This window comes from Hoplias malabaricus, chromosome 14 (assembly GCF_029633855.1).
Source record: "Hoplias malabaricus isolate fHopMal1 chromosome 14, fHopMal1.hap1, whole genome shotgun sequence".
NCBI classification, from domain to species: domain Eukaryota; kingdom Metazoa; phylum Chordata; class Actinopteri; order Characiformes; family Erythrinidae; genus Hoplias; species Hoplias malabaricus.
This window is the reverse complement of record NC_089813.1, coordinates 17413921-17518580: the sequence shown is the minus strand read 5'-3', so window position 1 is coordinate 17518580 and position 104660 is coordinate 17413921. Positions and strand designations below refer to the sequence as shown.

At 39.2% G+C, this 104660-nt stretch overlaps 1 protein-coding gene across 2 annotated transcripts; it reads left to right on the top strand.

The window, feature by feature from the left end:
• The first annotated feature begins 4093 nt into the window (after positions 1 to 4093).
• On the top strand, positions 4094 to 82757 carry lmx1bb (LIM homeobox transcription factor 1, beta b). Of its 2 annotated transcripts, none has more exons than XM_066644572.1 (9): positions 4094 to 4121; positions 7899 to 8024; positions 8762 to 8960; positions 71560 to 71792; positions 74874 to 75049; positions 75507 to 75584; positions 76085 to 76151; positions 79755 to 79913; positions 81484 to 82757. In XM_066644572.1, the coding sequence occupies exons 2-9, from the start codon at positions 7955 to 7957 to the stop codon at positions 81639 to 81641; spliced, it is 1140 nt and encodes a 379-aa protein (XP_066500669.1). In that variant the 5' UTR covers positions 4094 to 4121; positions 7899 to 7954; the 3' UTR covers positions 81642 to 82757. The 2 variants fall into 2 exon arrangements, with proteins under 2 accessions (XP_066500669.1, XP_066500670.1); XM_066644573.1 differs by lacking the exon at positions 4094 to 4121 and adding an exon at positions 7494 to 7597.
• Positions 82758 to 104660: the final 21903 nt, after the last annotated feature.

The following is a 104660-nucleotide window of genomic DNA, read 5'->3' as shown; positions in this document are numbered from 1 at the left end:
GACAATAATTTTATACTATCCATATTTTCATAATGTTTTATTTACATGATTGCACCTCTGTTTGTGTCTGTTGTGTGTGTGTGTGTGTTTGTTTGTGATTTTAATAGTAGTTTTTATAGTAGCTATAATAGGCTTCTCACAATTTCCTCATTAGCTGGATGATTCTATACACCTTCAAAAAACACAAGTTTTACTGCAGGCCAATAAATATTTTCAGAAGAAAGCAGCCAGCCCTACATTGCACAATTACACCTAGTGAGTTTTAATATGTCAGCGAGAGCATAGCACTGAGTCCAACAGCTTCTTTCATACATTTGCCATGCATTTATCATCAAAGCCTATTTATGTATACCTTAATTTTCACATATTTTAATGTGTCTGTTAATATTTAGTCTAGCTATGAGCTTTAAACTACTATTGCTGCAGTTAGCACAAACGTTTTACCTTAGCTTTAGCTAGCTAATTTCGCCAACTCTTAGCCAGTTAAGTGAATCAAGACAAAAACAAGAACGTAAACGATTAAAGAGGCATTAAATGGGGTAGTGACCCCTAAATCTGTACTTAAATGTAAGTTTCTTGGTAAATTATGACTCAAACTAAATAAAAGTACCCGAAAAGTTTATTTAGAAAATAATAAGAAAACTCAGGCTACCGAAATACTAACATAAACAACTTACAGCAACCATTGACCTATGACTGATGTTGATCAGACTCTTGTCTTCTCGGATATATTTGATCTAATGTAAATACAGAAGCAGGAGCAGCACATCAACTAAACAAAATAAAGGATTTAGGAACCAAAAGGATTTAGTAAGTTAATATGAACAGGTGAAATGTAATAATGTACAAAGTACACACCAAATTTACCAGGGTTAATATTAGTGTTAAATTAAGACTGAGAGTCTTGATTTAACACTGGTAAATTTGCTGTGTAGAGTTTTTTTTTTTTTTTTTACACATTTAGTGACAATGCTACTCCCTTATTTTGAAATTGTGGGGGAAAAAACACACAAGCCTATCGGAATTGTTACTTAAATATACTAACACACTCGGGTGACTGTTTTTACAAAATAATAATAATAAATGAAAAAAGTAAAAAATCCTTGCACAATTACTTATAAATTATTTCGTTTTAAGAACCTGGAGTCGTATAAAAATGAACAAACACAAGGGGGCGACATTTACATCCTACTGAATTAGAACCACTGAATGCAAAGGCAGCTCTAGTGCTTCCATATACTACTCCTGTAATCTCTCAGGGAAAGAAAAAAGTTATACAAATACAGAAAAATATCTAGAGTGAGGAAAAACAGAATATGAAACCAATCCAAAATTTAAAAAAATGACAATTAAAATAGGTTATTGTGCAGTTATGGTCCCTAAAATGAGTGAAAACATATAATTGATGTTACCTGATTTGCGAATATGAAAAGTATGTTTGAGTGTGGAATCACTCAAACCCTAATTAATAACTACAACGTTGTTTGAAGATCATCTAGAAACGGGGAGAGGGCGAGAGAGAGAGAAACAAAGGCCTCTATGTTGTTTGAAAGAAATCGCTGGAAGAGAGCAGGGGTTTAGAAACACTCATTAAGTGATCAAAGCGAATTGAGACATCAAAGTCCAGTTTACTGTATGTCTCTGTGAACAGCCGCCATTAGCGCTACTTGGCTTTCTTCTGCTGAATTTGTTCAGCGCATTGACCTGAGGTTGCGCCAAAACAAGCACACAATTAAACAAACAAACAAAAACAAAAAGTTCTTCTTCCCTCGTCTGATTGTTGCTTAGAAAGAGTCCAGCCCGAACATTAACTCGATGGTTTAATAAATTTCCTGTCGATAGCTAGTTATTTTTACGTAGCATAATTCTACTGCTGTCCTTAAACAGATTGTGGAATTGGAATGAAAGGTGAAATTCAGGACGAAAAAAGAGTGTAGATTAAATAACTGCTTTCATTCAAATTACACCGGAAAATGGTAAAAATATAGACCTAAAATAAACAAACGAAAACAAACAAATTGGCTATATTTAGGATTGGAATGAAAGAAAGAAAGGATTAATCCCCAAAGGTTGTAAGCAGTAGAAGACTGGCGAAAGAGCTTGTTTTTCGTTTGGTGTAAAGTCCAGATACATTTATAGCAAATAAGGCTTTTTAAAAAAAATTACAAAAATAGATTCCGCTGTAGGGTGAAGTATAGATTTGCGCAAAATAATCTGAATTTTCGCAGTGCTTAATTTTCCGTAGGTAAAACAAATATTTAGGACGTGTTCATTGATAGAATTGCAGGCAAACCGGATTTATGGCGCCAATTTCGTTATGATATGTTCGTATAGGCCTAATAAATAATAGCTACGAATTTAGCGTCGATTTTTATAGCGTTTGGAGTTTAGAGCGCATCGTTAGAGGGGTGTTTGTGTGTGTTTAGACATTTCGAATCGGTCCTCGAAGTGAAAAGATATTTAGCAGGGAATTGTGGAATTTAAAAAAATGTCTGATAATAAAAACAATAATAATAACAACAACAACAACAATAATAAAAGTTATGTAATACACTGTCTAGGGTGTAATATTTGAGACACTGGTTACTTGGAGAATGTGTGGGTGTGTGTGTTTCACATCGATTAAAAATCAATTTCCATACAAAATATTTTCGACAATTTGACAGAAATACCAGCTAAAACTGATCACTCCTGTAATAAAGAATGCAGTGAATGACGCTGTAGAAACCTTTTTAAAACGCGAATATATTATTTGAGATGTTGCATTATTCACTCAAATGTTTTTTGTTTGTTTTGTTGTAAACATAAATATATCGTTTATTTGTTATTTACCTATGTATGTGTTTGAACGATTTTTTGTCATACATATATTATCATTTATATACTCAGGCTACATGCTACATAAATATAGCATACATGCTATATTTTGTTAATTATCGTTGCTTTAAGCTTTTAGAAATGTGTAAATTTAAAATTGCAAATTGCGTTGGAAAAAACGTTAAATATTTGCTTTAAGGTGTAGTTATTTGTTTGCTTGTTATTTGCACATTTTTCTTTACATTTCATTGCATAAAATTTGCTACAAACTTTATGTATAATATTGAAATAGTCTACGTGCATGCTGCTGCTTTGTCTTACCTTGCGCCCAGTAATCCGGATTCTTTAACAAAAAAAACTACCTTTTAGGCCAGTTCTGAGCTTAAATTAGCTTTAACTCTCTCTCTCTCTCTCTCTCTCTCTCTCTCTCCCCCCACTCCCCCCAAATCACGCACACACACATTGTCAGCCATGCACGTGCCACACACCTGCGGCTGGTAGGTGCCTCATTTGCGATGTTGGGGGAGGACCCAGATATAACGAGAAGAAAGCAAAACATTCCTGCTGACGGAATGTGTGTGTGATTTGTTTAGCGCGAGCTGGAAGAAAGTGAGCGCGCGTCGGTCTGTATCGGAGCCAATCGTTTGCACGCTCGGGGACAAAAGAGTTCTCGGCCACAGAGTGTCACTAATGACGAAACCTCGGTATTTCTCTTTTTGGGGACCTTCTAAACATCACGAGGCTTTCGCTTTGATTAGTTTTATGCTTATCCAGTGAGGTCTGCCTTTATGAAACACTTCGTAAAGCAGTGGCTCAGGGTTCCAAAAAGCCAGGCCAAAGCACTTTTGTATAACTAACACACACACACACACACTGCTCATTTACCATGGCCTCTGACAGTCCTCTTTTCTTCTTTCCTGGCACTTAATGGGTCATTTAGTGCAGAGTTTAGTATAAAGCGGCACCCAGTCGACCTTTATGTTTAATTGTTTTGGAGGCTGTAGTTCATGACCACAGAGGAAGCCAGGTGTGCTCTGATCTGAGTAGTACTTTGAGCTATACGTTCTGAATGTACTCAGGGTCATGGCTGTTTGGCTCTTGCTATCCCTTATTACGCTCGGTCCATCACGGTGTTGTAAAACGCTGGATATCGTCGGCTTTTTTGTTCTGATTCAGGTGCAGTTCCAGATGTAACCGCTGGAGTGCGCCTCTGTCCGAACGCAGCGTGGAACGGTAGGTAATGGAGAGCCGTGGTGCTCCACACGCGCATTAGAAAGAAGAGGCAGCGAACCCATGACAGCGAGGTAACCCAGCTCTCTGTTACATACCACTGTCAGTCATGGGATTTAGCCGATATTAATAATGCCTAGTTTATTATCTGTTTATTAATTATGATCTGCGCCTACGTTTATACACGGTGAATAGGTTGGATTTGTTTATTATTATTATTATTTTAAAAATATATTAAATGCATTATTTTTTATTATTAACATTATTGTCAGTAGCCGTAGAAATAATAATAATAATAGTTGTAGCAATAGTATTTTACAATAATAATTATAACAATAGTATAAACAATAATTATAATAATTAAAATATTTTCGAACATGTCTACTATATTAACTGTTTGAATGTATACAAAGATATCACTCATTATTTTTATTAATTGTTCCGTGACGTATTAAATGATCACTGTGAACATCTTTAACCTATTTTCACGCACAATTTGACTATTGATGTTCCTGTTAATTAGCACTTTTGCTAACTCTACGATAAGCCCACAACGCTACTCTATACTACCGTATGCCATTTTAAATATTTATTTATTTATTTGTCTATCAAAATGTATTTACTGTTAAAAGTATATATATATATTCAAAATCAAAGGCTTGTCCTGTTCGTACTGTATCCTCTAATAAATATTTAGAAATAAATATGGATTACAGTGCCCGCCTTCAGCTTTGTGCCTCTACGTGAAGGCTGTCTGCCGCGCCCGTCCAAAAAACACACGTTAACGCAATAAACGGTTGAAGCCACTGGACTCCGTTAAGCTTCGCAAACACAGCGCGCGGCGCTCGATGACAGCTTGGGTTTGGTCAGACTCTGAATTTATTTGCCTTCTTGGACATTTCAGCCGCTGGATTTATTCACCGGGCGATAAATAACGCCGTCTAATTAAGTCTAGAATAGGCCTTCATTCACTCTCTCTCTATCTCTCTCTCTCCACCTCCACTTACTTCCCTTTTTATACGCTTGGTTCAGTCGGGCTCCAGCTGATAGCAAAGCTCGCTCGACTGGAGACTGTTGGAGTTTACTGGATTGTATTTGTGACTACTGGAGTCTACCGAAGACAATTGCATTATCAGCTGAGCGTCATAGGAGAAGCGCGTTGAGAGGAATTTAGTTGCTGAGGTGCAGTGGCCTGTGGATGTTAAAATGTGAACTGGAGTGTTGTTGTGCTTTTCTAATATGTGTGTGTGTATGTGTGGAGTGAGGGTGGGTGGGAGTTTAATAAAGGTGCATAACCTAGTATCCGTGGGTAATTGTATGAAGGCTAGAAAAGAGCTCTAATTGAGAATTCTACATTTTACATTTCCAGCGAAAAGAACCGGGTTGCGAAAGGTGTGTGTGTGTGTGTTTGTTTTCCTACAAGGCCAAGGTGATATTTCCCAATTACGCAAATAGCCCAAGGTAACGATGACCACTATGTTGGACAGTGTGTGCTTATAGAAGCTCGACAACGGCTCGTTATCTAAAATAATTGAGGAAGTGCTTTTGCGTAAAGAGGGAACCCCCATTGCCCCCCCCCCCCCCAAACACACACAAGCCTCTTGAGGCAGTGAATCTCAGCGACAGCCAAAGACACGTGAAATGAATAAAAACTTGAAGCAGTAAGTACACAAGCGCTCCGCCATATGGACCCCCATCATTAGTGCAGACCAAAATAATCGATGCAGCAGATAATTTCCATCTCTGTTTTGAGTTGTATTTGGAACACTTTTTTATTTCTTTATTTATGTATTTATTTTTAATCTCTGTTTATTTATATATATTCTTATTTATTTTGCAGCCATGATATTTCTCGTTTAACAGACAACATATGCTATTAATGTTAAAATAACATCTTATAATAACATCACATACAAATCAGCAGCTTTGATATCAAATTGCTTTCGTTTATATATATATATATATATATAATACAAATTTGAGAGCATCGCCCCCTCTTTCAGACCATCGTCCAGCAGCTATACTCTTATCTGTACTGATCGCCAGGTGCAGGGGACGCGGGTCAGAAAGTTCGAGTCTTCCTGACGGACACAAAAGCTGAAAGCGGCGCGGCCACGATGCTCCACTGAATCATATCAAAGCTCCGAGCTCCAGAGCTTCGCACAACACACTGCAACGATGCAGACCATTCATCCCGCTCTCAGACCGTCTCCATCGAAAGCTATTCGTACACAACTAGAATTAAATAATAATCACACACACATATATAATTTATTTTTAAACAAACATAAATGTTTTGACTGAAACAGTTATTGCTTCAAATCAAAAGCAATATTTTACATCAGGTGAAAATCAGACCAAATCTATCTCTTGCATTTTTTTTTAAATTAGAAAATAAGTAATAATAATAATAATAAGGAAATTATCACCAAAAAATGACAAAAATTCCTGCTAAATATAATAATAATAATAATAATAATAATAATACTCAAAATGTTAATTTAAACAATAAATATTCATCTGAATTCGTCCTAAGCCTGATGAATAATAAATAATTTTTCTCAGAGCTGTATGTATTCCCCCGTTTAAAACGTGTCTATGTAGTTTTTGAGCCTAAATGTTCACATTCCCCGGGGTGTATGAAAGAGGTTCTAAAGGCATCTTTAACTGAACTCGCTCGTAATTTTAACCGGCTTCCGACCTCACCTCGATTTTCTTTCTTACCTTCTTGCTTACTTTACTCGCTTTTTCCTGTTTTTAACTCATTTCATTATTTGTTTTCCTTCATCCGTTTTTTTTTTCTTTAATGCTCTTTTGCATTTTTTTCTAACATTATTTTTCTTTGCCTTTTCCATCTACACATTACTTTCTAATTATATTCTTCTTTTCTCTGTACTCCCTTTCCTTTTTGTTGGTTATTTCGTCCTCATTTTCTTTATATTTCCTTGTTTCTATTTCTTATTGCCTTTTTTTTACTCCCTCCCATTTTTTTCTTTCCTGCCGTTAGCTCCTTGTTCTGTCCCACTCTCCTCTGTATTCCTTTTTTTTACCATTTCACGTCCTCGTCTCTCTCTCTCGCTCAGTGTGTGTGTGTGTGTGTGTGTGTGTGTGTGTGTGTGTGTTTGTCTCTCTCGGACGGAGACTCGTGCTCTCTGCGTTGAGGACAGCGGCTCTGCACCAATAGCAGCGCGTTTGCACTCGGGAGTGAAGGCGGGCAGTAAGAGGAGAGGGGGAGGAGGAGGAGGGGGCTTTTCCCTCAGCTCCTCTCAGGCTTAGGGCTTTCGTGAACGCCGCGGATCTCAATGGCACACTCATTTACCACTCAACACCGTGACATCTCAGTCTCACTGCTGTGGATTTTTACTGGGTTTTCTCGTTGGTTTCTGCCGCGTGTTTCTGCGCTGGCTTCAGGGGGAGGACCTTGCTCTGCTGCTTTAACACTACAACGGCCCGGATACAAACTTTAGCGCCGTGCAGAGAGAGAAACTAATAGACAAAAAAATCCAAACAAACCAAATACCAGAGCACTCTCCAGCCTCCTCATTAGCAGGTGATTGGTCAACTTTTGCAGCTCTTTCTTTCTCTTCTCTCCTCTCTCTCTCTCTCTCTCTCTCTCTCTCTCTCTCTCTCTCTCTCTCTGCCAAAACGCCTCGGGTTCTTGAAGGCGAAGAAGCCCCTCGAGCTGACAGCAGCAGCGAGAAGTTTGCAAAGAGGGCGTAAACAGGGCCGTGTTTCAGAGTTCGAGTGTGTTTGCTGTCAGCTGATGCTGCTGATGTTTATGGGCTTTAGTGTGGGCATTTGAAACGAGAGCGTGGCTGACGAACGCACTCTTCTTGTGGACATTGCAACAGGTCCTGTGTCCCTGCAGAGGCGCCTGTGCGCGGGAAGGAGCTCCCGGTGTTCAGACATGCTGGACGGCATCAAAATCGAAGAGCACCCGCTACGGACCGGCCAGACTGCCCTCGGAGTCATGCTGGGTAAGGGCTCTCCGAGCCGCTGCAGGGCTTTTTTTGCATAAGAAAAGGTTATTATTTATAGTCTAAAAAAAGCTGTCATAGGAAATGTGCCTTAGCGTCCCATGTCACGCGCTACACCATCATACGCATGCCAAACGAAGGCCGATTTGACTGAAAACATGAGCGTACCAGTACTTTACACGAACCGTTACACAGCAAATTTACAGTGTTAAATAACCAACTTTAGTCTTAAATTGACCCTGAAGGTTTTAAAGATTGTTAAAGTTTATTAGCACTCTAATATTACTGTTAATTTAACTCTGGTGGATAGGCTGTGTACCAGTAAGTCATACCTGTGAGTTATCCGGGTTTAATATCCGGGTAATTGACTGTGGAGAACTTTATCCAAACATCAGGCATCCTTTACACTGACCAGTCATTGAACAGTAGTGAATGCCTTAACAATATTGTGTCTGTAATGTGCTGTGAAATGTGGACCATTTAAAAATGATTTACTGGAGGAACTAACCGTTGAAGTTTCAACATTTAACCAATTTAATAATTTAATATTTGTAGAATGAGTTTTTTTAATTATACAATTAAAATGTGTTGAAAAATAAAATATGATTTGTTATAACATTTAAAAAATGCTTTTTTTGGGTCTTGTTTTTGTAATGGCTTGGTTGCTGATGTACGGTTTTGGAAGTCCATGTAACGGTGAGCTCTCTGCGTGGGGGTGTGTTTGTGTGTGTTTACAGGGTCGGAGTGTCATCATCATCATCATCATCAGGCGGTGTGTGAAGGCTGCCAGCGGCCCATATCCGACCGCTTCCTCATGCGTGTGAACGAGTCCTCGTGGCACGAGGAGTGTCTGCAGTGCGCAGTTTGTCAGCAGCCCCTCACCACCAGCTGCTACCTTCGCGAGAGAAAACTCTACTGTAAACACGACTACCAACAGTAAGAGCAATGCTTCTCCGAAGTCTTTACCACACACACAAACACCCCTTCATCCCTTCATACAAAATGCTGCTGGGGCTCGGTTTGTGGTTTCAATTCACTGACCACCATTTACATCCAACGTGGAGAGCCCTCCTCCCAAAATGACCCAGCTACTATTTGGTCATGTTTCGAATAAGACTCATTTTATACATGACTGAGCTTTAGTTTTTGTCATTTGGAGTACGATTATATATGCAAACGTACAGGAAACATGTGGCTTCTATGTATTTGAATATTTGTGGGTTTTTTAAATTGTTTTTATTTTTTATTTTAACGGATTTTGTTCGCGTTTGGGCTGTATTTATTTTAGGCATGCGCAGAGCAAGTTACCGGCGGAATGTTTGGTTTTAAAAAGTGAAGGCCTCGTTAGGTCCTTCGCTGTTCTGGGGAGTGGTTGACCACCTGTCATCGGTATGGTCAGCAATGGTCAAAGAGTTACAGAGGCTTATTGAGTCCGCAGAGGACCGTTAATGTTTTTGGGCAGCGTTATTTTCTTCACATCGGTCAAATATTAACAGCAAATATTGGTTAGGCCTATTTTTTACATTTTATGGTTTACATTAGGGGTAGGAGTAAATAGAAAAACCGGTGATTGTGATTATTGTGTATATATTTATTGTTTTGATATAAACGAATTGGTGATTTATTTAAGTTCGGTAACTGTATGTGGTTTTTAGGTATATTTTTTCCTCTCGAAAATATATTATTTGCTGGGAAACATCTAGGTAATCGTGCAGTAGTCTAACAATCAATAAACGTTTAACAGTTACCTACGTCACGAATTATATTGTTGTCGAAGTGGTCCAATATGTCTGCACTATATTGAGCAGCATATTTCTCGTAACTGTAGGCTGTTTGCTATTTCTCATTTTAGAATGTGTGGTTTCATCCTGATGGGTATGTAGGTGTGTGTGTGTGTCTGTGTATGTATTTTAATACGGTGCTCCATTTCATATGCTCCGTATTCACTCTTATCTCTCTGTTGTTGCTGTTAGTGGAAGATGCTGGTATGTAATCGTTAGTATGTAAAGGCATTGCGCTCATTAAATAAACGCAGCAGACTTTGAGATGTGTCCCTTTCACACTCGGCTATTCTTCACCCCAGCAGGCCTTAGCTGAGCGTAAGCAGAGCAAATGAGAGTTCCAGCTGAGACTCTGGAGATACTAGCAGGCCAGATACATTCACAATAATGGCCGTCGATGGCGATTATTTAATGCAGTGTACTCGTGTGTGTGTGTGTGTGTGTGTGTGTGTGTGGAAAAGCAGAGATAAAGAACCAACGAATACTTTGGATTTTCCAAATGGACATTCCTTTCTAATTTGTATTTTATTTGTAGTGTTAGTGTTTTTAATTTGAGATGATCACTTACGCGGAAAATGGCTAGAGGACGTACCTGTGTGTGCGTGCCTGCGCGCGCCTGTGTGTGTGTGTGTGTGTAGGTGTGTGTGTCACGCTTGCCTGAGCATGAACCCTAGTGCAAGTAGAATTATAAAAGAAATAAATATTCTTTTTACAGCAAAGGCGGGCCGACTATTTAAAGATATTAGGCAACAATTTTATACTTAAACATTGTCGAGGATGTTTACGAAAACTGCGTAAATGATCCCATTTGTTTTGTCAGAATTATGATTGCTGTATTAACGGTGTCCTGTGCTTTTTTTCCCCTCAAATCTGTGCACACAATGCACTTGTAGCGCTGTACACGGCTTCAAACAGGCGTTGTTTCAGAGCGATTTTGTGTGTGTGTGTGAGAGAGAGAGAGCTTACCTTTACACAAACTCCCCCTTCAGCAGCGCATTTATTTGTTTGATCGCACTGATGGCCTACTTAGAAATGTAATTGGCACCTTTTGGACTTTTATGACATTCATTTAGGTTGTAGTTGTCAGAGCTGAGCGCCTGTGGCTCAGGGCGGAGAGCTAACGGCCGTGCGGCTGGATCTCTGCCTAATCACATCCCAACATCGATTGATTCATGCGCTGCAATCATTACAGACATAAATCAAAGTAGCGCATTAGCTTCATATTCACACCTTTCTGAGTTCCTCTCTTCTTCTTTCCTTCCCTCTCCTCTCCGGCAGCGTCCCGCGCAGATTTACGGCATGTTTTCAGACCCAAATTGCAGCCCCGTCAGTAATTCCGGGCAACGTGAGTCTAATCGTGTAAATTAAGGATTGACTTTAAGGCTCATGACACACATTTAATGTGTAACGGATCACCTATTGGAGTTAGAAATATTATTAAACGATGTTGACGGATATAATAATAATGATGATTATACTTTTATAATAATAATAATAATAATAATAATATAAAATTAACAAGAAGAAGTAGACGAAAATAAGATGAACAACAACAATAATCACAGTCATAATAATAATTTTCTTACTCTTCTATTGTTATTTTTCAAGAGCGACGACAAGAATAAATATAATAATATCAATAACGACATTTTCTTTATTTCACACAAATAGCTTTCTCCTTATTATTTATATTCAAAATGATGTTATGTATTATTATTATTATTATTATTATTATTATTACTATTTCTATTCGGACTTCATTAAGTCGGATAATGAAACGATCGATTACTCCTTCTTGTCACATTTCATTTCACCTGTTAGGTGTGTGGCAACGAAAATATGTGGGGGGAAAAAAGGTCATAAGGTTTAATTCCGGGCACAACCAAAAAAAAAAAAAAAAAAAAAAACCGGAAGTGTCTGGACAGTAATACAAAGACGTTCAATCGTTACAAAACTTACTGATGTGTAAAATATTATTTAATTTTTCCCCCCACAAAAAATAATTATAAAGCTCAGGTTTTTAATTTTAGTTTTACAATGGTTTTATATTTCTCATTTTAGTGGCATTGTTAATATTCCTTAAAAAGTTTTAGTTAAATTGTTTTGGGCAGCATCTTCAAGGTTATGTCTTTAAATCAGTTATTCTATTGTGTTCTATTTGGTTCTATTTGACACACGCGGCGCTCAGCTAGTTGTGCTACATAAGCATGTATAGAATCACCTGGGTGGTATCTGCTGACCTCAGCAGGGGGGCCATAAGTGTGTTTTGTGTGTATGTGTGTGTGCGCGCGCGCGTGCTGAGAGGCTTGTTACCCCAGGAGAGAATTCTGATCCAATGCTGGGACTTTGGATATTATCCCAGAGCAGTATGTGTTGTGATTCTGACTTTGGGTTGCTCCTTATTTCTACAACAAGATGCACACACTTTATGCAGCCACTGTGCATGTGTCACAGTGTTTGTTGTTTCATCCACAGCTGCTGATATATGAGATAAATCCCATAATCTGTATTCATATCATGATTATAACTGATTATGATTATGTAAATGTAAATTAGCTATATACAAACCCCAATTTAAAAAAGGACAGTAATGCTTGTATAAGTAAAAGTGGTTGGCATAGACCTATTCTTAGGAAGGACTTTGTTTTTCCTGAATTCTCCTTTCATGCCTAGGCATGATTATATCTCAAATTTAAGAGGTTTTTGGAGTATTTCTCATTGTTTCTAGTTTACAATAGCCCCATGTCCTTTTTTGGCATGTGTTGCAGGAATTGCTATATGTTCATTGCAACATCAGTTTTTTAAATGTTTAAATACAAGTCAAGGTGTATTTAGAAATCATAGCTTTCTGTTTTTGTTATTGTAGCATTGGGTTTGTATGAGATTTCCCTGACATGGCTTATGGCATGTCAGTATTGTATACTTTCTTTTCTGTCATGAATTGATTTTCAACCAGAGTTGGAGCATTCTCCTGTACTGTTCTGACTGTTGATAGCTAAGCTGGTCCATTTTGTTTTGTTGCAGAAGCAATTTTGCCATGAGTAGGAAGTTGTGGATGTGTTCCCTGTTGTGCTGATGGGTGTTTTTTTAACGCTGAGGGAGTGTCCTTTTGCCATGTGTTGTTTTTTAATTTACCCTGCTCGTCACATGGGATGTGGCGCTAGCGCTGACGAAGGTGAATTTAGGCTGGCTGTGTATGGTTGTTGGACTCCAGGGCTATGGATCCTACTGAATCACTAGGAAGCAGCGGGTGCTAAAAACACATTGGTATTTTTTTTTTACCATCATTCCTTTACTACCTCATGCTCTGTCATGCTGTTCTGTATCCTGCACCATGATTTACATATTCCAATGTATGGTGGACACACCCTCCTATTGAATATTTTTAATGAAGCCTAGTAGGTACTTTCGCCATTACAAACATTGATGTCACACAGACACTCATAAACAGACATTTAATGGTATAAATAATCCCATTTTCCGTAAAATGCTACAAAACATTTAACTGTGATTTATTAATTATCTTGAAGCTTAATTTAACTCACAATATTGAAAATATTTCTAATACATTGGCTGACCAACCACATGGTTATATATTTTAAATATGAACACCTACTGCAAAAAATAAATAAATAAATAAACTATATATTAGCATGGGGTAAAATAGGAGTAAAAAATGACAGAATATTGAAGTTACATAATTTTAAACAGCATACTTTAAGCAGTATAAACATAGCATCTATTAATGGATCAATCTTTGCGATCACATACGGGTCTTGCTCACCAAAATGTTGCCCAATGTCAAAAAAGAACCCATCTTAATAAAAAAGATAATTAGTTAATTCAGTATTTACATTACATAATTTTCAAAAGATTCAGGGAATCCAGAAAAATCAAAATAGTTTTGATGCAAAGCTGGAAACCACTAGTTAATGTGCATGACATCTGAGCCCTCAGATGGCATTTCATGAGAAACCACCGAGCCACATGGGCTTGAACATAATCTGAAAAAATATTGCCATTTCACACATCCTGCAGCTGCATCAAGAAATGCAACCTGAAACGTTTTTGCAAGGAGAAACTCAAAGAACTCAGCTGTGTGTTCATAACAGTTTCGGGTTGCATTATATCCAAGCCCATCTCAGACGGTCCAGTCAATGGTGGAAAAATGCTGTGGTCAAATAAATCCATGCTTCTGCTTGTTTTGGAAAAGTTGGGACCAGTCACACTGTTATCAGTGAAAGGTACAAAAGCCCACATCTATCATGGTATGGGGCACCTTGCATATGTATTAAGGTACCACTTATGTGGAGGTGTGTGTTGGGATTTAGGAGAGATAAGTTGGCTTTAAGTCAATGCCTTTTCCTGGGAAGTACATGGGTATATCTCAACAAGACAATCAATGCATTACAGAGTGTGCATGTCCTTGACTAGTGTACCTTCAGTCTGGATCCATCTCCTTTGGTGCATCAGGAAAAGAAGAATTAGACAACAGAGGCCATAAAGTGTTGTGCAGTTGAAGTTTTGTATCAAGAAAACTAAAAATCTGCTTGCAAAAGGGCAGCACTTTGTATCCTCGGTTCCCAAATTATTTCAAATGTAATTAAAAGGAAAGGTGATATAACACAGTGGTAAATATGCCTCTGTACCACTTTTTTTTAAAATCAGTTTTTTAAAATATAAAAAATAGTGTCATTTGTCAAGTGAAAACATTGAATTGTTTTTGTACTTTTTTCAGTTTAAAGAAAATTTAACAGAACAAACCAATCACAGATTCTTATCTGTATTATATTTGAAATAAATAAATATATATAAATAATATTAGGTGTGAATAATTCTTCACAAATGTTGATTGTCTAATAGTTTCTATGTAAATATGAGCTGATATTGATACAGAAACATTTGGAATTACAAAAAAATCACATACATTTGTTGGAATTGAATAAAATGCTGACATTTTAGGTTGACAGCCTGGTATCACATACATTTTTTACTCTTCCTTAACATAGGTGCAACTATTATTCATCATTTGTTCATTCATTCATTGTCTGTAACCACTTACTCAGTTCAGGGTCGCGGTGGGTCCGGAGCCTACCTGGAATCACTGGGCGCAAGGCAGGAACACACCCTGGAGGGGGCGTCAGTCCTTCACAGGGTGACACACACTCACACATTCACTCACACTATTATTCATTACATCTTTATCTGTCCATTGCCAACGCCATTGTTTTTTCTTTAGCAAATGCCCGCCTATAATAGTCCTAATTGATGCTGCTGAAACTTTTATTGAATATAGTGCAGCAGATGCTTTCTGTAAATACTCTAGGCCCTGAAGGAAAGAAAAAAAAGAGTGTGAAGGGCTTGGGTTGAGTGAGCATGAAGATTTGACAGACTTAAGGAAAGTGATGGGAGTGTGTTGGTTCTGCTGCTTGGCTCAGGGCTGGCTGTTGGTTAGCCCCTTACCGAGCCGTCCTCTGGGCTGCAGGGCTGAAGCTCAGCCTGTTCCTCTGCACGGAAGTATTAGGTTCTGTGTCAACATCAGCCCAGACTCTCCCAGCAGCATTAAAATGATGCAATGATCTGTCATCCCGTGACTAGCATGCCTTAATGCTTTGACCTGACGGGATGTTATTTTGAATGGGGGCTGGGGTGTTAGATGGTGTTCTGCTGAATTCCACCTACATTGTATAAGAGAGGATTCTCTGTGGTGGACTCGTTTCTCCTAGAATATATGTAGTAATATAAAAGCATGTATTGTTTGTTCGTCTGCTTTTCTTGTCATTTGAGAAGGTAATACATGTTGATGTTTAACGGAGGAGCTACAAATATAAAAAGACTTTGCATACTGAGAATTCTTTTGCTTTTAAGTACATTACTGGTTATTCTTAATATTACTCTAGGTGCTATGAAGAGCATTAAATATGCATTAAAAATGAACAGTTCCGCAGGCATTTAGCTTACCGTTCTGCACAACCTGCTTAATGCTGCCTTGGTGTTTGCGTTAATTACAGAATCTTCACTTAGCCAGGTAATTTGATCTTTTTATTTTATTTATTTATTTAATAAAATATGACCATTGGTTTTGATAAGAACATATGTTAAAAGGTAGGTCTGACACATTTTGTGAAGGTTTTTCAGAAGTAGCCTGTACTGGTGCTAGACAGTAACAATAGCGTACTATTTTTGGTGCTATTAAGAATCATGTTTAAGAATCATATACAGAACCTTGCATTGTACAGAACATTTAAGGACGAGCTCTCAGGAAAGTCAGGTTACAAAATGTCTCGAGTTGTAACATGAAGGATACATCTTCAGTACCTGTAGGAAAGGGAGCATAATACATAATTGTGGTTATATAGATTCTATACACCTGCTACACACTAATAATATACAGTCCATGTACAAACCTTTAAAATTTGACTAAAAAGGCTAGTACACAAGATATTAACATACTACACCATTTCTTACTAGCAAGATATGGTGAATTGTTACTATGACAGCACACATCTTAATAAACTTCAGGTGCAATGCTGTCTGCCATTTTTTTTTCAAAGACCGAAAATGAAATATCTCCTTTCACACTGTGTAGTGCACAGTGAAAGTCATACCATCATGGTTTTTGCAATAAAATAGAGCATTTGGGCATGTTTTCCCCATGTCTCCATGGGTTTCCTCCAGGTGCTCCAGGTGTTGGTACGTGGATTGGCTACTTAAATGTGTGCCATGTGTCATGTGATGGACCGGTGGCCCCTCCAGGATGTGTTCCCGCCTTGCGCCCAGTGATTTCAGGTAGGCTCCGGGCCCACCGTGACCCTGTACTTAGGGGTGGGCGATATAGCCCTAAAATAATATCACAATATTTCAGGGTATTTTCACGATAACGATATCCTTGGCGATATGATGAAACAATGAAAAATACTTTTATTAATTTCAAGAACACACTATTGCAACAGGGCGGCACAGTGGCGCAGCAGGTAGTGTCGCAGTCACACAGCTCCAGGGGCCTGGAGGTTGTGGGTTCGGTTCCCGCTCTGGGTGACTGTCTGTGAGGAGTTTGGTGTGTTCTCCCCGTGTTCGTGTGGGTTTCCTCCGGGTGCTCGGGTTTCCTCCGGGTGCTCCGGTTTCCTCCCACAGTCCAAAAACACACGTTGGTAGGTGAATTGGCAACTCAAAAAGTGTCCTTAGGTGTGAGTGTGTGAGTGAATGTGTGTCTGTGTTGCCCTGTGAAGGACTGGCGCCCCCTCCAGGGTGTATTCCTGCCTTGCGCCCAATGATTCCAGGTAGGCTCTGGACCCACCGCGACCCTGAATTGGATAAGCGGTTACAGATAATGAATGAATGAATATGTATTATATATTAAAACTATTAAATGGTTTTATTTATTAAAAGTATTTATTTTACTACAAGTGTAATTTCAATCATTCAGAGCCACTTTCCACCATACTTCACTGTGCCTAAACCACTCATGTAAAGAACATATGCCATATTATGGTTAATTGCATGATGTCATTGGGTAAACATGTTACAATATGATATCGCTATATCACAGTAATTTTTTTTACGTCCAAAACACCACTTAGTGTTCATTAAAACAGAAATCTTACAAATTATGATCTGTCCTCCTGAAAAAGCATATGCAGGATAAATATTGTAGGATACGTTTTACGATTTCAGAAGCACAGCTACAATATTTATAGTATATATTAATAAGCAAAAGTGATTTGGTATTTTATTTGCAGTGTGTAGGCCTTAAAATTACTTTACTTGACTTGACTTGACTTGAATAAACAGATGCTATGAAAAAGTTCCTTAAATAAACAGGAATCATGGATATCTGGCATTGAGGTTTTTATACAGATACTTTGACAAAGCGGACTAGAGTATTTTTCTTTTCTATCATGTCCTCATATGACCATGTTTACCTTCCAAGAGTTCATCTGGAAAGGTGCTGTAGAATTTGCAGGGTGTCTAGTAAGTGAGCCCCAGCCTAGCTGCTCCAGTGCCTGCTCCGACTGCTCCAGCGCAGCTGCCCTGGCCTCCAGCATGTGTCTGCTGTGACTGGGCTTTTCACGCAGATGTTGGAAAGATCTTGTGTGGAGGTGTCAGATGATGCCAGGGTTGTGCAGCCTGGTCCAGACCGGCTCTAGTGACCTCTTCCCACATTCTACCAGCACATGCAGATATGATCATGGGTTTGAATTTAGCTCCAGAGCAGGAGGCTCACTTCATCACCAGCCTGTGGCATCCTCAGCATGTACTTAACAGTCCATCGAAGGTTTGCTTATAGACCCATGCTTGAAAAAGTTGAAATGGCGCATTTCGCACCAAAAATTACTTGCAGTATTGAACTCTAGAAAATAGTGCCGTGTAAATTGGGATTTTTTTTAATGACATATTTGACATTTTTAAAACCTCTTTTGTGTAGGTTTGAATTGTGAAAAATGATTGTCCATCTGTGACATTGAATTTTGAAATTTGAAATTTAATGAATTTGAAAATTGAATTAAATTAAAATTAAATTATTAGCCTTTCAGTGTCTCCCAGTCAAAGTTTGACAAGTTTGAAAGTCAGTATTCATTTTTATAGTTTTTACGTCCTCCTTCAGATTCTTTTTTCTTCTCTCATGCGCTCTCTCTCTCTCAAAATCATTCAATGAAAGTCAATGAAAAGTTATTTTATTCTAAATATTTTGGATAATTTCTGTTGATCCATTCATCATGACATTTCATTTTCACACAGTGTTGTGTTTACAGGATGTAGTAACTAATAATCAACAAAAATGGAGATACAGGTTTTTTTGGGCAGTGATGATATGTATTACTCTCTCTCTCTCTCTCACCCCCCCCCATATTGTAATGAGATTAGTCTCTCTCTCTGCAGCAGTAGAAGTGACTGGTGTGAGTGGCAGAGATCAGTCCTGTATCCTAGGCTGCTTTGGTAATCTCTGGGCTGCTTTGTACTGAATGGAGGGTCTGGCGGAAGCTGTGTGCTCTAATCCCTTTATTCGTGTCGGGGGGAGAAAAGAGGCTTGAATGGGGCGGAACGGGACAGTGTTCTGGAATGGCACTAGTACTGACTGCCTTCTGAGCCCTCTCTCACAGCCAAGTGAGCATGAGAGATCTTATGAGACACACACACACACACACACACACACACACACACACACACACACACACACCACCCCCACAATCCCCAATCCCCTTCCACACACACACGCAAGCTCATAGAGATCAATGTGTTCTCCCTATTTAAACAGTTATTAAATATAGTTGTGCAGTGTGTAAAATGCATATATGCATATGTACTCCATATATGTATTTTGTCATATATATATATATATATATTTATATATATATATATATATATTTTTTTTTTTTTTTTTTACTGCCCCGGTTTAATTAGCATTTGTATTTGAATTGTGTCAGCTGCCGTGTAAAATGAAGGCTATTTAGATTTAATGTAATTAAGCCTATCATTATCAGCAGTGTGTGTGAACGTTTGTTTGTCCACATTTAAACGGCCTGGGAGGAGCAGTGGCCTTGACTGCAATAAATAAGCTCCACCAGTTCCTGGAGACCCCACTGCTGTCTTTTGTGCCCACTCAGCTCTCCATCTCCTGGGCTTAGCCTCCACTGTGCTGCACCCTGTCTTTCCTGGAGGCAATCTTTCTCCAGCAGGAGCTCCCCACTGCTCTTTATTTACTCATTCAACATGTTGGAAGTCTGTTAGACTGCAGATCAGGCGCACTGAAACCAATCTGATTACTGCCCACTGCTGGGTCCTGGTGTATGCACCAGAGTAGACGTTCAAGCAGGTTACTACTTGGTCCAGTGGACTGATTGTAAGTAACATTTACATATTCGAAAATTATTCTCGAAGAGCATTGCAAAACACTGGACCCGCAGTATTATATAAGAATCTTAAAGGAAAACGAGGCAAAATTTTAAACAAAATATTTTTGCTCTTGGCTCCACTCTCCTACAGTTGCAGAGTGTAATCATTTTTTTCAGCACTCTCCTGAAATCAAGGAAAATGGGGAGGGATCTGGTGGTTTACATAGTGCAGTTTATGCAGTGCTGAGCGCAGAGCAGCAATGTTAGAGTCTCCTTTTCCTGTTACAGGTCAGTGGAGCATCACAGTGATTTTAAAGCTGTAATTTTAAGGTAAAAAAAAGAAATACTACCTAGTGTTACTTTTATATTTAACAATTTAAAACATGTTTGTGCACCTTATATATGCATATTACATTTTGCTTCTTTGAGGAGTGTCAGGGGTTGTTAATGACGTGTGTTCTAAACTGCATCACACTCGTTCGTGTCAACCGCTTGACCCTGTCTCTTTTGGCCTCCCATTATGTTTTGGTCTTCTAGATTATCTTCTGAGTGACATCTGAACAAGTCCAGACACATAATACTTCCTATTAATATTGAGGATCAGACATGTCTGAGAGGTGCTAGGAAAAGCTATGCTGTCCATCAGTACAGCAGCGTCAGTTCTCAGCGTGTGTGTATCCGGGGCCAAATCCTGAACCCCGACCTCAGCAGGCCGTCAAGAACTCTAACTATGCCTCCTTCCCTTCAGGGCCTGTGGGCAGTTCAGGGGGGGTGGTTTAGATAAACTGAAAGGACAAAGTTTAAGTCTGCAAAAACCCTTCGACCCCCCCCCCCCCCCCCCCAAAAAAAAAAAAACTCCAACCCCAGCCTTTCTGTCCCTTTCTAGGTGGGGTTTGAAGATAGCAGCTGATCAGCCCATTGCTGACTGGGCCTGGAAAAACAAACGCGAGTGCGAAACGAAGCAGATCGCCTTTCAGTGTCTCCCAGTCGCCGTGGGTCAGAGAGCCCCCCCGCAAGCACCTAAAATGATTTGTACTGGAGGTCAGCCGACCCATGGCGGCTTCAAAAAGCGGTGAGGGGAAATATTTGGAAGATAGAGAGGTTAGGAGCAGTGGAGGAGTCGACAGGAGGCAGTGTGAGGGAAGGAGGGGAGAAGGATGAGTTGGAGAGGGAGGAGAGAGGAGGCCGTACGCCAGTGATGAGTGGCCTTACAACAATACAGATGTTTGGCTTTTCCCAAGCGCTTGGCCACAGATTTGGAAGAGCTAAAGAGACAGGGCCAGTCAGAGATAATTTGATACAAGTGTGAGATCATAGGATTGATAGGAACGCAGAATTTTTCATTTTCCCAGTAAATGGAAGTATTCCTCAAGTTAACTGATCTTGTTTTTTGTAGGGCCATGTTGGCTAAAGTGTGTGTGATGTGTGATGTCAGTGTGTGCTTTTTTTTTTTTTTTTTTTTGTAAATCACAGACCATGTTACAATGAAGAAATTCTGGATTAACAGATAAGGAATACAAGGATGGAAGGCAAGCAGACAGGAGTAGAGACAGGAAACGAAATGCCATGGTAAAAGAACAACTAAAACCAATGCAATAAAGAAACAAGGAAAAGCCGAAGAAAGGAAAGATAAGACAAGGAAAATGAGGATAGAACAAAAGGACAAAAAGGTAAAAGAGATTAAAGTGAAATAGAAAATAAATAAAGAAATAAGAGAAAACATACAGATGCAGTGAAGAAAGTAGAAGCCAGGAAGGAAAAACTAAAAAAAAATTAATAAGAAAGTAGAGAGGGAAGGGTGGAAGAAAGAAAGAAATCCAATGCTTTGAAGAATGGTAGTGATCAGGCTCACTCTCTCTGTTTCTCTCTCTCTCTCTCTGCTCCTCCCCATCATACTGTCCTCCCTCCTGGCTGGTGGCTAATATTTCTCTGAAAACAGCCACAATACATCTTCCTGGGAAATTCCAGTACTTGTGAATACTGCAAAATGATCCGCATGTCTCAGGAACACGCTGCTTGAAAGGATGAGATATTGAAGCTTCTCCAAACGGAATAACCCCGGATCTTGATTTATATTGTAATGACTTGCTAATGAAGACTCATATACGTACGACAGTGAGGCGTAGAACATGAATTAAACCTATTAATATTTCTTTGCTGTCGAAAATGATCTCTTCTTATTTATGACTTTGATTGCAGAACAATATAACTGAAGAAATGAATAAAATTAAGTATCAGATGATAATTTATCACATATATACATAAGGAACGCTTCAGTCAAACATAACTTCAGTTAGCAGGTGATGTTCCTTGTGGTACATCAGCAACTTATTGCATTTATCCTTAAATAATGCTAAACCGGTTTGCACTTAGGTGATATAGTATTTCCTTGACTGTTTATATATATTTTTAAATTTTATTTATTTATTTATTTTATATATATAAAAGTGGAACTTTGTATAAATGCACATATGCAGTACCTGGCTCTTACCACAGTTGCAGACAGGAGAGCTAAGTCAATGTGTGTTCCTGGGCTGTTTCTCAGTACCAAGAACACAAAGAATGGACTTGTATTCTCTAAAAGAACATTCTACAGGTCATTCTCATTGGCAAGTCATGAACCAATGAGTCCTCGTTATTTTGGGTGGAGTGAGAACAACATCCAGGTGTTTTAACCCTACTTACTGTGTATGTCCCTCCCACTTGATGGTCTCCTGCCTGCACAGATATACTTGTGGAAACCGGCTCACGACCGTATTCAAACTCCACCCCAGTATTGAGAATTGTTATAGAAAAGAGGATGAAGTTGAGATTTGCTTTTTTTTTCTTTTTTTGAAGCGGTTCCACTCTACATTTAGCTCTACTCTACATTTTGCTGTAATACAATATCACATAAAATAAAAACCAAGACATTGATACAAAGCATCAAAGCTTCTCAAGGACCTCTAATAAACAGGGAATGTATTTTGGAAAGTACCTCCCTGCTGTTGACAAACCCAATGGCAGTCTGGCAAAAGTAGGCTTGCTTGTTTTTATCTATGGATGTGTGTATTATTTTTGAGAGAATTCTTTCCCCCAAACTGGTCAAGCATATCTCATATATGGCTAAGGCAGGCAGCACAAAACTGTGACAAGCTTATCATGCTACTTGGCTTTCAGTTCATTCATTGAGCCACTAACTAAAATTGCAGCTATTGGAATATCTTAAAACAGTACTGGGGTTTAAAAGCTTGTTATATGAGCAATTCTTGGATGATTTTTATTTGGAAGTGATTAAAATGTTTTTTTTAATCATTCCTTAGATAAAGGTCTAATAAATAACACCTCCCACACAGGGTAATAAACATCCATCGCCTTTAGACCATATTTAAAAAAATCATACTTTTTTATTTAACACAGAACAAGCCTCGCATTTAAACTTGTGCTGCTACACCTCAGACCGATCCATCTCCCCTCTGCAAGGCTGTCCTACTCTTGTTGTTCTTTCTGCCGAGTGAGTTAGACGCTCGGAGGTGGGCGTCTGTCTGTTGTCAGGCGTAAAAGAGTAGACCCCCGTTAGTTGGGGAGTATCGTACTGACCTCAGGCCCCCTGAACATGAAACCAGAGCTGGCTTGTGACACTGTGAGCTCAGCTGGAGAGGCACTGGTGCCGTGACCCAGGCGGCCGGCATACTGCGTGCAGGCTCCTCTCAGGCTCCTCACATGTAGAGGCCGACCAACATTTTGAAGATTTCATGTTAGCTGTAGTGATTTTAAGGAGCTGGGTACTTTAATTATGAAAAATGAAACACTATAGCATCCAATATTTATAGTTACTCTTTGATTATGTTGTATTGGAAGTTATTAAATGAGAACTTTCAAATATGTTTGTGTGCTAGCATAAAACACTTATGCTAAAATTTAGGTTTGGATTTGTTTTATATATGTTGTTGCAGTGCAAAATAATAAAAAAAACAGTAGCTTTTTAGGAGAAGAAAAAAATACATCTTAATTTTTTAGGATTTTATTTCAAGTAATTTTGGATCATTGCTATTGGTCCATTGGTCCAGGTTGTCTGCTGTGTTCAAATGATGTAGTAAACTAAAAATAATCAAAAATGGAGATACATGTTTTTCTTTGGAGACAGACGATATTTTTGTTCTTTTAATAAAAATAATAATGATAATAATGATAATAATAATAATAATGTCAATTATTATTATTTGTATTATGGTAATTAAAAGTTTCTCAGTGTGTGTTGGACTCCTGTGTGTCACAGTGAACACTTGATCAAATATCTATATTTTTTAATATTATCCAATATTATTGACCAGACCATATTGGTCAGGCCTAACTCTCTGACACTGTATGCTGGCCCCAAGTTCTCTCAGTCTGAGCTCAGAAGGGACAGGACACTGTGCCAAACCACCTGCGGCCTCAGCCCTAGTGCTCCAGCGCCCAAATAACACCTCCATCTGCATGCTAAGCAGCGCGCTGACAATTGTAACTAGCTTGATGTCATGTTTTTCTTCCTGTGTGTTTTTTTTTTTTTTTTTTTTTTTTTTTTTTTGATGTGTGGGTTATTCTCAGTCCAGCAGTGATATTAAGATGTTTAAAAGCTCCAGTAACACTGCTGTGTCTGATCCACTCATACCAGTACAACATGCACTAACACATCACCACCAATTCATCATTTTTAGGTGTTTTTATCTTAGGCTGAAGAATGTTCACAGGTTTTTTTTTTTGTTTTCACTGAGAAAAGGTTAGAGTTATTATTAATGCGGAAATATTTTTATATCTGTAGCAGCCACAATCCTGCAAACCAATTTAAATGTAGATTTTATTTCTTATATCTAAATGTGAAACAGTCATTGGCCCAAAAATGACATAATGGTTTCTGAAAAATATATATGATTATTTATTCATTTTTGTTTAATGGATACATCATGCTTATGCTATTTATAAGAGCATTAGGTAAGATTTTGTGCTGTTACATAGCAAAGTTTCTGCAGGGCTGAGCCTGGAGTAGCAACAACAGAGGCTCTATTCTCCGTTACAGGTCCTTGGAACATCACAATGATTTTGAAGCTGTAATTTTAAGGTACAAATACTACCCAGTGTTCCTTTGCTTGCTGCCCTCTAGCTTTCTGTGCGTAGTCAACATTTTCTAGTTTCAAACTGTGTTCATAATATTGTGCTAATATAGAGTCAAGTACCTAGTATCTGAATTTTATTTTATTTTATTTTATTTTTTAGATTCTATGAATTTTGAATATTGTTCCTAAATAAATAAATAAGAGACTTATATCTTTACAAAATACAGGCATTAGGACAGGCATTGCATTTTTGCTTTGTCTAGTAACTTTTATATTATTTAATTTAATTTATTTTATTTTATTTATTTATTTAGACATACATGATATGTTGGTGTGATCTTCCATATCAGTTTGTCTTTCAGTGAACAGCATGTTGGCAGAGATTGGATATAGAGCTTCTAGGCCAACTCAGGATGTGACAAAGGCTCTCTCTCTCTCTCTGTGTCTCTCTCTCTCTGTCTCTCTGTCTCTCTCTCTCTCTCTCTCTCTCTCTCTCTCTCTCTCAGTTCTGCATCCTGGCTTTCAGCAAAGACAGCCTAGGTCTGATTTACTCTGTGTTCTCCTTCCCTTTGCCTAGCAAGCCAAGCTAAACTCTCCCCAATAATGAGTCGTATCCCTCAAAGAAATCCCAGCAAATCTCATCGGCCATAATGACAGCGGCTCTGACAGAGGGGTGGGGTGGGGGGGGGTATGATCTGCTCGCTAGTGTTAAGTGCTGCAGTGTTGTGCTATCAAATGGAGCGTGAAGGCTTGGACAGAGGTTTACGATTTCACTCGCTGTATCCTTTTCATGCCTCTTTCCTGTTGCTATTTCCAAACCTCTGAGTCGCTGTATTTCAGTCACCCATGGGCTGTATTTGCATACAGTTGCGACTCAGCACTGAACCTTTGTACTCACTACTGCCAAACATACTTATCATGGTGACAAATGATGAGAAAGAGTGGGCACACTATCTGTCAGCCATGCAGTCCAGTAGGAGCAGAAACTGGCTATAGCTAAGTGTGTGTGTGTGTGTGTGACTGCCGTGTGTACATATGTATGTATGTGTGTGTGTTTGGCAGTTTGCAAATAGAAACAGCATGAGGTTGTATCTGACAGCAGGCTGTAGGGCTTGTGGGTACAGGCTTTTGAAGAGCTGGTGTTCCACGCTTTTGCAGTGGGAGGGCAGCTGCTGTCTGCTTTCAACAATCTGGCTTGATCTACAGGTTACAGACATCTGTATCCCACATGCTTAGATGCGCACATACAGAGATACACATGTTGTCACATCTGAGAATGTAACTCAATTAATTGGCCCATCTTTTCTTAGAAACAACAAAGTGTACAGAGTGTGTATTTGGTTCCTTTTTTAAGAACCACACTGGCGTGGTATTTACCAGAAGCTATGCTCTGAATGCAGGGTCAGAAGGCCTCTGACATGGTGTCCTAACAGAATAAATGACTAAATGAAAACAGGGGAAAAGGACGAACTGACTCCATACTAAACTACTTGCAAATCATTCTCCTGTGGATTTTATTTAATTTTTTTTCCCCAAGCTTCTTTATTTTCCGAAAAGTTAAGGTTGTGCTTCATATGTTGTGTCTTTTCTTCAGAAACATGAGTACAAAATTCAGTCTTGTCCCATGAGGGAAAAGAACATTAGCTGAAGTATGTTTCTAATCCTTATTAACATTCTCCAAAGTCATGCATGAAATATAGGTTTTGTGCCACACTACTCACCATGTGTTTTTCTTTTTCGCCACAAGTATTTTTCAAAAGGAGATCCACTACATACACTGCTGGGCATTATTTTATTATAGGTTTTAAGTTCACCACAGGCCTGAGACATGGAGACCAGAACCTCTCTCTCTCTCTCTCTCTCTCTCCTTCTCTGTTATTTTTTTTTGAAGGTTTAATGGAAGTTGAGGCATTTGTTCAAAATGTTTGAATCATTTTTATTGGCCCATCATTTACTGTTATGTCATAATATAAATATAAGCTTCAATGTGTTTTCTAAAAAATAAACAATTAAAAACAACAATAAAAAGTTCTTAAATTGACCAGACAATAATGACCATCTCTATGATCTATTCTCTTTGGACCCACGTGTATGTGTTTTCAGTATACGTATCTATCGTATGTGTGAACTACCATTATCTCCTTCCTTCCAATACATTTCAGCTTTGGATGTTTTAGTTCCACTTTTTTAGAAAATCATGAAATCCCAAAGGAGATTTCACTAAAGTTAGAAAAGCATGAACATATCTGTAAAGGTACATCAGTGGTTTTGAAGTCCAGTTGTGTTCCCTAAAAGTACATTACATTCTCTTCTGAAGAACCTGGATATCTGTGACTTTCATTAAAGAACTGTCTGAAATAAAATAATAAAATATAAATCCTGGAGATGATATGGGACCTATGACATCACCGCAACAGTAAATCTACTATTAATATAAAACATAGTATAATTGCGTTCCCTAATTAAAATATTGAATATGTATCATTGAGGTACAGTGACAGTTTTTCTGAGAATCTCGGTTTTCAAAACTTCTGCTTTTCTGTGTGAATTGGTAGCTTGGTGGCACTCGGAAATAAACAGGAAATCTCTAAAAGCCACCCAGTACAGTACACAGTGGACTCTTGGCTCGGATTCTTGCTGCGACTCACAAAACTGCTTGTAGTTTGCAGTATTCGGAGATGTGGTCTTTCTGCTCCTTATTGCACGTCATGCATACGGAGTAATCGGGCAAAGGAAAGTGAGAGAGGGAGTGAGAAAGGGAGAGGAAAGCTGTGAGTAAGTGGTTTTTGGAAGCCGCATTAACACTGGGCTCTGTGGCATTAAAAGAGATTTACGCCCCAATCTTTTGAACATTTTCATTCGCTCAGCATCTCCTCTTTTACAGATATTTCAGGAAAATTATAAAAAATTGAGGCACAAGCTTTCCAAAGGCTTCTGCAAAGGCTAATTCATGGGTAATGCTCTGCCACTAGGGTTTGTGCTTGAATTCAGCCTCTGCCAATGGTGTTCATCAGTAAAATACTCTTAAAAATAAAAAGAAGCCCATTAGAGTAATGCCATACAAGACCCTCTTTGGCCCCTAAACAAGTTTATGTGAGAGGTGATAAGAACATTTACACACAATGTAAGGGCTCTGTAGAAATCTAAAGCAATTTTGGACCATCTGTCCCAGCCAACATTTTTTTAAGGAAAAATGGTGGACCAAGACAGTGTTTGACAGTTGTTGTTTTTTTTTTTTTTTTTGCTTCTGGAGCTTCCTATAGTGTAATTAATTTTTACAGCACTATGCTGAAATCAAAGTGGAGGAGGGCTGATTTCCTACCCTCCTCCACAAATTACATGGTGCAGGTTCTGCAGTGCTGAGCCCAGAGTAACAATGGTAGAATCTCTGTTCTCCTTCAAAGCTGCCATTTTAAAGTAACATTTTAAATTAAAGTTCCTTTAAGAGTATTTTATAAGAGAACAACTTCAAAAGACCTGCAGTACTTTTTATCATCATCATCATCATCATTTTCTTCTCCGCTTCTCCATTTCAGGGTCGCGGTCAGTACTTTTTAGCATTGTGCTTTTGCATCATTTTGGATCAACACAGGAGCCCTTGAGTCCCTTCCAGTGGCTATAAAGGCAGAACTTCATGTCTTCTCTGATATTAAAAGGCTAAGCCCTGACCCAGTGTTGTGTTGCTTGATGTTTTTTTTTTTTCTTTCCCTTCAGCTCAGGAGCCAAAGTCTTTTGAAGCACAAGGTCTGTGCAGTCCAAGAGCAGTTCTGCACATTGTTAGACGTCCCTCAGCAGTGACCAACAGGCCCTGATGTGCCCATAACATTTAACGGTGCCTTGGCAACCACAAATGGAAACTCTTACTTTGCCCCTGCAATCAATGATCGTTCAAGTCTCGAGTTGCATTTATTGTTGTTGTTTTTTTTTTTCCCTCTCTGTTCTCCTTTGTTATTTACAGTAATTATTTACCCCTGAGTCTTTGATATTCAAAGGGATGGGGTCCTAAAACGGGGCAAAGAGAAACAGTGTATTATCTGAAGATTATTAAGATTATTGATGGGATAAATAAACCAAAACGAAAGAGAACATTTGTGTTGAGTAAAGCATGGTGCCCCGTGTATGCCGCCCCTAGGCAATCCATACTAAAGCATACTGGGAAAACAGAGGGGATGGGCAGAAAGTTGAAGTAAGGTTTATGAGAACTTGGCCTGGCCTAGGAGGTCTTAAGGGTCATTTGAGGGTCTGCTTGCAGAAAAAGCAGCAAGGTTTTAAGTGTGTGAGTGCTTCTGGGTGTCTGTGCAAGACAGACCAAAACTCCACTGCAGACTTTTTAAACCTTTAAACAAGTTCTGGACTCAGGGCCTGCTTTGGATTATTCACTGGGATACTCAGTGATAAACAATTCCTGTGGTCTTTATTGGGGCCGAGTGCTCAGCGAATACACTTCAGTTTTGGCCTCTATTGTTATTGTAAGCATGCTTGTGCTGTTGTTTATGTACAATAGGGTGTGAATACTATACGGTTTTCAAAGCTTTTCCTGTTGTAGAGTCAGTATTTAAAGCAGAATATAGTCTTGGGTAATTTCACTTCCACTCACAAAGTTATATCGTTACACTTATATAGCACCTTTCTAGATACCCAAGGACGCTTTACAATATACCCTGCTCAGAACGCTCAATTCACACACACACACTGGCGAGAAGCGGCAGCCAAACGTGCACAGCGTACTCTCAACCAGAAACGCAGAAACGACCGTCCACCTGGCGGACTGCATCGGGCACTAGGATTTCACCCAGGACAGAGCGCCAATCCATATCTGTGCACACACACATTCACACTCATTAACTCACAAACCAGGACAGTTATTACAGAAGCCAATTCACCTACCCTCCATGTTTTTGGACTGTGGGAGGAAACCGGAGACCCCGGAGGAAACCCACGCAGACACAGGGAGAACATGGAAACTCCACCCAGATGGGACTTGAACCCAAGATCCCAGTGCTGGGAGGCGAACGTGCTAACCACCAAGCTACCGTGCCGCCCAAGTTAAATTTAATAAGTTATTATATAATATAATTAAACATACAAAAAATTATAACACCATCCACTTTATTTGGTACCTTACCTACAGTCATTGTCCATTTCATCAGCTCCTCTTATCTTATAGGAGCATTTTGTATAACTGAATATGTGTTGCTCTGCATACTTTGTCATCCCCTGCTTTCACCCTGTTCTTTAGTGGTCAGGACCCCTACAGGGCCACAGCAGAGCCGGCATTATTTGACTGATAAATCATTCTCAGTACTACAGTGAGACTGAAATGGTGGATGATGTGTTTGTGCGTGTTGTGCTGGTATGAGTGGATCAGACACAGCAGTGTTACTGGAACTTTTAAACATCTTAGTGTCACTGCTAGACTGAAAATAGCCCACACATCAAAAAATATCCAGCCAGCAGCGTCCTGCGGGCAACATCGTATGTCCACTGATGAATGACTAGAGAACGACCAGCACAAACTATGCAGCACCAGATCAGGTACTGTCTCTGGCTTTACATTTATAAGGTGGACTTACAAGGTAGGTGTGTCTAAGAGAGTGCACAGTGAGTGAACACAGGGTTTAAAAACCCAAGCACACACACTCAATCATAACACGGCTCCGGCATGTCAGTGTCATTGCAGTCCTGAGAATGACACAATAAACAAATCATACCAGTGTTGTGGTCCCGATTATTGAACAACACATTGAAAGAAGGATAAAAAGGTATACAGAGAAACAGATAGACAACAGTGTGTGATTGTAGACTACAAAGTACTTCTGTATGGTCAGTGGAGCTGATAAAATGGACAGTAAGTGGAGCTGCAAGGTAATATGTAAAGTTAATATTTGTTTTTACAATTAGTCTTCATAGCCTTCTCATCATTATTATTATCGTCTTCTCTTTGCCTTTTTAATATGAATTCTTTTCAGGGGACATTTTGTTTTTCAAAGAAATCTGCAAGGATCATTTATTACTACACCTGAAAAAAATTCGGCCTGCCAAGTAATCCCAAACATTTCCAGCGATGTTGTGTTCTGGGTTTTGGGACATCCAGTTTATTTTATGAGCACACCACAGCACCAGTTTTTGTCCTTTTTCTTTTACTTACATATCTTTTCAGACCTATATTGTGGAATTGTCGTCTTAGAGTAGAAAGAAAAGACAAAGATCTTTGGAGCATAAGTATGGTTTTTAAGTATAAAAAAATTATTATTATTATTATTATTTTTATTATTATTATTAATTTATAATTGAGCATCTTATGAAGCACCAATTACTCAAACATGAAAATTGAAAACATACATATTCATAAACATGACAGTTCATATCGTTCGATCATACAATGTGTTGTGCTCTGTTCCATTTACTTTGTAAGTCGAATGTGTGAGTTCGGAGTTCATCATACCCGAGCTAAACATTAGGTTAGCATGTTTTCGGTTAGCACTGTTAGTCATAACAGTTGATTAAAGCACATTTTGGAATATACTACTATGGAATTTACTACTGTGTTTCACACTGCTGATGTACAGGCAGCCATCTTGGGTTTGAAACTCCCCCGACTTTCAGAGTTTGAAATCTGACTTTGGGGACGTTCCTGTTGAAATGTACTACTTGGAACTCATAAATGCAGACATTCAAGTTCAAATGGAAATCAGCTTTAGTGTCCTATTTCAGAACAGCCTTAAATATCTGATCTAGCAGTTTCTCCTGATATTGGCCTGATAGCAATATTAGTATCAGATCAGTAATATCTCTAAGGAGATTTTCTATCTATGATAAATAACTTAATGTTCTCCCTTATATTACCACTGAAAGGAAAGTTTATTAACATGTACAAAGGCCACCCCAATATAATCGGGTATGGTGAGCTTGAGTTTGAGAGGTCAGAGAGAGAGAGAGAGAGCTGGCTCTGAACTAGCTGAACATTCTTTAGCATGTTTATCATGTCTGAGCTGTCCTCCTCTGAGGAGAAAGTTGCCCGGCAGCGGTGGACTGCAAGAGGCTGGTGAGTAATTGCACAAACGGTTGACATTTCAAAGCCCAGGCTGAATCACTGTGTCTCAAACACATTCAGGTGTTTGGGCTGGCTGCCACGACGCAGCCCCTAATCCTGCCATACCAGTGACATTTCAGAATGCCGGAGATGCCATTTTGACTATTGTTGCATTGATCGAACATGACACAGACACAGAAAAATAGACAAAAGAATCACATCTCCATTTTCCAGATATTGCGAGTCGAGAGTGAAGGTGTTCATCATCTCCCTACCCACCCTCTCCCAGGATGACGGAGAAACTGTCAGGAGAGCTAGCTGCCTGATTTGTGGCCCGATCCATTATTCGATCCAATTTTATTGAAATGCACAGATGCCTTGCATCAAACCGAGAAGGCACTAAAAATGTCCCAAGTACGTGGCGGTTTATGTGAAAGATTCTAAAGGCCGGCAGGATCAAAGAGCCTCTGGACAAGCGACATGTAAGGAAACAGGAAAACTAAGCACAGTGCAGTTAATCACGTTAGCATTTGCTTTATGGCCTCTTCCATGGTCTGTGCTGCAAGCTTTTTAATCCATCTTTTTATTGAAGAAGAATAACAGATGGAGAGTAAGAAGCAGAAAAAACTAAAGGCAAGAACAATGTCAAATATATATATATATATATATATGCTTTTGTAGAGTATTTTTATATATCCCATAATATTGGCCTTTCTCAGACCAGAGTGGACCAAGAAGGTGTTTGATAGTTTATTTCTCTTTTTTTGTTTGTTTGTTTGTTTTTTTGTTTTTTAATAGGGATTAGTTTTGAATCATTTAACAACCTACTGTGTGAATTACATGCCTGAATGCCAGACAAGCAATTTGGCCTTGACCTGATTTTAGCATCAGCAGCCATCTGTTCTGTGTAAGTGAACAGTCTTGATTGACCTGACTCTTGTAGTTGTGTAATCTTGTGCATTATTATATTTGCTTAACTGGTTTCAACAGTGACATTTGTGAATTAGCTCCCCATAGATACACCATTACAATATGTTATCTTATATGGGATTCATCTTTGGCATGTCCACAGTATTGTAAAGGATAGTCTCTGTGATGGGGCAGGATTATACACAAGTATCTTAAATAACTCTAAGATTTATTTAAGCTTAAAGGCCACACATACCTAAGAAATATGCAGTACTACATTTTAAGTCTTTTTTTTTTGGCCTTTCTAATAAGAATTTATTTAGAAGTAGGGTCAAGCGGGATTTTGTTGGACTGTCAGGTGGAGTGTGAGTGAAGAGCCTGGTGCAGAAGATTGCATGAGGAGAACTAAAAACCTTTGGTTCCTATGTCTCAATCCATCAGTTACACTCTTTCACTCTTAATTGGTATTTATTGCTTGCGAGATAAGCGTGGAAATAAGCCAGCTCTTTTTCCTACTGATCTATGAGGTGCTTGAAAGTTGCCAGTGCTGTGTGGTAACAGAACGTGTAAGGGCCTCAGGATTGACCTGTGCGGCACTCCTCTTGACCTCCTTTGACACTTGTTGAGGATCTGATCTCCCACACCTTACACTTTTTTTCCCCCATAGTATTTCTTTTTCCATGATGTGCACTGTAACTGACGGTTATGATTCAGGTTTATTTGCATAGAGCTAATTTCACTATTAGTGCCTCGCCTATACTCTTCAGTGAATGATTTTAAGGACAATTTTTGACCTAAACAGTCATTAAGGGTTACTTGAGGATCTGATGTTTACGGATATGCTGTTGGATGGGTTTTCTCGTTTTCTCTCCATGCTGATGATGCACACATTTGTGTGTGTGTGTGTGTGGAGGGGGGGGGGGGGGGGGTCAAAGCATTCCAAAAGCAGCTATGTTAATTCTCAGCCTTAGGGTGGTTTTGAAGCATGTAGCTGCTTTGAAGATGCACTCTCCACCTCCCCACCACTTTTTTTTCTTTCACTGTTTTCTCTCACACAGCTTCTGCTAATGCTGCATTCCATTTAACTCGTAAGTCGGAGCTGGGAATGACGTCACACCAGAGTTTACCGTGTTTCTGTTAAACATTCAGAAAACCTTATGGTTTTCATTGTTAGCTTGTTCCTGGTTAGCACTGTTAGCAATACCTTTTGATAACAGGCCATATTGCTGTAAGTTACATATTCCTACACCACGTCCAATTAAATGGAAACACTTTATAACACTTGGACCATAATTTGCACTTTCAGAAAAGATGTCACTGTGGTGGTACCTTTCCTGTCACTGTGGTGATCCCCTCAAGGGTACATATGCTGTAGTAAGGAAACATAATTGTACCTTATACTATTGTAATCATAGATTTTGAAATTGTGTTGATTTCATCTCCAGGACTTATTTTATTGTACAGAGTTCTGTATTAAAATCTTACAAACAGTTAACCTATACTTCTTGAACCTATACTTCTACCCCCCCACTCCTCCCACCCCCTTAGAGGCAGATGAGCACAGGCAGAGGACCACAGAACTGTAGGACCTTTGCTTGTGTCTGTGTGTGTGTGTGTGTGTGTGGGTTTATAACTACTGCTCTCTGTTCCTTAAAGGTACATTTACCTTTAAGGAACACAGCAGGAATTTATATTATACATTTACACAATGTATATTTAAATTGTGTGTACATTTAGTGTCCTATAACGTACCTCCACCACACCTTTTTTTTTTTTCTAAGATATACAACTTGTTTAATGAGACTCAAATAAATATGAGCTCTAATAAAATGTATGATACTACTGTCTTTATATACTGTTGATGTGCAGGCAGCCATCTTGGATTATGAACTCAGAATCCAAGTTATGCTTCCCTGATTTCCGAGTAGGACATTTGACTTGTGAGGGCGTTCCAGTTGAACCCCCCTTTCCAAGTCAGCTTTACAGTCCTACCTTACCCTTTACCATCAACAACCGTAAATCCACACTGGCCTCCCTGGTTGGTCTTTATTGGCTGTACCTAGCCCCACTGTCACCGTTAATGCATGCTCAGTGCCACCAGTTCCATGTGAACTTTACATATACTAAATATACTAGTAAAAATTAGCTGCTATTTTGTCTTTAGATATAAATAATGCTTTATTTTAACTATCCAATTCCATAACAGATTTATTTTGTAATGTTGTCCTTGTCCTTGCTTTAACTAACTGTGATTACTCAGGCCAAATTTCCAGGTTTCTGACCAAAGTAAAAAAAGGTGATGTATTGGATGTACTTGATTTAAATGTTAAAATAAATTTCACATACAGAATACATCAACACGATTAATATCAGTAGTTGTTCAACTGAATAACACAGATATGTTGATGGAATGTATTTCATATGATGTAAAATATGCATTTCTTAGTGAACCCTCAGCAGTAGAGAAGTTTTATTTACCTTCTGACCTTCTTTAGTTGTTTGTCCAGAGGTTAATCCCTTCTCACTCTCTCTTACACTTGGCACTTCCTCCCTCTCTCTCTCTCTCTCTCTCTCACACACACACACACACACGCACACACACACACTTCTCTTTATTAATCATTTGATCTGTCCTGTGATGCTCCAGTGGGACTCGTAGCTGTGTTTAGCCGCGTCTGCGTCTCTGGACCCGCAGGCTGGCTCCCTCAGTGCTCGCACTGGAGCCTTCATTATTAGCTTTGGATCCGGGAGCGTGGCGGCCGTCTTTCTGGCCCCGGGGGGAGAGCAAGAGAGAGAGAGATAGAGAGAGTGGTGATGAGAGATGAAGACAGGCAGGAGTGGTGGGGAGAGGAGGGCTGTGGATGCTGTAATTACTCCATTGATATTCCTTCCACAATAACGCTGTCACCACTCATTTGCATAAGTGCTACCCCCCCACCCCCTTGGAGGCAGATGAACACAGGCAGAGGACCACAGAGCTGTAGGACTTTTGCTTGTGTGTGTGTGTGGGTTTATCACTACTGCTCTCTGTTTTTGGCCACATTCAAAAGGTGGAACTTGTGTCTAGACTACCAATGCTAACACCTCTGCTATAATTTAGAAGATAGCTGTTCAGTGGTTGGGTTTAGTTTGTTTTAGAAAGAACCTTTGAGCTTAGAGCTTTAATCTTTACCTTCAGCGACAGCAAAAATGTACAATGAAGTATTTAAGGTGCTTGTTCCTGTGTTTGTTGACAGCACATAATATTTGAAATATCTGCTTATTAATTGCATATTTTTAGTGCTGATGATGTATAGGAATAATTTAGTAACATGCCTATTTTAACAGACATGTTAAAATATCTATCCATCTATCCAACACTAAGATTCAGTGCCTTATATAGAATGCACACAACAAGCATCTCTCCTCTGGGCAGAAGGCATGTTGGGCAGGCTGTGTGGACGTGGGTGTCTGTATGTGTGTGTGTATGTGTGCGTGTATTGTGACAGATCCTCCATCTTGGCAGTGTGAGGTGTTGGGGACGTTTATTTAATGTCACTGATCTTCGCCTCAGTGCTGGTGTGATGAGTATTGGTCATTGGCTGTCTCTCCTCTATTGCTTTTCCTCGGCAGGACCTGTCCGTCTTCCTCTCCCCTCAGAGTCAGGCCCTCAGGCTCCACATCATTTATTGCTGTCAGGAGTCAAGGAAAGGAGAAAAAAATGGGGAGATGAGTGGGGTGTGGGGGGAGGGGGGGGGGGAAGGAAGGAAGGGAGGGAGGAGAGAGAAAGTGTCCTGGAGTGTGGCAGAGAGTAGTGATTCCGAAGGGATGCAGGGAAGCAAAACATAGCCGCTTTAGTCAAATCTCAGCTGGTGAATATTTAATGGAGGCAGGAGTGTTTATTTAGTTAGGCTGTCGATTTTTAGCGCTCTGTCAATAGCAGGTTCTCGCACCAAGCCCTGATGATCTTTGGTGTCTCTGTTCCCTTGGGTCCAGACGCTAAACGCAATTATGGATTTTTTCTCTCCCCTTTTCCACCCTTCCCACCACTGCAATGTGTTTGATATTTTTACTGATCTAATTTGCAATCTGGTAGTTTATTGTTTGGCATTTTAGTGGCGCTCAAGTGGCGAGGCAAATTTGATTTCCCCTCATAATTCTTTATAACGTCATTAATGCAGTTAGCGCACTGGAGCAGGCCTTAAATTATATAAAAAAAAAAGCATAGAGAATGTGTCAGTGGACGAGCACATTCCTGCTTTTATTGTCCCTCCTCCCACTTTCATTTCATTCATTTAATTTTTAATTAAAAATCGTCACCATGGTTTTTGTGTGATTGTGAAATATGAAATTCAAATTATATTGCTTTTATTCCAAAACATGGCATGGGTCCTGGGTTTCAGCAACACACACACACACACACATACACACACAAATAAATGTTTTACAAACTGAACAAATTTTACAAGAAATCAAAGGAATTACTGTTATGCTCAAGAGCATCTTTTACCAAAGGCAGCACTTCAGGGTTTTAGCATGCTAGGCTCATCATTCAAATCTAAGTAGCTCTAGATTGCGTAGCATTAGCTGCTTGCTGCTTTCCTATTCAGGTTCATTCAGTAGCTGTGTTCATAGCACTAAAGTGCAGGGCTCTTGTGAGTGATCTGTTAGCTGATGATGGATGAGAGACAAGCAACCCAGACCTGAGCTTTTCCTCAACGCAAGTCTGTCAGCTTCTTAAGTGGACAAGCACAATTAGCGTTGAAATCAGAGCTCAGGCTAATCTGATGGCACGCTTCAACAATAATAGAGAGAGAGAGAGAGAGAGGAGGAGAAAGAGAGAGAGAGAGAGATGGAGGGAGAGGTAGAAACTAGCACTACACAGATTGCATTCAGACACAAGATGAATCTTGATCATTTAAAACACTAGCAATGAAGCTATATATATATATATATATATATATATATATATATATATATATATATATAGCATGTTTTTTCCTTTCTAACACTACATATCAGTTTCCATTCATTGACAGAACAGTGGTAGAGTGTTGGAACTTTGAATAATATGTTTGTGTGTGTGTATGTGTGTGTGTGTGTGTGTATCAGTTTGTGGCACTGCTGAGATGTTATTGAAGCCCAGGTTGCTTTAATAGTGGCCTTCAGCTCTTCTGTATCGCTGGGTTGGTTGTTTTGCATCTACCTCTTGACAATACCCCAAGGATTCACAGTTGCCTAGCCAATCAAGTGTAGTAATATTAGGGTTAGCAAACCATTTGGTAGACGTTTTGGCACTAAGTCCAGCTGCAAGAGGAAATTGGAATCTCCATAAAGCTTGTCAGCACATGGAGTCATCAAGTGCTCTAAAATCTCCTGGTAGATGGCTGCATTGACTTTGGACTTGATTAAACACAGTAGACCAAGAACAGGCAATGACATGGCAACCCAAATGATCACAGACTGTGGAAACTTCACACTGGTCTCCAGACAACCTTGGGGACTGTGCCTCTTCACTTTATCTCCAGACTTTAGGACCCTGATTTCCAAGTTGTTGTTTCATGCCCTGGCATCAGCCTAAATCCACTCCTTGTGAATCTCTCCCCTGCTCTTAAATTGGCTTTTCTTGACAGTCCTCTCAAGGCAGTGTATCCCTGTTGCTCAGGCAGATTTTCCTACTACGTTTTCCCCTTTCTGTCAACTTTCCTTTAATATGCTTTGATGCAGACAGTCAACAATGACCTTCTATGGCTTTTAGATATTGGATTTCTAATTTTGCTGAGCTATAAGCTATATGTATTAAAGTTTATATAAAAAAAGCATAATCAATGCAAAATCTATGATAGTTTAGCTTTTTAATTAAATTGTGAGCAAAAATAAACTATTTAAAATTATTCTTTGATATTCTAACATGATTATTAATAATCATATTAATTCAATTAAGGTTAAAAGCACTGACAAGTGAAGAGCTTAAAGGCAGTGTAGATGGTTCTGGAGAAGTACTGGTCTTCCAGCAATGCAGATTCCCCCTCTCATTTGTGTTCATTCAGAAGCTCCGCAGCTGTTAAGGTGGAATGGTATGTTTGAGTGAGAAGCCAACTGCAGCTTGTTTGTGGTTGAATGTTAACTTGTCTGTACTTTCAATGTTTGAATTACCACAGAAACTTCTTTGTAGCTCAGGCTGTTATTATTATTTTTTTTTTTAGCACATTCCGTAGGTGTTTACTTTCATGCAGTTAGCAGTCAGTTCCACTTTATGTAATGTAACTTAGTGCTTCCTTTAAGGTAGAACAGAATGTTTGAATAAGAAACCAACTGTAACTGATCGTGAACATCGCCTTTAACTTCAGGATTAGTCTCTAATAAAGTGATTGTAAGGTAATGTAATGTCCTCACAATGCATGGAAACAAATTTGTGTGTGTATTGATTTCCCAGGTTGTCACCACAGGGCTGATAATGCACATACCAAGTGTGAGATGATATGTTGGGCACGTTACAGCAGTACGAGTGTTTCTCCAACGAACTCACTACACATCAAAGAGCGGCAGCGCCCCAGCCCATGATCTGTGTGTGTGTGTGTGCGTGTGTGTGTGTGAGAGAGAGAGAGAGAGACTTAACCTGTTCTCACCTGATACATACCTGCCATTGCTTGAAGGATTAGCCAGGTGTAATTGAAAGCCTCTGTGTTGATGGTTATTTCAACACCTTGAGGTAAGAGTCAACCTTTGGACTCATTAAGAACACTCAAGCATACCTGAGTGGGGGGCTTTTCAGAAGCTGGCTCGAGTGCCCCACTGCATGCGACTGCAGCGTATTACAATTACACTGTAATACAATGAGAGTTTGGGGGGTGAAAAAGAGAAAACCACAGAACAGCAGCCGCCAAGACAACAAAAGCACCACATGGCGGTAGGATTACTGCGTGTCAATGGTCCTTTTCTCCTCTGTTTTGGTGCCCGAGTCTTTAAGACTTTCCTTCTTGGTTTTCCAATGAAATTGTAAATGATTTCATAAGATTATCCAATAAAGCTGCCAAAGGTTTGTTATGGTTAGAAGATTATAAAAATATGACTGAATTGACAGTCAAATTAGCACATAACAATCTAAAAGCCTATTTCAAGAACTTTTGAAAATGTACTTGTTCACAGAACTCCAGCAATGAACACCAAAACTGAGTGCAGTATTTTACAGTGTTTATATGCTCTTGGTCTTACTCTCTTTTGGGGATTTCACAATAATTTAGAACCACATTTCCAACTTTTATGAAGCAAAAATTGTTGGTGAATCTGAAATGCTCTTCTATTCTTATATTCAAGCATTTATGAGCAGAGCAATGTGCTCTTTTAAATACAGTAAACACATTGTTTTGATTCATAGCTGGTGTAGGAATTGCTACTGTTTCAAAACTACACCACCCCTAGGACTTATTAGTCATGGGTGCTTCTGATGCTTCTGGCAGGAGATGAAGCCTTTTTCATAATTCTAGTGCCTTCATTAAATAATCCAGCTCCCACTATTTCTCTCTGATGGCTAGCTCTACTACACTCTTAAAAATAAAGTTGCTAGGTTTATTTGAGTGATGCCATGGAGCGATGCCATAGAAGAACCAGGTTTGCTTAATAGATGTATCAGTGTGAAGAACCTTTTAAAGGTTTATGGAACCAAATGTGGTTCTTCTATGACACCGCTCAACGATCCTTTTGTAGCATCTTTATTTTTAAACGAACAAGGAGCAGAGCAGGGTAGAAGGAGCAGGGGAGGGGGGTCGATATCTTCTGTGAAGTCCCGCATTTTTTCTTCTGCTCTGCTAGCACGTGGATGTTGCTTTCCACCTCAAGAGCTTGTCACTTTCAGCTAATGTTTTTCGCCTCATCCCAGCACCTTTTGACTGCGTGATAAGGGATGACAATTAGAGTGAGCCAAAAAAGGGCCAAGGAATCAGAGGCCCATGATCCCCTTTGGCGGCACTGCTCCTTGTTGGAGCTGGCTGGTGGCAAACTGGAAGCAGATGTGGACTCAGGCATGCCCATGTCTCTATGCAGCCCGCACAGCCACACACACAAGGCTGTACTCTCTCTCTCTCTCTCTCTCTCTCTCTCTCTCTCTCTCATCCCCTCAAAGCTACAGGGACTTCTCTCACGCTGAAATGCTTTGGTTTTCTGCAAAATACAAATGACTCTCCAGCTGCATGTTGAGGTCTCTGATCACTGGGCCCTGGTAGAGGACAAAAAAAAAATCTGATGGAGTTTGTCTGATTCATGCTTCATTTTCTTTAACGTCTCATAGAGAGGGGGGTTACACTGGCATAAAAGTGAATATCCATGACATTGTTCTTTGATATGTTGCCAGAAACAGCCTTATCCTCTGGATAAAGCAAACTGGAGCAGCTTAATTGCAAACTAAGGCCCTCAAAAAGTCAAACCCACTATTTAAAGCAACACTAGGTAGCATTTGTGCCTAGAAATGCAAGCTTCAGTATCATTGTGAGGCTTCAATGGCCTGTAATAGGGAGAATAGAGCCACTGTCATTGCCACACTGGGCTCTGCACTGAAGAAACTGCCCTATGCAACTTTTGGAGGAGGGTAGAAAGCCACCTACTGCATCCCTCTTGCTTTCAGGAGACTACGGTAAAAGTGGATTATATAATCTCAGCAACTGTAGTTGAGCTCAGGAGCAAAAAAAATAAAATCTTACTTAGTGTTCCTTTAAATCTTCACATAATATGCAGTGTTAAAGACAACACTGACAATTCTCACAACTTAACAAACTCCTCTTCTTGTTTGTTTTCATTCAGAAGCTCTGCATTTTTAAGGTGGAATGGTATGTTTTAGTAAAACATTGACTGAAGTTTAACTTGTCTGTAAGTTTTTATTCACTGTTTTTATTACCACAGAAACTCATTGAAACTCATTAGTAACTAGAGTTGCTTTGTTTTCTATGATTCATGATTTTAGAGTCAGCTGCAGCTTAAGTAATCTGAAGCAGCAAAAATTAGTCACTATTACTCACATATTCAACAGAAATAGAATAATAAATTTTCATGCTTTTCAACTTTCTCCCCTCCGGATGCTGTTTCTCATGGCTCAGTCAGTGAAGTAGAGAGAAAGCCTGAGTCATTATGGGCTGAGACCTTTAGTTTTTTTACCTGTTTACAGAGCTAGGGCTGTATTAGCTTTTTCCAGCATGCCAATAGACCGGAGATCACCTTTACTGCCCAGAATCACCTTTACTGCTGGGGATCCATTTATAATGTGGATTGGGTATAGTGTTCTATTCTACACCACTGCAAAATAGTAATTATATTAATATACATATATATTAGTGAAAAGAAACAGAAGAAATGTCACAGCTTAGACTCTCTGTGTTTCTTCTTCTTCTTTATTTATTTACTTATTTTATTTATTATTTCTTAAAATTATCCTACCTCTAACTCTCCTCATTTCGGTTTTCTGCAGTCTCTCTATCTCCCCTCCTTTTCCCTTTGTCTCTACCCATATTATCCCTGCCGCTCCAGGTTTTCTCCTTTTCCCCCTTCTCCATCTCACCCACTCTCCCCAAAGCTACTTTCAGCGCTAATCTGATCTCACTGCCATATCAGAGGAATATGATTACATTTGCGAGAGGGAAACTGTCATGGAGAAAAAGAAAAGATATACCCTGTGATTTATTAGGTTTGGACTCAGGTGCAGCATACTATGATGTATGTAGAACCCAGGCCAGGTTAGCTCAGCACTCCCAAATGCATTCTGAATTTTGCTTTATGGGATGCAAAATCGGGGGACAGTGTACGTAGTGATAAGAGAGCCTGTGAGTGTATATTAGGCAGCTTATGAATAAGGATTTTTTTTGTTGTTGTTATTGTGGTAGCTGCATTTGCTGGCTATAAATTTGAATATTGTTCACCTTCGTTATAACCACCTTATTCCTTCTCATCCATGAGTTTCTTCTCATTCTATTCAAGCCTTATTTTATGTTGCATATTTGTTGAGTGTTAACCTGTGGGCAGCTGCAGGCTTCCTAACGTAGCATATTGACCACATCCAAGGCCAGAAATCAGGAGGGTAAGGGGAGGGAGCGGTGCACATGCACGAGCCAATAGATGGCTATTGATTTGTTTAACAAATTAGCCATGATGACGGCAGGTGCGGTCGGCCTGGTTACCAGGGTCAGCTTGTCATATGGTTGCTAACAGACACGATATTGCTCTGAGCTCTGATCTCTTCATACTCACACAATGGCTTTGGGAGACCCTTGGGAAATAAGCCTTAGCTCTTTTACACACACACACGCACACAAACACAGACATACACACACACACACACACACACACACACACACACACACACACTCACACACGCTACTCATCACTGTCGCTCTTCAAATTAAATCCCTAGAAAGCTTAAGCTCCTTTGATTCATAATTATTCAGTGACTCCCTTTCACCACTTCCATCCACCTCCCAACACCCCCCTCCTACACACACACACACACACACACACACACACCACTCCCTCTCCTGTGTCACTTCATCTGAGTGGCACTTGCCTTTTGAACTGGCGGAATTAAATTAGCTTCACTGACCTGAGAGCAGTGTAGCCAGATGATGGACATGGGGAATACAGCTTGATCTCTGTCTCTCTGCCTGTCTCTATCTCTAATCTAGCTGTCTGTCTATCAGATACTGGCATTATTACACACACACACACACACTGGTGGGCAGTCATGGGGCCCATCTCCCTATACATTCGTCCTCTTGATTATGTTAGTGACACACAGACCAATGTCATCCCAAATGTGTCTCATCTGAGCATCTGTGTCTTACCTGTGGCTGTTATTACACTTTCAAACGTAAAGGTTTCTTTGTAATCCTTAGTGTGTACTAGGCCTGTGATCAAATAAAAACTGATGAAATTTCAGGGGGACGATTATTTATAAAATAAATAGTTGTTGTTTTTAATTTAATGAAAATATTAAAGCACAGAGGCGTACGTTTTCAAAAGGGAAGGATATCTTGCAATTTCTTGTATTTTAGCTGTTACCTATATTAGCTGATGAAGCTGAAGTAATCAAGTAATCACACATTTCTGACTTTTAAATGTGTTTTAGCAGCAAGTCTTAAAACGTACAAATTACATATCGCTGTCCAAAGAAAAATATATATCTCCATTTTTGTCAGTTTTTAGTTTAATACATCATTTGAACACAGCAGCTGTCCTTTACGTTGCGTAAAAATGTCATGATGAAGGTACCACCAATATATATTTGCTTCATTCATTCAGTGATTCTATCATTCATTCATTCATTCATTCATTAATTCATTCATTCATTCAATCATTCAGTTTTCTTTTGTGCTTCACTGTGGTGGGTGCAGAGCTTACCTGGGGTCATTGGGCACAAGGCTGACACATATATAGAACAGGGTGATATTTCTTTACAGGGTACCACACACTCACTTTGTCACTCACACACTCACTTGCCTAAATTCTAACATATGAAAATGCATCATTCATTTCATTCATTCATTCATTCATTCATTCATTCATTCATTATCTGTAACCGCTTATCCAATTCAGGGTCGCGGTGGGTCCAGAGCCTACCTGGAATCATTGGGCGCAAGGAGGGAATACACCCTGGAGGGGGCGCCAATCCTTCACAGGGCAACACAGACACACACACACATTTATTCACACACTCACACCTACGGACACTTTTGTGTCGCCAATCCACCTACCAACTTGTGCTTTTGGACTGTGGGAGGAAACCAGAGCACCCAGAGGAAACCCACACGGACACGGGGAGAACACACCAGCTCCTCACAGACAGTCACCCAGAGTGGGAATCGAACCCACAACCTCCAGTACCTGCTGTGCCACTGTGCCGCCCTCAAAATGCATCATATGCACGATTATTGTAGGTTTTTTTTTTTTTTTTTTTTTTTTTTCTTAACTAACTGCATTTAAATAATTGGTCCCTTAAAGTGAAGAACCAATTATATGAAATCTTCTGTAAACACCTCTTAAGGCTGAAAGTACATTCTTTGATGCCCTGTATTTAAAATAAAAGTCACTAAAGCATTTCTTCTTAAACACATGTTCCCACTAAAAAGCTCCACTTCTAAGACTGGACAAGCAAGCAGTGCTACTAAATAAAATGCAAAGGGTTAGGGCTGGGCAATTAGTCGAACAATTAATCGAAATGAACCTTCAGAACTTCTAATCAACATAATCTTGTCTATATCGATTATATACATTATTCTTAACGGTTGTTTTTTAATTTATTATTCTGTTATGTTCCCACTGTGTGTTCATGTGCTGTCCCTTTAAAACCACGCTACACCCCTGATTTCATACACCCCTGATTCATTTCCAGGTTTTTCATTTCATTAATTTCACACAGTTTTATAATGAAATTGTACAAATAATCACCTTTCCTTCTTGAGAAGAGAATGCAATATATATTTAGGGAACAACACTGGATTTTAAAACCACTGTTGTACTTTTTAAAGGAACATTTACACTGTTTGTACCTTTTTGTGACCGTGCCGTATTTTTCTGAGAGTCCTAGAAGTCAGCTTTGGCTTGTTGGTTGTATTTCCCCATTTTGAGACATATGGACATGGGGTTATGCAAGGCAAAGAGCAAAAACAGAGAAAACAACTTCACAGTGGGAATGCTGCTGAATGCCAGCACATGGTGGTTTTGTTTTTAAGTGCTAGGCCAACATGAAGCCTTTATCTCTTTGTATGATATATAGAGCCGTTTGGGCTCGCTGGCCTCCTAGCTCTGCAATAATTTCACTCCCATATCCAGCCTCTTAAGAAGAGTGGCTAGTGGTCAGACACAGCCAACTGCAATTCAACCTAGATGCGTTTTAAATATTGCATCTGTGCAGCCAGCATTAGGTAACCAGCTTATACATGTGGCTGTCTGGTAGTTACCATTTTTTAAATTTGATTTGTGGCATTAAGTCACAAATACTCTCAACAGACATTTTCTTAATGAACTGATGTCAGCTTGTGAAATTTCAATTTAGGTTTCTTGGAATGATCATTAGGGTTTTGTGGTGATCGTCGCTGTCCAAAAGAAAAAAAAAACATGTATCTCCAAATAGTACTTTTAAAGAAGAAAGAAAATATCTTTTTAACTTTAAATGAAAGTCAATGTAAATATATATGAGCATTTAAAAACTGAGTAGGATTTAATTAAACCTTGTATTTAAATTTGATTTGTAAAATCATGAATCCTCATATTGATCCCTGTTTAATTTAATAAGTGTGTGTGTGTGTGTGTGTGAACATGTTGGTCTCTTTTCCCCTTAAAATATGTTCTAATGAACGATCATTTAGGGCAGTGAGATTGCGAGAATGCTCCATGTCTCTAGACAGTCCTTTTCCTTTTTGGAGTGCCCTGCATAAACAATACGCTCAATGCTATATCTAGCAACTTTAAAATGGTTACAAAGCCATTCTGATACAGTCTACAGAGGGCTAATCACCCCAACAGCTCCCTCCCTTTGGGCTCTATTAGGAAGTAAAGCAAACACACACACACACACACACACACACACACACACTTAAACCCAGACCCAAACACGCACTTCACAAGCAGATACTCTAATGATATGTCGGCAATTTAGATAATTACCAGCAGGGAGATAAACTGAAGTGTGTATTCCAGGTAATTGGATCTGCAACGTTGCAATGCTTACCTAACGTAAGCGCCACTGGGTTAAGCTTTGTTTTCTCTTGACGCCATCAGCAACCCATCAGTGAGAGAATGAGTGACGTTAGAAGAGGTTCCTTAATTCTGCCTCTTCAGAGCCTTTAGTCAAGACTAGCTGCTTGAAGAGAGCAATCTCAAAGCACAGTTTTGAGAAGCTCAGCTCGACCCCCGAGCAAATCAAACCTGACTGGAGATAAATAACATGGCAAAACATGGAAAAACAAGCTTGTAAAAACACCAGGTCGGGGAGAGGCAATTCCTGGACTGGTTGAAACCCATCGTTTGTTGTCTCTGTTTTTCTTAAACCTATTTCACCCCCTCTACCCCTGCCAGCCTTTCACATGCTTGCTCAATTTGTGGAAGTCTGATGTACCTGACACTGGCAAGTCGGCTTTGTTTAGCTTGCTGAGGTGGAAGAATTCTGAAAGTTTAAAATATGAGGCAAAGTAACAAAGCTCAGTGTATCAGGTCTGCTTTGTTTACTCTACTCAACTAGGTAAAGTGTCATGTGGATATTGTGGTACACTTACAGATACTGTTAAATCAGAGGTTGAGAATTTATTTTAAGAGGTACTTTTTGGAATTTAGAAAAAATAACCCCATAATTTTCCATATATTATGTTTCAAAATAAGTTTTAAAAGTATTTTGCAACATATCATCATTAACATTTCAAGTATTGTCTCGCTCTTTTGTCATTTTATGGTAACTGTTTAGTAAGTATCATTTTATTCAACAAACGTGAACCTTAACATTAAGTAGTTTGAAAAAGGCAAGTGAGAAAAATGTATTCATCGCTGCATTCATTATGAGTTTCATCAAGTAAAAAACACAGCAAAAGCACATGCACCAATTTGTTCTATTTAGTTTTGCTTTCGATGATTTGAAAATGGTGATTTTGTTGTTAGAGATCATCAAGTTAGCATATTATTACGTCATTTTTAGTTTTTTGTTTTGTTTGTTTGTTTGTTTGTTTTGCGGGGTAGAAACACACCTTATATAATCAGCTGTGTAAGTCTTGAATGTCTGAATGCTTCTGTGAGCTCCGTATACCGTTAGAAAGCGCAGATCCTACCGTTTCTAAAAATAGCGCTCTCATCGCGGTGCTGTGAAGCCTCTGGGAGTAATCCAGTGTGAAAAACCACCTAAAAATCAAGGCGCTCCTTCAAAATTTTGGTCTTATGTCCTTGTCATGAAAGACTAATGATAGGCGCTAAAATCATAAAAAAAAACCGCTGAAAAAGGGACAAGAAAGACGCTGTTTACTTTCAGTTTCGTTTTGACTCACATAACGTCAACCCACGCTGTCTCTGGGCAGAAAAATATGAGTCATCAGCAAAAACATATTTCTATTATTGATTTATAGTTTTTCAAGGTTTTTTTAGGTTTCACATCAAATAACACTGCATTAGATCAACAAATATAAACTAAAAAGCTTAAATAATTATTTATTGTGTGTTTTCTAAATAAACAAGTATTATTTCATCATTTTTTAAAAAGATTATAATAATAATAATAACTGTAAACATTATCAGCATCTGAGAAAACTGCCAAAGTGCCAAAATGTTTTTTATTTGTTGGGATATTGTCCATATTTGCCCTGAACTAAATTCCTGAAAGTCTGGGCCTGCTGTGACTGTCAGAACTTTATCAGTCATACATCCCAGAGCTTAGAATATCAAGAAAAATATGTCCGTCTGATGCTAAAAATTTATTTTGTCACAGTAATATGACATGTAATAAATTAGCATCAAAAATGCTTATGTTTTCAACTAAAATACACCTCACACTAACAATCTGTGTCAAGATATCCACTGTGGGAATATTATTTCAGGGCTGTACATTGAGAAATATGAAAAAAAAAAAAGGGGGGGGGTAAAATTTTTGGTCAAAACATGACAAATTTATAGAAAAATTGATTTATCGGTCAGCATGAAAACCTCAAGTGATTACATATTTGAGTAGGTTCTTTAGAAAATAAAACAACATAGCCATATTCAATATGTCACATAATTACTGTTTAAATGCAACTGAAAGAGGCACTGACAAATAAATGGAATAGCAAAATAGCTATATATATAGGGTCCATCGAGTTAAAACCACAATTTGTAGTTTTTTTACAATTCCGTTTGTCATATTTCATACTGCCTAAAAGTTACCTTAAAACGACAAGCGTGGGCAAATGTAGGAATTTTAAATTACAATTATATGTCCTACAAAAATGCTTATTATACATGCTTAATATAATGTAATACAAAATAAAAACACACTCTATATGTATGTATATTAATACAAAGATCAGCCATAACATTAAATAGACTTCCTTGTTACTACTTATTGTCTATTTTCTCTGCTCCACTTACTATATAGGTGCACTTTGTAGTTCTAAAGTTCTTCCTTAAACCATCTATTGGTCTGTTTTTAGTCTACTTTCACTGTTTTTAATGGTCAGGACTAAGAGGGCTGGTAATAAATATTTGGATTATGGATAATTCTTAGCACTGCAGTGACACTGACGTGGTGGTTGCATGTTATTGTGTGTTATGCTGGTACGAATGGATCAGACACAGCAGTGCTGCTTGAGTTTTTACAAACTTCAATGTCACTGCTGGACTGAGAATCATCCACTAGTGAAAAATATCAAAAAGCATACTATGGGCATCATGTCACGAAGGTCTAGCAACAGCAATAGATGAGTTACTGTCTATGCCTTTACATCTACAAAGGTCAGGTCTGATCCATTCACACCAGTACAACATGCATTAAATTAAATGGGTGTAGAGACAAGGAGCTAATTTTATGTTGTGTACATATATTAAATTTTTAAAAACAAAGGATTGTTATATAGTAACTATAGGTCTTTTGGAGATATGAGGATTTGTCCTAAGGGTGACTTAAAAAAAAACTCTAGAAACGTGAAGGACTGTCTCCTACCTCCTAAAATAACAAACTAGACACCAAAAAAGTGCCTTCTATTGTGTTTGCCTAATGAAATAAGCAGTGCAGTCAAGCGAAACATAAATATTCACTCGAGAGTTCAGATGCTGCCAATCACCAAGCAGAGATGCATTCTCAGACATTTGTAACAAGAACTCGTTGTCTTTCTATTTTGACTCTTTCAGTGTTTTTGTTTTGTTTTGTTTTGGTTTGGTTTTCTTGTTTTTTTTTCTTATTCTTTTGGAGAGGTGGTCTGCAACTACAATTGAGGTCAGATTTTTTTTACCTACTTAATTAGATGAGGGACCAGCTAATTAAATCAAATTCATTATCTGCAGGTCTGGAAATCAAGAGGCACTATTGGAAATAAGGTTAGTCTGCCCCTCATCCATCATGCTCCTAACTAACCAATTTACAGCCCTGACTTTTGCATGGCGCGTTATTAGCTTGTCATAAACAGTTAGCTTTAAAATCCTTGAATGCAGGCCTGATCGTGGCAGCTTTTATCGCATTAGTTTCTAGCTCTGTGTCAGCCCTTTTTGGCCCAAGATAAAGCACATGGGCAATAATCACGTTACGCACACCATAGATATACAGTGCAAAACGAGCTCCACTTAAAGCTAGCTGCTAATTCACCATAATTAAGACATACTACTGTAGCCTTTTGCAAACAAAGGCTCTTTAAGGCTCTCTAAATGGGAACCTTTCGCCGCTCAGAGGATCAGTGAGCACAGTTGTGCAGTTAAGCTTTATTCGTATTTTCATTTAAAGGATTCCCTTATTTATGCATTTTAAACTGCTTTAACAAAGCAGTTTTTTATATTCAGTGCATTGCTACTTACCAGATTTTAAATATTTGCAAAAATTAATGGAAGCAGTTTATTTGTGTTTGTTAATTTATTTGTGTTATTTGTTGTTGGTTGGTCCTTGCACTGAATTCCATATTCCACAGACACTCCTCACCCCCCCAGCCTCAGCTCAGCTGTGTGTCAGAAGTCGCACGGCTGCTTTTGTCTCTCACAAACAAAAGTCGCCAGCATACCCACGCCCAGGTCAAAGACATGTTTTCACATATGTGTGTGTGTGTCTATATATATAGTATATATATAAACTATTGATTGTGTGTTGTTTGAATTGAAATTGAAGCATTTTCAGTTTTGGCTGAGCTGTTTGGCTAAGCTGTGTGCAATTTGTGTTTAACATGAACATAACTACTTTAATTGTACATTTTATGTTCAGCAAAAAACAGTGACTGTGTTCTAAAGTAGGCAGAAGTGAATTCTTTATTGAGTTTATATTTACAATTTCTATATATCCTTGTAAACTTTGGGGCCATCCAGACATTTATATGTTTCTACCATAGGGCTCATTGCTGTTTGGGTGCTATATTTGTAATAAGGGTGTATTTAGCAACACATGGCCCTTGTCTTGCACATTGTGCCTTTAAGTGAATTAAGGAGCAGGACTATAGTGAGGGTGATGGAGAGTATAGTAGAGTGGTGATTTGTCGGCAGTGGAGATTATAGCCCCTGTGGTCAGAGAAAGAGAGAAAGAGAGAAAGAGAGAGAGGGAAATCTGTGTGCAAGCCATAGCCCCATCGCTCAAAGTTTACTCACACTAAATTGAGTTGAAATAATGGCCTTTTTCAACAGGCCCCTTCACACAATGGCATGGAGGCAGGTCATATCAAAGGCTGGCCTGAGGGCTGAGGAGACAGTGCGCAGGGAGGGAGGGGGTGTTTTCATGGGGCGAGTGACACCACTGTCTTGGAACAGAGTCCCTGCTGACAGGCACCTGGGGAAGGGTGTGGGGTTTTCGATGAGGGCCCCTAGGCACTGTCATTAGACTGGTGTTGAAGCTATAAGGGATAGTGATAGCCCTGGGGACACGCTAGATGCTGGGTGGCCAAGGGGGGCCCTGTTGGGCTGCTAGTGAGGCCATGGTGGGGCAAGCGGCCTCGGGCTGGTGGGATGTGTTAGCACTCTCATCCATTCAGCAGGTCCTTGGGAGCCTGAGCTTCCTGGCACACATAGCACTCTTAAAATTAAAGGTGCCTAAAAGGATTCTTGGTACATTTGGATGGTTCTTACATAAAGATACATTGCTTTACATAAATATTCTAGAACATTTAATGTCCATTGTGCTGGAAGACTACATTTTAAGACTTATTTTTGTTTTCTAATATGTTCTGTTTATTCTGTTACTCGTCTTCTTATTTTTGGATGCCATTTAGGAGCCATGTTTTATTGTAGGAGAATTAAGAGAGGAGTCAACACCAGTTTATTTTAAGGAATCTGTATTTAATTTTAAAGTATACCAATGATACCAATAGTAAACCCAGGTTTCTATTCTTTTGTTCAACCATGAGCTATAACCACAATATAGAAACCATTTGTTTTTAATGTAATAAAGTAGTGATTGCCTCTTTGCATGTGCATTCTCATATCTAGCTCTTATAAAAGAATTGTTTGCAAAAATGTCATGTAGAATCTCTGCATACAGAAAGAAAACCACACTTTATATATTTAAAGGATATTCTTATCAATGATTATGATAAATAGATGTTGCTATGCATAATGTAATAACTATTTCACTATTGCAAAAAATTACTTATAAATCATTGCATTAAAGACATTTTTCAAATAATGTAAATGTGCTTAAATAAACTTTTTAATGTAATGCTTATATAATTTTTTTCCCTCAAACAATTTATGGCCAAACAAAGCACTGTTTGGGAATATTTGAGTGCATGTGTAAACCCGTCAACACTTTTGTGAGTGTGTGTGGTGTGTTTGTGTAAGTGTGGGTGTGTTTATATCTTCCCTGTCCCCACGACTCCCCTCATCATCATTCATTGTGTGGCCCAAAGTGCTGCCTCTGCATTGTACAAGCAGCTGCTTTTCTACCGGCTGTGTATGTGGAGAAAAGCCCACTCCTGCGCAGACAATACATTGGCAGAGTGTGTAAAATCGCCCCGTGAATGCACACACGCTCCCTCACCCGAAGGGTGTCCAGTCACACAATGAATACACACGCATTCGCTCCGTCAAAGGAGCTGGCAGCGAGGAGTGTGTGTGCTGTCTGTGTGTAACAATAAAGCAAAGAGAGCATATCTGATCAATACCAGGGTGCTCTATCTCTCTCTCTCTCTCCCTTTTTCTCTCTCTGTCTCTCTCTCTTACACACAGACACACACACACAAACACACACACACACACTGAGTCCCCTCCCCTGGGCTTACATGAGCAATGTGCTTCAGCCAGCTGGTGGGATATCACACAATCCAAAGCGCTCAGCTGTGAAACAGCAAATTAACATGTGGATGACAAACACAGGGAGGAGTTGTGTGGTGACACTATGTGAAATGCTAAGAGTAAACACTAAAAATGTGTTGTGACTATTGGTAAAAAAAGGTGTCCCCAAAATGGTAGCTTTACATAACCTGAACATAACCTGTACAGGATTATTCTGCAGGACTGCTAATGGCCATACCACTGGCAGAATTAATATGATAAAATATATTCCCTTAACACCATCTCAACTATCTCACCTACTTTAACACTATTGGCTTTCTTTGTGATTGTTAAAATCTCCCTTGTGTATGTTGTGATTCAGCGATGAGCTGCTAGTGAGCAATGAGTGAATATAATGTAATATATATATATATATATATATATATATATATATATATATATATAGTGAAAAGTAGGAAAGATGCCACAGATTATGAAAGCAATTAACACATTTGTGTACGCAACTGCTGCTTTCTTGATAACAAAATATGCTCAACATTCATTTTTAATAGCCTTTCTCATCTCTAAAACATACAAATATTTCAGAAAATTTGCTGTAGCCTCTGTAATGTCAAAGTAGGGTGTCCTTCAGTGGAAAGTATGTCTTAATTTCTTAATCATATTTTTCATAGACAGAAAAAAATAGCCTTTTGCTTATTTTGAGATAATTCATATTTCAAAAGATCCATTGTTCTTTTGAATAGAATTAAAAAAATGTTGATTGCTACCGCATTCAGTAAATTTTTTTTTACAGTTTTGTTTATTTTGCTGCACACAGTGAGAAATGGAGAGAGGAACTGAGGGTATCCCAGTCATTCTGCTGCCAGATTACTCCAGGCGAAGTGCGTATTTGGATGCTTAGGCATGGCATGCCTTGATTAGAGTAACATTAGATGGAGTGTATGAAGAAAAAAAAATCCCCACTGCTATGAAAGATACCAGATCAAATACATTGCACATGTTTAGGCAAGCAGGTTAACGCTCAGACAATTAATTTATTGTTCTTTTGGGTCTGTTTTTTTGTCTCCTGCTTTTGTGCTTTATGTTGCAGTGTCTAGACATTGCTGCAGGCTTGATTGTGAGTTCTACCGCAGGTATTTTAGTCCAAGTACTCAGGATGTATTTGATTGTGGTGCAATGCCTAGCTTGCACTTTAGCTCAGTTTGTTATACATTGTTATTATTATTTTCTTTTGTTTCCCTGCAGAATGTATTTATTGTCACACTGCAATATATATATATATATATATATATTTAGTGAATGCAAAAGGCCAGGACTTTATAATATGCCAATTTATAATAACAAACATGGGATTTATCACTTAAAGTGCAACTTAAAGCTGCATTCTACTCTTATTTACTGTTTGTCATAATGTACAGTGGAATGTTGAAAATAAATATACTATACAGCTAAATATAGATTAGTTTATTTGAACTAGATTTTCATAGGCAAATACTGGGACCAGACAAACTTTCATTGGCACACTGTCCACTTTTTTGTGTGTGTGTGTGTCTTAGTGTTTGTATGGAATCAATGTGGGCTGAGGTAGGGAGTCAGTGCCACAGAGCTGATTGAAGGGGCGGTCTGTTGGTTTGGCACGTGCCCCATCCCGTGAGACATGTGATAGCCCTACACCCCTATTCTGCTCTGCTGCCAGCTTGTGCCAACAGGGGCTTTCATACTATCTTGCCAGTGCCAACCATGTGGCATTTTTCCACAAAGATCCACAACACAAGGCTCTTTTCAAAACAAAGGTCATGACAAGCAGCAAAAGCATTGTCCTGCTTGGTCTCAAATCAATGTGCCATGGTACATGGTGATGGGCCTCCTTTTTTAATGTGTGTGGTGAATGAAGCCTTACATCTATCAGGTATTTAAGTTACAGTTAGATATTTTTTAAGTTACAAAGTCCAAATTCTATGGAACTCTTACCACTTTAAAGGGAATATTTCAGTTAATTTCAAGTAATCTTTCTGAACTAATCTGCTTCATACCTTTTCATGGTTAATTGGAGTAGAAAGTAGTTCTCCTATATGCTTATAATAAAAACCAGTGGTACATTGGCTTCTACTATAACAAAGATGGCCTGTCATTCTAAAAAAAATATGATGAGAACTGTTGAAATCATTGCCTGTGGTAACGAAGCATGCCGTAGAGATTTGGGAACTAGTAAGATAAAGTCACATATGCTTGTTTAAAATCATAAACATTTTTTATAATTAATTAATTTCTTTATTTATTTATTGTACGTTTCTTTACTGAGTTTCTGTCCTTTGTGAACAGTCTACCACTGCACGTGTCCTAGTCTTCCCTAGTCTTGCTCTCACTCTTTCACATACCAGAGTAGTTGAGGGCCATCTCCACATCTGACCCTGTTCTCTGGAGCCTGAAGATGGGCTTTCAATCCCAGCCAGCTCTCCTACAAACCTGGAGCCTGACCAAGCAGCCAAGCTCTCGACCAAGGGAGAGACTCAACTCCCCTCACTTCATGAATCATGAATCGGTCACTTAAAGCATTTTTTGACCGTCTCAATCGCTAGCACCTGCTGCTTAAGCAATGTACAAAGGTGAAAGTGAATTCATCTTTTTTTTTTTCTTGTGGGTGTACCATTTTGGCAGAAATAGCTGTAGTGTATAGGTGGTCCTTTATCAGAGCAGGAGAATGTACTTCCACTGTGTGTGTGTGTGTGTGTGTGTGTGTTTGTATTAGGAGAGAGAGAGAGAGAGCAAGAGAGAAACCCTGTCTTTCGCGCATTCCAGCATGGCTCTGCTCTCCCAGGCCCCCCTTCATTTTTATGCCACTGTTTCCATGGTGACACACACACACACACACACACACACACATACACACACACACACATTTTGCACCAGGCCTTCACACTGCAGACATCTTTGTTTGGCTAGTGTAACTCCATGGCACAATGAAAGACGCTTTTCAGCACAACACCTCCTAATCTGGGATTGAGCTCTTTGAAGGGAGCTGCTGATCACAAATTCAAATATAGTTACCGTATGCTAATCTGGTTGGTAATCCCCAGCCTTTCACTCTTAAAACATCCTGTGAACAAAAAAAAAAAAGACTTGTTTGTTTTTCATTTTCTCTCTCAGTCTGCCCCCCTCCCCTTTTGTAGCATTCCTCCATGACTTTTTCCTCAATCGTTCCTATGAGGGAACCAGACAGGGTGATATCAACAAATACTTTACTTATTTATTTATTTTAAACCCTTTTAATGAAGGCTCTCTTTTTAATGTAGCAGAAGTTTTATGTAATTATATATATATATATATATATATATATATATATATATATATATATATATATATATATATATGTAGCTTATTAGCATTTTAGCTAAGTTTCAAAATTATTAATTCCCCTTTCTGTAATGTTCAGATTTGGAAATGAGCTGCAGACTTGATATTTTAACTGATTTTGTGATGTCACAACAAGAAGCAAATGTACATATACATATAAATTTATATTTGATTTATTTTATTTATTTATTTATTTTGGTTGTCTGATTTAGCAAAAGCTAAAGGCCAGAAAGCGAACTAGGTGAACTCTAGTTATTACTCATTTTTATGTTTCCCATTTTCAGTCCCTACGTGATCCTAGTCTTCCAGACACCACTGTGCTAATATTACTAGGTGCTACTAGGTCTTGCATATCCTTCACAGGACAATGTGTGCTTCCCCTCACTGTGCAGCAGAGCTCCTTCTTCAACTCATTCATCACCAGCAGTGCTAATGCCAGCTTGCAAGTGCTGCCATGGCAACGTGATTCTGCACAAAGCAATCTCTAACCAGGCTTTTTAAGAGCATTACTCAGGTTAAATTCTTCAGGGTGTGGGTTTTTCCCCCCCCTCTTTCCTGTTCAGAGCAGGATTCAAGCTTTTACTGTTATAGTAACATATTACCTTTTTCAGTGAGAATGTCTTTGCTAAATGAGAGATAAATATGCTTAAAGTCTTGGTGCCATCATTTGCTTTCCCTAAATTTTTAGGATTAGCTACAGCTGTGTTTATACACCAATTAGCCATGATGATATATTACCATGAACACCTACTTGCTTCTACAATCACTGTCCATTCTCTCTTTGTCTCATTGATTGCTGTGTATTATTTATTTATTCATTTATTTATTTTCCAATTTTACCCTGTTCTTAAATGATCATGCAGTACCACAACAGAGGATCATTCTCAGCGCTGCAGCAACACTGACATGTTGGTGGGGTGTTATTGTGTGTTGTGCTGCTATGAGTGGATCAGACACAGCAGTGCAGCTGGAGTTTTTACACACTGTGTCCCCAGTCTATTAGATACACCTACCTCGTTTATCCACCTTGTGGAAGTAAATATACAGTAGCTCATCTGTTACTGTGCAGTTTGTGTTGACCATCCTCTAGTCTTCTGCCCACAGGATGCTGCTGGCTGGATATTTTTGGTTGAGGGACCATTTTCAGTCCAGCAATGACACTGAGGGGTTTTAAAGCTCCAGCAGCAATGCTGTGTCTGATCCACTTGTACCAGCACAACACACCATAAGACACCACCACCATGTCCGTGTCTCTGCAGCGCTGAGAATGATCACAACGCAAATCATAGCTGCTTTGAAGGGAAGCTGTGGGGGTCCTGACCATTAAAGAAGAGGGTGAAAGGGGGCAAACAAAGTGTGCAAAACAACAGAAGGACTTCAGTCTGAAATTGTAGAACAACAAAGTGCTCCTCTGTGGACAGTAGAGCTGAGAATTTGAAGGAATGGACAACGAGGGTAGAAATAAGAAGGTCGTCATAATATTATGGCTGATTTGTGTATATGTTTAGTGCAGCAGACTGGTTTAGTTTTTTCTGCTCTGTGTATGGTTCTCTCTCTCTCTCTCTCTCTCTCTCTCTCTCTCTCTCTCTCTCTCTCTCTCTCTCTCATACACTCTCTCACTCCCCTGCCCCAGGAGCTGACATGGGCCTCTTCAGCAGCTCTTCACGGGGTCAAGAGAGTGGCTGTTGACTTTATAACTCTAGCGAGCCTGCCGTTTCACAGCTAGCTACCGACTTTAAACAGGTCTATTAAATGGGCATTCGCCACTTCTTAGCCAGACAGCGACAAGACAGCCAAGGAAGGGGGTCCACCGGTTTGGAATGTGCTTGTCAAGGCTGCTGAAATATACCTCGCTAAAGAGGGCTGCTATTACAGAGCAGGGAGATGTGGATAAAGTGCAAGCTGACTTTTACCGCCATATATTCTTTCTCTCTTTATTGTTTTCCTCTTAATAGTCATCTAGCATGTCAAGCCTCTGTTATAGCTTACATTGAATTTATATGACGGAGTCACTGGTTGCTGTCAGGCTTAGGCTTGTATAACAGGGATGAAGATTAAAAGCAGGAATATTGGCTAGTAATCTCACATTTTTTCTCAATCTACTGTGGCAATAGCCAAAACACATATTGTATTTAGGATTATCATAGTTGTAGCATGTACTCGGAATCTGAATATGAAAAGTTTGGTCTTAAAAATGAAAGACAAATGTGTACGTAAGTTTTAAAGGGTTTTATTGTGTGTGTGTGTGTGTGTGTGTAGTGTATAACTGGAATTTTAAACTCAAACATTCTGCTCTTTTATCATTTTCTGGTAATTAACCTATTATTAAAAAAATAAATAAATGTAAGTATTAATTAAGTCTTAATTCACTATATTTAAAATCACATCAAAATCACCATTTTTAAATCATCTAAACCCAAACTCACACATACTTTTGTATACAATATTATCCCCAGAACAAATCGATACACATGTTTTTACAGTGCTTTTCTCCTCAATAGAACTCTACTTGCGTATGATTTTCAAACTGCTTACACTATGCTACAGAGCAGGCAAAGGTTTGAATATTGAATTACAATTATACATTACACAGAATAATAATGATAATAATAAAAAGGTTTAAAACTTGTTTGTACACCTAATACAGTTTTCACTCAACACATTTCATTTAAAATCACATGTATCTACACTTTCAGAAAAATGTTCACTGTGGTGTTTTTTGGTAGGGAACATAATTGTACCATATTCTAAATTATTTGTACATTTTTAGGTTGTATAGATTTCATATGCACCATTTCATCACCAGGACTTTTTTTTTGATTTGTTTATTTTACATGGTTCATTTATGAAGGGTGGCAAATATTCACCTCTCTTTCTGGAGAAGAGAATGCAATTTACCTTTAGGGAACACAACTGGACTTTAACACTGCAATTGTACATTGGACCGGTGTGATAACTAGGGGAATTCCAAAGGATCCCTTTTGTCACCTTTTACGTTTGAGAAGTTAAATGTAGGTAAAGACTGTTGCAATATGCAAAAAAAGAAATATGCAGGATTATAATAATAACGTATTAAACCTGTAGGTTGGCATGGCAAGTAGAGAGAAGTTTTACTCCACTCTCTTAAAAAGAAAGGTTTCAAACGCTCTTTTTTTTCATCTAGCTAAATCCCCATAGTGTAAACAAATCCCCTACCTTAGCGAGCTAGCATGCAAATAATGGCAGGGTCATCTCTGCTAATTAAAACTTGGGTAAACACTCCTCCTCTCTCAAATATCACTAAAGGCAGGGAGGAAGGGCACACAAACACACACAAGCTTTTCTCCAGCCTCTCATCTCTCTCTCTCTCTCTGTAATCCACTATCTATTCATCCAGGGTAAACTCCTCAAGATGGGCAGGGCATGGTTGTGGTTGGAGAGGGGCAGGCTCCTCTGGCCTCTGTATGGAGCTGAGGAATTTTTCATTAGTGAACAGCTGGGTCACAAGTGGCCCCAAAGCCATCTTAATATTGTGTGGGCCTACAGATTACGCCCCGCTGAAAAGGAGCCAACACGTGATGTTCTTCACCGGATCTCGCCTTTGCATATTTGCAGAGCCCTCGCTGAAGAACACCTAATATTACTGTTTGTTTTATTTCTTAGACGAAGGCCCTTAAGGGGTCAATAGTAATTATGAAGCCCCTCGCTCCAAATGTTGCTTTTTAACCGATTCTGTGCTGGAGACCCCTTTTCTCATAATGTGGAGCATTTTTTTTACGTACTACATGATTATTATATCACAAAATCATGGTTCTCTTGTCTTTATAATTCTGTAGCATTTCACAACAAACAACAACGTTCAGTTACCACTGTTGTCATTTTGCCTGGTGCATGAGCTAAACCGGAATCGATGAGGTCTGAACAGTGTCCTGTTTATTAGCCTAATTATCTGTAGGAGTGGCTAATAGCATCATTTAAGAATATTATTCTCATTTTAAGCATCTCTGGCTTTTTCAAAATGACCCTGTCAGACAGGTATGTCTGCTTAAGCCTCCGGTTGTAAGCAAAGTACCAAAAAGAATGTCTGTTAGGCCTCATTTAGATTGACTTGGAAGGGTCAGCCTAAGAGTTATTAGCATTATAAAACAGGTACGGTATATGTGTGTTCTTAGTCTTTTGAAATGTCCTTTGTTTTTGCCTTTATTTCAGTCTCTCTCCATGGCAGAGTACCCTTTTTGCTTTTAGTTATTTCATGTTTTTTTTTTTTTTCGGAGTTTTTCCATCTCGCTCTCTCTCTCCATCTGTGCTTGAGTCAGATACACTCTTATTTGCAGTGCACATGTTGTAAAGATGTCTGGTCTCCAGCAGGGCGGCAGAGGAGATGGGCATTAGCACAGGGTTTGGGTTTCGGGGCTGGAGGGAGGGTGATGAGAAGCAGAGCAGGCCGCGGAAAGCCGCCTATAACTCACGCTCCTCTGCCTCATTTACACAGCAGCACGCTCCACTGTGTTAGAATAAATGTGTCAGTGATTGAGTGATTCATATACGGCAGCCGTACAGGAGCTGCCAAGACTGAAGAAAAGGGTTGAATTTGAGGAGAAAGGAAGGCAGTGAATTTAGAGTTTTGAGTTTAAGTGCTGTGTGTCACATTTCTGGGGATGCACAATGGTATCTGAGATATATCAGTATCAGCAGATATTTGCTGTTATATATTTGGAATTTGGAAGCCTGCACAAACTAAAGGAACTCTATGTAGTAATTTTATCTTAAAATTTCAGCTTCAAAATGGTTGTGATATTTCACTGACATGTTACAGGGGGAATATAGCCTCTGTTGTTGCTAATCCAGGCACAGCACTGTAGAAACTGCACTATATACAGTAGCTTTTGGATGAGAGCAGGAAACCACCCCGCTCACCTCATCTCTCCCTTGATCTTAGGACCTTTCTGTAAAAGTGATTTACACCCTGCAACTGTAGGGGGGGAGTCCAGGGGCACACACACACACACACACCAAATCTTACCTAGTGTTCCTTTAATGGTACATTTCTATGTTGTTGAAGCTAAAGTTGCTCCCAATATTTACATTTCATTAATGAGTATTTATTGACATATATTTCTGTAGATATGTACATGGGATTATATTAGATATCTTGGCATAAGCTAGAAATGTTTATTCTGGTGCATTTCTTTTTATTATTATTATTATTATTATTAATTCATTTAAAATGTTGTATATTCTAAATTCTTTTTTTTCCCATGATATCAACCTCTAAAATCAGCACTGTTCACACTGTGGGTATGAATATCATAAATTAATTTATTTTCTGTCTTTATTTATTTTTTACACCAATCTGAAACCATTTTCATTAATAATATAATAATATAAACTGATGTGGGAAAAATAGAGCTTTATTCCCATAGTCCCTCTTTCCCTCTCTCTCTCCTCCCTCTTGTCTCCCTCTCTTTCACCTAGAGTGAGTGGCATTGCTGTCACTTGGTACATAGGAACAAGCGTGCAGCATTGAGTGTCCTCTCTGGAGAAGTCCAGCTGATCAAACACACAGTGTGTACCTGTCAGTGTGATCTGCCCACTCAACTGTGTGCTCAAAGCTCCAGGCACTGGCACTGCTGCTTCTTTCAGAGCTTAACTTTGCCCTTTCAACTTTCATCCTTCTATCTCTGTCTCCAAGCAGTGTAGCCTTCGATCTGTATAAACCTGGAGAATGTGTGTGTGCTGTTTGAGAGATGCTGGGCAATGTGATTTGTTACTGCTTCACTCTCACATGCGTGATTTGAAAGTATCATAGGAAATAAATTTTGCTCATCTTTAAAAGAAGAAAGTCTTGTTGTAGTGCAGGAAAGCTTGATTTGTGTTCGCAAAGCAGGTCACTGTTTCACTTGGCTCTGTTGCCTGGAAAAAGGTGCGAAGGCATGTTTGGAATATGATACTAAACAATATCTCATCCTTGTTTATGAACTATCAAGAATTCTATCGTTTCACTCCTGCAGACAGCCTAGCATTGCTTTTTCCAATTATTTATTTATCATTAACAACTGAAAGAATTAAGAACAAACAAACAGACAAGCAAATAGACAAAAAAGAATTTAATAAGTGGTTACTACCTTGGAAGACTCCTTCTTTATCTTTTAATATAAGAGTTCGTTGTTCCAGTTGTAATGTTTCATTCAAGATTTTTCTGAACAGATCGCGGATTCCAGTTAAGTAAGATGCATTTCTTTGCTATATATGATATCATGCCAAGCCTCCTAAGGAGGATAGGGTCCAAGGTCCTATCCAGATCAGTACCAAACAGGTATCGTATAGGTGTAAAATCTACCACAATTTCCAGAGCCTTGACAGTCAAGTTGTGTATAACTTTCCAAAAGTATTTTAATTCTCTACAATTCCAAAACACATGAATAATTGAACCAGTTACATATATGAGATGTGTTTGGAAACATCTTGCTTAGATGGACTGGAGTAAGATACATCCTATGCATAAAGGTATAATTCTGTTTAATTATTTTATTACATAACGATGAAGTAAAAACATTTCGACACACATTGTCCCATTGATCATCAGTAAAAGTGCAGCCCAAATCTTTTTGCCATACATTTATAAGTCAGATTAAGGAGGAGTTATAACTATCTAACAAAGTACTTTAAGTCAAAGGGATTTTCCCCTTCAATGATATAGAATTTAGGCCGTTTTTACAGTTTGTGATTTAGGGCAATGAGAGTGTCCAGCTTCATCCACTCAGTTCTATGTTAGAAGAGCACACTAGAATACAGTAGGCACTGTAAATAACTCCTCATTTATTTTAATATCAAAATACCCATAAAGTATGAATAATACATTTTTAAGCAACAACATCTGTTTTTTGGGAAAAATGTACACAGAAGCCAACACAATGAAGTACAACTAAATATATAACAACTAAATCATATTTTGTGTGTGTGTACTGCTTTTCTTTTATTCTTTTATTACACTGTTGATAGAGTTAATGATGGTAATATTAGAAGCTGATGTTTCCCTATTTCAAAAACCTTAAGTACTATTAACTTAAACTGGCCTGGTCTGTTTTTGACAATGAGTGACAGTGTAACTGGCCATGTTTTTTCTGACTCTCTATATATCTTTATTGGCCATATTCTAAGTTGTTTTCCTGAGATGGACCGAAAAAACCTCAGAGGAGGTCACATTTGCGACAACTGACAATGCTCTTGTGTGGTCTTATGAAGCGAAGTAGCAGCTGTCACCTTCTACAGCCGAACAGCAATACATTATTATTGTGTAACTGGCATATTTGTCATCCTTAATGCAGGAGAAAGTATAGTGATGAGCAATAAAAGACATCATTCATAAGTAGACAATACCCATGGCATAAAATGCTGTTCAGTAATAAATTGCTTGGTGTCAGACAAATATGACTAAGTGTCCCTGTAGCAATGCAGCTGTTTGTATTAATACCTAAGAATAATAATAATAAAAAAAAATAGTCTGAAGACAATTGTGTCATAGAATGCGCAAACCTGTAGAGACAAAGCCCCAGTACTGAACCCGTCACAGAGAAAGAGATGGTCTGAGGATGTTCTCCACAGAGATGATGACTCACAGAGCTTTAGATCACATTGCGTGAGCCGCCAGGGACGTCACCACCATCTCTAGATCTCAGGGAACTGTGGATGTGTGTAATTTGGTTGATCGTTCTCCAACGTGTGGAGGGCGACAGAGTGAGGTATGAGAAGTGTCTTCTGAGATCCTTCCTTGGCGTTTCTCAAGAGGGACCTCGCGAATGGGAGCCCTGAGATTGTTTTGACGGAGTTGGCACCTCTGGGCTATTAGTGATGGTGCACATTCCGGTCTCTAATGTGTTTTACTTTTACCTGCTGGGAGTTTAATTAAAAAACAAAGTGCCTCAATTTAAAGCTCATTACTATGCTAATTTAGTAAAGAGGGGGAGGTGATTAAGCTGCTCTTAGAGTTGACTTGAGCTTGCCCCAGGGAGCACGGAGAAGACATGGCAACTCTTTATTTGCCTTCATTAGTTCACACTGTAATCTCTAGCACAGCAAAGAGAAATGCTGATACTAGGCATTAATGGAGGCCCATTTTCCTTATGGATTATTAAAGAGAACTTCTTTGCTTTAATTAATATCGTATCTTTTTTTTTTGCTTGAATGAAACAGCATTTCTTAGAGTATGGTTAAACTTTTAGGACTTTAGTTATGATATACTGCATTTATTAGCTCCTCGACGACTCAAAAACTTACAGTATGCAGAGCAGAGTGTAGGCATAGGTCGTTCTTATTATACTTGGGCCTTATAACATAAAGAACAGTGCTTGAATGCTTGAAGTCTTATTTACAGTTAAACCTTTAGTGCTCTAAATTGTACAGTACATTGGTAATGCCCAGGGCAGTGTTAATTTTGGCAGATGATTTTTCGTCCATTATAAAATTTGTATTAGGTTTAATCTCATTTTAATCATGTAATTATTGAGGCGGCACGGTGGCGCAGCAGGTAGTGTCGCAGTCACACAGCTCCAGGGTACTGGGATTGTGGGTTCAAGTCCCGCTCCGGGTGACTGTCTGTGAGGAGTTTGGTGTGTTCTCCCCCGTGTCCGTGTGGGTTTCCTCTGGGTGCTCCGGTTTCCTCCCACAGTCCAAAAACACACGTTGGTAGGTGGATTGACAACTAAAATGTGTCCATAGGTGTGTGTGTGTGTGAATGTGTCACCAGTGAAGGACTGGCTCATCCTCCAAGATGTGATCCCTCCCACCTTGTGCCCAGTGATTCTGGGTAGGCTCTGGACACACTGCGACCCTGAACTGGATAGTCCATTAAATAATAATAAAAATTATGCCTAATTGTCACATATTTTTAAAAGTGTACTATTTAAAAGCTATTGTATATTACTACATTTGTAAAACAATGGCTTAAAAGTTATGTTACATTTCAAAGAACGTTTATATCCAAAATTATGGAAGGAATGTATCCACTTTATTTCTTCAAATATATTTTGCATTTGTGCGCTGCAAACTGAGACGAGCTTGAAGAAATGCTTCTTTGGGAGTTGACGATTCTTCACTATTCAGCATCGTTGCCCTAACAACAGTGAACAGACAGAGCTTTTTTCCTGGTTATATTTCTTTGGGATTTTCTGTTTTTAAATCAGAAATAATGGGTAATTTTTTACTTTTTTAAATTTTTTTGTAGATGAAAAGTGCAAAAAATGTAATCATATTCAGATTAATGTTCTTATTTAGTTCTCATCATAATTAATTTCATTAAATTAATACTGGCAACCACAAATAGAAAACAGGCAAGAAATTTGGGTTGCATTTGTTAGGAACAGATCATATGGGCCTCAAATGTTCTCCTGAAACGGAACCTTAATTTTGAAAATCCCCATCATCCTCTTCCCCAAGGGCTTTACTGTAAGACCCTCTGTCCAAGCAGCTTTGCCATCTCACATGGATCCCAGATCCATGGCGTAGCTGTGAATCAGCCCTAAATCTGCTCCTTCTCTCCCCACCCTGGCTAGGGAATCGTCTCCCTGCTCAGACTGCTCACAATGCCTCTCCTCTGTATGGGTTGGTATCCAGGAGATGGCCTGGCTGGGCCTCTGTGTTGCTGCTGAGCTTGGGACAGAAAGGTCATGGAAGCCACGTAGTCTGTAAATCAGTGACACTGCCCTGACCAGTAGCTCGGCCGGTTCCCTTAGCAGCGTCCCACAGCCTCTCCAAGACCCGGCCTCCAGGCACCTTATCGCTTATGGCTTTATGACTGACATGCTCCAAACTCCAAGCCAGAGGATGGGTGGGGGGGGGGCTGAAGCCAGAGGGACCGTCTTCAAAGTGATGGTTTACAGCTGTTTTCCTGAGTAATCCTCATCCTTCTCTGAGTCTTTCTCTCTCACTTTGATGAAGATGTGGTGACATAAGAAGCCATTCTGCTGTAAATTGTTATGGGCCTTTTTTTTCCCCCAACCCCTCCACCCTCTCTTATGCGTGTTCAGCAGAAAGCAAGAGAGGAGAATAGGTGGGGTGAAGAGCATGTGTTTGCTAAATGTACGGCCATTATCCAGGCCTAAACTCCCCCACACCTCTCTCCCTCCTCCAGGCTCGTCTTTTATCTCCCCTGGGCCTGTGATCCTTATCGCCGAGGCTGAGGCATTGAGAGGAAGGCCTTTCGTGGTGGGGAAATCATTGGCAACATGTGGTGAAAGCTTTAAGATGTTGTCACACTTTAAGTTGCTCATAATCTGTTCAAAGGGAAGCAGCGCATACTCCTCTGAGCCGGGCTGCTTTCGTGGTTTTTGGCGGAAAAAGTAGGAGAGGATCTAGAAGGTGAGGTCCGAGGCTTTGGCGAGATGGAGCGTTCGCAGCTGCTGCAGACTTAGCCTTTGACTCCCAGGCTGCTGATTTCTTCATCCTGAGAAGCCTGTCAAAAAATGTGTTTTCTCCGGTACACCATGGGAAACGTCTCATGTCACTAAAACAGGAACACAGAAAGTCTTGCTTTATCTGTGCTTTTGAAATCCTGTACTGAAATTTTTATTCTCATTCCCATTTATCCTAATGTTTCAGAATTTTAGCTTCACTGATGTATGATGCTAGTAGATTAGCTATTTACTCAGAGCTCCAACACACTTGTTGCTCAATAATTCTGCAGGAATATATTCACCTGGGTGGGAAAAAAATAAGTCCCAATGTGGGTGAGCGCAAACGCTTTGAGTTGATGAGCAATTATGTGTGCGGCTGAGCGACTGGAAGCAGATAATTATCTCCCGGGGAGCTTTCCCGAAGTTATCTCTGGGGATTATCTCAGATTCTACTCATGGGGTGCAGGTCTAGTAGGGCCTGAATCAATATTGGTGCTGTGCTGCCTGAATTGCATCTGTTGATCCAAACGCAAGGGTCTTATCTGCTAATCTGTGCGCACTGGTATTGGGAGGGGAGCATACAGCCCCAGTGCAAACTAATGCAATGTGTGTTAGTCCATGTTCCTCCCCCGTTCCTCTCTTCATCCAGTGTTTTCTCCCTTTTGTCTCCTTTTCAGTTTTCGGTTCTGCTCAGATGAGGTATCTATTTCCAGGTGGTTGCTAGATTTTACGTGTAGACTATTCTTATAAGTGAAGCGCAGGACGCTTGTAAACTTTCAAGTGTCTTCTCACTTGCAAATCCCATTTTTAAAAAATATGTCTTCAAAGTTTCTTCAAAAGAACTCCGGCACCTCTTCAGTGCACCATAAATTCAAACTGTAGAGATGCTTTTTGCATAAAAATATTAGAACAATAAAAGAAAGCATAACGCCAAGTTCTTTTCGTACCTTGAGATCAAACAGACCAGAGGTGAGAAGCTGTAAGTTTTTTTTTTTTTTTTGAATACGATCTTATGTTGTGTTTTCAGTAGCAGCGTGTGCCCTTATTGAGTTTGTACAGAGGGGTAGCTTAAAAAGGCCCAGATGTGGGCTTGTGTCCGGCCCCACAGAGCAGCAGCTCCACTGGAGTTCTGCCTTTCTTCTCTCCCTTCTGGCTTTCATCTCAAACCACAGGACAGAAATCTTCTCCAGACCCCGGCACGGCATCTGAGACGGCACTAACATTGTTTATGTCATTGTTTACGACGTTTGCGTTACAGCCATGTCCGTAGTAGCCATGTTAACAGTAGGTCCAGCTTTGCCTTGCGTGGCTTCGCTCCATCACTAGCCCAGGCCCCGGGCTGTTAATCAGGTAATGTTACGGGGGATTGAGTGCGGCGACTCACCCCGGTTGGCCTTCTCCTGCTCACACTGTGGTGTTGTTTTAAAGAGCATTCTTTCGGCGCTGAACTTGGAAAGGTATTAAAGTGGGATTAGGGGCTCCTCCACAATCCAGTGCTTGTGTCATTCACTGGGCCTCTCTCTCTCTTTCTCTCTCTGTCTCTCTCTCTCTCTCTCTCTCTCTCTCTCACTGGCCCCCTGCCTCCACCCTGTTTGATTGTGGCTAGCAATGGGAGTTGAAGTGACTGTGCCTTTCAAAAGGAGGGGGGAAAAAGGGTAGGGTTAAATCCCTACTTCACTGCTCCCTGCTAATTCCCCTTGTTCCTCCAAGAAGGATTTACTTCTGCTGCCAGCCTTGTGAAAGGCTTTCTCTGGCCATCCGAAAAGTTAGCCGTCGCCTTCCTGCCGGGGTGTGGTTGCTATAGCAGGGGCGTCATGCGTGGCTATTCCATCTGAAGTCCTGCTGAGAACATGGAGCGGTTGAGGGGTGGGGGGTGGGGTGAGGGCAACAACAGCCGAAAAAGTCCGGATTAGATTCCAGGACAAAGCCAGGACAGGAAGATTCCAAAAGGAACGAATGGGAATTACAGCAGCAAATATAATGCAAGGTGACAGAGAGGGGAAATAGAAAAATAATGGCTTACAAGATTAGAGTGGGAGAGGAAGAAAGGGGAAGAAGGAGAAAAGAAAGGGATGAAAAAGAATGTTTTCATTTGGATGAGAAAGATCCTGAGAGAGTGGAGCCGAGAGGCGAACGGGCGAATCCAGGAAGAGTCACGAAGCCTCAAAAGGGTCATTTCCTCTCGTCCCTCTGCTATTCCAAGCTTGATCTCTCAGGCAATGATTCTCATCATTGAATAAACATTTGATTTGGAGCTGGGGACTGGATTGTGACAGATTTATCACACCTAAGTCTGACAAGTCCAAAGCGTAATCGGCCAATCTGGCCAACTCCTGTTATGAATGCTCCATTGGAAATCAAAAGAAGGGATGGACAGTTTGGATAAAGCTTTGGTCTCTGATGGATGTTTATTTAGGAGCAAAAAATCATATTTGTTGTGATCAGCCCATTTTTAAAATGTTTCTCAGATGCTATTATACTATATGAGCAATCAATTACCTTAGAAATGCTTTTCAATCTTTGGACCAAATATGACTAGATGAGGGAAGAATGTTATTGTAATATAAAAAAAAATGAATGATGGTTGGTAAAATCAAAAGGGAGTATCCACTAACCCACCAAAACACATCAGTCTAAATGCCAGACTTAAATATCCAAGCAAAATTATGGAGATAATTTCTCTCTCTCTCTCACTGTCTTTGATTCTTGCTGTATCTCGCTCACAGAAACACACACACGCACACACACAATATGCTTACCCATTCATTTCAATATCAGCAGCCAGGTAGCCAAATATATTGTGAACTGCACTGAATTGAATTGTTGACATGCCAAGGCTTTTGATTTTCTCTTAAGGGATTAACATTTTCCATTGTCAAACAATAATCTCCTAAGCTTCTTAATGTTTTGTAATAAATAAAAGATTATCAGCATTCATAAAGCTTGACAATGCCAATATTCATATTGTTGTAATGATAAGCTGTGGCCAATGATCTGTGTTCAGAGAACTTTGCTTGGCCTAGGCTTATACATTAAAAGAGTAAATTGGAATATATTGCATCTTTAATATATGTAAAAAATCAACAATGTGGTCACAACAGAAGATGCCCAGGCTTTATGTGGTCTTAAAATGATTGAATGTGCATGTTTAATTACCTCAAGTGACAGCTCAAAGACAAATATGACGAATACACATGATGGCCACAATGAAAATACACCAGCTATCCTCCAAACATAAATGCAGCTGCCCACCAAGGATGATGTGCCTCTTGCATGGGTTATATCAATATCCCGATCCACATTTTACAAAGCCATTATCATCACAAAGGCTGCTACTGCTGCCCCATGGCCTCATATTTACCCATATTCATCACTGTCGGCCAACCCTGTCCAGCTTCAGCAGATGATGGTGATAGGCTCTCTCTCTCTCTCTCTCTCTCTCTCTCTCTCTCTCTCTCTATCTCTCTCTCACTCTCTCATAGTGCACAATGCCATCAATGCCGAACATAGATATATACAAGCACTGGAGCAGCTGTCCTACCGACCCGTGCAAACAAAAGCAACAGCACTAATAAATCAGCTCTGATGGCTTGGACAGTATCGCACCCTCTGCTTCATCTGCCTGTATGCTTTAGCAGACTTCTCTGGCTGAACGTCTGCAGATGAGACAGGGAGATGATGGCCCTATCTACGTTTCACCGGTTTGAATGAAACAAAAAGATGTTATCCTCAGCTCGCTCTGAGGAAATGAAGACTATGGAGGTGGCTAGGTTTCTGGGGGAACATTAGCAGGGCTTTCTGATTGGAGGGCAAAAGCGAGAGATATAGTTACCTAGCAATAGAAGATAGGTTCGCTAGAGTAGTCATGGAAGTGACATCACTCTTTTTATTTTTTATTTTATATGAAGTGGTTATTGGAGTGTGTTTTGAGGGAGGTTAGCATTTATGTGATAGCCTATCTGTCAGTCTGTTAGCTTATCTAATGAAATGGATAAATATATTACGAATTTTAATGAGCCTATGCTAATATGCTAAATTTTGTTGTGTGTTTTGGGCCATTAATGCCCTGTCTTTGGTCAGTGGCTGAACTCAACATTGCCCTGTTCAGCAAACATATGAGTGAAAAAAATAGAACAATAAATATATATCACAAAACTATAAAATATACTAATACTAGCATGCTAATATTACTGGAGCTGAACTGTTTGGAGTATAATGACTTCAACCTTGCCATACTCAACCAAGAGGCAAATAACAGGGGAAGAATATAAGCTAATAGGCTAAAATAAAAAGCTAATAATACATTCATTCATTCATTCATTCATTATCTGTAAGCGCTTATCCAGTTCAGGGTCGCAGTGGGTCCAGAGCCTACCTGGAATCATTGGGCGCAAGGCGGGAATACACCCTGGAGCTAATAATTCTTAGGTTGAATTCGTTTTTTAAAAAGATTATTCAATTTTATTGTGTCTTGGGTCATTAGCATTTATAGACTGCTTCTGTATTCATAAATTGTTGACTTAAATATCAAATATTTTGATACTAGTGGATTAGGTGAATAATTTACTCCAGATCCAATAAAAGAAAACATTTATTTTCTAGAGACAAGCATTTTATGTATTGTGGTATGCAATATGCACCAGATATCACTTCAGCTTTATTCAGATGCAAGGCACATGTTACGATCCTTTAAGAAATGACTTCCCATTTCAGCCACATTGCCCCTGTGGCAGTGAGGCCTATCTAATCACTGCACAGAATGTGGTAAAGCCAGTGCCCCTTGGTGCTGATTGAGGTTTGCTGGTGCGTTTGGCCTGGGCGGCAAGCTTGCATTTCCTCTGATTGGGCTCTGCTGAGGCGTTGAGGGGTTATCCAGGGTGCTTTAACAGATGAGCCGCTGTCAAAGGGGATCACCCAGGGGCTTAGCCACACACCCCCTGCCCCCTTAATCATAGCACCATGATGGACAACCACACATAGAGACATTCCTCTACACTGCAAACTTAACACGGCCCTCCGATACTTTTTCGTCTGCTACCATGTAGAGATTTGAACAAAACGTAGAGTTCACTTAGCAGTCCTGAAAATGTGTTTACTGTAGACATTTCATTAAAGATAGCAGGGACAAATAACGATACAGTAAGTATTAATACATTCATCTGTTTTCTCTGTGGACTTACAGATGGGTCTCTTGGACAATTAATAGCAGAACACATATGAGTAACCATGACAATCAGTGACCACTATTGCCTTACCACAATTTCTCTCCTATGTTCTTTCTTCTCTTAAGGTTATTTGCAACCAAATGCAGTGGATGTCTGGAGAAGATTGCACCCACAGAGTTTGTGATGCGAGCACTGGAATGTGTGTACCACCTCAATTGCTTCTGCTGCTGTGTGTGTGATCGGCAGCTGCGCAAAGGGGACGAATTTGTGCTGAAGGATGGCCAGCTGCTGTGTAAGAGTGACTATGAGAAAGAGAAGGATCTGCTCGGCTCCGTAAGCCCAGATGACTCTGAGTCAGGTAAAGAAAGTACTATATAAAAGTAAGACCAAATTTGCTGTTTCATTTTGTCCCATACACTGATACGATACATACCCTGATACCCTGAATAAAGAATCACAGATGCAATTTGTTGGTACCTTTTGCTGTCACTGTGGTGGTATCTTTACCACAGGGAACCTAAGTGTACCTTATTCTATAGATTTTAAAATTGTGTTAATTTCATACACCCCATTTCATCTCCAGGACTGCTTTGTCTTATTTTACACAGTTCTATAGTGAAAGATTACAAATATTCACCTCTCCTTCTGGAGAAGAGAATGTAATGTACCTTTAGGGAACACAACTGGACTTTAAAACCACTCTTTTAACCTTAAAAGGTGCATTTACACTGTTTGTACATTTAGAGACCAACAAAGTACCTCTACCGTATCTTTTTTTTTCCTGAGAGTGTATGCTTATCCTCACTTAGAAACACAGATGACCATTAATTATTATTTATTTAAATTGTATGTATATTAATCTATTAGGTGTACAAATACATTTTAAAGCATTTATTGGTTTAATGTGCAGTTTGTGCAAACATTCTCCTGTTTTGTTAGTACTTTTCTTTTTCTTTTATTTGTTTATTTGGTAACAATTGTGTAGTATTACTATGACAATTTTCATTTTTATTTAAAAATAAAACAAAAAACTAAAACAAAACATGAGGTATTAATACGCTATGAACACATTTGCTAACATCAAAATGTAAATAGTCTAAACCAATACACACATGTATATTTAGACACAATATTATCCCAAAGAACAGAGCAAATTTTTGCACCTGCATTTTCAGCAATTTTTCTTTAATGGAACTCATAATGTTTCCAGTGATTAATAAATACGTCTCACTTGCCATTTTCAAACTATTTCATTTTTAGGTTATATTTGTATTTTTTAATACCATAAAATGACAAATGAGAATTTTTGAATTTTTATTACATGTTACATTACAATGCTTTAAAACGTATTTGTACACTTAATATAAAACATAATTGATTATGATTACAGTTGTTATTAATAAACTAACTGAATCACATATATATATATATATATATATATATATATATATATATAATTATCATAAAGGAATTTACTCTGCCCCTATTTAAGTAATCAGCATATAAATGCTTTTATGCTCATCATCATCAGTATTCATCAGTATTGATCCACTTTATGAAGTATTCTGTGCTATGAAATAAGCAGATATAGACTAACTGAGCAGAAACCAAATAGTCTGGTGCCCATATTTAAAGTAGGGGGATTGTGTGGCCATTACAGAGAGAAACCATAGCTTACAGATAGTGTGGTATGGGCGGCCGAGACTGCTGGAAATAATTACTGCAGTGGGTCATTGTGAGTGACAGTGAGGATTTGGGGCCTATTCGGCTGCGGACCTACGCTTCTTATCGGCCCCACTGCTTTTACACCCCCCACCTTGCCTCACTGTAATGAGGCATTTTACCCTGCCTCTCTCTCTCGCTCTCTCCCTCGCTCTCTCTCTCTCTCTCCATATGGCTCTCATTTTTGCCCACACACTCCAATGTCAAGAAATTTGTCAAACGCATCAGAAAGCCTGCATCAACTTTTTGGGATATTTGTCCTACTTCCTTGCTTTGCTCAGCCTGAGTTGAGGGCTGGGGAGAGAGGCTCCTTTCATTTACTAATCCACATTGAGGCCAAGCACAATCACATTTTATATTTATGGCATTTGTCACAATGGTAGGAGGATGTAGCAATAGGAGTCTTGCCCATGGACTCGGGGTTCAAGTTATCCGCTAGTTGACAGGAAGTCACAATGAACTGGCAAAAAACATTGAGAAGAGGCAGAGTGGCGGAGAGGAAGCAGATGAGAGAAGGCAAGAGTGGATAGAACACATTTGCATCTCCCAGTGATCCTTTTAAGGGGCCAAAGCGTTTGCTAGCCTAATTGACACTCGCCTGCTGATGCTGCAGAGGCCGCTCGCACCAAATTGCAGCAGCCCTTCATCTCGGGAAAGTGTCGCTCGGGGATCATAGCCATTACTCGGGTTTTTAACTTTTGAACCGTGCCATGTCATGGAGTTTGGCCCGTTTTCTAATTACGATTATTATTCTATCAAACATAAGCTGATTTGGCTTATTAGATGAAACCTCCTTCCGCTGAACAATAAAGCCAATCCCCCGCTTGGCTATTATAATTACAGTAGGAGAGCCAGGAGCCATTTCGTTTAGATGGCACATTAGTACGACCTACTGAGAGAGATTACCATGACACTGGAAGGGTTTGATTGACCGCCCGAGGATCGCACATATTATCCTAGTCTAATTGAGACGCTGTGATTAGTTCCTGTGATGAAAGAACGTCATAAGAATTTTGGTTTAAAAAGACATAATGTGAACAGGGATATTGAATATCTGGTCTCATACTGGGGGGAAAGATTTTATCATCATGTGAAGTTAGGTCAAAAAGTTTAACTTTGATTCCCAAGCAGGTTGAATAGGTTTTTTAAAAATAATTTTCTATCCCTCTTGTCTGTCTTGTATTGACAAGCTGGTCTTTTGTTTCTTATAGTATTTTGTTTTCACAAGCCTCCCTTTGTTCCCTGCCATGTTTATCGACTAGTCACCTACAGCCTTTGTGGTTTTCATAACTATTTCACTGCCTTTCCCGCATATCTAGACATAATTTCCCATATGTGCACAAGTCCCACGTTCATATTCACCCTACAGTACAGCATCCGTTATGTGCAGGATTCTTATCAAAGATTTATTCAGTGCAAAATGGTCAATGCCTTGTGCTATTAATTATAAATGACACAACGTCCAGTCCGGTGACAGATGTGCATACTTCATAGTGCTTTGCAAATTGGGGCTACAGTGGATGCGGCCTATTCTTTCGGTAATAAATTGATAACAAAAGTATTAAAACCACATGTGTCTCTTTTCATTATGGATGCACTGTGTCGGAATTGCCCGAAATTGAAAAGAACAAAAACATCTATTCATCAATATGCTGTCTGAAAAGTTGCAGAGTTCAGAAAATGTGCTGACTCGTGTGAATGACGGATCTCTCCCCAGAGAAGAGCGAGGACGAGGAGCTGGATATCAAGCCGGAGAAGTGCTCTGGAGGCCCGGGGAAGGGGGATGATGGGAAGGACCCGAGGAGACCCAAGCGTCCCCGCACCATCCTCACCACGCAGCAGCGACGTGCCTTCAAGGCCTCGTTTGAAGTGTCCTCTAAACCCTGCCGGAAGGTGAACTTTAGAACCTGATAAACCGGCACATCTCATTTCACAATTAAGTCAAGTGTGAAGCCAAGTGGATTTTAAATGTTATTTCAGTTAATAAGATGATGGAAGATAAATGACAACATTATGCTAATTATTATGCTAAAAATGATTAGCATCAGACGAACAGCAGTATATATGAAATACATTTATCTCCAAAATAGTAACTAGGACACAGTTAACAAAAGTAAAACAGTAACAATTTTTCTTTCTACAAACTTTGCGAAAGGTTTTAAAGCTTAGATCATCATACAATTTAGAATTTTTCAACAGATTAACATGTAAAGATATGTAAAGCGAGCCATTATAAGTTATCATTTGTTGTCTTGAGTGGTAATAATTGCAGCTTCTAAAATTTAATATTGCTTGAAGTGGTGTAGCAGAAATTCATGGTTTGCTATTGTTTTGATGTCTTCATATCCAGGTACGAGAGACCCTGGCTGCTGAGACAGGCCTGAGTGTACGTGTGGTTCAAGTGTGGTTCCAGAACCAGAGAGCTAAGGTAGGTTCTCACCCTGTGCCCTCTGCCTATCCATCAGCCAGTATTACCCACATGAACCCTATGATGTACAGTCAGGGAGCAGATAACACAGCAATCTGTGAGTAATCCTCCAAACGCAGCGCTAACAGCAAAAGCCCTCCTCACACTCTGCCAAAAGGGAGAGAGTGCTAGCAGGGATAGAGACAGCAAATCTCAGCCACTATCTGCCTCAGGCTTAACCTCTCGCCGCATTCCACAGAAACCTCCCCGCGAGGGAAAGAGCGATGCACTCACATCCATCCCATTCTTACGTTAGTGTCTGAAACCCACCTCCTAGCTCTGATGCTATCTTCAAAAGCCTCAGGATAATATAATGCGTCCAGATAGACGGCTATGTAGTTCAAGCAGAGGTGAACGACAAGGAGCATCATTTTTTTCTCTCTTTTTTTTTAATTAGAATTGAATCTCATCGCAATGTCCTGAACTTTTCTGATCATGACTTTTTATCCGTGTTTTTTCAGATGAAGAAGTTGGCGCGAAGACAGCAGCAGCAACAGGAGCAACAGAACTCCCAAAGGCTGGGCCAAGGTATAATGTCCTAATATAAAACTTAAAAAAATTGTATTACCAAAAGGCAGATTTTTAATTAATTTTATTCCTTAAATAAGATTTTTTTTATTATTAACTGCATTCATTTTTTTTATGTGCAGTTATTTGGACAAATAAAACAGAAACTGTAATATTCTCAGTTTTGCACCATTTGCTAAAGCTGCATTCACATTCCTATGACATATATATAGACACATAGGGAAAAATTAAATGTGAGAGATGCTTTAATGGTGTATTATTTTATATAATTAGTTTATATGGTTATAAGTTGCTAAAACACAAATATAGCGTTATGACCTATAATTGGCTCATCTGTTGTACTACTGACTTAGATATTTACTAATGTCATTACTTTGTGCCAAAAACAGAATATGGGCTCTGGCTGAAAGTGCTTACTCAAGCTTGTGGAAAGACACTGGAACAATTTGGGAAATGTAGTACTTGTATTGAATTTGCACAGTGTTTCCTTTAGTTCTGCTCAGAAACCCAATCTAAAATTGACTTTCTACCGCCATGAATTTAGGTCGGCGCAGCAACATTTTACTGTGCTTGGTGAAGGATATGTTCATGAATGTAATCAAAAAACACTTTTTAGATAAGATTCAGAAGACGTTTCCTTGCTAGCTCTCCAGTCTGTTAGCACACTGGAAAAAGGTGAAATGTGTTTTTACGAAGCCCCGGTGTGGGAAAATGATTAAAAGAAAAGTAAAGTGGACAGACATGTTAGGCTTCCTCCCTCTAAGCTCATGGCAGAAAAAGGGCAAAGAGCCCTCCAAACGTTGAAAAACAATGAAAACAAATGAGGATACTGCTTTATTCCTGCTCCTTAGATGGGTAATATTGACTTATTTTCACTGATTCAGATTATTTAGGTAGGAACCCACTCTACATTTAGGTAAGCGCTAACTGCATGCTACAAAACCATAAAACTCATGTTACAACCAAGTTTCTGTGGTAATTCAGCGTGGTAGTTCCACCTTAAAAGATGCAGAGCTTCTTAACGTAAGCAAACCAGAAAGCACTGCAGTACCCCACAAACGTAGCAGTTCCCTCTAGAACCTGGAGTTCTCACTTCTGTGATCATCCATGCCTCTCGTCACACAGAGCAGATGGTGACCTCTGTAAGTTGTACAAACAGAATAAAACATATGTAGGCGTATGTATGGAGGATGAGGTCTTAATTTACAGCACAAGCACATTGAAATTTCCTCTACATCCACCTGTCAACCCATCTCTCTCTCTCTGTCTCTCTCTCTCTCTCCTCCCTGCATCCCCTCATTTGACAGGCTGCTATCTCATATTGCCATGCAGCCAAGCATAGAAACCAACCTATTCTCTATCCCTGACCCACACACTGACTGCTCCGGTAGTTAAAGATCTGTTACACATCTCATTGTCCACATGTTGTCTCTGCAGCACATTTTAGGTCAAAAGTCCTTGTTCACCCAGTTCAGTGCAAAATATATTTTGTGGTATAATGCACTGTATTTTTTATTATCAGGTTTAAAAGAGTGTGTATATCAAGTAACCATCACTTAAAAGTTAATGTCTTGTTGAAAAGACCCAAGCAAGACTCCCTTGTTGGTTGATTTAAGATCAGACCCTTTGGAAACTGAAGGGGGTTTAAAGAGTGTTATTCCAAGCACTTTGGTGGGAGACAAATTATTCCTCTACAGCTCAGATCCCTAATTCCTGTGAAAATATTTATTGTTATGCTGGAGGAAAAAAAAGTGTCATCACTCACTTTTGCTCTCTGCCTTCCTGTGCTTCTTTTGAACTGTTATTAATGTTTTGAAGATGAAAACTATTTCAAGAAATCCACTTGGTATTATTGGACAGCTCAGTATCCAATCCTTCCTTTGGCTTTTACATCTCTAAGTCTGTACTTTAGAGATAATGCCGATTCTCAAAAATTGAAGTATGCATTGTTGTGTCATGAGGCTAAAATCCTAGAAATTATAAATCCCAATATAGCTGTCATGTTGGTCAACTTGTTTTACCCTAAAGCAAAGTGTGATTAACACTATCAACACAAACGTAAATTTATTTTTAAGCTCCCCGGAGAGATAAGATTAGAAACACACATTTTCTGTTGTACTACACGAGAGCAGTCCTTTCTCTCTTTACTTTGGGGAAATCCCAAAGCTTATATTGACATTTTACTGCTGAGCACAACCTCTTGTACCTTCCCCGCTGGAAAGTCATAATCCTGAGATCATTGAATCATCTTCAGCTATAAACCAAGAGTAATAATACTTTTATTTTATAGACCAATGTTACACTATCCTCATGGTGCATCCAGTTATGAAGCTTTTTCACGAAGTCGGCTGTAAAAAAAAAAAAAAAAAGAAAAAAAATACAGGGTGAGACACAGAGAGAAAGAGGGGCGGGAGGGAAGGGGAGGCCCTAGATTGCTTCTGAGAGCCAGGACTGTAGAGCCATCACAACTGCACAAGTTGAAAGGTACACTTTTCCAAAGTCTGACAGATAGCATGTGGGTCAGCAGTTCCGTGGCCTCCTGCTATGTGCTGTAGCCTCTCTGTCACTCTGATTGGATAATTCATGTCGTTTAGGTAGATAGGGATCTCTTATTGGTCATGAACCCATGTCTTCGTCCAGTAGAAATGTTTTCACAGAGACTAGGAGGAAGATGGACTGGTAATGGTGCTCACCAGAGACAGTCAGGCGTGGGTGAGCTGACCCGGTGGTCCCAGACAAGTTACGTCTATTGAAATTGGACCCCTCTTTAGGGAATACTGAGGCAGCTGAGTGTAGAGGCACTGATGTCATTGATCACTGAATCGAGTTGGAATGTGTCACTGGAGGAGACCCAGAGTTATAACTTGGTCAGGCATGATATCATAAATGACATTTGGCTTTCTAGATCGGTGCTATTAGAATAAAAACGTGCATTACCTTTAATATAACGACTAAGGAAGCACATTATCTATAACACACCACTCATCAAAAACACCACACTTAACCACTGTGTGAACGGCCATGGTGTTTTTGCCTGTCCACGACATGATCATTCAAATAAGCACAAATGTTACATGTATGTTGCCATTTTAAAGCAGTCAACTTTCAACATCCTATGCTTTTGCATCAGAATCTGTGGCGATGTAATGGAAACTTGTGGGACCCTTTAAGAAATGAATGTCAGACGTCCTAGCAAGAGCTCACCACTCTAAAGTAGAGGGCTGAGATGGTGGGCTCTAGTCTGAAAGCCACAAGAGTCATTCCTAGCCCTCAGCTCCGAGAATGACTCATGGAGAATTGCTCCATGAGGTTGGTCTTGTCCAGATCTAGGAAAAGCATGTTTCTTGTTTGTTTGGCATTTCTTGATTCAAGATCTTTTTGATTTTGTGGCGAGATACTGTTGTATATTATTTTAGTAAAAATCCACTACCCCTCCAATAAGGGACTAGTATGTTTTATATTTTCTACAGTTACCTAACTGGTCATGTGTCTCAGGAAAAGATACATCTTGATAATCAGTCTCAATCTTTTTATTTCCCCTCCAGCATAAATGAATTTGCCATTCTGAACTTCTTGTAACATTCCCCCACTTTTTTCTTCCAGAGGTGATGTCCAATAGGATGGAAAGCATGATGAACTCCTATACACCGCTGGCTCCTGCCCAGCAGCAGATGGTTGCCATGGAGAACGGCTACACTGCCGACCCGTTCCAACAGGGTCTCACCCCTCCTCAAATGCCCGGCGACCACATGAACCCTTATGGTGAGCAGACCCCCAGGGGCACTCCCACACTCCTACATAACCCAACACTCGGGCATTTGTTTGGACCACAGCGCCAGCTTTCACAAAACATTGCTACACCACCATACCAACACCCCCCCCCACCCCACCTCCTCCGCCCACTTCCCAAAATGCAACACATAAGGATGACACGAATGCATTTGCAGGCTCACCAGTTTATTTTGAAGTTTTCCAAGTAAATGAATCCAATATGTTGCACATTCCCCACCCAACTCCCTTCTTCTCCAATTCCCACACCAACAATCATCTGCTCTATTCCCTCCGCCTGTGCATGAGGTTTGATGGCATACTCTGTTATGCTTTGTGACAGTGTTCATTGGCTAGTATATGAAAAGTCAGAAGATGATCTGTGGTGGAACATGGAAACACAACAATGGTTAACCAAGATGGGTGACAGTCTAATCACCCTGGGAAAGTGTATAAAGGTCCAGTCACAAAACATCAATAATCAGTGCTGAGCTCTTGTAGAATGTATACCGTTTTTAAAGCAGTGGTGTTCATGTTTGTGTCTATATGGACAATAATTCAGATGAAAAAACAGTTCCTGTAAACCTCTTTTGGACAATGCTTTCAATAGTATTGATATATTAACTCCATGTTTAACTATTGCTTGTGTTGATTGTTTGGTCACAGACAGGCAATGAAGAGTCCCCCAAAGGCTTGTCATCCATTCCCTTTAATGGCAAGGCCCCAATCCCCAGTTTCATCACACTCCAGCTCAAGGTTTATGGTGAAACAACAGGAAATAGGCAGCATTGCCAGCTCATTAAAAAACCATAGCCCATCAACCTGTCACTGTCTTGTGTAATGGTGTCATTAAAGACGGGGCTGAGTATTAAACCTAACTGTGCCCACAAGGAACATGACTGAGCAGGAGATTAGCAGAGAAGCAAACATTTGCTATTAGCTCAAACGTTTGGCAGGGTCCCTTTTGTTTTAAAATGTTTGACTGGCATCTCAAATGCATTGTTTTGCTGCTTTTTAGTCAGAGAAATGCATGTAAAAAATGTGGGAGTCACATTCTTATATTGAGAATAAATCATTGATGTTTCAGAATGGGGACCTGAGATTAGAGAAAGAATGTCTTCACTTTATAATAAAGATATTCTATTCAAGTTTCCAGTCTTGGAAATTTTAAAACACTCAGAGGTATCCCGTCTGCCAGCCAATATGTTGTATAAACATGGCTCCATTTCCCAATGTTTTTTAAAGGAACCCTAAGCAATAAATTAACCTTAAAATTACGGCTTCAAAATCATTGTGATGCTTCACTGACCTGTAATAGTGAGAATAGAGCCTCTGTCCTTGCTAATATGTGTTCAGCACAGCAGAAACTGCATTATGTAACATTTCCAACCTTCTTGTTTTCAAAACAGTGCTTTAAAAGTGAATTACACTCTGCAACTGTAGCAAAAATACCAAATCCTACTTAGCCTTCCTTTAAGTGGTAAAGAGTGAATAATGATCAGTGAATATCAGTCAGTACTAAACGCAGGCACATCTGCTTCATATCTTCCTCTTCTTTCCTCAGGAAACGACTCCATATTCCACGATATCGACAGTGACACTTCTTTGACCAGCCTCAGTGACTGCTTCATGGCTTCTTCTGATGCAGGCTCCCTGCAGGCGCGCGTGGGAAACCCCATTGACCGACTCTACTCCATGCAGAGCTCTTATTTTGCTTCATGAAAACCAACATGGACGAGGCTGAGAACAAGCAGGTTCAGTAGCAGCAACTCGCTGCTCCCTTCTGCAAATGCCTCAGAACCAAGAACTCCCAGCAAAGCTTAAGAAAACAACTCCTCATGGACGAAAGGCCAAAGCCAGGCCCAAAATATAAGAAACGTGTAGAACTTGAAGACAAGAAGTCCTCTTTACTCAGTAGTGAAAAACGCAGCTCAGGACAGCCGGTTTTCTGAAGCTGACAGACTTTTTCTAGCTATATGTAGATTGTTTGTACATGACTTTCACCGAAAGTAGCACTCAGCTCTTCGACATACACGTATGGACAAAAGAAATGAGTATCGATGTACAGTTGAAAGCCACTGAAGCCACAAACCTCAGTCCACAGCGTCCTGCCAAGGAAGGCTGAAGATCAAGACACAGATCTCACAATGCATGAGCCTTCTCTTTGAGAACATGACATTTGGAAAAAGACAAAAACCTTTAGAAAATAGATGAAAAAACAAAAAAATCTTGTGTTTTGAGATGTTAATATGTGATGTTTGGACTCTCATATTTTCTCTTTTCATTATGTTCAGCATTGCATTTTTATCACTTTAATAGGTTTAGCTTTGAAAGTGGATTTAGACATGGTAGAAGAAGGAGGAATGTATAGTGTAAGTGTATTTGCTTTGTGCGTGCGTGTGGGAGAGGAAGAGAGTTCAAATGTATGAGTGCGTGTGTGTGTGTGTGTGTGTGTATGTATGTGTGTAGTCAGTTCTCTCCATGTGTGTATGTGCTCCAGTACGTTTCTAGTTTGAAAGATGGTTAGAGATGGACAGCGAGAGCTCTCCTTGTGTAAATATATGTTTCCCGAACAAATCAGTTGTGCATGTTCAAATGGAGATCATTCTATTTATTTAACTAAAACATGCTCTTGAAGGTACTTAAAAAACAAACTGAAAGCTTTATTTAAAAAGGAGAAAACCATGCCAAGCAGTTAAAAGCATTTTCATAGTTCACTTGTACGTCATTTAATTATAAAAATATATCCCCCTTTTCCAGCTACAATGTACATCAGCAAAAGTGTGCTATTTATTTGTTACAAGCCCTGAACATTGTCAAACATGCATTTACAAATGTGAAGACTGCTAAATTACCAAAGTTTGTTGGTACGATAAATAAACTCTGTTTCTCCTGATTTCGAACTTCATTTATGGTCAAATAATTTTCTCCAAGTGAATAATTAAGCACTAGAATATTAGTCTTTATCAGAACATCATGATATTAATATTAAAGAATTAATATGCAACCTAGTGTTCATTTGCTGTATACAACAGTTCTAACAAATGTAGTAAAACAGTATGAAATTATATATAAGCCATGTTAAATACAGTATATTCTACTGTTTTGCCAGATCTGTACAATGCATTCATGCAGAAGGGAAAAGGCCTGAAGAATCAATGACAGGTCCTACAGATTTAAACCCTTACTAATCCTTCTTTTTTTAATGTAACTGCTGCATCATTATAGAACAGAGGCACAAGAACATAACTGCTGCACCACTTAATGTGGAAAAGCACCAGAATGTGACTGGTGCATCCCTAGAATTGATAATACATTATTAGATTTGGGAAGATTTGCCATCAACTTTGCAATCTGCTGTCTACAAAATACACATTATGAGTGTACATGTTAGATGTAGACCTAATACACATATTCAAAAACCAACCAGAAAAGTTGCTCTAATGTATCTGTTTTCTGTTAGAATTAATATTGTGTTTAGTGAGTCAGAACATAAATCAGCATACTGGTTTTGTGGGTTTGAGCCTACTCAAAAGTGTGTAAGTGAACGTGTGAGTGTGTGTCACCCTGTGAAGAACTGGCACCCCCTCCAGGTTGTTCCTGCCTTGAGCCCAGTGATTCCGGGTAGGCTCCGGACCCACTACGACCCTGAATTGGATAAGCGGTTACAGAAAATGAATGAATGAATGAAAGATCACAAAGAAAAAAAATGTTTCCTTGGAATAGGTTTTGCAATTGCTCAGTTGTTAATCCCTCTAAATTAACAGACAGTACTTAAATCATAGAGCATGTCACACAGCTCCAGCATCCTGGTTTTGTGGGTTTGAGCCTATTCAAAAGTGTCCATAGGTGTGAATGTGTGTCACCCTGCGAAGGACTGCCAGGGTGTGTTCCAACTTTGCGCCTAGTGTCTCCGGGTAGGCACCAGACCCACCTGAACCCCCCCTGAACTTGATAAGCATTTACAGACAATGAATGATTGAATTAATATACATAAATCATGACATTTCTCAGCATAGTTCTAGATATGTTGCACATTTTAATATCAGAACAAAGGAATCACTTTAGGTACATCTCCCACTAGCTGTTTCTGATGGTGAGGTCATTGCATTTCCTCCAGATTTTAGAAAACTTTTCAGTTTTCAGTGTTCTCACAAACCACTGAAAAACTGTAAATGTGGTTAAAAAGTGCTTGTCTGGTGTTTACAATAAATACATTTTAAAAGGTGCTCGAAATAGAGCCAACTTGACAACCTAATTTTTGTCTCAGCTCAGTAATACTAACCGAATATACAAGGATCTTTTTTTTTTAATTCAAGTGACCTCAGTGAGTATACTATCATCTATGTTCTCTAAATATATTTTACTACTTATTTATTTATTTATTCTTTTTTTGGCATGGAAAAACTGTCACGGAAACTTATATAAACCAATAACAAGCTAATCCAATCAAATTGGGAATGGATAAAATCAGGTCCCGCCCCTATTTCGTTTCTCCCAAATGGCCTGTTTAACTAGGAAACAAAGTACAGTCAGTGCTCTACATATGACATTTCAACTTGCAACATGTCTTTTTGTTGTAAATTTGTTGAAATAAGAGCCGTTCATTTGGAAGCGCATTGTTACCGTCTCATGAATGACGAAAAGCACGGAGCCACTATGCAGGTGGATAAATGTGAGTCTTGTCATGAACTTGAACCAGTACCATTTACAATCAGCCGTTGCATCTTACCTGTCGTCTCCGTCTGATGACCAATCTCCACCATTTCCCACTACCACCTCCTCTTACTCTTCCTCCAGTAAGTAACTCGTTTTGACTCGCCTCTCAAAACCAGCCCAATGTCTATTATCGTACAGTGCTAGATATATGCCTTAGGCAGCCACAATACTGGACACACAGGCTAAGTTTGTTGGACTTGAAAGCAATTTGATTTTGTAGAACTGAGTGCATTCGCTTGTAGAGGAATAACTGTACATTTAAGAAAAAAAAAACGGTGGCTTACATCGAAGGACCATCTGGATTAGGAACATCTTACATGTGTCTACACTCATTTTATCAGCTTCACTTGCCATACAGGAGCTCTTTGTAGTTCTACAACTACAGGCTGTAGCCCACGTTTTTCTGCATACGTTCTTATCCCCTTTTCACCCTGCTGTTCAATGGTCAAAACCCCCACAGGGCCACCACAGAGCAGCTATGATTTGGTTAGTCATGTTAGTGTGTGTTGCGCTGGTAGGAGTGGATCAGACAGCCGTGCTGCTAGAGTTTATAAAAACTGTGTCCACTCACTGTCCACTCGGTTAAACACCCCAGGGGTACTATCTTGGATACAAGGTAGGTGTTCCTATTCCCGTGATTGTTCAGTGTAGATGCTTTTAAACATGAGTTAATGAATTAATGATCTCTAGGTATGGAACTCATTTGTTTACCACCAAAGCTGCAATGGAATATGTGAAACTTTTGAATGATAATGATAGCATTAATGGTAATGTGCAATTATTTGTCATTGTACAACGAAATGTGTCTTCCGCATTTCACCAGTTGCAATAAACATACACACACACTAGTACACACACATAATGCACTAGTGCTGTGAACACACCCAGAGCAATGGGCAGCCATACCCGAGGCCCGGGGAGTGTTTGACCACACAGTTCTAAGGAACATTGTCTGATCATCAGATAAACGGGTGAGCCTACTGAGGAAGTGAGACCACCTGGAAATACTACTTTTGTTTTACTTAAATTCAGTAAGAACATAAGAGAAATATTTCATAATCTTTGAGGTATGGGGCTGTGTGTGTTACAGACTGGAGGAGCTGCAAGCTCTTGGCTTTGCTCCCTAATACTCCATAACGTAATATAGCTATCTTCATCAGAGATTCCTCTGTGGGTAGAGGCCTAGAGGCCAGCATTAGAGCTCCAGCCACAGCAGCAGAGCTGTGGTTCATGAGGCATGGCTCTGGGCAGAAAGCCGGGTCTGAACACACTGCAGTATATCTTCGTTCTTATCTGCTCCTCATCTGCCATCACAGGTGTTAGTGGGAGTGGTCGTCCATTTTGTCCATGTCAGAACAGGCCTTATCGGCAAATCCTTCACAGCAGCACCTCCACCAGGCAGAGATTCGCAGTCAAAATGAGTGGCACTTGCTTGACTTACTGACCTCTAGATGACCTGCTTATCTCTGAGGTTACAATGCTGTGGTTGTTCTGGATTGACACCTGCTTCTCTGAAAAATTATACTGCAAAATTTATTATAGTTAAAACAATTTGTTATTTTCACCATGAAAATACAGAAAGCTATACAAATAAATGTGTTTCTACTTCTTACATATATTTATAGAAAATATAGCTCACATGAACTATAATTTGTGATATTGCTTTGTAGGCACAAATAAAAAGAGAATTCAACATACGTTTGGGTTGAATATGTAAGTTTAGTACAAAAGCACTGATACATCCAGGCCACTGTGTCAGTAAAATGACTGGTAACGTGAAGAAGGGTCACAGGAGAAAATCACTGATTTGCAATTTAGTCTAGTCAAAATATCTAATGTTTTCATTATAATTATGTATATTTAACCTATGTCTTTTAAGGGACAGTATCAGCAAAATTATTTCAAACAAACAAACATCTAAACATTGTTTAGAACATTTGTATAATATTCTTAAAGGCAACATATACTATTGTTTGTGGTTAAATTGTGGTTTTTATTCACTGTTTAACTACCAGAGTATCTCTTTTGTAACTTGAGCTGTTTAGTTTTGTAGCATTTTCGGCGTGTATTTACTTTCATGGAAAGTTAGCAGTCAGCGTCTATTCCACATTTAAATGAAGTAATTTGAAACAGCAAAAATAAGTCAATATTACCCACATATGGACTAGGAATAAAACATCATACTCAACACGTTTACATGCCTCCAGATTCTGTTTCTTGGCCGAGGCTCAGCCAGCAACACAGAGAGAAAGCCTGAGCAATTCTGGACCGAGCCATTGTTGTTTCTTTCCCATTAACTAAGCCAGGGCTTTGAATAAACACCGGAATTAATTTCATTGCACAGACAGACCAGAGAGCTAGCAAATGTTTTGTGGCAAGCCTACCCGGAATCACTGGGTGCAAGGCAGGAACACATCCTAAAGGGGGTGCCAGTCCTTTGTAGGGCAAAACACACGCTCACATTCACTCACAGACGGCCACCTAGGAACACTTTAGAGTCGCCAATCCACTTGCCAACGTGTTTTTGGATGGTGGGAGGAAAACGGAGTACTTGGAGGAAACCCACACGGACACAGAGAGAACACACCAAACTCCTCACAGAGAGTCACCCGGAGCAGGACACACAACTCCAGGACCCTGGAGCTGTTTGACTGCGACACTATCTGCTGTGCCACCATGCCACGCATGTATGTAATTTTTTTGGATTAAAAACTTGCTTACAGAGGTTTGAGCGGAGCTTCCATAAGATATGAAAACAGCCAATCCTGCTTGAGTGGAGAGAGGGCCTATCTGAACAGAAGATTATTGAACGTGATGTTGGTGTATTCCCATGTGTGTGGGTGTGTGAAAGGCCATTAGAGAGTGAGAGTGCCTACTCACAAGTAAAACAATGACAGGTTATTTAGCGTAAACAGGAATAAGAGAGCCATTAAAGGCAGAATTATATTTTAAAGAGAAATTCTGTAGCAGAAAATACAAGAATTCATAGTGTAGATGCTTTGGTTGGGATCCTTAATACTGTTGGTCCACAAAGATCAACCAAAATCAAAACCTTTTCAGTAATTTGTGCCATCTTTTTAAAATATTTGATCCCCACCAAATGCTGAACATTTTGTTGAATACATTTACAATTACAAATATTATACAGGCTGTATTTTGCCTTAGCTATAAAGTCATTTACAGTAACGTTACTTAAGAGTGCTTCCAATCATTCTTTTTTCCCCTTACAATAAAATGTGGCATTTTTTGCTTTTGTAGTTTTGCAGTGGAACTAGATTATTAGGCTGTTGCTGCTAACAAGTAACAAAGGAGTCATCTTTATGTTCCCAGGGTCTTTTTACTTGGCTTCTTTATTCGCACATTGAAATTTCTCAAAATCAGCCCTTCCCAAGCCTCAATATTCCCTCCTTTGTAGTTTTGGGAAAATAATGTATAACTAGGGCCCTGTATTCTTAGAGACTCCTTAAATTTTAAGGAAAAAATTTCATTCCCTCTCCCCCATGTTGTCATAATTATGTCTCTTTAATTTGAAAAATAATGCTAATAATATTGATTCCTCTGCTACTCTATATTATGAAATTATAAGTTCAGTTGATATATGTAAGTGCTTTTTGTGTTTTAAAAGAGCTGCTTTCAAATATCTGGTTTCATTAAACAAGCTGTGCTTTCAGGTAACAGGAGTGAGGATGTCTTGGTGATCAGAAATTTTACATGCACTTCAGCATATTAGAAACTATTGAAAGCATCATATTGGCATTTGGGGCAGCAATGTTTCACATCCTCAATGAAAATTTGTTGCCTAATTACTTTTTTTTTTTAACCAATTGTGGCACCTCCTTGGCTCCATGGCTTTGAAGGTACTACGAGGGAACAAGTGTGCAAAAACAATTCCCATCATTTCCTGCTGCCTCAGTCAAAAGAGCTATATTATTATTTTTATTTGTTCTGTTGTTGTTGTGACTGCTTAGTTTACTGTGTACTAGTGGTAAAGTGGTGCGGGGCAGCAGTGGCTCGCGGTGGGCTGAGAATGATGATGGCTTAATATTGGCATTGCCATATATGATCAGGCTTCCCCAGTTCAACAGTAGTGCCACCTGCAAGCACTATAAGGCCCATCTCTAAGTAACGCCACTTCACCAAAGATGGTCTGAGGGGATGGAAGCCATGCAGCTCTGCTTGGCACTCAAGGGAGAAGCACTAAATGTATTAGCCTAAGTTATGTGCACTCAAAAAAGTCATCCCAGATGGGCCTAATTTGTGCCACTTTTGGCACTTGCGTCTCAGTTACAGCACTGGCGTGTGTTTTGTGAGCCAGCAGTCATGAGCTGGGCTTTACTTGGTAATGGCAAGTGTTGTATGGGCTATCTGATATGTGGCCCATATAAGGTGGACCTGTGGCTGATTTGAGGCACCAAGACCCACTCTGAGTCACCACTGTCAGTCAAGGCCAAATTGAGCTTTTTGTAGCAATTGTAGATCTGAGCCAAATTTGGCCCAGAAATGTATTGCTTTCTACGATGGCAACCTCACCCCACTGAAGATTGTTTTGTAGGATAGTATTTAATTGGCTACTGGTTCTATGGTCACCCAAGTTTTCATTGAAGGCAATGCCCTATCACCTGAGGCTTTCCAACATCATGAGAAGCTGACATCACTACAGAAACTTAGTGGCGTATATCTAAATTAGGCATATATCTCCTCACTTCTGCGAACACACTGCGACAAAGCGTCACAAATTTTTCCAGTCGGACCCTTTTAAGCAGTGGATTGACTTTCTCTCGTGCTGCCTGATTTGAGAAGGTTTGAGACAGAAACACGTAGCTCTCTCTTTCAGCCGGAGCTAGGGTCAAATTCTCCACGGCTCCTAAAGAGAATGCGCTTTTTATTGGTCGCCACATTTATTTAGCCAGTCAACAGCCAGAGTTACCTGTCCATCACTCAGTGCTGCAGCCAATGGAATCACAGTCCGTCCTACAAGGGTTTGTTTTGCGGCGGCGCTGAGAGCATCAGGTGAGTGCTGAAAAATGGAACATTTCTGCTTTTAGATTGAAATGTTACCACAGTGTCCTGAAGAAACTCCATGTCATTCTCCCTCAAAACATCACAGATGAATGTTTGAATCAAAGTAATTATTATACAAAAATATCACATTAGATAATTTTATATAGATTCACAATAACATTAACTATTATTAGAGATGACAATCTATGTCATCTATGACATTTTGACTGGTCACTTAAATATAATGTTACATGGATGAGACTGTCTTTTAGACCAATAAGTTTCTTTCACTTTAAATCTTATTGTAATTAATGAACAATTTAAAATAATAATTATTTTAAACTGGTAATGGAGCATTTGCAAAATAGATTAATAGATTCTGCGTTGCCATTGTTCAAAAAGGATGCTGACAGGTGCTAATCCTGATGGCAGTTGGTTAAATAAAAGTCTGCAAACCAAAATATTTTATCTGATTTACTACAGTCAAAAAGGATTTACAAGTGTATACTGGTCCCCCGGCCCCTGCATTCTTTATTTTGATTTCAGAAAGTTGGCAACACTAGCAGAGACTGCATGGGCAGACCCATGTAGCTTATAGCAGAAGAGAGACTGGTTTCCAAAACAGAGGGAGCTTTATCTTGAAGAGTGAGTAGATATAGATATAAACACAAGTTAGTCATTCCTTACTGTCCTTTACAGTTTTAAACTGGATTCACCAGTAAAGTGTGTTTATATATCGCTGAAAATATATGTGTAGATTTGTTGAGGTAGTGTTCTATTTTAACAAATCATGACGAATAACCATGTGGGGGACATGTGCGGTGAAAGCAAAAAGGGCTGTGACTTTTTATAATTGTCCTGGAAGATGAAATTAATAAAATAATCAGAGCTATCAGCAAATTGTACACAAACATGATGTTCTGCGCATGCACAGTCCAAATCTCACAGCAGCTCAAATCAGGTTTCAATTGATTTATTTCATTTCACCAGCCAACTCTAAAATGAGAAATAAATAAGAATTAAAGTTAAGTATGTTTTGCCGAAACCTTTTATATAATCGTGCTTTGTTAGTTATAATTAGAATAACCTTTTTTGAGAATGTGTTGAATATTAAATATTTTATATACGAAGCTATATGTTTAAATTTTAAATTCAGCTGTGAAGGAGTTATCAGAAACAACTGAAAGGTCTAGTCAGTGTTTGTGGATAAGGAGAACACAGACTAGTTAGGGAAATGCACTGTAGTGGTTGGTGATGTGGCATGTAAAGATCACATGGAACTGGTGGCACTGAGCATGCATTAAAGATGTCAGTGGGGCTAGGTACAGGCTTAGATACCAGGGAGGCCAGTGTGGATTTACAGTTGTTGATGCTTAAGGCTAAGGTAGGACTGTAATGCTAGTTTGGAGTGGGGTGGGTCTGGTATGCCAGACTTCACTGTTGAGCCTTCTGAAGGTGTCGTGGGCTTAACTCGGTGAAACACTGACGAGAGGAGGTGCCTACCTGATGACCTCTGTGAAGAGCTAGTAATGCAGTGGGTGGTTTACGTATTCATTTGATGGGTTCAATGAGTAACCGTAGATGTTAAGAGTAGTTTGTTGCTGATCGCATCATAAACGGCCACAGCAACCCCTAAAAGGGTGTAGCTGTAGGATTGGAGCAATAGAAATTGTGTGGCTGCCCGTAGGAAGAGAGTGGGGTGGAACCTATATGAAGCTCTAATGGATTGGCATAGGATATTTTACATCTTATCTTGTGTATGATTATAATTAATTAATCATAGCAAAGACATTGAAAAGTAGTAATTTGTTAATGTGTTTGTATAAAACATGTGAATTATAGAATTCAGATTATTCTATGGTTGAAATGGTCTAGAATGGCCACTGAGGCAGAATAGGTTTTGAATAATAACCAATATTTAACTGCTTCTGCTAGTGTTGCTAGAAATATGGAAAAAGAAAATGTTATGCCAAAGCCAATTTTGGGAAAGGACCTTTTGGTGGTAAGATGCATGTGGGGAATCAGCTCTATAGGTTTGATTTTTGGTTGGCATCTATCCAAAATGACCCCCTTGTGGGTCAGGGTTTCCTGGTGGCTATATGAGCCCACTTTGGCATCTACAGAAACTTCCTCTGTCCTGAATATGAGGTGCATTTCTTGGTATACAAGTGATGGGTAATCTGCTCTGAAGGCTGTGAAATCCAGCAGATTGTCTAGGTACACAAGACAACACTACTTGGCCAGTTTGGCCAACACTTTGTTCTCTCAGCCTGTCAAAGTTGGCCAAAACATTGCATAATCAAAACAGCATGATTATGAACTGTGTGCGCTTTGGGAGGACCACTGCAGAAGTCCAGAGAATCAGAATTGAGCCAGGATGAGCCGATCAGTTATTTAAATGTCTCACTGATAAGGGGCATGTGTAAGAGTCGTACTTATTTACTGAGTCCAGATCATGTTAGCAAACACAACCATCAATTTGTATCATTTGTGATAATATCAATATAATTTTTAAAACGCTAAAGTAAAAATCATAATAGTAATATTCTGGCTTGTTTACATATCATTTGAGATTATATCAATATAATTTTTTCAACGATAAAAAATCAAGATCATGATAATTGTGATATTCTGACTTGTTTACCTAATGACCTCTTGCAGTTATGGCGTACCTTCCTTTTTTTTTTTCTTTTTGAGTCATTTAGGCCAGTAGCGCAACTCGTTAGAATGCTGGGATTGACCCTAAGCGGGTGGCTTCTCTCACAGCTCCCTTAACGTGGCTCGTCTGCTCCAGAGATACACAGCACAGTTGGTCTGCATGGCAGCTCACACAGATCCGAATGAGCAAAAAATGCTGCCAAAGACATGTTGAGTTTATTCCTTCTTCTGAACTCGCATAAGATCACATAATTGATTGAGACATTCTGCTTTATTCAAACTGTAAATACGTCTTATGACACAGGACCGATAGTGTAACGACCCAGAAATGGCAAAACATCAGGTGTGGTGTCAAGCAGATACCAGCGATTTTGCCAACCACCCTCAGCTTCTAGACAAAGTACATTACTTTTCCTGACATTTTAGGTTTTTGCCATGGTAAAGTTTCGGTATCGAGATGTTTAGGCAGGTATTGTATCGAAATTCATAATTTTGGTATTGTGACAACAATAGACTTCAGAAGTATGGAGGTAGAGCTGGGCGATATGGCCAAAAATGTTTTCAAAATAAGGTTTTCTATACTGATCAGTCTCTATTTATAACGATATTAACATTTTGTCACACTGTGACAAAGGACATCCTTCTAAACATATAGACTGACTACACCAAATGTTCAGAAAGCGGAAAAATTCCACCCTTGGGAGTTTTTATTTAAGAGAAGCAGCCTGATCTATGGCATCTGAGTCAATTAAAAATTCACGAGCAGAGAAAATAATTTTGTTTGAGGAAAACCACGTCAGTGCTCTCGCAAACTGGAAAACATTTCCTGGGAGGAAAATACAATTTGAGTGAAGAAAAACCCACCGGATTCTCCCTGCATGCGAGGGAAAATTTCTGTGCTTGTGTTCTGACAGGGGGTCACCATACCAGACACAATACACCCCAAAACACAGTGAACAGGAGACTATAACATATTTTATATATATATATTATATTTACACACAAGCACTTGAATTAAACCTATTATAGTCTTGTTTACTCAAGTTCATGCGGTCGCCTGTTCATTTACCATAATAGAATGAGTATAAGCGCCAGATAGCATGCAGCTGGCTGTGCTAACCAGGAATAGAATTGAAGGTTTATCGAGGTCTATAACTCAAAGCTTATCATCGTTATCGAGTGAAAATTAATCACGAAACATATCGATATTGTTTTATTGCCCAGCACTATATGGAGGTGATTAAGTTATAAAATATCAGATGAACAATAAACTGCGGTAACTATAAAATATGAAAGAAGCCTGTGACAACAAAACAAGAAAACACAACTAATCTGTTTCACCACCTCAAGCACTTGGTTGAGTATAAGGAAAGCCAAAAACGCCACAAGGAGTGTTCAAAAGGCCATGTGAGCTCTAACCCAAGTATACAGACCACAGTGACTCAGTATAGCAACTTTTCTGTATTTGTTTTGTTATTTAATGGAAAGATTTAAGTGTATTTTTTTTATGATTGTTCACATTTGCTGTTTATATGCACACATTAAATTTCCTGCACTTGGAACCTACTTATGGTAGATTTATATGCTACATTATTTTATACAAAATCAATCCTGATATGTTACCGTTTTTAATAAAATAAGAAAATGTTTACACATTGTTTGTTGTTTCTGCTGAAATGTTTGAAAATATTTCATTTGTAATAAAACAAAACTTTATTTAATATAATTAATATTAATATGTAGGGGTGGCACAGTGGTGTGACAGGTAGTGTCACAGTCACACAGCTCCAGGGCCCTGGGGTTGTGGGTTCAAGTCCTAATCCGGGTGTCTGTCTGTGTGGAGCTTAGTGTGTTCACCCTGTGCCCGTGTGGGTTTCCTCTGGGTGCTCTGGTTTCCTCCCATGGTCCAAAAATATATCGGTAGGTGTACCAGCTACTCAAGTGTCCAGTTGTCCCATGATTATGTTAACGCTTTTATACACACCTTCATCAGCTGCCTTAGTCTTTGTATGAGCCTCAGTCAGGCCAGCTCAACTCTGCTTTCACAACTCCCACACTCTCAAGTGATTTTCTCTTCCACTGGTCTCAGTGCTCTCAAAGAAGTAATTTCATGTTATTGCCACTGCTCACTCTTGCTTGCTGGGACGTGCACTGCTGCTCACTCTGTCCTCTGAAGCTTTAGATGACCATTCTGTTAAAAGAGTGTCTGTGGTCACGTCAGCGTCATTTTGGAAATCTTCTGGTAACACCTTATTTAGAAATACCTCTAATATGAGCTCAACCTGAGGATGAGTTTCTAAAGCAGGGATTGGAATTCCAGTCTATTGCATAGCTAAGTAGCTAGCAGGATTATGATTGGTCTCTTGCTTGTTTCATGCCATTGAGTGAAGAGCTGTTGGACTGCTGCTGTCATGGCTGTGAAGTTGTTGTTTGTCTATTAGCAAGTCGCTTAGCATTTAACACTTCCCTCTCAAGTGCTAAGCAGAACTTTATGGCTGTCATCCTCTGACTGACAGCATGGTCAAAGTGGCCTCAAAACCACCATCTTCACACACCAAACAACACATTGCAACGAAGGTGGGGAAATTACATACAGTAGGAAGCATAAAATGTATGGCTGTACAGCCATACATTGTTCTCCCTACTGTCTACACCCTAGAAAGGATGTAGGGAACATGAGTATAGTACCCAGGATTTGGTCCTGGTGTATGTCGGAACTGACAGATCCCTTTGCGATGGTGGATAATACCCTGGCCACATCAGTCGCCACACACAAAGCCCAAAATGCACTCAAATGCACACAAACAACAACATAGTCCCTTAAAAGAAAAAAAAATATGCCACAAATAACAGATCATAGAGGAGCTTTTAGGCATGCTGGGAGCTCCCCCTGTGAGTCCCAGCCCCACTAGTCTGTGGCCTTTGTCACAAAATTAAACTAGCATACAAACTAAACAATATAACAACATAAAAACACAAAATATCTCTCTTTTACTGTTCCTTCAAGGCCATGGAACAATATTATAAAGGTTTGAATTGCAGTCATGTTCCTATTATAAATATGATTAGCATAAATGTGTCCATCTAGTACATTAGACTGAATATCAATCTATGCTTCTTCCTTTTACTAATCATTAACTAGATTATTTTTCTTAAGCAGGAATAAATTTTGAGATGCATTTGTTCTTAGAATGAGTGTGATACATTAATAGTTTTAATCTTTCATATTGTTAGGGAAGTCATTACTATATTTCAATGAAACTTAAGTTATTAACCATCATTTTGAAAATTTTAAATCCTGGCTACATATCACGCCAATCAAACTTGTGTTACATTAAGAGCATATTTCCATTATTTCTGCATATATGCTCATTATATCAAATATTTCTTTAAACAAATCTGAATACAAAAAAAAATCCAATAATAACGAATGCTATGCAAGTCATGTTCTGGACAGAATTACTGGTAACCCAGTTATTTTAAAAACTGTTGGTGAGGTTGCAGGTAAAGTCGCACATATTATAGGACACTATGTGCTATATGCTAATGATAAATGTAGGTGTCAATGTCTTTTAAACAAATTACTGTACTTGCACTGGATGAACAGGGTAGACAACGAACTTGACTTGCAAAATTACCCAACAGTCATTCATTCTTTAATTCCTTCATTTTGATATTAAAAAATACAGCAACAAAACATTTGTCAGAGTTTAACCCTTTTTTTCTTCACACAGTATCATTCACTATATGAAAATTAGTTTTATAGTTTATTCTAAAATATTTCATTATGATTTAAGATTTATTGAGCTGTATAATCTGTGAGGCAATTATATTAAAATATAATTTAAATATAATTTATGATAACTCAGACGGTGTTTGTCTTCGCCTAAAAGTTAATGGCTGCTGATAATGACCCACAGTTTTTGTTGCTGTGATGTGGTTTGCGGTCATAGATGCTTCTTAGCCTCTGAAGGCCTTTAACATTGTATTAAGCTTTCAAAACTCTACTGATGTGTATAAACATGAGAAACCATAAAGCCATTGGGTGCTAAGTACTTACATGTTGTGAATGTGCCTTAGGGTGTAGCGTTTCCCCAATTCTTTATCGTAATATGACTCTTATGTGGCCCAAGTGGCTTTGTGCTAGATTACCTAATGTCTGGCTTTTTTTTTTTTAATTGTGTTTTAAAACATCAATGATGTCTTATGTGATAAATAAGTAAAATAGTGAGGGAGGGTAGTTTAAATTAACAGAGGCTTATAACATTCTGAGCTAATTACATTTTGAAAACATTACTGCGAGATGCTCACCGAATATACTAATTCGTTATATAAAGCTGTTAAATTGTGATATATTTTCTTCCAAATTTTACTCAGCAGTTCGTTTTTATCTAAGTTGACCTCAGGCTATACTTGTTCTTACTTTCTGTGAGTATGACTCACTGTTTGCTTTCGCCGTTTTCAGACAGAAATCTCCACTGTTGCAGGTAATGTTGCAAAATGTGCTGCGTGTTGTCATCCATAACACAGCCTTTATAGCAGCAGGTTCAAGTGTCAGAAATTAGAGCGTATCTAATTTTGCCCAAACAGAGAGGGTATAAATGAATAAAGGGTTCTGTCACCAATAATTGAATGACCTTGGTGCCTTGAATCTCTTTTCCTGAGAATGTCCGAGATATGGCAAGAAGGGTGGTCCGAGAAGGCAAACATCTCCCTGAGTACAGGCACCATCTCACACACACACTCACCCACACACACAAAAACTCACCTTTTGACATTTCACACATTCTCTCTTCAGGACCTCTCTGGCACCTCATAGGAAATTAGCCCTGTGACAATATTTTGGTTAGATTAACTCATTCCCTCATTTTCAACAAGCAGGACAGCCATGGGCCTGTCCATTTAGCTGCTCACCCTCCCCTCTCCATTCTGAGCGTTCCCTTCAAATTCCTAACTAAGAGAGAGCTCCATGTATCCCGGCCTGTTTATTGTACTTATTAAATGAGTGGGTAGGTAAATTCTCAGCAGTGGCCTCTTAGGCCCACAGCTTGATAACTGACAATCAATGAAGCCGTTCACTGATTGTTTTTGCCTTAAATATATGACAGGATCTGGCCCAGCTGTATGATGGCATATTTACCGTGTATTATTTGTACACGAACAAGGCCCATTAATAATGTGGGAAATGATGACGGAAGGGAAGCCTTATAACGTTAATGTGTTTGCTTCCATCACCCCTTGTCATGTGGTTTTTTTTAGACGTTTTGTTTTCATATCTACTGTGTCGCATCCTTTAATTACTTGGCCCCTTGGCTCGTATTTCATCACTTATTTTTCCAGTCCTTCAATTAGCTTGAGTGGAGTTAAAAACCACGTATTCTTCTGTCCTATTAATTACAGGGCTGGGTAAGAGACAGTCAGGGCCCTCTTGGGTTTGGCTCAGTCAGACTTCCACAGCCAGGCCTAATCCTCTGAGTTCATAGCGAGTCCAAACGAGGAGCAGGGGAGTGCGGCACTGTTTTCGTGAGGGCGTCTTTTATTGCCTGCGGTTCACTGTTAGTGGGAGCTTTTAACCAGCCTGACACTTTAGAGTGAGCCACTCTTTTCCGCTTGCTTTCAGTATCTGTGTGTGTCTGTCTGTCTGTCTTTCAGTCTCTACATTTTTCTACAATTACTAACTGTACTCCATCTGTTTGCTCTGCAGACTTTTATAGCCCACTTTCACCTTGTTGTTCAATGATTAGGACACCCACAAGACCAGCACAGAGCAGCAGGTATTATTTGGGTGGTGAACTCTTTGCAGCATTGCAGTTACATGGATGTGGTTGTGGTGTGTTAGTTTGTTGCTTTGGATGGATCTTAGTAGCGCTGCTGGAGTTTTTAAACACTGTCCACTCTATCAGACATGTATGGCTCACCTTGTAGATGGAAAGTCAGATACAGTAGTTTATCTGTTTTTGTGTTAAATATCCTCTTTTCCTTCATCAGTGGTCACTAGACACTGCCCACCGGACAGTGTTAGAAATCACTAAAGAACTGATTGGAGGACTATGCTCATTCCAGCAGTAAAACTGAGTAGGGAATCTGACTAATATGCCAACACCATGTCATTGTCACTGAAGCTCTGAGAATAATCCACCATCCAAATTATACCTGTTTTGTGGTGGTCTTCTGTGGGTTCTGATCATTGTAGTTCTACAATTACTGTTGCTTGGCATTTCACTCACTTCAAAGAGCTCCTGTATGATCAGTGGAGTTGAGAGAATGAATAATGATTATAGAAACAAGAAGTTGGTCATAATGTTATGGCTGATCTATGTATTTACATATTTTTAATAACAAGAAATTTGGAATATTACCTGTTCTACAGATGCTCTTTGAGCCTAGTGGTTTCATTTTCTTATCCCACAGATGGAATCTTGTCTCTCTGCTGGGGTTATGGGGAGGCGACCCTGGATGTGCTTGATAATCCTGCTTGGCTATTGGCCCCATCTGTTTTGTTTTCCTTTTAATGTCATTATTAGCATTTATTGGTACATAATGGAGGAATGCAGGCGGCTGGTTTGACATGAGAACAGGAGACTGGGGCCAGAGGGCATTGTGTGAAATGGCTTTGACCTCAGAGGCTAACACATGCCAGCATCCTAAACCTGCGTAACACCCCATGGCTAATGCGGCTCACCTCACACCTCACCTTTTCCCACCATCCTCTAAACTAAGAGGCACTGCAGCTTGAACAGACGGAACACGTTCACTTGCTTAGCAATGTCTCACAAGAAAATTTTTAGTCCTTTTAAATAAAATATGAATGATTTGATTAGAATTTATAATGGCATTCAGCAGCTATAAACTTATAATAGAATTCATATAATAATTCTAATATATTAAACAATATAATACGAAGTTTGATAATGTGACTGATGATAATTTAAAATATTAAGTTTTACTATGAGTAGTAGCCCAGTCATATGTAAAATTCTGAACACATTTTGCTTTAAAATATCTAGCTGTTTGTATATTCATTCATTAGGTAGGTGTTCAGTTTTTTTTTTTTTTTTTTTGAGAATTTGGATATACATTTTGTGGCTATACACATACATTTTGTGGACAGTAATCCACCAAGCTCTGGTTAATTTGTGTATACTGTGCTCTACCCCCCTGAATATTTGCAGAATATTGCAGCCAAAGCTCAGAAGCCCTAAAAATTATATTCGGGAGAAAAATCTAATTCTCTACAATATTTAATTTGAGTAATTTTGTGAGTTTTTATTCTTCAGTATATTATTATTATTATTATTATTATTATTATTATTGTTGATGTTGTTATTATTATATATACACCATACTCTTTTTAGCAGTGACCAAAACACAGTGGAAAATTCAGTGCTCTCCCAATCCCAAAATGCACCACAAAAAGTAGTTGTTATTGTCCACAACCCTTCTTAATTCAATTCTCTAAAATAGTGCACTGCATAGTGAGTAAAAAAGGGAATAATGAATATGGAGCCATTCCATACACAGTGTCAATCAGAGGTGCAGTACATTGTGGGATTGTCTGAGTGCACTAAAAGCTGTGCACTGATTTCAGGTGGCTGTCTGTGAGGAGTTTGGTGTGTTCTCCCTGTGTCTGCGTGGGTTTCCTCTCGGTGCTCCGGTTTCCTCCCACGGTCTACAAACACACATTGGTAGGTGGCTTGGCTACTCATGTGTCCATAGGTGTGTGCATACCTTGCGTGCAGTGCTTCTGGGTAGGCTCCGGACTCACTATGACCCAGAACTGGATAAGCAGTTACAGACAATGAATGAATGAATGAATAGTTCCTCTCTGGCTCTGCCCCTTTTGTTTGATTATGGACATATCTTTAATAAACCTGTCAGATTTTTGTTTTGATTCTGCCCTCTTCTAACCATGACTGTAACTTGCTCGAATTGAAATTACTCTAAATATGCATCCAGTCCATGTATCTCAACTGTCAAACTCACAAAATCAATGAAATGTGTAATTTAACCAGGGATGTCTAAGATTTAGCTTTTGAATGTAAGATGGTTTATTGCATGTAGTATTTTTTTGTGTTATTGCTAAGTGGTCAGGCATATTGTTAAAATTTGATTGTAGACTTTGAAATTGATATTTAGAATACATTTGTGTGGGGTACTTCTAACATATTAATCATTACCCATATCGCCTGAATACCTAAATTCTGCTATGTCAACTAATAGAAGACTGCACTGGCTAGCATTCTGCTTGGGCTGAGGAAAGTGAGAGGGCCATCCTATCCACCCAGAGAGCAGTGCCTATTGTTCTCTCTTTGATCCCTGGCCTTGAGTGGCTGAGACATCTGCAAACAAACCTGAGGTCTAGTTATGAGATCTAGCGCTAGTTCTACCTTGGTTATTGTATGTGCTATTACAATCCATATTGATGCCCACCCAATGGTTCTGGAATGGGTTGTTAAGCCCATGTAGCTGTGATGGTAAGGTGTCCACATGCTCTTGCCCTAAGCTAAACTTATTAGTATAAGTATGATTTCTATCTTCAGGAAATCACTGACTCAACCCTCTGGTTCCACCCTCGCCCAGTACCAAGCACATCGCTTACTAGCATGGGTGTCCGTTTTGGTGCTTTCCACTACATGGTACCTACTGTACTTGACTTGGTTCTACTTGGCTTATTTGCTTTTCCATTAGGCAAATTTCGTACCTGGAACTGGGTACTTTTTTAGAACCTGCTCACTCGTAGTTCAAAGAACTAGTAAGGACTGAAATGTGACATATAAACTTTTAAACCACTGATTGGCCAGATAGATAGGAATTCTCCCTGAAATGCACACATACAATACAAACTTCAGGCTACAGTATTATTCACATTTGTTTTTTATCTCGCTCACAATGGCAACTCTTAAAATTATGACATGGTTTTTTGAAGCAGTGCAAATGTCCCTTGGAATGGTTGGCCAAGTAAAGACTCCTGTGTGAGCTGGAATGTGCAACAAGGGCTGAATAAATTCTACTGAGCAGTCTGAACTGGGGCATGGAGCTGTGTTCAATCCCAAAAAGCACACCAACACGTGAATACATAATGAGTAAATGTTACCACCACTGTTGTTGTGGTTTTCAAAGCCTGTAATTCTCATTAGAGCCTGTTCCCAACCAGGTCCCAGAAAGCGAGTAGAGTAGGTACAAAGCAGTGGAAAAGTGTCATTATTCTAACACCAACCACTGTTAAGTGTCCTCCATCCCGAAAAAATGTAAATAGACCACTGTTGTGTAGTAAATGTGCTACTCTTTTAAAATAGTTGTTTTATTTTTTTTTTTTTTTCTCTAAGCTGTATATTTTGATTTACATCTTGGTTTTTCAAAAAAAGACCCATACATTTCCTTGGGAATTAATAAAGTATCTATCTATAGGCATATTCTCATTTTTACCAATGGTCATGTTAATTCTGGAGGCTTCTTAATTGTGAATGTAGTGTAAAATGCAGTGTTGGAAATTAGTAGATATTCTGTTCCCATTTTTATATTAGCTTTAATAAATTCTCTGCAGCTGTGCAAGACAAGTTACTTGAACCTGAACTCTGTTTCATCAGCTTAACCTCAGCTTTCTCATATTTGAAAATTCATGTGTAACCCTTTTAAGGCATCCAACACCGGAGCATACCCAGAAACACACTGACGAGAGAAACTCTGTAACATTCTTCTAGCAAAAGGGGAGTTGTTATTTAGTGGATGTCTCAGGAACATTTAGAGCAAAGTTATTTAATTTTCCTTTATGTGCCGTCAAGTTGTTTTCATCTTCTTTGTGCAGATCTGAGAAATGTATTTTGTATTACAAATCCCACATGACATAGCTATCCACCACACACTTAGAGACACATATTTTCCTGGGAAAAATAGGGGTAAAAACTACCGGACCGTATTTCATAACTGTGTTTTCCACTTTCTCTTATTGTAGTGGCCATAAAGCACATAGCTATTTACATATGATGTCAGACGATATTTTTTGTTTAGAAATGTCTTCCACTGTTCCATTGACTTTGTATGGTAGACCACAGAGTTTAATTAAATGGGGCATATATTGTCCCCTTGTTTATAAAGGATAGTCCACTTATGTGGCTAAACGCTAATGCAAAGTCAGAGCTGCTTTTTGCATTCTAAAGCTTAATTGTGTGTTCCATAGACAATACCAAAATTCATATTTACCGTGCGGTTGAATGTAGTGCAGCCGATTTTATTGGGCCAGTGTAATATGATACTGGTTAATTCATGGCTACTTTGGCCTGCTTCATCCTTTTGCAAATGCTCAGCACAGGGCAATCCATTATGGTATGTTGGAGCATTTGTTAAGGTGAAAAACGCAGTATCTACACTGGTTGCTGAATTGTATTCTAAGCTGTGTCATCCACTGGTAACTGCAAGGATATAAGTGTGCACATGGTTTCAGTTTACCAATTTAGTCCACCAATAATATGGAGTTCAAACCATTCTCTGTGCCTAACAGGACTTAAGCTCACAGTTTTCCTGACATGAATGGCCAAACTTGTAATGTATAGATGTTATCTTTCTTCCTTGAAACATGAGCACTCTGTCATGATCTTGTTACACGTGTACAGGTGACACCAAATAGCTGTCTGCTGGAACAGGTCTATGCTCAGGTAAGTCAAGGAGGAGGTGAATTTTTTTTTTTTTTTTTTTTTTTTTTTGAGGTCCCACAGGGATCTCTACTGGGGCCTATGGGAAATTAAACAGTCCAGTGCATAAGCCTTGAACACTGTAGAACACTAAGGTTCCATCCTGCTGTATATCACCTTAGATATTCTTGACAGCACCCAGCGTAGCTTGTAAATCTCAGGTAGTGCAGGCACGAATGAGTTGGTCCACAGTAAATATTTAAGTCAACAGGCAATAACCTCTCGACCAAGCTGGCAGGAGTTCTGGATCTGGCGCAAGCTCTGTCATGTTTTCTCTATTTATTGCATGGAGCCTAATACCACCAATAAGAGGACCATTTTCTCCAATCAAAGAAAGCCACGGCTGTTTTGTATGGCTTAACTCAGCTCTCCAGATGTCATCCTGGTTAGAGCATTTATTAATGATGCAAAACAGTCAAAATATGGCCATGCTTTTGCAATGGAGAATTGTAAAGCAGACTGGCTTGTGCCTCAAATGAGGTTGTATTTTTAGATTCCAGATATAAAGATGTAAAATTTTAATATGTTATCTTTCTCTGAATTAAAAAAAAAAAAAACCCCTGAAATTAAAAAAAAGATTTTCTCTGTAGCTTTTTGTTGGCGGTTTTATGCAAATTGTGACACTCAACATAGTTCAGATGGCTGTATTTTAGAAGTTGATTTTATATATATATATATATATATATATATATATATATATATATATATTATAGTAGACAGCAAACAGCTGTAGTTGAAGCAGTTCTGCGTCCAAAGGTCTAAAGTTGAATGGCCAGTCTTATTTTACTGCCTCATTAGTCACATGACCCAGGGCGGGGAATCATTTTCCCAGTGAGAGGACCTCTGGGCCATGTTCAGGCCAGACACTGAAAAGGATTAACTCCACACAATCAATGCAAAACAATGAATCCGCCAAAATCCAATCTGCTGACTCCTCAATTATTTAAGCCCCTCTCCCTTCCCTATGGAGCTCTGCTTAGCTTCCCTTTCCCCACTCTGGCTATTAAATACTTCTTTAACACAGCTAACTAAATGACAACTGGGCTGGGTTTTGGGACTTGAGTAGCCAACTGACCCTAGGTGATTGACCTGATAATGACTTGTTTTCCTAGCTTGAAATACAGAGTGTTCTAACAATGTCATCTGCTTGACCCCAGCTGACCCCTAGTGAAATATTGTGAGCTTGGGAAGGCTGAATGGAGCAAGTGTGGATACATGAAGGTAACCTGAGATTGTGACCTGTGATGGAATTTTTTTTTTCTCACATTGATTTTCTACTTTTCTTTAATATCCAAGATTTCTCTAGACTGTAAATCTCCAATCCCATAGAGTGCATGTAAATGCACTTAATAATCTGTTTTGCAGTATCTGATTTTTCAGGTGGTCATCTAAACCACATATTCTGATTTCTGAGATCAGAGTAAGATCGTGAAATCAGATAAAGAAGATTTTAGCTCAGTAATCTGATTTCAGTGTGTGTATACACATACCCTGATTTCTTTCTGACATAACTGTTATTGTGGAGTTGTCTAATAATTATGTATCTGAAAACTATTAGGTACACCTCTCTCCTACCAGTCTCTGCCTGGAACACACGTCTTTCAGCGCAGGTCTTTTGTAATGGAGGGACACACACTGTGTTTAAATAAAGAAAGCTCTGAGAAATGCAGCAACA

What these genes read in the sequence shown, in the direction of transcription:
- lmx1bb (XM_066644572.1), top strand. Translation starts at nt 7,955, where the DNA reads ATGCTGGACGGCATCAAAATCGAAGAGCACCCGCTACGGACCGGCCAG. An exon ending in CCCAGATGACTCTGAGTCAG is followed by an intron (nt 71,793 to 74,873) that starts GTAAAGAAAGTA and finishes ATCTCTCCCCAG; the next exon opens with AGAAGAGCGAGGACGAGGAG. An exon ending in CTCCCAAAGGCTGGGCCAAG is followed by an intron (nt 76,152 to 79,754) that starts GTATAATGTCCT and finishes TTTTTCTTCCAG; the next exon opens with AGGTGATGTCCAATAGGATG.